The sequence below is a fragment of the Gopherus evgoodei genome, chromosome 13 (assembly GCF_007399415.2).
Source record: "Gopherus evgoodei ecotype Sinaloan lineage chromosome 13, rGopEvg1_v1.p, whole genome shotgun sequence".
In the NCBI taxonomy this organism is placed as follows: domain Eukaryota; kingdom Metazoa; phylum Chordata; order Testudines; family Testudinidae; genus Gopherus; species Gopherus evgoodei.
This window is the reverse complement of record NC_044334.1, coordinates 27081608-27217659: the sequence shown is the minus strand read 5'-3', so window position 1 is coordinate 27217659 and position 136052 is coordinate 27081608. Positions and strand designations below refer to the sequence as shown.

The window sequence follows — 136052 nt, the reverse complement described above, 5'->3', positions numbered from 1 at the left end:
AGTTTCTATCGCTTGTTTATCGCTTATCTCTAGTTCTATATATAGTGGTTAATTAGTATTGTTAAGTAGATAGTTTAGTAAATAGCTGTTAAGTAGTTTCTTGCCGGGGGCTTAGCCCTTCCCGGCACCGGGCGCCAGGCTCATGCCTGTTTCGCCAGGCTTCAAGCAGTGTGCGGCCTGCAAGAAGCCCATGCCTACCAGCGATCCCCACGAAGCGTGCCTGAAGTGCCTCGGGGAATCGCACAGATCTGACAAGTGCCGCATCTGTAAGGCTTTTAAGCCGAGGACAAAAAAGGAGAGGGATCAGAGGCTCCGAACTCTCCTAATGGAGGCGGCACTTGACCCGTCGACTTCGCAGACCGTGGTTTCGGCACCGGCACCGGATCGCTCCGGCACCGAGAAGACTCCTCGGCACCGACCTTCTCCGGCACCGGAATCAGAGCCTAGGCCGTCGAAGTCTAATACTCCGGCCAGGCAGACCCGGCTTGAACGCCCGGCCTCGACATCGGCCGCGGCGCCGCCGGCACCGTCAGCACCGTTGACTCCGGGCCCGGCGGGTCCGTTGAGTCCGGTGCCGCCGAGCTCCCCCATGAGATCTGGGGTTGAGATAATGGTCCCATCCACACCGGAGACCTTCGCCTCGGCTCGGGACCTTATTGCCCTGACGGAGCCTACTTGGCTGCCACCCCCGGTTCCTCCGGTGCGGGTCACGTCCAGAGGCAAGCCCATGATGTCGGCACCGCCCACGGACAGTCGTTCGCCATCCAGGCCCCGACGTCTTGGGCGCTCCAGATCCCGACGCCGCTCGCAGTCCCGGCACCGCTCCCCTCAGCGGTACCGGTCGCACTCGCGGCACCGGTCGGCATCGAGACGGTCGCGGTCAGGCTCCAGTCGACACCGGCACCGCGACTCCAGGAGCAGGTCCCGACGCTACTCGCCGCACCGGTCGACCTCCCGGCACCGAGCTGGTGGCAGGTCCCGGTCCCGGTCCCGATCTCGCTCGACCTCCCGGCACCGAGCTGGTGGCAGGTCCCGGTCGACCTCCCGGCACCAAGCTGGTGGCAGGTCCCGGTCCCGATCGATCTCCCGGCACCAAGCTGGTAGTAGGTCCCGGCACCGGAGCGGCGCCCGGTACCGAAGCGGCGCCCGGCACCGTGACAGATCCCGGTCCCGAAGCAGCGCCCGGCACCGTGACAGATCCCGGTCCCGATCCCGGCACCGTTATGACTCCCGGCACCGGTCCCCGGCACCGAGACGATCCTCCGTGCCGGCCCGCGCAGACCCGTACCATCCAGGGTCAGCCCCGCCGTGGCCCTCGAGGCAGCCGTCCGTGTCCTCCCAGACGGACAGCGGCTATGTGCTGGGCACCGACCGGCAGGCGGCGCTGTTTGCTGATCCGCCGCTGCAGGACCAAGGCCCCCCACAGTGGGGATTCTGGACACCCTGGGCGTACCATCAGGCCCAGGGCCCCCAGCAGCTCCCTGCTAGGCCGGCGACTGCGGAGCGTAGGGCCCCTGAAGCCTCTTTGTCTCGCCCCCCTCCCTCCCCGGAAGGGGACGAAGGGTCCAAACAGCAGGACTCCGCTGCGGCTCCAGAGACAGAGGCGAGGGCTGAGGAAGACCCTCAGTTGGACACTATTGTGCCTGGGGTCTCATCATCCTCCTCCCCGGATGAGGCGGTGGCGGGTACCTCCTCCAACAGTCCCCGCCCGCTGGATCTCAGGGCGCACCAGGACCTCCTCAGGCGATTGGCTCAAAACCTGAGTCTGCAGGCAGAGGAGGTCTCGGAGATAGAGGACCCAATTGTCACCATCCTCTCTTCCGATGCTCCCACCAGGGTCGCCCTGCCGTTTATACGGACCATTCAGGCCAATGCCAATACTATCTGGCAGTCCCCGGCCTCCATCCCTCCGACAGCGAAAGGAGTCGAGAGGAAGTACATGGCCCCTTCTAAGGGGTACGAATATTTACATGTTCACCCGACTCCCGGTTCACTGGTAGTGCAATCGGTGAACGATAGGGAGCGTCACGGCCAGGAGGCTCCGGCCCCCAAATCCAGAGAAGCCAGGCGGATGGACCTCCTTGGCCGTAAGGTGTATTCGGCTGGGGCGCTGCAGCTCAGGGTCTCTAACCAACAGGCCCTGCTGAGCAGATACGCCTTTAACTCCTGGGTGGCAGTGGACAAATTTAAGGAGCTGCTGCCACAGGATGCTCGCCAAGAGTTTGCGGCCATCCTGGACGAAGGCAAGAAGGTCGCGCGCACGGCCTTACAAGCCTCCTTGGATGCTGCGGACTCGGCTGCCCGTACCCTCGCGTCAGGAGTTACGATGCGTCGCATCTCCTGGCTGCAGGTTTCCGGCCTTCCGCCAGAGCTCCAGCACACGATACAGGACCTTCCTTTCGAAGGCCAGGGCCTGTTTTCCGATAAGACAGACCCCAGACTTAAGAGTTTAAAGGACAACCGGGTCATTGCGCGGTCCCTCGGGATGCACACCCCCGTGACACAGCGTAGACCCTTTAGGCCGCAACAACAGCAGCACCGTCGGCCGTTTTCCCAGTTCCGCCAGCGGCAGGACCCTTACAGGCGCCGCGGCAGGAACGGGAGGCGCAGGCAGTCGGGGAACCAAGGGGGGCAGAACCAAGGCTCCTCAAAACCCCCGCCTGGTCCTAAGCCTTCATTTTGAAGGTGCGCTCGAGGGCGCAGTAACAGTTTCCCCTACGGATCCTTCCCCTCCGTTTTCCAACCGCCTTTCGTTTTTCCTCCCGGCGTGGTCCCAAATAACATCGGACCGCTGGGTCTTGAGCGTGGTGCAGACGGGGTACCGCCTGCAGTTTGTTTCGTTCCCTCCTTCCCGCCCTCCTTCCTCGTCCCTCTTCAGGGACCCCTCTCACGAGCAATTCCTTCGGCAGGAGGTGCAGACGCTCCTCAGCAAAGGAGCTATAGAGGCGGTTCCCGAAAACGAGAAAGGCAAGGGGTTTTATTCCCGCTATTTTCTGATCCCCAAGGCCAAGGGGGGCCTCAGGCCTATCCTCGACCTGCGAGAGCTCAACAAATACCTCGTGAAGTTGAAGTTCCGCATGGTATCCCTGGGGACCATTATTCCATCCCTGGATCCGGGAGACTGGTACGCCGCCCTCGACATGCAGGACGCGTATTTCCACGTTGCCATTTGGCCACGCCACAGACGCTTCCTCCGCTTCGTTGTGGGGGCTCGTCATTATCAATTTGCGGTCCTCCCGTTTGGCCTGTCCACGGCCCCGAGGGTGTTTACAAAATGCATGGCAGTTGTCGTGGCGCATCTTCGGCGCAACCGTGTCCACGTGTTCCCTTATCTGGACGATTGGTTGATTCGGGGCACGTCGGAACAGCAGGTGTACAGCCATGTCCGCGTGATCACCGGCATGTTTGCGAGTCTGGGCCTCTTGATAAACACAGACAAGTCCACCCTGAGGCCCACTCAGAAGGTGGAATTTATCGGGGCCGTCCTGGACGCCACTGTGGGCAGGGCCTCGCTGCCTCGGCAGCGGTTCCAGACCATGGCGGCGATCGTTCAACGCTTGCGGTCAGCCCCGTTGACGTCAGTGAGGACATGTCTAACCCTGTTAGGCCACATGGCGGCGTGCACTTTTGTGACCGACTACGCTCGGCTCCGCATGAGGCCTCTCCAGCTGTGGCTTATCAGTCATTACAGGCCAAGGCAACCGCTAGACATGTTAATCACAGTCCCCCAGAAGGTCTTAGATTCCCTCGGCTGGTGGGTGGACCAGTCCGTATTGTGTGCGGGTCTTCCCTTTCACCCGTCTCAGCCCTCGGTATCCCTGACAACGGATGCCTCAGATCTAGGCTGGGGGGCCCACCTAGGGACCCTGCGGACGCAGGGCCTATGGTCCCAGGAGGAGGTGGGGCTACATATCAACATGAGGGAGTTGAGAGCGGTCCGCCTTGCTTGCCAAACGTTTTGTCATCAGCTTCAGGGTCGTTGTGTAGCCGTGTTCACGGACAACACGACGACCATGTATTATATCAACAAGCAGGGCGGCACCAGGTCCTCCTCCCTGTGCCTCGAGGCGATACGACTCTGGGACTTTTGCGTAGCCCACTCCATTCACCTCAGGGCTTCCTTCCTTCCCGGAGTACGGAACACGCTGGCGGATCGATTGAGCAGATCCTTCCTGTCACACGAGTGGTCCCTTCGACCGGACGTCGCTCTCTCCATTTTCCGGAGGTGGGGTTATCCCCGGGTGGACCTCTTTGCGTCCAAGGGGAACAGGAAGTGCCAAGCGTTCTGCTCCTTTCAGGGCAGGGAGCCGGGGTCGATAGCGGATGCCTTCCTCATCCAGTGGTCGACCCACCTGTACTATGCGTTTCCTCCGTTCCCTCTGGTTCACAAGGTCCTCCTGAAGGTGCGCAGAGACAGGGCTCGTGTGATCATGGTGGCCCCGGCATGGCCCAGACAGCACTGGTACACCATGCTGCTAGACTTGGCCGTAGCCGACCCAGTTCCCCTGCCCCTTCATCCGGACCTGATTACCCAGGACCACGGGTCCCTCTGTCACCCAGACCTGCAGTCGCTGCACCTAGCGGCGTGGCTCCTGCGTGGCTAACTGGTTCCGAGCTGCGCTGCTCCACGCCTGTGAGAGAGGTGCTCTTGAGCAGCAGGAAACCATCCACAAGAGCCACATATTCGGCAAAATGGAAACGCTTCTCCTGTTGGTGCGTAGAGAGAAATCTCCGCCCTATGGAAGTTTCGGTATCCGAAATCTTAGATTATGTTTGGTCCCTCAAAGAACATGGTCTGGCCTTATCGTCGTTGCGAGTCCATCTGGCAGCTATCTCCACCTTTCACCCGGGTGCGGACGGTCGCTCCGTCTTTTCTCACCCGACGGTGTCGAGATTTCTTAAAGGGCTGGAACGGTTATTCCCTAACGTCCGTCCCCCTGCTCCAACCTGGGATCTTAACCTGGTGTTGTCCCGACTCATGGGGCCCCCCTTTGAGCCGTTAGCTACTTGCTCCCTGCTTTACCTCTCTTGGAAGGCTGCCTTTTTAGTAGCCATCACCTCAGCTAGACGGGTGTCGGAACTCCGAGCCCTTGTGGTAGACCCCCCATATACGGTCTTCCACAAAGACAAGGTGCAGCTTAGACCACACCCTGCCTTTCTACCCAAGGTGGTCTCAGCCTTCCACGTCAACCAAGAGATTTTCCTCCCGGTTTTTTTCCCAAAACCTCACTCCTCAGGCAGGGAGCAGCAGCTCCACTCGCTGGATGTCCGTAGAGCTCTCGCGTTCTACATAGAGAGGACCAAACACTTCCGCAAATCCCCCCAGCTTTTCGTGGCGGTAGCGGACCGTATGAAAGGGCTTCCTATCTCCTCCCAGAGGTTATCCTCATGGGTTACGTCCTGTATCAGGACCTGTTATGACTTGGCCCATGTCCCTACGGGCCGTGTGACTGCGCATTCTACCAGGGCGCAGGCGTCGTCGCTGGCTTTCCTTGCCCGTGTGCCCATCCAGGAAATCTGTCGGGCAGCGACCTGGTCATCGGTCCACACCTTTGCTTCCCACTACGCCCTGGTACAGCAGTCGAGAGAGGATGCGGCCTTCGGAACTGCAGTGCTCCGTGCCGCGACTTCTCACTCCGACCCCACCGCCTAGGTATGGCTTGGGAGTCACCTAACTGGAATGGATGTGAGCAATCACTCGAAGAAGAAAAGACGGTTACTCACCTTTGTAACTGTTGTTCTTCGAGATGTGTTGCTCATATCCATTCCGCACCCCCCTCCTTCCCCACTGTCGGAGTAGCCGGCAAGAAGGAACTGAGGAGCAGGCGGGCCGGCAGGGATATATATTGGGCGCCATGGCGGCGCCACTCCAGGGGGCGACCTGCCGGCCCACTGGAGTTGCTAGGGTAAAAGTTTTCCGACGAATGTGCACGCGCGGCGCGTACACCTAACTGGAATGGATGTGAGCAACACATCTCGAAGAACAACAGTTACAAAGGTGAGTAACCGTCTTTTCAGACATCACTGGGTCTTGCAGTCTCTTAGGTTCCAATTTTAAGTTCTCAGCCATTTGACTTTACACATTACACCTGTGTAATGCATGTATCTGTGCTACGGCAAGTGTCCCACACCATTGTGGTAGCAGAGAACTCAGCCAATCACCATCATTACTCTACAGCTAATTTGCACGCAACAATTTCATTGGTTGTATGAGGGTGACTGCACAATTTATGGATTACGTGGCTCAGGGTATGGCTACACTTGTGTGAGTGTGGTCAGAGCGCCAGCGCTGGGAGCGTAATCGGTGCCGCGGCGTGTGGGTGAGCGTGGTCAGAGCGCCAGCGCTGGGAGCGTAATCAGTGCCGCGGCGTGTGGGTGAGTGTGGTCAGAGCGCCAGCGCTGGGAGCGTAATCAGTGCCGCGGCGTGTGGGTGAGTGTGGTCAGAGCGCCAGCGCTGGGAGCGTAATCGGTGCCGCGGCGTGTGGGTGAGTGTGGTCAGAGCGCCGGCGCTGGGAGCGTAATCGGTGCCGCAGCGTGTGGGTGAGTGTGGTCAGAGCGCCAGCGCCGGGAGCGTAATCGGTGCCGCGGCGTGTGGGTGAGTGTGGTCAGAGCGCCAGCGCTGGGAGCGTAATCGGTGCCGCAGCGTGTGGGTGAGTGTGGTCAGAGCGCCAGCGCCGGGAGCGTAATCGGTGCCGCGGCGTGTGGGTGAGTGTGGTCAGAGCGCCAGCGCTGGGAGCGTAATCGGTGCCGCAGCGTGTGGGTGAGTGTGGTCAGAGCGCCGGCGCTGGGAGCGTAATCGGTGCCGCAGCGTGTGGGTGAGTGTGGTCGGAGCGCCAGCGCTGGGAGCGTAATCGGTGCCGCAGCGTGTGGGTGAGTGTGGTCGGAGCGCCAGCGCTGGGAGCGTAATCGGTGCCGCGGCGTGTGGGTGAGTGTGGTCAGAGCGCCGGCGCTGGGAGCGTAATCGGTGCCGCAGCGTGTGGGTGAGTGTGGTCGGAGCGCCAGCGCTGGGAGCGTAATCGGTGCCGCGGCGTGTGGGTGAGTGTGGTCAGAGCGCCAGCGCTGGGAGCGTAATCGGTGCCGCAGCGTGTGGGTGAGTGTGGTCAGAGCGCCAGCGCCGGGAGCGTAATCGGTGCCGCGGCGTGTGGGTGAGTGTGGTCAGAGCGCCGGCGCTGGGAGCGTAATCGGTGCCGCAGCGTGTGGGTGAGTGTGGTCGGAGCGCCAGCGCTGGGAGCGTAATCGGTGCCGCGGCGTGTGGGTGAGTGTGGTCAGAGCGCCAGCGCCGGGAGCGTAATCGGTGCCGCAGCGTGTGGGTGAGTGTGGTCAGAGCGCCAGCGCTGGGAGCGTAATCGGTGCCGCGGCGTGTGGGTGAGTGTGGTCAGAGCGCCGGCGCTGGGAGCGTAATCGGTGCCGCGGCGTGTGGGTGAGTGTGGTCAGAGCGCCGGCGCCGGGAGCGTAATCGGTGCCGCGGCGTGTGGGTGAGTGTGGTCAGAGCGCCAGCGCTGGGAGCGTAATCGGTGCCGCAGCGTGTGGGTGAGTGTGGTCAGAGCGCCGGCCCTGGGAGCGTAATCGGTGCCGCGGCGTGTGGGTGAGTGTGGTCAGAGCGCCGGCGCTGGGAGCGTAATCGGTGCCGCGGCGTGTGGGTGAGTGTGGTCAGAGCGCCGGCCCTGGGAGCGTAATCGGTGCCGCGGCGTGTGGGTGAGTGTGGTCAGAGCGCCGGCGCTGGGAGCGTAATCGGTGCCGCAGCGTGTGGGTGAGTGTGGTCAGAGCGCCGGCGCTGGGAGCGTAATCGGTGCCGCGGCGTGTGGGTGAGTGTGGTCAGAGCGCCGGCGCTGGGAGCGTAATCGGTGCCGCAGCGTGTGGGTGAGTGTGGTCAGAGCGCCGGCGCTGGGAGCGTAATCGGTGCCGCAGCGTGTGGGTGAGTGTGGTCAGAGCGCCAGCGCTGGGAGCGTAATCGGTGCCGCAGCGTGTGGGTGAGTGTGGTCAGAGCGCCAGCGCTGGGAGCGTAATCGGTGCCGCGGCGTGTGGGTGAGTGTGGTCAGAGCGCCGGCGCTGGGAGCGTAATCGGTGCCGCGGCGTGTGGGTGAGTGTGGTCAGAGCGCCAGCGCTGGGAGCGTAATCGGTGCCGCGGCGTGTGGGTGAGTGTGGTCAGAGCGCCAGCGCTGGGACCGTAATCAGTGCGCAGCGTGTGGGTGAGTGTGGTCAGAGCGCCAGCGCTGGGAGCGTAATCAGTGCGCAGCGTGTGGGTGAGTGTGGTCAGAGCGCCAGCGCTGGGAGCGTAATCAGTGCGCAGCGTGTGGGTGAGTGTGGTCAGAGCGCCGGCGCCGGGAGCGTAATCGGTGCCGCGGCGTGTGGGTGAGTGTGGTCAGAGCGCCAGCGCCGGGAGCGTAATCGGTGCCGCGGCGTGTGGGTGAGTGTGGTCAGAGCGCCGGCGCCGGGAGCGTAATCGGTGCCGCGGCGTGTGGGTGAGTGTGGTCAGAGCGCCAGCGCTGGGAGCGTAATCGGTGCCGCGGCGTGTGGGTGAGTGTGGTCAGAGCGCCAGCGCTGGGAGCGTAATCAGTGCCATGCTCCCAGCGCTGCAAGCTACACCCGTAAGGGATGTGGTTTACATGCAGCGCTGGGAGAGCGCTGCGGCTCTGATTACACTGAGGCTTTACAGCGCTGTATCTTGCAGCGCTCAGGGGGGTGTTTTTTCACACCCCCTTTGCAGCGCTGTAAAGTGCCAGTGTAGCCAAGCCCTCAGCTGCCACCCGTGTGCCCAGCTGCGACCCACACAAATCAACACAGAGAAATCTCCCAGCACAACCCTTCTCACACACACACACAAATCAACACAACACAACCACACACAATAACCCGAAATATCACTCTGATGTCTAGAATATCGGTAAAGTCAGTGTGAAGTGATGGAAACAGCTATAAGTAAGGTCAAGGGCTCGTTTTGTTCACAATATCACCAGTGTGACAAGCTGCTCTTCCCACTCACCCCCCAGATGAACACCTGGTGACTCTTTATTTGGTACCATTGCTGCTACCATTCCAGTATTCACTCCTTGTCTCTTGTATGCTTAGACATAAGGGTTTTAATGTTTTCTCCTCAGGAATTGGAATCCCAGAGATGCATTCTAGCACGTGGTAATTATTATGTGGCATCACTTTGAGAAGCAGCAGTCAGATGCCTAAATAACTTAGTAACACATATCAGACTTAGCCTGAGAGCTAGTGAAAATAACATCTTATTTATTACAATAAGAACAAATCTAATCTAATAGGGAACTAGAAGCATTAAAGGAATAGTTCTAGACACAGAAACGGCTCACCTGTGTCTTTGTCAGTCTGTCTTGAGTCTTAATTATTTACAAATATACAAACCTTGTGCCATGACCTGTCTGTCCCGAGACCCTGTCTGTCTCCTCCAAGATTCTAGGTACATACCCTGTGCAGCTAGCCACTCCAAATGCCACAGCCATGCTGCTATTTTTAGCATACTAGCTCAATCAGAGCTAGCCTGGGTATGTCTCCATGAGTTGGGAATTACAGAGCCAGCACCAGCATAGACACCCTTAGAATCCCTTTAGGCACCTAACTCTCCCCATACAATACATTGGGAAGTGTCTGCCTAATTCATCTGTGAATCCCACTGGACAGCAGGGTGCTTAGAAGTCAGACGTTGCAATACCAATGTACTTTTGTGCATCTAGCCCTAGTAAGTGAAGGGACTGTACAGTGTCTAGTGCGATGTGACCCTGTTCTTCGTGGTTTCCCTCCTACGGTTGGTGGGTGAGGCCATGCTCAGTAATAACATTTGTGACATGCAGAGAACTATTCCTATTATCCAGCTGCAAAGCTTACTAAAGGGTAGGAAAGACAGCCCAGTGGCTAGGAAGCTGACTTGGCAGATGTAGGATCAGTTCCCTACTCTGCTGCAGATGCCCTGTGTGGCCTTGGTCATGTCATTTAGGGCCAGATTTGTAAAGGTGTTTAGGAACCTAGCGGGATTTAATCTTTTTTTTTTTAAATCCCACCGGGCACCTGTGTGTATAGGTGACCAAACATCTCACAAATCTAGCTCTAACACTCTGTACCTCAGTTCCCCCTATGGAAAACAGGGACCTTTCCTTCCCTCACAGGGGTGCGGAGTCAGCCACAAAAAGCCATCAGTTACATGAAGAGTGAAATAACCAGGATGATAAGCCTGGCTGGCTCCCAGAACAGGTCAAATAATAAGTGGACCATGTGGAAGGAAAACAGAGGTATGGTGGGTTGCCCTACCTCCACTGTAACCTACCCAGGGACTCGGATTCAGGGGAGATGCTATCAGAAGTGATCTGAAACCAAAAAGAGCAAGCTGTTCTGGGCCAACTTAGGGAATCTAGCTGCAGGATATGGATTTGGAGGATTTATATTAGCTCAGTTCTGAAGACACTGTCTTCCTGCAATGCTGGAGAAGAAAATCCCTGCTCCTTTAAAGTAACTCTGGGGGTTTACTAAATTGGGCTTTCCAAAAACTCTTTATACAATGTTTTATTAAAATGTCCTTGTTAGTTTTAGATTGCCAGGTTTAAAAGCCAGAAGGGAGCATTCTGCTCATGCAATCTGACCTCCTGTAAAACACGGGCCCGAGAATTTCACTCAGTGATTCCTGCATCACCCCCAGTCCTTCATGGTTGAGCTAGAAGAGACCTTTTTGAGCGGAAAAAAATCCAACATTCATTTAAAGAGTCAGATGGTGGAGAATTCACCACGTCCCCTGGTAATTTGTTCCAACGCTCCAAAACCCTCTGTACAGAAATGGCAATTTCCTGCAATATTCTTGAAAAACCCTTATTGAATTAGGGTCCATAGTACTAAATGCAAATTTTAGGTATTGTTGTGCATCAGGATTGCAAGTAACCTCTCTGGGGGGAAGATGGGATGTAAGGCCTGGCTGATCACAAGACTATACTGAACAACATGACAGACAAGGATGGACTTTTGGGGCAAACAATGTCAAGTGGTTTGCTTGGGGGAAATGTCCATGGGGAGGTGAATACCAATCCCCACCCCCCACAGTTCTGCAAAATCCCAGCCTTTAGAAGGTATGTCCCAAAGTGTGAGCTTCTGTTAGCTGATCACCCATTTCATGAGGCCAAAATCAAAGCCTCAAGCTGCATAAAGGAAAGAGTGACCTATTCATGTTGGTTCTGGTTCAGAATCGGAGATAGTTGTGAACTTGTAACCATGGGCAAAACTCATTGTGGGTTTTGAAGGACTGACACCTACTAGAGCCCAAGGCTGGAGTTATGGGGGAGTGTCACAGGGCAGGTACACCCAATCAAAGGGCATCAGGTTGTGGGGGAATCAAAGTGGAGATTTAGTGACTCAGTGGCCCAAGCCAATGCAGCTGCCCCTCGGGGCAGGGTGGCACAGCCCAAGTAGCTACAATCAGTAAGACAGTCCTTCTGCCGCACAGTTCACCCTTCCAGGTGTCAGCTGCCCCACTGGCAGGGCAGGGGGACCCAGGCCTACCATGCTCCCCCAGTACTTCTACAGTCAGTCTCAGTCACTTGGTACCTCAGTCCTGATCCTTCATTCACTTCCTACTCTTCCTTCCAAGGCTGGTAGTCTCCTACCCTCTACTGTCTCTCCTCTGTTGGCAGTGCTCCACCAGGGAGTCCATTGGAGCCTCAGGCTGGCTCCAGGAGCTCTGGCAGTCTCCCTATAAGAGCCTGCAACACACATCTGTTCTCAACAGTGGTCAGCCAAGACTGACCTGAGATACTTCCTTTTATACTCTGGTTCCAGCTACAGCATGCCCAGCAGGGGCGTGGCTTCCTTGGGCCACAGAATGTGGTAACCCTTTCTGAACCAGTGCAGGGTAAGTACACCCCGTCCCAGAGTGATCTCTGGTAAGCTTATTAGCAGAAGGGTATGTTCCTTTATTAATATGTTTTCTCTGTAATGTTTTCACCTCAATAAATATGCTTGCTTAAAAAAGAGCTGTGTGGTAACTTGTAATTGGTGGCAATTACACCAATTATAGCCATCTAAGAGCAAGCACAGCACAGACACTGGTCTATTTAGGCAATCTGGCTTGCTGGGAATATCACAGTGCAAGCAGGGAACCATGCAGCCTGGGAAAAACTGCAATCATGAGGGAGAGAAACATGGGTCTCAGCTGAAGAGAAGTGATGACTGAAGAGCTGGGAGCCTAGAGTAGGTGTCCTCAAGGCCCTGACAGGGGGAATACAGTGCAGTTGCCCTGAGCTGTGACACACTCATTATTAAGATGTTGCCACTTTTATTTCCATATTGGATTTTTCTGACTTCAGCCTCTAGCAGTTGAATTTTGTTATCTCTTTGCTGGACTAAGTCAGTATTGTTCTTCTTGTGTAGATAATTACAGACAGTGATCAAGTCACCTCTTAGCCTTCTCTTCAATACACTGTTAGGGAACAAGAAGGAAGGCAGTCTTGCCTAGTGGACAGAGGAGGAGTCCTAGTCAGGGAACAGCACTGAGGGACAGCACTGGCAGAGTCAACTGCCGATTACCAGAGCCAGGGATTGAGACAGAACCAAAGCTGAGGGCTGGAGCTGGGATCAGATGCCAAAGCCAAGGGTCAAACCAGAGCTGGAATTAGAGGTCAGAGCCAGGCTTGGTAACTGATGGTCAGCAGTGAGCTGTAAGGCCAGGAACTGGAGGAGAGGCAAGGATCAGGGGCACGGTGGGAACTGGGGGTGAAGCAGGTGCCAGAAGCAGAGCAGGAATCAGGAACAGGGTTGAGTGCAGAATGCAGGCAGCAGGCACGAGCAGGGTCCAGTGCAGAAGCAGGAAATCACCTAGTAGCTCAACTTCCTGTGCCTTTTTCTGGCTTAAACAGCATGGTGGAGCTGGGTGATCCTCCAACCAAGGCTCCCATGGGCGGTGCCTTGGATGAGGCTGTAGTCCTGCTAGCTCCTTGGACCGCCACATTTCAGCAGACATTGGGTGGTGGCCAGGATGCGACAGCTGGCTGGGGACATGCAGGCCTGTATTCGAGACCCAGGGCATTGCATCGATTACACTGAGTTCCTTTCATCTGTTTTCCAGGCTCTAAGTCACTCTTGTAGTTCTTCTCAGCACCCACCCCAAATATTCAGCCACCTTCTATAATTGGGCGTTGCCTACAGGCAGTGGTCTCACCAGGGCCTTACACAGGTCACAAAACGTCCCTGTTTCTCATTGACATTCCCCCATTCATACATCGAAGGCTCGCATTAGCTTTCTTAGTCACAACATCATACTGGATGGGAGCACGTATTCAACCGGGTGCACGATGCCCAACTCCTTGTCAGTCACTGTTTTCCGGGGTACAGTCGCCCAGCCCGTCAGCGTTCCTACATGCACGACCTTCCATTGGGCTGCATTACAGCTTCTACTGCTTGCCTGTGCCCAATTTACCCAACAATCCAGATTGCCCTGTAACAGGGGCCTGTTCTACTCCTCCCCCGCCCCCCGCACAACATTTGTGCCATCTGCAAACTTTGCCAGTAGTGATTTTATGTTTTCTTCCAGATGACTGACACAGACATTGAATAGCTTTGGGCTAAAAGCTGACCCCTACAGGACCCCACAGACAGACCCCCCTCTTTGATGACTCCCCATTTGTAAGAAAAGCTCGGCGGCAGGAAAATGGAAGGATAGAGGATCTGGGGGCAGCTTAGTTGTAGGCAAATAAATTACAATAGTTATCAGCTGGAAGCTTGGTCTTTATTATTCAGGTTACATTTACATTCATCCATGCAGAGCACTAGATGAATATGCAGATTCCCCCTATAAGTGTCTACAGTGAGGAAAGGAAGATTAGCCACCTATAATCAGAACATTTGTCAGTACAGATAATAACAATAGATAAGAAAATGTCTCATCTCCCTTCTCACACAGATCCTCACACATTGCCTGCTCCTCCCACAGTTCACAATCACTCATTACCCTCTCAGGAGGGGCTTCATTATAATCAGTCTAATTATTGCTAATTTAAAAATTCTGAAAGGAACAAAAGGAAAAAGGGAAAGAAAGGCATTCTGGGAGTGCCCCAATTGAATGCCCTACAGCTGATTACAGTCAGGAGGGATATAATGTAGACCCAGGCCTGATTCTCTCACATTGGTTTGCACTTAGTTCCTGCTAAATCCAGTGGCAATTGTGTGTATGTAACTGCAGGAGAATCTGCGCAGAGATCTATTCATTATGCATTGCAACATGCTCATGGCATTCACAATAAATAAGAAAGTCCATGCATATTACTGAGTGTTAAGCTTAGATTCTCTTTCCATGCCATACATAATTGCTTCTTCTGCATAGTAGGTTTTGGTGGCTGTTTTGTATAATGAGGATGCAGCGCACAATTCTTTAAACAGCAAACGGATCTGGTCAAAAAAGGAAGCAACACAATTTCGTAACAAATTTCATTTGGTTTGAAATGAAACCTTTTCCATTTTTCAGGAATTTTGTGCCTTGTTTCAAATCAAAGTTTTTTAGCTAATCTTTTATCAAAACCAATATTGCCCTTATGTTTTTGCCAAAACCTGACTTTTTGACAAATGAACGTTTTAGATTAAAAATGTCAGTTAAAAATTTCTCCCCAAATTCCAAAGAAAACGAACCATGTCAATAACAACAAAGTTTATGAAATATTTCACATGGGGGGGGAAAGCTATTTTTTTCAATGGAAAACCTTTTATTTAAAAAATGTTGACCATCTTCAATAGCAAGTAAGAACAAATGGCAACATTTTCAAGTGTTGATGCCTAACGTTTGGCCCCTAGGTGAGGTTTTTTTCAAAGGCACAGATAGGACTTTCACTTGTAAATGGGCAGGTCGCTGCTTTCTTGTTGAAAATCTTCCCCTTCAGAGGTCTAATTCTGGCCACAGTTGCTGCCCCAAGGAGTTGAGCATCCACATACACTTCCTGTGGCCTGCTGGACAGGTTTGGTGTGAGAAGAAATGAGTGTCTATGTGCGTGGGGCAAAGGTGGAAAGGGGCTGGTACGTACAGCTAATGGACACAGGGGCAAGGGCTGCTTTGCTTGTCTTTACACCCAAGAGCCCTTTGCATAAGGCCGAGCCAGAGAGCGAGGAAACCAGAAAACACATGGAGGAGGCAGACAGCTGGATTTGCTGTGGGAAGTTGGAGAACCCAAGCAGGATAATTAGTTATTGACAAACTGAGAGAGGTAGTTTGTTGGGGGAACACAGCGCAGTAATTAGCTACGAGGTAGAAATCAAGAGGAGAAGGTAGTGAATGGAAAGAGGAAGCGGGTGGGTTCTCCAGGCAGAGGATGGAGGAAGTAGCCAAGGACATATGAAAATAACCTGGCAATGAGACTGCAAACATGAAAGGCTCCTCCATGCTGACCCCTCCTACCTCCAGCCTGCGGAGGAGTGGTCTTGAGTGACCTTGAGGGGAGGAGAGAAAGAGAATTCAAGAGGAACCAGGAAATTTCTCAGCCTCAGAAAGTTTAAATGAGCCATAGAGGCTACACAGGGCTTAAAAGCCCAGCATCCCTGTTCAATCGCACTCTAATGGGACAGCTCTAAAAGGAGAAAACTTAAGTGGCTGCCTGGGGATCCTGCAGGTGGGTATGGGCTGCATTTAGTGGGACCAGCACAGATGGGAAGCAGCACTGAAGCTGAAGAAGGGGTTTCTGAACAGTGCCCAGGGCCTCCAGGCTCCCCCATCATCAAGGGGCCTCTGAACCTTCTTTGTTCCCTACAGGTTTCTGCTGATCCCAGTCCTCCAGCCAAGTCAGTTCTTGCTGCTCTCCAGCCTGCTGACATGGACCAGCCATTGTTGTTCCTGCTGCTATTGCCTCTCTTGGGAGCAGGAAGCCTTCCAGCACCACCTGCAGATGGCTGAGTCCCTCACCTCCTTTCCCACCTCCATTAAAAGAGCAGTGGCTCCAGCTGCTCCTCTCTGACTGGGATTCAGCCCTTCACTCCCTGCCCCCTTCTCTGCTCCTTCCCTCATGAAAAAACCCTACTGGTTCCTGGGCCTGTTGCTTGTCTTTCCCCCTTCTGCCGAAGAGGCAGCAGGACATGTGCTTCTCAGTTTCCACCTGCCCCCTACGCTCACACCTTCATCCCTAGACTCGCCTCTACTCCTGCTTACTTGCTATGGGGGCAGGGGGTTCCCAATCCCAGGCCTTGTCTGGATGGAGAAAGAGGTGCTTTTAAAATAGGGTGAACTAACAGCTCAAAACGTTGGAGTAGACAGGGCAAGTGGTATTTTCCCACATGTTAGCTGGCTGACATGAACTCTTGGAATGGGCTAGGACTGGCCACAACCAGCTAACACATTTTAAAGGAGTTAAAACCTATCTACATTAGTGGCTAATGCGTTTTTAAATAGCACTTAATTAAAATGTATTAGCCAACATGATTTTTTAAAAACTTACCTTTGTCCTAGTCTGGATAAGGCCACAGCAGGGAAGGAAGAGAAGAGCCAGTATGGCTGCACCGGGGTCTTAGAAAACTTCTTAAAGATCTTAAAACAAAGGGAATAAAAAAATATGGAAAATGATTCATTCCAGGGGGCAGAGAGGGGGTGGAGAGAAAGGGTGACAGCAGGGATGTGTAAGGTCAAGTCACAGAGACCGAGACCTGGGCATCACTGCAAAGAGTGCTGTGGACAATAATACTGAAAAGCTGATCATGCCATTTGTAAATCATTGGTACATCCCTGACTGAAATGCTGTGTTCTGTTCCGGTTACACCCTCTGCCGATAGTTACAGCAGAAAGAGCAGGGATTAGAAATGAGTGATACCAATGACAGGGAGGCCTTGCTGTCCAATGACTTACGCAAAACAACTGAAGAAGAAGGGAGTGTTTATGGGGCTGGATCAGGCAGAAGCAAGTTAAAGAGTGTGGAAAAATTGGAAAGAGTCCAGCGGAGGGCAACAAAAATGATTAGGGGGCTGGAGCACATGACTTATGAGGAGAGGCTGAGGGAACTAGGATTGTTTAGTCTGCAGAAGAGAAGAATGAGGGGGGATTTGATAGCTGCTTTCAACTACCTGAAGGGGGGTTCCAAAGAGGATGGATCTAGACTGTTCTCAGAGGTAGCAGATGACAAAACAAGGAGTAATGGTCTCAAGTTGCAGTGGGGGAGGTTTAGGTTGGATTTTAGGAAAAACTTTTTCACTAGGAGGGTGGTGAAGCACTAGAATGGGTTCCCTAGGGAGGTGGTGGAATCTCCTTCCTTGGAGGAGTCTTAAGGCCTGGCTTGACAAAGCCCTGGCTGGGATGATTTAGTTGGGAATTGGTCCTGCTTTGAACAGGGGGTTGGACTAGATGATCTGCTGAAGTCCCTTCCAACCCTGATATTCTATGATTCTGTGAAAGAGACCAAGATGACTAGATCTGTATTCAAAACAGGATGATGTGATAACATTCACCCTGAGATGCTAAAGGAATAAGATGAAATGGTATCACAACCACTGACAATTATACTTGAGATCTTTTGGAGATCACAAAGCTTGTTCTGGTCTCACTTACACTGATGTAAATCAGGAGTAACTCCATTGGAACAATGGAGTTGCACCAGCATCATTCCAGTGTAAGTGAGGTCAAAACTGGTCCCTGGGGAACTGGGAAAGGCTGAACCTAGCCCATGTGTTTACAAACTGAAAAAGAGAGACCCGGGTCTTTACAGAACAGGGAGTTTAACTTCCACATCTAGCAACTGACTGCAATTAACACAAGAGTCAGACTCTACATTCCAAGGATACTTGCTGGGCTAGTGCTCCAAAAATAGCTGTGTAGACAGTGCTTGGACTGGAAGTCGAGGAGCCCAAGTTTCAGTCCAAGCTGCAGCGGCAAAGCACTGTCTACAGAGCTGTTTTTAGTGTGCTAGCCCCGCAAGCTGGAGTCTGTCGACCTGGGCTGGGAGGCTCGCCCCTGGGAGCTGTGTACCTGTGCTTACAGCTGAGGGTGTGGATAAAGGTGAAGCTATGTGCAGGTAAGGATCTGAATGGGAGCCCGTGGATGTGGTTGAAGCTGTGTGGGTGCAGATGACACTGTGGGTGGAAAGTGAATGTGGTTGGGGGAATTCGGGGGGGGCAAGCGGTTGTGTGAGGGCGGCACCATAGGGTCTCTAGGGGAGAGCAGGGGGGTTGGTGCAGGTTGGAGAGTGATGCAGGGTGTTGGTGAGGGCATGCTTGGATGTGAGTGGCCTGTGTGTGAGGGGTAAGCTAGTTGGGTGCGTATTGTGGGTGAAGTCGGGAGCATGGGGTGCAGTGAAAGGTTGTGGTATTGTTTATAGGGGGAGCAGACATGTCCCAGGGAGGGGGCCAACTTTACCATGCAGCCAGGATGACTAGTTTGTCTTGTTTAGTCAGGCAGTCCCTCCCTACCAGAAGAAAGTGCCAGTAAGTTCCGTTCTATTCACCACATGTCCCTGCAGCCAGCAGGGCTCGTGGAGAGATGCAGCTGTCGGTGCTAGAGCATATGTTTGCTTCAGACTCTGAAGACCAGGGCAAGTCAGTGCTTCCTCGGGGATCTTGTGTTCTCCTTGTGTTTCCACAGAGTTTTTAAATTCTGCAGAGCCCATGCATGCAGGTTGCCACTGGTGTGTCAGAACCACCAGCTGTGTGTACAGAGGGCGTTGTTGGGAATATAATGGTTCAGTGAAAGATGCTGGATTCTTCAAAGTGTGAGGGAGGCAATGACGCAGGTGATTAGATTTGCATTTAGCAACGGAGCCTCCTGGTCATCCCGTTCTCCTCTGGGGCAAGTGCAGCCTCAGCAGAAATCAGTTTCTTCCATGTTAAGAGCCTTTTCCAGTTAACCAAGACATGTCTCCAGTTCTAAGGCAAAGACAAAGGCAGGACAACAGAATTAACCAAATCTGCTCACCTAGTGTTTCTGAGTTTGCCTTCTGCACGGGGCCATATTGCTGGCTATCATGCTGCTCCAGTTTCTTTGCAGCGAACACTCTCTCTTCCCTGAGTTGCCTGCAACCCTGCTGGAGGAGCTGGGGCACAATATTGACCTGATATAGCCAAATGCAGAGAGGGGAGCATGTCCAGGCTTTGTGTCATTAAAGTCTTGTCTATATCCCAAGTTGCACTGGTTTAAATAAAAGGTGTGATTTTAAAAAAGTGATTTAGTTAAACCAGTACAAAACCCTGTGTAGAGGCTCTTCATTCAATTTAAATTTGGTTTAGGTTGTTTTAGCTGAAATTATTAAAAACCGGGTTTAAACTGAATTTCAAATGGGCACACTGGGTTTTGCACTGGTTTAATGGAATCAGTTGTTGAACCAAGTTCAGTACAGGTGAACCAGTGCAACCAGGAATACAGACCAGGCCCATAGGTCTAGCGGTGCAGTGGGTGTACATGCACAAGTTGAGGAATGAGCACTATTGCAGGTACACGTTAACAAATCCAATCCCACGTGTCCAAACTCCTTTTCCACATAAGCAATAGATTTATCAACTGCTCAATGCAGAGGGAACAAACCACAGTCAAACCACTTCATTCCAGTCAAAGGAATCTTTTCCATGTGAGGGGCTGCTCCATTTAGGCAAATAGAGTAAATGACATTTCTGCAGGAATTAGGAACATCTCCCAAATCAGGGCTTTGGCTGTTGACGTTAACTTAAAATCTGTCACTTTAACCCTTCATTGCTAACATGCGGTAAGTTCAAGATACAAAAGGAAACATACTTGCCATGGCGAATGAACAGCCTTTAATAGGTGTATGCAGCAGGAAAACAAGGAGAGAACGTTGGGTTAGTATTAAGCGTCCTGTTCCTGATCCATGGCAGGGCCAAGGGTCCTTTCCCACCCCCACCCCCAGGAGGGGCAGGGAACAGGCTGGCTCCTGACCAGTGAGCAAAAAGCAGCCTCTGCACTCTAAGGCCAGAGCAGTGAGACTGTTCTCTATGCTCTGCAGGCAGGGAGGGTGAAATGCCAGACTCCCACTGTGGGAAGTCACTGCTGACCAAGATGTAGCACATCACAGGCCCCAGAACCTCACCCACCCACTCCTGAAATAGACCCTTAACCTCTGGCTGAGTGACTGAAGTCCTCAAATCACGGTTTAAAGACTTCAACTTCCAGAGAATTCTCCATTTACGCTAGTTTAAACCTGCCAGTTGTGTTTACCTTTCAACATGACATTTTTCTTATCTGGTGACTTGAAGGAATGTAAACATTTTTTTAAAAAGGTTTCAGCAAAAATAAGTTGGGCACCTTTGAGAACCAGGAAAGTAGGGGATGGGGGGCAGGGGGGAATACATTTGGGGCATTATAAAAATGCAACTTTTTGTTAAAGCCCTAGCTCCTTAGTGCTTTAAGCTAGAAATCGAAATTTGTCACAGGGACAGTCTGGAGTGATCTGGGGCATGTCCATTTCAACTTGACTGAGTTAAAAGATTTATATACACGGTTGGATTTTCATTCAGTAGACATTGGTCTCCCAATATTTTCTTGACATCACTTATGTAAGTTGAGTGGAACTTCGGTCTGCCTTCAGAATGCTCCCCTTCTCCTATGGGTATGTGCTATGCCACATTCCATTCTGGGTCCACATGCTGTTATATACAGGCGCCCTCCTCAGCCACTGTGGTTTGGTCAGTGCACAGGCAGGGATCCTGCCGAACTGGGCCTGCATGGCTAGTTTCCCTGTAAACGTGCACGACTCACCCCTGCGGCGCCTCCTGCTGGTCGTCTCTGGGAATTAGCTCTGAGCGCCCTCTGCAGGCCAGTGTCCAGCTGCCCCCCACCCTTGTGTCCCTCCTGGACCCTGGAGCCCCTTGTCTTTGGGGTGCTTCCCCCTGGCAATACTCCCCCCAGTCTCATGGTTCTCCCCACCCTGCCCAGTCTTGGGCGACTGCCAGTCACCATCCAGCCCCCGCTCCCTGGGGCAGACTGCAGTGTAAAAGCTACTCATCATAGGCAAGGGGAATTTGGACCAGCTGCCTTCCTCTGCCTCCTAGTACCTCTATGGGCCTTGGACCAGGCCCTGCAGCCTGGGGAGTTGCCAGACTCGAGCTCCCCTGCTCCTCTGGCCTTTCCCCAGCCCTGCCTCACTTCCAGTACCCTTCCTGCAGGCAGCCAGGCCCTGCTCTCTCCCAGCCTAGAGAGAGACTTCTGGGCCTCTGGCTCACAGCCTTTTTATACAGGCCAGCGATGACCTGATTGAGGTGCGGCTGCAGCTGTTTCCCCAAGGCTCAGGGCTGGTGCAACCCATTAGGCGACCTGGGCTGTCACATATGGCGCTGATATTGGGGGGCAGCGACCACGGTCGTCAGTGGTATTTTGGGGGCGGGACCTTCCACCACCTAGGGCACCAAAAAGGCTCCTGGCGCTCCTGGCAAGGATAGCTGCTTTCCTAGGAGCAGCTCTCTCGCAGTCTCAGCCCTCTCCCAGGGCTGATTTCAAGCTCTTCAGGGCAGGATCGGGTCACCACCCCGCTCCATTCCCCATGAGGCGATCCATGTGAAAATGTGATGGATGATGAATAGTGACTAAGGGAGGGAGCAAGGGATAGTGTGTGGTGGAAGGTTAATGAGGGTAGTGGCACTAGAGGAGTGAGTATGTTTAGGAAGTACCGCTGACATTAGCAAACAGCAGTATGGGTTGCCATTTGTCATTCATCTGAACTAAAATGGGATGAACCATTGCTTCTAGCCCAGGTGGCGTTTCTACTCTAGCACCTGCCAGCTGATGGATCACTTGCCCATATGGTTTTGATTTTACTTGGCCCGATTTATGTCACAATGTTAGTATGTTCAATTGTCTTTAGCAGCGTCTACTTACTCCACATCTCGTTTTCTGATTGCTCTCCCAGAAGCCATGACCTCAGCGACTTTGGACACAATCGGGTCATAGTTCATACTAGCCACAGCAATCACCTCCTCATTCCTACAACAAAGATCAGAGGTGTGAAGGAGACACTGCAAGTAAGGAAGTGAATGGCTTTAGATGGACACTTTTTTCCTTCATGAAAGGATAAACTCCTTGATAGAACCACCAGGGATTATGAACCTATAATCTCTTCCCAGCTTCAGGAGCCCCCGTTAGCCCATGTGCTTGTTACCTCAGACAGCAGCACCCGGTGAGGGAGAGCGGTCAGTGAGCAGCACATGGGCAGGCACTGGTGGGGAGTGGATGGAGCCCTGGCTCCATGCCTGGTCCCAGCTTTGCTCATGGGACAGCACAGCTACACACTGCCCCTACTTAGGGCAGCGCAGTCCAACCCTGTGGTGCTCTGATGTGGCTTTAAGCACTAAAACAACCCAAAACATTTTTTGAGGTGGAAAAAAAATGTCCAGCTGCCTCTGGAGAAGGAGGGCAGAACCTAGACAACATGATAGATGCCTTCTAGTGTGCATAGAAACCACAGTGCTGCGAGTGGTGAAAAATTAGGTGAATGTGATTCTAGTCTTTTATTTCCTCTGCTGGTATGTTAAAAAGTGCCCAGAAACAAAGTGAAATGGTTCATTGCAGGTTGAACAAAATGTCTGTCAACTTTTTCAAATCACCATGTTTTTTCAGAGTTTTGGGATTAGGTCTAGTTGAGCTGAAATTTTAAAAAAGCTTTTTTTGGAAATGCCAGCAGGGCTGAGAAATCATATATTCCCCCAGCTCTAATGAGGACCACACCTAATAACGTACAATGGTTTTTCACTGCTAAAAAAGAGTCGGGAATGTCATACAGACAAAGAGACATGCAGTCTGTGCAGAGCACTTAAGCCTAAATCGAAATGAACCTGTACAGCATTCAAATAACAATTATGCTTCTGACAAGAATACAATGTGTTCACAATTTCTCTGAGACCTGCAAAGAGATTCATGTGTAGAACAACAGGAAAAGCAATGCAATCCCTCACAGAGCAAAGTAAGAAATATTCCAATAAAAGGGTCCTTCTGTATCAAAGTGCTGGGATGGAGTGATGATAAAGTACTTAAACTCATTGATTCAACAGAATGGTAGTTCCAATAGGGATAGAAGAAAAATCAGCTGGATTAATATGTTCTACCTTGAGAGAATTAGATACTTTTGAAAATCCCCATCGTCAATCTATTTAGCTCATTGAAGAGAAGCATAAGAGGTGACAAGTACCTAGATTAAGGATTTGGACAGCAAACAGCTCTTTAATCTAGCATGGGCAGAACAAAGGTCCAATGGCTGGAAGCTGAAGATCGACAAATTCATACTAGAAATATGGCACACATTTTTACCAATGAGGGTAATTAACCTTTGGAAGAATTTATCAAGGGATCGGGTTAATTCTCCAGTTCTGTGCAAGCGTCCCACAGGAAATTGGACATTGAATGGGTTGATGGATAAGCTTGAGGAGGCAGTTGTTGATGCTGTTGAGCTGAACAACATTCTGTTTTGAGATCTCAAATGCACCGATGGCCTTGTCTTGTTGGCTCAGTTGGATGAATTGCTGCAGCCAGGCAAGAAGTAGTGTGTACGGGTCTGATTATTAATCTGGATAAAATTCAATCCTGGGCCTTGCTATCAAGCATTCTCCAACTCCAGATTTCAAGCAGCTCGCTATTAACAGTCCAGACTGAATATTGAGCAGGTGGCAACTGGCAAATACCTGAAGTGTCACAGACAGTGCTGGAGGTTGCTCAAGAGATGTGGGCACTTGTATAGCAGCAGCTGCTGCCATGTTTCACACCCTTCATCAGCCTCTGTTGCAATGTCATGACATTAAGCTTGCTACAAAACCGCAGCTCTATAGTGCCATGGTTCTACCCACTCTGTTGTACGCCAGTGAAATGTGTATACTGAGGAAGGCTAACGAGTATTTGATTTATGTTTTCAGTTCTTATCGTCTATGTTAGTTTCTCCTTATTAAGAGGCAGGACAAGATCAGAAATGAGGATATTTGAAGCTGACCCCAGCAATGGCTTCCATCAGCAATGGTTTGGTTTTGGTGAATTTTTTGGCACAGACATGTTATTAAGATAGAAGACCAACAAATCACAAAGTGTGTTTACCCAGGAATGCCACTACACAGCTAGTGGTCATGTGGCCACCTGAAGCTTTGGTGCTGTGATAAGATTGCCAGTGATGGGCATAAACTGAACAGCCAGCCAGCCTGCAAGATCTAGCTGGAAATAAATCCAGCTGGTGCTTGTTCCGCAAGGAGGCCATGTCCCTTTGGGATTTGCCATGGTGGTGATGATGACGGGAAATGGGGATGGGGCTCCAGGAATCCAGTTATGCCTACTGGATTCTCAAGGTGCATCTGCCCTGGCCCTGGCACAACAGTGCAAAGTTTCGGGGCTGCTGTAACTTTCACCAAGTGAAACGTTCACCAAGGTCCTTATGGGACCTTGAACCAGTTATGAATTGGCCTGGTGAAGTAATCTCCATCCTTACCCCTCACACTCCCAACACCCCTCCAGCCCCATCAGAATGTTAGTGGTCGTTGGTCTAGGAACCAGCGATGACCCTTTATGCCAGATCAGAGCTCCCCACCACTCGAGAATTTCTTAGGCAGCTAGCTGAGGCCAGATTCTGCAGGTGGCAACAAAATGGTTTGAACATGAGGAGAGAAGCTGGGCCTCTAAACCAAGATTGGATGCCATTATGAAAGATATACCCTACCTCAGCCACGAGTTACTAGGCAGGATGTAGGAACCACAGGGTGAAATTATCTGGCCTGTGTTAAGCAAGTGGGCAGACCAGTTGATCAGAATGGTCCTTTCTAGCTTTAACATCCCTGAGCCAGATTCTTAACCAGTGTAAATGGGCATAGCTCCAGTGAAGTCATACTTCAGTAACCAGATTGTCTCTCTTCCCCCACCTCAACAGGATGTTTGCAGCAATCACTTGTAAAAACTATGTTGAAAAATGATTTTTTTAACACAGTGGAAACTAGTGTGGACAGGGCTTAGAAGAGCAGCAATAGAAGCCTGGTTAACCTGCATTCGACACCAACACCACTCCCATAACTCCAGGTGTCACAGCAATGACCTTCAGATCTGGGTTGTACACAATCTGGGGTGAAAACCAATAATCCTCAAGCAACTAACCCAAACACTAGCAGGCTAGTACCCTGCCTGCTGGGAACGCCAGATAAGTTACAAACTAGACTGCAAACAATTAATTCTGTGCAACTATCTCACTACAGAGAAATGCAGTCTCTTATCTAAATATCAGATCAATGCACAAAACTAGAAATAGATACAGACAAGTATAAAACTTCTGGACTGTTACGGGCACCTAATTAGGTAGCTTAGATGAAAGGTGAGAATGAAAAATTACAATTTCCACTTCACTGTTCAAAGACAAGGAAGTAAGAGGGAGGCTCTATCAATCAGCTAGGGTAAAAGATTTGCTATTCTGAAGCAAGGGATAAACAATCTATATATTTGAGAGAAAGAAAAGAGATGGCACAAACACTTTCCAAATAGGTAGCCTATCAACTTAGGGTTACCAGATAGCAACAGTGAAAAAACAGGACAGTGGATGGTGGGGAATAGGTGCCTATATAAAAAAAGTCCCAAAACACAGGACTGTCCCTTTAAAAATGGGACATCTGGTCACCCTACCTATCGTTGACTGAGAATTGGGAATGATTGAGACAAAGACAGAACCATTATCAATGGGGAAATCCTCTTATAGACTCATACACTCGAATTATTTACTTTGAAAACATTTCTAGGTCTTGTAATGTCAACAAAACTATGGACAACTGGGTCCTTTTATGGTGTCTCAAATAGGACATCTTAAATACGTGTCACTTTTGAAAATCTTGGCCATAGGAGAAACTATACAAAAAGCCTCTTAAAGTCAACTGGGGCACCATTTCTGAAACTGGGGTGTGGAAAAATTAGGAATCAAGGCCCACAGACAGAGGGCATGAAATCTGTATGGATCTCCACCACCTTTGCAACATCATTCCTCCCTTCCCAACAGGAGCCCTTCAGTGAGGTTGGGGAATCTGTATGTGGGGATGGGGTTGGCGGGAATGGGAGGATTGAGGAAATAGAGATTACAACTGTGGAGGAGAGGTTCTGGGGAAAGGCAACAGCAAGGACCCTTCATGATGGATCCTCTGGGAGCATCTTGACCTTGGGTATCAGTAAGCTTTGCAGGAAAATGTAGGTCAATTTTGAGGTTGGGAGGCAACCCTAGTGTCCCAGAACAATAATCAAGAGATTCCACAGGGTGAACTATATGGAGGGCTGTCGTAAACAGATAGCTAAGGGTTAATGTCTCTTTCACCTATAAAGGGTTAACAAACAGTGACCTGCAAACACCTGACCAGAGGACCAATCAGGAGACAAGATACTTTCAAATCTCGTGGAGGGAAGCCTTTGTTTGTGGATTTTGGGTTTGGCTTTGTTCTCTCTGGGTCCTGGATGGGGCTAGAGGTGCAACCAGGTTTCTGCCAATCTCCCTGCTACAGTCTTTTATCTATTCAGAATTGTAAGTAAGAAAAGGCAGCCATAGTCTTTTAATTTGGTTTTTTTTTCATTTACATATGTGTACTTACTGGAAGTAGCTTAAATTGTGTTTCTGCTGGTGAAAGTTTCTTTCTATTGTTTATAGTTGAAAGACCCTGTAACTGTTTACCATCTAAAGTGCAGAGATAAACCTTTTACTTTTTTTCTTTCTTTTTTAATTAAAAGTTTTGCTTTTTAAGACCTGTTTGATTTTTTTCTCCTAGTTAAGGTTCAATGGAATTGGTGGGGAGAAGGAAAGGATAATTCTTCTCTTTGTGTTATATTCACACAGCTTGTATTGCCTCTGGGTGAGGGGGAAGGTAACACTCCTCTCGGTGTGGTGATTCAAGAAGTTGAATCAGGCGATCTCCTCATGTTCCCAGGGCGGGAAGGAGCTGGGAGGAAGAAGGGAGGGGGAAGGGAATGGTTTATTTCCCTTTGTTGTGAGACTCGAGGAATCTGGGTCTTGGGGTCCCCTGGGAAGGGTTTGGGGGGACCAGAGGGTATCAGGCCCTAAAAATTCCTGATTGGTGGCAGCACTACAGAATCTAAGCTGGTAATTAAGCTTAGAGGACTTTATGCTAGTACCCATATCCTGGACGCTAAGGTCTAGATTTAGTAATTATACTTGACAAGGGCCCTTTCTCTTATATTTCCTCTCCTGGGCTGATCTAGCACCAAGATATATGGTGATAAGACACCAACCTCCTTTGTGACAAGAGCACTTCAACCTTTGCTCTAGCAGCACCAACTGGGGGGGCTGGAACAATTTGTATAGTGGGGGTGCTACGAGCCATTGAACCAAACTATAAACCTTGTATGTAATGGGGGTGCTGGAGCACCTCTACTCCAGCACCTATGGCACCAATAGCGGCTTTGCTTGCACTGTTGCCCTGTAATTCTGGGGTATCAGGCAGGTTTGGTGTTTTGGGTTTTTTTGGTTTTCTTTTTTTACCAATTGTATTTTTTTACCAATTTCTTCTTCAATCTCTGAAAAATAATGTTAGTTTAATTGTGAAACTGAGCCATGGGAGCAGGCCCTGGAATGTAAGCCACCTGCATTTCATTGCAATGAATGAGAGAGGGGAGCTCAAAGGACAAATAGGCAGCTAGGTACAGTCTCTTCAGCTTTGACTAGTGCTGGAAGTCAGAGGAGAGTCAATTTATGGCAGTGGCCTCCCTCCCAGCATCAGCACTGCACCATACGGAGCTGACACCAAAAGTTAGAAAGAAGAGACTTTTCCAAGCACCTAGAAATAACTCCCAGAGCCTGAGAGGCAAAGACTGCCCTTGATTCCAAGTAATAGGATATAAAGAGATAAAAAGAAGGTGATACTGATGTCCCAAGCTTAGAAGAACCTCAGACTGATTAATCAGTGCAGCCCTCCACTAGCTTGATCTGTTCAAAGACACCTCAAGGACTCTATGCAGGTGGTCGTCCTATTATAGAAAAGCCAGTTCCTGTGGGCTTTCCTAAGTTGCAGAATAACATACATACTTTTAGCAGCAGACTCCCACTTTCTATCTGGTTTGTTTAAGGCTTACTTACAACCTGTAATACTTATGTTAAGGTTGGCCAGCAGGCTCTGTTCAAGCAGATCTCCTTTCCCTGACAGTTCACTGCTCGGAAACCTCTGCCACTTCCTTGATTTACTGAGTGTTGAACACAAAGTGATGAATCAATTACCATAATAACATGCTGTCATTATTCATATTAGCTATCCATAGCTTTTCAGCTTCAAAGTACTTTACAGATGTTTAATTAAAGAGATTTGACATCTCCTTCCTAATTAGGGATGGAATAAATACCAAAATATGCCAAATATTTTCCTGTGGTATTGAAGAGGAGGAATATAATGAGGCTTCAACGAAAGCACCATTTTGAGCTTCAATATGTGAAAGAATCACATCACCATCTAACTTTTATTGAGTACACCTGGAATTGTGCATTCAGTTCTGACCACTTCACTAGCCTAGAGATCTTGACAAACTGGAGACTGTTCTGAGAAGAACAACAACAACAATGATCATGGGATTGGAGGAACTGGTTAACGGACTTATTTGGAAAGGCTGAAGGAGCTATATGTGTGTCAGTCAGTTAAGCAGCAGTTAAGGGGGAACAAAAGCCTGTCCATATCCAAAATAGAGTTGGTAAGAAATGTTTTGATGGAAGAATTTTCTGTTGGAAAATGCAGTTTCATTGAAATAAAAATGGCTTTGGGGAATGTCTCAGTTTCAACAAAGTTTTTGTTGAGAAAAGTCTAAACAAATTGTTTAGATTTTCTCATTTCATTTAAGTGTAAAACTTATTCATTTTGATAATGTAAAAATGTTGCTTTCCAACTTTATCATTTCAATTCATTTTGTTTGAACCATTAAAACAAAACATTAATGTTAATATTACATGTTTATATATTATATTTAATATATATAATTGTGAAGGGCCGTGCACTCACTCTGCCGGGGGGGGGGGCGAGGGGGCAGCGAGTTCTTCTGGGCTCATTCAGCACCTGCAAGGCTTACTCTGCCTAGAGGAGGGAGCTTAAAAAGGGACGGGGTGGTGAACAGGAAGAAGACTGATACACCTCAGAGACTGCTGACAACAGAGACAGATCAGCCAAGAGGGAGACAGCTGCAGGCCTCATTGCTCCTGAAACTGCACAGACCAGTTGTAAAGCAGGATGCTCCAAAGAGAGGGGCTGGAGGAGACCCTAATTAAAGACAAAGACCAATTGATAAGCCAAACCCCAAAAGGGCTGTGTAGCGGGGCAGTCACCCCGCTTCTGTGCTGAGGAGGTTAGAGCGGCCCTGGAGAGGGCTGTGGCAGAGAAAAGCCAGGCTGATTGGGGGAAGCAGCCACAGCTGGCCCCATAAGAGGGCTGAGGGCCAGAGGCTAAGAAGAGTCTCTCTCTAGGGGTAGAGAGAGAAGGACCTGGCTGCCTGGGAGCTGAGCAGGGTACCAGTGCTGGGGAAGGGCAGAGGGAGCTGGAGAGCTCCAGCCTAGTCATACCCTAGGCTGCAGGCCTTGCTAAAAGGTACTAGGGCTGCAGAGGGGCAGCCCAGAGACAGGCAATGGCAGCAGCCCCCCTTGCCAATGATGAATGGTTTAAAGACTGCCACCTGCCCCAGTGAGCGTGGGCTAGATGGTGACTGGCAGTAGCCACTGAGGTGAGGTGGGGATAGCGGGTTGGGGGTTCCCATAGGTGGGGAGGCCCAGATTGTGGGTTACTGCTGGGGGCAGAACCCTGATGTAAAGGCACCAGGGTCCAGGAGGGACACAGGGGCGAGCGGCAGGAGAGACACTGGCCTGCAGAGGGCATTCTGGGCTGGAAGATTTAATTTCTAGGACGATCCGCAGGAGCCCGGCTAGCAGTTGGAGCCTGGCCGGGGAGCCCAGGCAGCTGTGGGGCACCAGGCCCCCCACCCAGGGCAGGTCAGGGTCAACGGCTTACCACAGCTGCCCATGCAGCTCTTACTATGGCTAGGCTGTGGACCCACAGCCACCGCCGGATCGGGTAAGAGCTGCGCAGGCCGTGGACCCTCCTGCCCTGGACCGGGGGGCTCCCAGATGGGGACATGTGCTGGGGGTTGCTCTTGGCTCCTCCACCCCAGGCAGATGGAGGGTCTGTGGCTCCCAGCCTGCTCCGGCTTCTGGCTTGGCCAGGGATGGGGCCCTGGGTGAAAGACGTTGGGTGGGGGCACTGAACGGGTGGGGGCGCCTGACCCCCCCAACTATTGGGAAGGCTCTGCCACCCCTGCAATGCAGCCCCTAACATTTATGTGCCCTACCACTTAATGCAATTCACAAGTCTGAGTTAGGCGCCCCTTACACAACGCATGGGGAGAATTAAGTGTCTAAGAATGGGATTCACACAAAAGCCAGCAGGGGGAGCAGGGTGCTGCCTAAGCTAGCCAACAGGAAAGGCTGAGGAGGGGGTATGTGACCCACACCCTCAAATGGATTTTGCTCCTTAAGTCTGAGATGGAGGTGCATGAAGGGGGGACCTATGCTAGATGCAAAGCAGGGGTGATGGTTCCCCACTTATAATCTTTAGCCCAGGATGTGGGAGACCCGGGTTCATATCCCCCTGGTGCCTGATGTGGGGGAGGAAATTAAGGTCCCCCACCTCTCAGAAGGGAGCCTTATATTTATAAATAGTCAGCTCTCCACTGGAGCAGGGGGACTGAACCCTAAGCCTCTCCCAACAGTGCCCTAATAGAGTCCTGCTGCCCCAGTGAATAGTTAAGTATTTATATATAGTGGAATATATACAGTCCACTGGAGAGACTCAGCAAGCCTTGCTCTTGGCTACCCTATAGCCTAGTGGTTAGGGAGGTAGGAGACACAAGTTCAAATCTCTGCTCCACATGAGGTAGAGGGGGGATTTGAACCCAGCTTTCCCACATCCTGGGTCTGTGCTCTAACCACTAAACGTAAGGAGGCACCTCCTTCTCCAGTGTCCTGTGTAAGGGTTTAGGCATTCTCTTGGCATGTCTACTGCATCAGGCCTTGGAGGCAAGATTGGTGAGAAATGCCTAGTTGCAAATCCCACTGGGGCTGAGGTGTGAGGTAGGTGCTGACCTGCTGGGAGATGTCAGGAGTGAGGTGGCTCAGTGAAGGCCCAGATGCTGAAATCGAGGTGCCTTGGGGATTTTAAAAGTGGGAACTTGGTGCCTACAGGTTTAGACAGCAGCTGGGTGGTGGTTTTGTGAATGCCAGTGGCATCTAAACATTGGATGGTGGTGCCTAAAGTAAGTTAGGTGCTTAAGTCACTCTTAAGAATCTCACCCATTGCACCTAATCCACCCCGCTCTGAGGTCTACGTTGTGTTGGGCATGCCTAGAGAACATTCATCATGCAGAACAAGCTGAACCTAATGCCCTCATGCAACATTGGTCTCAAAACTCCTCTGATTTCAAATGTATCATTTCATTAATGCACAGCAACCTGGATCCTGGGAGGGGGAAAAACTGATGGCTAGTGACTAAAGCAGAAACAGAGTAAAAGGAAATATTTCAATAACTGGGCAGTCAGATTAATGTCCATGTTGGAATGTCTCAAAGGGAAGAGAAACACTTACTTGGTGTAAAATGCCACGAACTTCAGTTCATCTAAATCGCCTTGAAAGACGACATCATCAAATCCTTCCCCGTGGCCTGAAAAACAGGGAAATGTCAAAGTGGTGCAGGAGGCAGGATACGGCTCTCTTTGCCCTTCCTCCCCTATGGTTCCACATTGTGCAATCTCATGTGCGCACAGATACGCACACAGGCAAGCACCTGCATATGAAGACAACACATGCCATATGGCGGTGGTCTGTTCTACAGCCACAACCTCTTTTTGGACAACAGTCTATGAACCGGACATACCCTCACCATGTGCTGGGGTTGGCGTGACAGTCATAAAATCCCAGCATTCTTTGCTCAGCCATCTCCCAAATGATTCAATCATAGTGCTATGGAAAGCCACAGTCTGCCCACTAAGAGATAGTGTCATTAAGAAATTAAATTTATAAGTGTCACTTTAGGTGCCTAAATCCCCGAATCTGGCCCCACTGGGATTCACAAAACCACTGCTCAGCTGCCACCGAACCCTGTAGGTTCCCAAAATTGCTCAGTACCCATGTTTCTGCCTCTGGGCATGGGCACTGCAGCTCCATGCCGGATGTCCAGGGAGAAGGAAGAAGACCTCCCCCATAATCTTTAGCCCAGTGGTGAGGGTACTCAGCGTGGCTATAGGATACCCTCAGTTCAAGTCACCCCCTATGCCTGGGTGGGGGCAAGGATTTGAACAGGGATCTGCCACCTCTCAGGTGAGTGACTATCACTGTGGTATGGAATAGTCGGATTTGGGGAGCTCCCTCAGTGTCTCCTGTTGAAGCCTTTGCACTGAGGACAAACAAGGAAAGAGTCATGGGACAAAGGGAGTGTGTGCTTTTTGGATAAGGTCCTTGCCAAATTCCAGACAGTGCTCCCAAGCCCTTGTTTGTTCTCAGAGTTACATTAGCCAGTCAGGAAACAGAGCCCTCACATTTGGCCAACATTTTGCTAGGTTGGGCAAAACTGGCTGTTCTGAAATCTCACCAGAACAGAATGGGAGGACAGAGTGACTTTTTGGTTGACTCGGTGTGTTTAATATTTTGAGTGAACGTGGTGATGACGATGCTTTAGTGATCCACGTGTAATGTTTGCTTAAGACATGTTTTGCTTTATTTTATTCATCATTTGGTGTATATATTACAATTTTACAATACTTCTAAATCATTTTAATGTCATTTTATGTGAATAAAGATGTTTTTCATTTCTCTCTCTGTCTGTCTCCCTGGACCAGTGATTGTGGATAATTAATGAGCCGGGGCAGCTGGTCCCTTCTGCCTCTTGCACTGCTGAGGCTACATGTCTATTTTTAGCACGCTAACGCTCCTCAAGCTAGTGCAGGTATGAAATGCCACCTTCCAGCACCAGCAGAGATGGACCCTGACTGATGCTGGAGGCACTGGAGGTTCAGAATAAGGCTGTGAGCATAAGGACCTCAGAGGGATAAGCCAACAATCTCAGGTGACTGGAGAGAGAAGGCAAAGCTGAAAGAGGACATGGGCAAAGGAACTGTGACTTCCTGTTCTAGTCTTAGTGTACTTCAGAGAGGCCTTGAGGCTCCTCCAACCTATACTGGCTGACTCTGGCTCCAACTGGCCAGAACATGAACTGAGAATGGCCAGAGCAAAGCAGCACATTGGTCCCCTGTGCTAGAAGCGGCAGGGGGTGGTAGCTATCCTAGCTCTCTCTCTGCTGGGGATTGCTTCACCGGGGGTGGGGGGGGGAATGAGTGGCTTTCTAGCCCCTTTGCTGAGGCTACATGGGATGAAGAAGAGACTCAGACCCAGAAGTGATGTCCAGATTAGCACAGTGGTTATTTTCCCTATTTGGACATGCTCAGACCTTTCACCAGTAGAATCTCCTGCCAACCAAGTGAACAGGCAAATTAACCTTCAGGTGTTGTTCAGATGTTTTAGAATGGGCTTATCCAGTACTATGTGTGCAGGTCTCTAACATACAAATGATGTGGCAACTCAGGCTGACGTTTTGAATTCATGCACAATTTGGGTTGCAGGAAAACTTCACATTATAAATAAATGTTTCCATGGTGAAGAAAAAAGAAAACAAATCTCCTGTATCATCTGACCTGGGACCACAGAGACTGAAAAGCCTCAGACATCATGATCATATGATATGATTATTTTAACTTGTTTGGAATTCTTTTAAATTAAACCTTAACTCTGAATGCTGTGGCTTTATAATGCTTCTTTTTGACAACACCGCCATCATGTATTTCACTCAAAATATGCACCCTTCGCTTTAACTCCCTGTTAGCATAGTTTTTGTCTGGGAACTCTCTCAGAACTCCTCGTGTTCACACATCAGCAATGCCAGCCAGAGGCACCGACTTGGTGTGTGTGCCGGGGCTGGAGCGCCCACGGCAAAAAGAAGTGGGTGCTCAGCACCCACCAACCACAGCTGTTCAGCAGCTCTGCCCATTAGCTGTTCAGTGGCTGGAGGGAGGCACTTGGGGGAAAGGGGCGGAGCAGGGGCGGGAAGAGACAGGGTGAGGGCAGGGCATCGGGGGAGGGGGTGAAGTGAGGGCGGGGCCTCGGGATGGAGTGAGGGTGAAGAACCCACCGGGGAAAAATAAACCTCAGAGCCTGTGATACCAGTCATCACCGTCCAGCTACCTCACCCTTCAACTTGGCCACCCTCACAGGGTCCAGGTGCCATGTCCAGTTCAGGCACTGCCCTCCCGAAAGAGTTTCAGGCATTGCCCCTCCCCCCAGTCAGATTCAGCTGTCACCCATCACCCCTAGTCAGGTTTAGGTTTTGCTCCTCTGCCTCAGTCAGGACAGGCTTCTCCTCCCCACTGAAGGTCAGACCCTGCCCTGCCCTAGTCAGGTTCAGCACTGCACCCTCAGAGCCATCTCCCATTGGTAAATCTTGGGGCGCTAGGGGCTCCTTCTGTTCCCACAGTAGCACAGGTGGCATTTTTTTCTACAGTGCAGACATCAGTCGCCGGTGAGATCCCTCCAGGTTGGAGTAGGGAGCTGGGTGTTATCCCCCCAGGATTTATGTAAGGCTCCTGTCCAGTTCAAGAGGCTGCCTGGCTCCTCAGGCTCATATTAGTATGTCTGACCTGCATATCGTATGCTCTTCCCAAACACAGCCGTCCACAGGTACGGGACAGTGCTGATCTCCGTGCCATGGGCCAGCATGTTCAGAGCTGCTATGCGGCCTGGAAAACCAAAGAACCAGAGCGTAAGAAAGGAAATCGTGTGGGAGTCTTGCCACATGCGCTGTGCCAGAGCAGGCCCAGAGTACTTGGATTGCGCCCAGGACTTTGGGATGGTTTAAAGCCTTTTGCTATCAATTGCTCTAATCACAGTTTAAGTGGAGCCTAAGAACTTTCACCTTGGATTAAAAAATGCCCATCAGACAACCAAGCAGAGGGAGGACAGTAGAAGTTTCATGAACCACAATGCTAGCAAGGTCATGGTGAAGCTCCTCAGCTACCTGCCTTCAAAGGAAGGTTGGTGGCTTTTGTTAATCTGCACCCTCCCACCCCTGAGAAGTTTGGCTACCAGGAAGGATAAGATTATGTCACAGAGGTCACGGATTCCCTGACTTTCAGAGACCTCCTGCTTCAACAGCAGGGCCAGAGTTCTCGCTGCTAGGGGGGGAGCAGAGCTCTCAGCTTCCTCAGGGGGACCTGGAGCCACCATGGATGGTGGGACCCAGAGCTCTGAGCCGCGGGGGCTGTGGGAGAGGGATCTGGAGCTGTCGGCAGCAGCAGGTGCTGGACTTCCCCCTCCCTCCTGCAACAGACCTCAGGCTCTCTTCCTCCTCCTCCCCAGCGCTTGCTTGGACATCAGTCAGCTCCCTGTCAACACTCCCGCCCCCATTATTTTTAGTAAAAGTCACAGGCTTCCATGCATTTTTGTTTATTTCCTGCAACCTGTTTGTGACTTTTACTAAAAATAACAGTGACAGAATCTTAACCTTTGCTACCAGTCTCACCCTACCCCTTTCTGTGTTCTCCCACCATGACAGGGCAGAATGGCGCCTGGCACATTTCACAGATATCGAACAAAGAACAAGGAGAGAGGAAGAGAGGAGGGACAATGGATAAAACACTTCTCAAGAGCAGAGACCTTTATGGGGCAAAGTATCAGTGCCCCCCCAGAATCTGTACTGGCGCCGTGGTGATTCAGGGCATCATAGACTGAGAATGGCGTAGCTGTAGGTAAAGGAGAGCATGTTTTCAGTGCCGATGCTTCTTTATGTCATGTAATGATATTCAAAGCCTCGAAGCATGTTTAGAACGATGCTAACCTGAGTCTTGCATTCAAAAAGAAGGGTAACCTGGGTGATAGAAGACCAAAAACTGACCACTGGGGCACCTGGCTGGCAGACTGGCAGTGCCACAAAGGGAGGCATGAGAGTGGGGGGCAGAGAAAAAGGCTGATGCAAAAAGGAGAAAGGGGCTAGAGTGCAAGTTGGGGGATGACTGAGTCCTTCAACTTGCCTGGGGGGTTTTCCTTTTTTCTGGGTAAACTGTTGGACACTGAGAGAAGCCAAATGCCTACGACCAGTAGGTTACGGACAATAAAGGTATTTTTAAATACATAAGGAAGAAGAGGAATTCTAGTAGTGTTCGAGGCCACATTTGATTATGTTCAATATGGGCAAAGAAAAGACAGTCGCAGTCAGAATGACCTAGACTTGGTGCTTGAAAATCACTCATTTCCCAACACTGGGAACAATTATGAACCAAAATGAATAAGAGGAAAAGCTGAGACAGAAAAATGTGAATGAAAATTAGGAGTTTATTAGAGGGCCAAAAAGCCAGGACTCCACACACGGGTTAGATGACAACTTGGGCTAAAGCCCCATCCTGGTTCAATGGTGAAGGGAAGGCAGCATTAGAAATAAAAAAGAAACACATAACTAATGGAAGAAAAGGGAAATAGAAGGAAATCAGTATCAGTTAGAGGCTATGAAGTGTACAAAATTGATAAGGGAAGTGTCACAGGGCTGCTGACCCCTTTAAATGAAGCAGGTCCAATGCCCTTGTGCCAGTTTGGCCATTTAAGAAGGTGAGGCAGTGCCTAGGGCTGTGAACGAGCCAGGCAGCAGGGTCTTAGTGGGGAGACAGATCTGGGTGAGTTGGAGTTACCAGCTTCATTCGGAAGAAGGCAGGTGAGAGCTACTGGTAACCAAGAGACTACAGGAGGTCCTTGTAGGAAGCAGAAGATATTTCCTGGGAGAAGGCTGAAGGCAGGAGCGATGTAAGTGGGTTGTGTTGGCTGATCTCCCTGAGCCAGGGCTGGAGAGGGCAGAAGGCAGGAAGAGGAGCGGCAGCAGCAGGGAGAGGTGCCTGCTGGCTCTAAGCCGGAAAGCTGAAGGTGAATGAGGGCTGGAGGCAGGGGGGCAGTAGAAGGGCTTGCAGCTGACATGCTGGAGAGCTGGACCCAGGGAACAGTGAGAGGGCTGGGGGAGTGAGGGATGCTCCCCTGGAGAGGATGATCTCCCGGCAAAAGGGCTGTGGGGTTCCCAGCCATTGAGAAGAGCAGAGTTACACTCCGTCGGGAAGGGCTAGGGTGGCTGTCCTGGCAGAGGGCTGGAAGAGGACTGACAAGACCCGAGATGTAGTGGAAGACACTGCAGTATGAGGATGCAGTCCCAGCAGAGAGGCTTGCGGGGTGAGGTTCCTGCGGAAAGAGAGGGTTTTAAGGACTACATGCACTGCAGTGATATGAACTGTGTTGGGGACTTTCAATTATGGACTGATTTGCACTATGTTTTGATAATAAACTGGGCCCACAGAGGGGTAGTATTGAGGCAAGAAAGCTGATATGTAGTTACTGGGGACTCTGAAGGGAGGAAACTGAGGCAGGGGTGCCAGCTGTCCAGCATGGAGATGTCAGCAGGATGAACATATGTCACAGGATGACTGGCCCCTTTAAATGAAGCAGGCCCAGCTCCCCTGTGTCTGTACAGTTGCTCCTAGTTTAGCCAGCAGAAGGTGGGGCAGCACCCAGAGTTATGACAGGATCGGGGGAAGAGAGACCTGGTGAGTCAGGGCTGCCAGACTCACTCAGTAAAAAAATAGTTGAGAGCTGCCAGAGACCAGAGGCCTGGAGGAAGCAGAAGGTGGCTCCTGGGCAAAGTCCGAAGGCAGGAGAGCAGCAAGAAGGGTTTGAAGTCTGGCTTCCCCGAGCCAGGGCCGGAGGCAGCAGAGGGACTGATCTGCCGACATCTCCACACTGGAGAGTTGGACCCTGGAACAGTGAGCGGGCCGGGGCAGTGAGGGATGCTGTCTGATTTGCACTGTTTGGCTAAGAAACTGACCCCAAGGAGGGTTATTATTGAGGCAAGAAAGGTTGTGTGAAGTTACTGGGGACTCTTAAGGAAGGAACCTGAGGCAGGTGTGCCTGTCATGCCACAGTCTGCTGCAGGAGGGCGCTCCAGGAAAGATTGTGCTATGGCAGGAAGCTAAAGACATCACAGAAAAATCCCTGGCTTGCACAGCTAAGGACTAGGGCACCTAGTCAGATTTACAAGCACTGAAGTGGGAGGGATAATATTGAACAGTCAAGTGAATGGTGAATAATAAATCCCCATTCCCCTGCTGCCTATTCCTTACTGTCTCTCTATCTAGCCGGGTCTGGCTGGCTGACTTCCTGCACATCTTCAAGACAGGTTTGTCCCTAAGTAGTTCAGGAGCCGTAATGTGAAGAGACTGAAATACACCCACCATGCACATGTGCCATCTGCCAGTGAGGGATGTTCACCTTCTTGTTGTTACGCAAGGCCAGTGGAAAGGTGACAGCATCACCAGCTGCAAAAACTCCTGGGATGTTGGTCTGCATCATCTGAAAAGAAGCAAGGGGCCGTTAGCACTGTAGTAGAAAGAGGGCTTGGAACATAAGCCCATGCATCAAGGCTTGGTAGGAGGCCTGAGGCCTGGGCTAAAGTAGTCAAAAATTTGCTGATATAAAGCAAAGTTAAGTTGTGAGCAAGAGGCAGACCAATCTAGCGGGGAATGGAAAGTCCCACCATACACTGAGCTGCATCCATTGTCATGGGCACACATGTGCTTTGAGAATTGTAGACACTGATCCGGAGAGCTAGGACCATGCTTCGTTGACAATAAACCTGACCAAGGGCCTTTGCACCTTAACGGATTTTGTGATCATTGGGCGGTTCGCTCGAGGTCTGCTATGTCAGCTGTCTGCACAGAGCTGGGGCAGCGCACAGAGGGAACACACGCAGCCAAACATCTAACCACAAGCACCACTGGTGATTACGCCACAATCAGCATTACAAGTGCAGGGTCAGCAGCAGCACTGCTTCACCATGGTTATAACACTTCGCCAAATCAGGCAAAAAGAATCCAAGCACTAGAGGAGAAGGGAAGGGATGAGAGAGAGAAAAGAAGTTGCTTCCCCATCTACACCCCAATGCATTACTCCCACTTCTCCTTTGCCAGCTGTACCCACATAGGTCCCACTGGATGAAAGGATAGCAAGCCCTGGGCATCTGGAATCCAGCCTCCCCCATAATCTCTAGTGTCAGCACTACGAGATGTCTTGCAAAACCATACCATGCCATATAAACAGTCCTAATATCAGTACCTTCCCGGAGACAATCAGCTTGTCCCGTTCCACTGTACCTGCTGATGGTGAACGTTTATACATAAAGATGTATTTTTACACTCACATGGGTCATTAACTAGATGTGACCCCCCCAACCTTCATCTTCACAGCACAGACCTTTTTCACCTCACCTACAGGACAATAGAGCGTGGTTCTTGGGAGGGGGGAAGGGGAATGTATAAACCATGCTACTGTTCTCTGTGTGGACCATGTAGGGAGTCACAATCACATGTTGTTACTAGGTTACGCAGTATTTGAGAGAGCAGTGGGACACTAGGCATCAAGATTCTAGGTGTGGCTTCCTGTTTATGCGAGCATCCTTCAGACAGACATGCTTCTGTGCGGGTTGTCTGTGATGACAGAACCCAGAACCTCCGGCTGTAGAAGCACAAGCCCCTGACACTTGAGCTAAAAAATGACATCATGTAACACACAATAAGCAGTACAGTCATAAACCTTGATCCGTGGTATAACTTCTAGAGGGTGACTGCTGCAGAGTCATACTGTTAGTGTGGGTTACACGTGCATCTGATCTGGCAAGCTGCTTCTTGAAGACTATGTGGCGAAGTGGATGAGAGTTGGCTTGGTCATAGGAGAGATAGGGACCCAGGTCCTCAAAGGCATTTCCCATTGAAGTGGATGGGAATTAGGGGTCTAAATACCTTAGAGGAACTGGGTCCTATCCTGGATCTGTGAAATGGGTACATTAGAGTCAGCCACAGTAACACAGTGAGGGTTCTGCATGGCACAGAAACATTAACAGCAGTTAGTGTAAGTTCTGTGAGTAGACCTCTTTGTTACCAAGTGTGTAGTTTAGTGCAACTGTGGATACACTCCAGGAATTTGTGGTAAGGGGTGGGAGCGCTCTCTCTATTATTTTCTCATTTTGCTTCCTCAGAATCATTTGATGTCTGAAGCTTTTCACATCCTCGTGGGACAGTCCACAGCAGGGGCCAAAATCGCATTGTCTCGCGCGATTTTATTGTGAGTCAATATTCATAAGAATCTATTAATCTTAAACCACTCACTTCGGGGTTACCTATATCTCAAGAATCCTTTGGCTAAATGACCCCATATTTATCCCACATAGTCTAACCACGTCCTTAGTGAGCCCCAGCAATTTTCTAGATACTCTAAAATACACCTGCGTAGGCAGATGACTTTGCAAATTTGGCTCTAAACAGCAACTGCACTACAACCTTAATTGTGGACTTGCTCCCACTCCTCCGCTATATGGCTGACTCCACACCTACCATCACAGCCTGCGTAGGGCCTTGCAACTGTCCATGCGTTGACAGTGTTTACCTTGTTAACGACAATGAAGCCTTTGGAATCAATGTTAATGCCGCTTTGCTTCAGAAATCCTGTTGCTGGACTTGCACCTACCAGAAAGGCAAAGGACACTGTGTGAGTGGGTCTGACTCCCAGACACTGTCTCTCTCATGGAAACAGATATCAGAGCGAGAAAGGACCTGCTAACTCCAGCAGTCGCTCTCCTGCCAGTGTTCAGTTCCATGATATCAGGTGCTGCTCAGTTAACAGCTTCCGTTGGGTCTCACGAATGCAGCTGTGCTGGGAACCACAGTGGGCAGTGAATGAATGATTGACAGGGGGCTTCAGAGCCTTGTTGGCCAAGTTCAGTGGATGGGGAGGATTTGGCAGAAGCTAAAGTAAAGTGGAAATGCACCGACCTAGGGATAAACTGATTAGAATACACACAACATGTGCAGCTGCATTTGGAAACCAGGTAACTCTGTTCTTATCAGATGGCACATGGAGAGTGCTCCTCCTCTCCCTGTTGCCGTCCTCTGTAGTACTGCCCTTCCTTTCCAGACTCCTGTGCTCCAGTTAACTCACCCCACTCCCACTCTATATACACATTTTAAAAAATAGCAGAACGATCTCCTTTGTAGAGTGGAGCTAACATGCTGATCGCCACCCACCCGTGTAGACTGCATCCCTGCTCCTATAACATTTGCCTGGCTTGTACGTTCAAGTCCCCTCCTGCAATGAATTCCACACGGGCAGAGGGGTCACCTGCATTGAGTGCGCTGCAGGACTGAGGCTTTGTCCAGGAAGAGAGCACAAGGAGGTGACATAGCGCCCTGAACCCGAAGCATGGCCATAAATAGAGCGCCCGAAGCAATGGCCATGACTTTTAATCTGAAAATGTTTTTGGTTGTAGCTTTTTAAAATATCAATACAAAATGCAAATAAAAGATGGGAAATAAAAGCGAGGCTGTGTAGACTGCCTAATCTGTACAAAACGATGCACAAGTACTTTATGTCAATAGTTACTGCCTGCTTAAACAAGAGAGAGGTTTTGTGGGAGTCCTTGAACAGTGGTCAGGGGATCTTCTTATGGAAAAGTTTGAGAACCACAGATGTATAGGATTCCACATACTACACAAGGAATATTACCATGTTTTAATGCACTTCAAGTTTAAAATACACAAGGGTGTGATCAATGGGCATTGAATTGGGTGAGGCTTATCAATGCTTGAGAATAGTTTTAGTCTGTTTCTCTATCACAAATATTTCAAAAAGTGATGGTATCTAAGCACCAATCTCTCATTAAAATTAGCACAGCCATGTTCAAAGTGGCTCTCCTCTGTTTCTCTGCATTACAGATAGTTTTCCCCCTTCTTTTCTTCCTTCCTTTTTTTTTCTATTTTCCTTTTTTTCATTCTCACTTTTCAAAACTTTGCCAATTTTGGAGAAGTCAACAGGCAGCAAAAGGAAAAATGGACTCTGTCACCTCATGACTCTTCCAATGCTGGAGATGTTTTGGAAAGTTATAGAGAAGAAAAAGGAAAAAAAAAACACTCGAAATGTCATCCATTCTACCACATCAGGTAATAAAGAAAAAAACAAATCAAAACAAAAAGATCAATTTGAAATTAAATGATTTTTTTCCTGGAAAACAAAAATCAAATGAAAAATGTTGAGGGAGACAGTAAGTTTTATGACCACATCTATTACCTAACCACAGTTCTGACAAGGGACTTCGGCTCAGATACTATATCTCACTGTTATATTCACATCTCTTTGGCATGGATTAATTAACCAACAGCTGGAAAGGTTCCCCTTGTTCGGGTGTTGATGGTGGATTTGATGGGTTGCAGAGGGCTGGACTCAATGACCAAAGAGCTAACAAGCTCTCCCCTCTGTTTGCGGAAGCAGAAGCCATACTGTTGCCAAACATTGAAGCTTTGCACATCAGGGTTCATTTACCTATGCCGATGACACAGACATCCGCACGGAGGACTTTCCCATTCTTCAGGACAACTTCCTTAAGCTTTAAGGGACACAGATGAAAATCACGGTTACTTTAAGGACAAAAAAAACCCTAGCAGTACCTAGCTGAGTTGGAATCTCACTCTAGTTCATGAAATAAGAGAAAATGAATCAATTGTAATTCTGCTTCAATGAAGAGATCATCCTGCAGGATTCTCACTCTTGGGTCTTGGCTCCCTAATGCAAACCCTGTAGTTGTGCAGGTTTTTTGGTCTCTTATGAAAGTGGTAATGCGTGATATATGACGACCAACCTCCTCTTTGGCTGGTGTTCATCAACCATCCTAGATCCTAATTGCTGTCCAGGCCCCTATCATGGAAATCTCTCCACAATAGAATCCAGTGGGCTGAGATGTGTATTGCCCTCAGAGACGTGTTGGTGGGCACGATGAGACATGCACACAAAGGGGGCCAAATTAGGATTGCACGGGTGACTTGAATTCTGGCATTGCTAATTTCTCTGTGCTTGACTTTTCTCATGCAGCATTTCATTAATGGATGGACTAGGCACCGTGACTGCAAAACGGGCATTTGGGCCCTCTGAGTGATGTCACAGGATAAGCCCTGTCCCAGCAGTGTACAGTGTGGAATCACCAAAAACAGGAGAATCCCTCAGCCCATAATTACTAGACGCTGGTAATGACCCCTATATTTAATTTGAACCCAGTTTACTCTGCAGACTGTGCTAGGAGGAGGTGGAGATGGGGGGCATGGCCTGGCCTCCTCCTCAGCTCTCTCTACCCACTTTGGAGTGATAGGTGTCCCTAGGGCTGAAGGTTGGGAATGGTTCCTGCACTCCTTTGAGCTCCTCACACTCTCCCTGCCCTTCCACACACTCATGCATAGGTCAGGCACAGTCTGGACCACCATCCCCTTCCCTCAGCCCCGCAACGCTCAGCTCCTGAGGAGCACCAGCCACTGTACCTTGCCCTCCTGCTCCCGCAGCTCAGACACTTCAGTTTGCATGTAGAACTTCACCTTGTTGTTTTCAAACATCTGTGCAACGAGAGAGAGACAAAAGTCCTTATGCTCTGGAGCTGCCATCCACTTCTGGCTTCTCTGACTTTTCCTCCACAATCCCATTCCCTCCCTCTTGAGTTATAGCTCTCAACTCGGCTTGAGGGTGCACTGGAAACGGGCTCTCTGAGCATCTCTGCATCTCGCCTGCTCAGTGGGGTGTCATAATTTTGCAGTGTAGGAACACACAATACTTGAGCATATTGCAATTAGGCCAATGGGAGGACATGGCCAATGTTTTCTTTTAGGTGTCAACCACCGTGCAGCACTTTATAGCTTCAGAACAATGCATGCACATTTAACACATCAAATAAACCGAACACAATGATGCCATTAACTGATAGTGCCAGCAGGGAGGTAAGATGCACGCAACCGTCCTCTGCACAGCAGGAATCAGGGTCACTGACCCCCTTGTCTGATCCAAAATAATCCTCTGAAAGACTGGTAAGTCATAATCACCTTCATAAGAGCTTGGCCAACCTTTTCCCCAAAGAACTTCTTGAAAGGCACTTCTTCCAGCTCAACCACAGACACGGAATGGGCCTTCTCTGTCAGGTAGGCTGCCACCTCCATCCCTGGGGAACAGAAGCAGGTCAGAGACAGCGCACGCCACCCCCTGCACTGCAGTGAGGTCTCTGGAGCTGAATTCAAGAGCTGTCAGGTGGCAGCTAGAGATGTGAGAACTTTCAATTCGCCCTTTCAGGGCTGGGAACAGCTGCCATGGCATGAGCAGCTGCCTTTGGGCTCAGCATGAGGATACACTGCAGATGGTATGAAGAACGTTTTCCTAGCAAGCCTCTCTCTCAGTCTATTGTAAGCGCTAGGGGGCAGGGACCATCTTTTTGTTATACGTGCGTAACACCACTCTTTCCCTCCTAGCACTGTCAGGGTCTGATCCATACTGGGATCTCTGGTATGACTGCAATTTGAGGACTACTGCTGGTATGCATAATGATAATTGTGGCTCAGCATGACCCAGGTTGCTCAAGCAGCCTGATTCCCTGCGATGGGAACTGGAATTGCTATTTTGGGATACTAAGAGTATTCATAGGGTGGGCAGAAACCTTCTACTCTCCAAAGGGCTTCATAGTGATCATTTCTGTGTTTAACCACAAGACCAATTATTTGTGAAATTTTTACAAGGAGGAAGCCACAAAAAGGCTTTGAAGACTGAAGTAAGTGATGCACTGTAATATACTTAGCAAATGGTCACTGAGAACCATCGCTGTTTGCAGTGGTGTTGTAGCCGTGTTGGTCCCAGGATATGAGAGACACAAGGTGGGTCAGGTAACATCTTTTATTGGATCAACTTATGTGCTGAAATAGACAAGCTGTCGAACTCCACAAGCTTGAAGAGCTCTGTGGAGCTCGAAACTCATCTTTCTCACCTATAGAAGTTGGTCTGATAAAAATATTACCACATTTAAAACCAAAACATTATGAATAGAAGAACTAGGAGGAACATACATTCTGTGGCTGGGATCATAGTCAAGCTTACTGAATTATACATTGCAAGTATGATTCATTGTGAATTTAGCTTTTTTTAAAATCATGAACCAATCCCGATGTCTGGGAATGTGTTTGTTATTTGGAAGCATTGTCAAATAGCCTGGCCAAGAGATTTTCAACCTATCGGTTGTTTCTGAATTGTTCACTTTGACTATTTGCAGTATGTGATTGGTTGCCAAGGTTGCGTGTTATAGTTTCTGCTTCCTGATTGGATGGATTACATCTTGAAACCAGGAAACTGACCGAAACAATTGTAGTAAGAGGAGGCCCTAAGATATAAACCTTGGTATCAGAGGCCCGGTATGAGGCCTGAGGCCTGAACTAAAGTAATGGTCAAGACTTTGCTAACATAAAGCAAAGTGAAGCTGTGAGCCAGAGGCAGGCCCTGCTCACAGAAGCTGGCAAGGAAAGGGCTGGTGCTGCAAGAAGATACGTACCTAAAAGGTACTGAACACTAGAGATCAGAACATTCACATACTTGCACATTCCACACAGATAACAAGGAACAGACTGACCCATCCCAATGACAGGGGCAAAAGGGTAATATGATGGATAGAGTTGTTTTGTTCAAACCAACATGTACAAGGTAAGAGGCGGCACCTTACTACGTAGAGGGGTTGTACCTTGCTACGTAGAGGGTTTGCACCTCAATACATCAGGAGTGATGTGTAACTTGTTTGTACCTGTGTATAAGAATGCATCCCTGGGGTGGTGTGTTTGTCCAGCCAAGGGGGCAGTGGAAAGTCCCGCCACTGACTGAGCTGAGTCCATTGCCAGGGGGCACTTTCTCGTAGTATGCCCTGAATTAGGCTAAGAAACCTACAGGGAACTGCCATTGTGTCCAAGATCGCAATAAACCTAGCTGACGTGACTTCAAACCTTACTAGACTCTGTAGTCATTGGGGGTTCTCGTCAAGTCTGCTGTGTCAGCTATCTGCAGAGCTGGGGGAGCGCACAAGAGGGAACACACACACGCAGCCGAGTGATACTAACAAGGAAAGAGTAGAACACCACACTGGTAGCATCTGACAAAACATCTGACAACACTTCAGACAACAACAATAAGTGTCCAATATGTGCATGCAGTCCATAGACTGGTCAGCTTCGTTAATTTCCCATTTGAATTTGTCTACTTTCATATTCCAGTCTTGGATCTTGGTATGCCTTTATCGGCTAGATTACAAAATTCTTCTCTCCATGCAGGTACTTCTAGACTGTGATGAACTCACCTCTTAACCTGCTCTTGGACAAGGATGGGATGGGATTTTCAGCAATACCACCATTAGTTAGGTTAGGAGCAGAAGTCACTGCAAATCTCAGCTTAAGCTGCTTTAGCCTCTTGCAGTAAGGCATGTTTTCCAGCCAGTGAATCTCTCTCATAGTACTTCTCTGCACTCTTTCCAGTTATTAACATTCCTTTTAAATGGACATGGTATTTCAGGGCTGGTCTTACTGGCGCTTTGTGCAGAGGCAATATCTCATCCCCTACTCCGACTCGATAGTCCCCTGCTTATAAGACCATTATGTCTGAAGTCATGACGACAATCTTTGTTATTTATGAAATCCATCTTAATTCGTAATGAGTAACTCCCTCTGTCTGTGGGTATCCAAGAAGTATTCTAAGAACCTGAAGAGAATGGAATGTTACCAATACAAGTAGACAATTGTGGCAATAGCCACAAGTGAGTCATAAGAAGGGAATTTTTCATTTAAAGGACGTCATGTGGCTGCATACAAAAATAAAACATCCCAGAAAATTCACTAGCTCCATGAACCAGCTACATCTTTTAAAGATGTACAATAGATTATACTGGCCAAAAAGATCACAAGGAAATTCAAGGGCTAGGCACAGGTCAAAAATATGATTAACAGATGTTAAGGTCTGACCTCATGAATGAAACAGGACATCAAACTTCACCCAGTGGTTCCTGCAGCCAGTTTAATAACTTCTGACTGAGCTAGAGCAGATCTTTTAGAGAGACATCTTGATTTAAAGATTTCAAGGGACGGAGACTCCACAATTTCCCTAGGTAAACTGTTCCAATGGTTAACCACCCATGTGGAAAATGAGGAATTATAAAGAAAACTATAATATAACATCTCAAAGGGAAAATTCTGCCCAAAGTTCCCCTGAATGGGAATCTTGAGTTGATCTGCCCAAGACCAAATCTCACCAAGGAAAGAGGCTCCCACTATAACTGCATTCTTGCTGCTGGCCAATTTCACTACCCGGTTGGCATCTTCAGGGGTTCGGATGTTGAAAACATTCTCAACTTCTTTGCCTTTACAGCTAAGGGCTTTGGGCCTGAAAAACACACATGTAGGAAAAGAATGTGTCAGGTTTCAGTTGTGGTTTTCTGAGCTGCATCCTTTCTGTTACTAAACATGTCTCTGCAAGCGCTGCACAGAGCGACTCAAGAAGCCATCACACTATCTAATAGAACTGCAAGTCATCTTCCAGCCTGCTGCTCTGACACTGGCCACTACCAGCTGTTGCAATCTCTAAAATAAAATGTAAAATCTCCATAACAGAGGTGGTGACAGAGGAAGTTGTCCGATCCCCAGCAGTTACTGATTAGCTGGTGAGCTCAAGCAGGAGGGGTTTTCTCTCTCTCATAAATGTTTGTCCCATTTAATGTAACATATTCATTTGTATTCATGATTGAGCTTGACCTGCCCTTGCTATCGGAGCGAGATGGGAGCAGGTTACTTCTGAAGATGGGTGTTTTCATTATGCTTTCCAGACTGCCTGGGGCTCGGTAACCCAGACCCGAACCAGTTCCCTCCCTCCGTGCCAGTGACAAGGGGCATGGTGCTGGGGTGCGAGGCAGAGATTGGAGCCACACTGCAGCAAAACAACAAATTGTACAGCAGAAATGCTGAATCTGGTGGCATCTTGAAAAAAATGTCCACTACTGCAGCTACCCCAGGGACCCTGGCTGAGATGAATGAAACAGTTCATTCACGGGACCCTGCCTCAGTGACAGCGGGTCCAGTTTTCAAAATGATTTCCACTACCAAAAGAGCTGGAATCATAATTACCAACTAGAGAAATGCGAGATTCTGGGGCCCAATGTTGCAGTAATGCCTGTGTCATTACTTATACACAGCAGAACAGAAATTGAGAAAGAGACATCCCAAAACAGCCCCCATACTGGTGATCTGGGCACTGCCCTGGGAAGTAGGTTGCCCACATTCAAATCCCTGTTCCACATCAAGTGTCTGAGAACAGCTCTCCTGCCATATACTCATGTGAGTGCTCTAACCACTGGGCCGTTGACTCTATCTCTGGTTTTTCCATGAGAAAGGGCTGTTCTTGCTCAGGCCACGTCCAGACTAGGGTATTAAAATCGATTTTAGATACGCAACTTCAGCTACGGGAATAACATAGCTGAAGTCAAATTTCTAAAATCGAGGCACTCACCCGTCTGCACGGCGCGGCATCGATATCCGTGGCTCTCCGTGTCGATTCCGGAACTCCGTTCGGGTTGATGGAGTTCCGGAATCGATGTAAGCGCGCTCGGGGATCGATACATCGCGTCCAGACTAGACGCGATATATCGATCCCCGAGCAATCGATTTTAACCCGCCGATGCCGCGGGTTAGTCTGGACGTGGGCTCAGGCACCTAGCACCAGGAAAAGGGTCACAGCTGCAAGTCCCCACAGGAGACAGACACTTTCCTCCAGCCCAAAGTTAGGCGAAGGTATGTGTTTAGGCCCCGCCCTCTCCTCTGCATTTCTAATTGGCTAGCTCAGGGGGCTCCCCATTCCACTTGCTGGGGTCTGCCAACCCCATTCTTAGGCCTCTAACTCTCCCCCTGCATTGCACAGGGAGTCTGGGCACTGGGATGCAGCAGGGCCAGAGGGCAACAGAGGTGTGATAGAGGGGAGGTATGTAAGCCCCAGGGTGATCAGAGCCTCATTCCCTTTGGAGTAAGGAGAGGTCACTACAGGCTAATCAGAGCACCTGCAGCCACAGTAGCGTTGGCCATTTGCCATAGCACCTAACTCAGATCTGAGGAGTTCACTGGATGGCAGGCAACTAAAAATTAGGCATTGCAGTGCTCAGCTTTGCGACACTTACGTCTCTGTGTGGATCTAGCCCTAAGCGATCTTAGGCAGATACGGGCTTCGATTACATCTGAAAATGGGATTCAGGCTCTTATGTAACTTTGGTGCTTTTGACAATTTTACCCAGGTGCTTACATATAAGGATTTTTAAAGTATTTTCAAACAATATAGTAACATGTAAACATTTAGGATTAGATTCCCAAAGAAACTTGGGCATGGCAATGCTGAGTATCACCCATCTAATTTTTAGGTGCCTGGAAAAAAATCACTGGGATTCACAAAGCCTCAGTTAGGTGTTATGACCCAACTGCCCCAGTTTGGCAACAGACTAGGGATACATAATTCCTAGTCTGCATGCCAAAACATGCCCAGATGGGCATGCTTCCCCTACAGTCACCATCTTCATGATGTTTCACCAAAGGCAGGGCATCTGGGGTCTCCGCCAAAAGCTAAGCACTTTCTAGTGGTCATGGTTATTGAGGGATGTATGTATGGAAAATATTTTAAGAGTTATGTGGGGCCCAGGGAGCTGGGGCATGGTGTCACAAAGCTGGGAAAAGGAAAATCTACGTATGTCTGTGAATTTCAGGGGGTACAATCTTGACCACATATCTTGGTGTGGATTGTCCCATTGTGCTACTATACATACCTAATGCTATCATAAGCAGGAAACTACATTAATGCAATGTTAATGTTGTACATTTAAATACTCACAAACCAGGAAATGGGAATGTTAAGGACATACATGTGAAAGGTAAGACTACTAGTATGCCTTCTAGTACAGGGTTTGGTTCTGTATCGTGACTTTCAGGCCCATAACATCTACTGGTAAGCCTCCATAGTCACGTCACATATATAGTCCTGCTCTCTATGCACATTCAGATCTAAAGCTGTTCAGAAAATGGTATTTCTGTCCCAGAAATTTCTGGTATTTCAACATTTGATTCCATCCTGAAACAGGGTCCTTCTATTTCCAGGGTCAGAATTAGGGTCTAATTCTGCAAAACGCACCCATAGGAGCCATAAGGGCTGATTCTGTGGGTGCTTCAGGGCTTTGGAGCTTCAGGGCTACCGGTAGCCAAGCTCCCCTCCCTGCCCCAGCTCACCTCCATCTCCTCCCCTGAGCCTGCCATGTCCCTGCTTTTCCTCCCAGCACTGGCTGCCGCAAAACAGTTGTTTCACGAGGTAACAAGCTCCGGGAGGAGCGGGAACACAGCACATTCAGGGGAAGCGGTGGGGCTGGGGAGGGGATTTGGGGAAGGAGTTCAATAGAGGCAGGGAGGGGTGGAAGTGGGGCAGGGACTTTGGGGATGGGGTTGCAATGGGGGAGGATCAGGGGAAGGAGGGAGTGGGGCAGGAATGGAGTTGGTGTGGGGGCAGGTGAGGGGTTGAGCACCCACCAGCGCCAAGAGACGATAGGAGCAATCTTTTACTCATGGAAGCAACACAATAGTTAAGACTGGAATGCTAAACTGTATTATACTGTTTAGCCACAAGGTGGCTACCCTGTGTTACATACCTTAAGCTCACAACAGCCATTCTTCTTCGAGTGATTGCTCACATCCATTCCAGTTAGGTGTGCGCGCCGCGCGTGCACGTTCGTCGGAAACTTTTTTACCCTAGCAACTCCAGTGGGCCGGCAGGTCGCCCCCTAGAGTGGCGCCACCATGGCGCTCTATATATACCCCCGCCGGCCCGCCCGCTCCTCAGTTCCTTCTTACCGCCGTGTCGGTCGTTGGAACTGTGGAGCGCGGCATAGCTGTCCTCCACGTCCCTAGCTCTCCTAGTTTCTATCGCTTGTCTATCGCTTATCTCTAGTTCCATATAGTTGTTAATTAGTATTGTTAAGTAGATAGTTTAGTAAATAGTTGTTAAGTAGTTCTTTGCCGGGGGCTTAGCCCTTCCCGGCACCCGGCGCCAGGCTCATGCCTGTTTCGCCAGGCTTCAAGCAGTGTGCGGCCTGCAAGAAGCCCATGCCTACCAGCGATCCCCACGAAGCGTGCCTGAAGTGCCTCGGGGAATCGCACAGATCTGACAAGTGCCGCATCTGTAAGGCTTTTAAGCCGAGGACAAAAAAGGAGAGGGATCAGAGGCTCCGAACTCTCCTAATGGAGGCGGCACTTGACCCGTCGACTTCGCAGACCGTGGTTTCGGCACCGGCACCGGATCGCTCCGGCACCGAGAAGACTCCCCGGCACCGACCTTCTCCGGCACCGGAATCAGAGCCTAGGCCGTCGAAGTCTGATACTCCGGCCAGGCAGACCCGGCTTGAGCGCCCGGCCTCGACATCGGCCGCGGCGCCGCCGGCACCGTCAGCACCGTTGACTCCGGGCCCGGCGGGTCCGTTGAGTCCGGTGCCGCCGAGCTCCCCCATGAGATCTGGGGTTGAGATAGTGGTCCCATCCACTCCGGAGACCTTCGCCTCGGCTCGGGACCTTATTGCCCTGACTGAGCCCACTCGGCTGCCACCCCCGGTACCTCCGGTGCGGGTTGTGTCCAGAGGCAAGCCCATGCTGTCGGCGCCGCCCAGAGACAGTCGTTCGCCATCCAGGTCCCGCCGTCTTGGGCGCTCCAGATCCCGACGCCGCTCGCAGTCCCGGCACCGCTCCCCTCAGCGATACCGGTCGCACTCGCGGCAACGGTCGGCATCGAGACGGTCGCGGTCAGGCTCCAGTCGGCGTCACCGGCACCGCGACTCCAGGAGCAGGTCCCGACGCTACTCGCCGCACCGGTCGACCTCCCGGCACCGAGCTGGTGGCAGGTCCCGGTCTCGGTCGACCTCCCGGCGCCGAGCTGGTGGTAGGTCCCGGTCGACCTCCCGGCACCGAGCTGGGGGCAGGTCCCGGTCGACCTCCCGGCACCGAGCTGGTGGCAGGTCCCGCTACCGAAGCGGCACCCGGTACCGATCAGGATCCCGGCACCGTGATAGATCCCGGTCCCGATCCCGGTCCCGGCACCGATATGACTCCCGGCACCGGTCCCCGGCACCGAGACGATCCTCCGTGCCGGCCCGCGCGGACCCATACCATCTGGGGTCGGCCCCGCCGTGGCCCTCGAGACAGCCGTCCGTATCTTCTCAGACGGACAGTGGGTATGCGCTCGGCACCGACCGGCAGGCGGCGCTGTTCGGGGATCCGCCGCTGCAAGACCAAGGCCCACAACAGTGGGGATTCTGGACACCCTGGGCATACCATCAGGCCCAGGGCCCCCAGCAGCTCCCTGCCAGACCGGCGACTGCGGAGCGTAGGGCCCCTGAAGCCTCCTTGTCTCGCCCCCCTCCCTCCCCGGAAGGGGAGGAAGGGTCCAAACTGCAGGACTCCGCTGTGGCTCCGGAGGCAGAGGCGAGGGCTGAGGATGACCCTCAGTTGGACACTATCGTGCCTGGGGTCTCCTCATCCTCCTCCCCGGATGAGGCGGTGGCGGGTACCTCCTCCAACAGTCCCCCCCCCCGCTGGATCTCAGGGCGCACCAGGACCTCCTCAGGCGTTTGGCTCAAAACCTGAGTCTGCAGGCAGAGGAGGTCTCGGAGATAGAGGACCCAATTGTCACCATCCTCTCTTCCGATGCTCCCACCAGGGTCGCCCTGCCGTTCATACGGACCATCCAGGCCAATGCCAATACTATCTGGCAGTCCCCGGCCTCCATCCCTCCGACAGCGAAAGGAGTCGAGAGGAAGTACATGGCCCCTTCTAAGGGGTACGAATATTTACATGTTCACCCGACTCCCGGTTCACTGGTAGTGCAATCGGTGAACGATAGGGAGCGTCACGGCCAGGAGGCTCCGGCCCCCAAATCCAGAGAGGCCAGGCGGATGGACCTCCTTGGCCGTAAGGTGTATTCGGCTGGGGCACTGCAGCTCAGGGTCTCTAACCAGCAGGCCCTGCTGAGCAGATACGCCTTTAACTCCTGGGTGGCAGTGGACAAATTTAAGGAGCTGCTGCCACAGGATGCTCGCCAAGAGTTTACGGCCATCCTGGACGAAGGCAAGAAGGTCGCGCGCACGGCCTTACAAGCCTCCTTGGACGCTGCGGACTCGGCTGCCCGTACCCTCGCGTCAGGAGTTACGATGCGTCGCATCTCCTGGCTGCAGGTTTCCGGTCTTCCGCCGGAGCTCCAGCACACGATACAGGACCTTCCTTTCGAAGGCCAGGGCCTGTTTTCCGATAAGACAGACCCCAGACTTAAGAGTCTAAAGGACAACCGGGTCATTGCGCGGTCCCTCGGGATGCACACCCCCGTGACACAGCGTAGACCCTTTAGGCCGCAACAACAGCAGCACCGTAGGCCGTTTTCCCAGTTCCGCCAGCGGCAGGACCTTTACAGGCGCCGCGGCAGGAACGGCAGGCGCAGGCAGTCTGGGAACCAAGGGGGGCAGAACCAAGGCTCCTCGAAACCCCCGCCTGGTCCTAAACCTTCATTTTGAAGGTGCGCCCGAGGGCGCGGTAACAGTTTCCCTTATGGATCCTTTCCCCCCGTTTTCAAGCCGCCTTTCGTTTTTCCTCCCGGCGTGGTCCCAAATAACATCGGACCGCTGGGTCTTAAGCCTGGTGCAGACGGGATACCGCCTGCAGTTTGTTTCGTTTCCTCCTTCCCGCCCTCCTTCCTCGTCCCTCTTCAGGGACCCCTCTCACGAGCAATTCCTTCGACAGGAGGTGCAGACGCTCCTCAGCAAAGGAGCTATAGAGGCGGTTCCGGAAAGCGAGAAAGGCAAGGGGTTTTATTCCCGCTACTTTCTGATCCCCAAGGCCAAGGGGGGCCTCAGGCCTATCCTCGACCTGCGAGAACTCAACAAATACCTCGTGAAGTTGAAGTTCCGCATGGTATCCCTGGGGACCATTATTCCATCCCTGGATCCGGGAGACTGGTACGCCGCCCTCGACATGCAGGACGCGTATTTCCACATTGCCATTTGGCCGCGCCACAGACGCTTTCTCCGCTTCGTTGTGGGGGCTTTTCATTATCAGTTTGCAGTCCTCCCATTCGGCCTGTCCACGGCCCCGAGGGTGTTTACAAAATGCATGGCAGTTGTCGTGGCGCATCTTCGGCGCAACCGTATCCACGTGTTCCCTTATCTGGACGACTGGTTGATTCGGGGCACGTCGGAACAGCAGGTCAGCAGCCATGTCCGCCTGATCACCGCCATATTTGCAAGTCTGGGCCTCTTGATAAACACAGACAAGTCCACTCTGAGGCCCACGCAGAAGGTGGAATTTATCGGGGCGGTCTTGGATGCCACTGTGGGCAGGGCCTCGCTACCTCTGCAACGGTTCCAGACCATGGCGGCGATCGTTCAACGTTTGCGGTCAGCCCCGTTGACGTCAGTGAGGACATGTCTAACCCTGTTAGGCCACATGGCGGCGTGCACTTTTGTGACCGGCTACGCTCGGCTCCACATGAGGCCTCTCCAGCTGTGGCTTATCAGCCGTTACAGGCCGCAAAGGCAACCTTTAGACATGTTAGTCACAATTCCCCAGAAGGTCTTAGATTCTCTCGGCTGGTGGTTGGACCAGTCCGTATTATGTGCGGGTCTTCCCTTTCACCCCTCTCAGCCATCGGTATCCCTGACAACGGATGCCTCAGATCTGGGCTGGGGGGCCCACCTAGGGACCCTGCGGACACAGGGCCTGTGGTCCCAGGAGGAGGTGGGGCTCCACATCAACATACGGGAGTTGAGAGCGGTCCGCCTTGCTTGTCAAGCGTTTTGTCATCAGATTCAGGGTCGTTGTGTCGCCGTGTTTACGGACAACACGACGACGATGTACTATATCAACAAGCAGGGCGGCACCAGGTCCTCCTCCCTGTGCCACGAGGCGATACGTCTCTGGGACTTTTGCGTAGCCCACTCCATTCACCTCAGGGCTTCCTTCCTCCCTGGAGTACGGAACACTCTGGCAGATCGATTGAGCAGATCCTTCCTGTCACACGAGTGGTCCCTTCGCCCGGATGTCGCTCTCTCCATTTTCCGGAGGTGGGGTTATCCCCGGGTGGACCTCTTCGCGTCCAAGGGGAACAGGAAGTGCCCAGCGTTCTGCTCCTTTCAGGGCAGGGAGCCGGGGTCGATAGCGGATGCCTTCCTCATCCAGTGGTCGACCCACCTGTACTATGCATTTCCCCCGTTCCCTCTGGTCCACAAGGTCCTCCTGAAGGTGCGCAGGGACAGGGCGCTCGTGATCATTGTGGCCCCGGCGTGGCCCAGGCAGCACTGGTACACCATGCTGCTGGACTTGGCCATAGCCGACCCAGTTCCCCTGCCCCTTCATCCGGACCTGATTACCCAGGACCACGGGACCCTCTGTCACCCAGACCTGCAGTCGCTGCACCTAGCGGCCTGGCTCCTGCGTGGCTGACTGGCTCAGAGCTGCGCTGCTCTACGCCCGTGAGAGAGGTGCTCTTGAGCAGCAGGAAACCGTCCACAAGAGCCACATATTCAGCGAAATGGAAGCGCTTCTCCTGTTGGTGCGTAGAGAGAAATCTCCGCCCTATGGAAGTTTCGGTTTCCGAAATATTAGACTACGTTTTGTCCCTCAAAGGGCAAGGTCTGGCTTTATCGTCATTGCGAGTCCACCTAGCAGCTATCTCCACCTTTCACCCGGGTGTGGACGGTCGCTCCGTTTTTTCTCACCCGACGGTGTCGAGATTCCTTAAAGGGCTGGAACGTTTATTCCCTAACGTCCGTCCCCCTGCCCCAACCTGGGATCTTAACCTGGTGTTGTCCCGGCTCATGGGACCCCCCTTTGAGCCGTTAGCTACTTGCTCCCTGCTCTACCTCTCTTGGAAAACTGCCTTTCTAGTGGCTATCACCTCAGCTAGACGGGTGTCGGAGCTCCGAGCTCTGGTGGTAGACCCTCCATATACGGTCTTCCACAAGGATAAGGTGCAGCTGAGGCCACACCCTGCTTTTCTGCCCAAGGTGGTCTCAGCCTTTCATATCAACCAAGAGATTTTCCTTCCGGTTTTTTTCCCAAAACCTCACTCCTCAGGCAGGGAGCAGCAGCTCCACTCGCTGGATGTCCGTAGGGCTCTCGCGTTCTACATAGAGAGGACTAAGCCCTTCCGAAAATCCCCCCAACTTTTCGTGGCGGTAGCAGATCGTATGAAAGGTCTTCCTATCTCCTCCCAGAGGATATCCTCTTGGGTTACGTCCTGTATCAGGACTTGTTATGACTTGGCCCATGTCCCTGCGGGCCGTATGACTGCGCATTCTACCAGGGCGCAGGCGTCGTCGCTGGCTTTCCTAGCCCGTGTGCCCATCCAGGAAATCTGTCGGGCAGCGACCTGGTCATCGGTCCACACCTTTGCTTCCCACTACGCCCTGGTCCAGCAGTCGAGGGAGGATGCGGCCTTCGGAACTGCAGTGCTCCGGGCCGCGACTTCTCACTCCGACCCCACCGCCTAGGTATGGCTTGGGAGTCACCTAACTGGAATGGATGTGAGCAATCACTCGAAGAAGAAAAGACGGTTACTCACCTTTGTAACTGTTGTTCTTCGAGATGTGTTGCTCACATCCATTCCACACCCGCCCTCCTTCCCCACTGTCGGAGTAACCGGCAAGAAGGAACTGAGGAGCGGGCGGGCCGGCGGGGGTATATATAGAGCGCCATGGTGGCGCCACTCTAGGGGGCGACCTGCCGGCCCACTGGAGTTGCTAGGGTAAAAAAGTTTCCGACGAACGTGCACGCGCGGCGCGCACACCTAACTGGAATGGATGTGAGCAACACATCTCGAAGAACAACAGTTACAAAGGTGAGTAACCGTCTTTTCCTTCCTGGCAGTGCATTAAAGGATTTTATAGTGAACACTTGCTAGTAGCAATCAGGCTTGTACTAAGTACCAGATGTACATGACATAGTGTCAGAAGTAAGCAAGTGCCAGAGGAGAGCAGGAATAGAGGGCACAAAACAAAGATCTCATCACCATACCACTCTTCAGTGCTCCAGAGAACATTAGCTTAGACGGAGCTTCATCATGAACAGACTGGAAGCAACATTTTGCAAGATTTCACCTTGCTACAAAATTCTACTGGGACCCTGGATGTATCTAGGTATCGACTTTAATTTATGCTATGGGGAAACCATTAGAGCATATCTTTAAATCCTTTGACTTTACTGAAGAGTCACAAAGATGACTATGAAAAAGAGTTTTGGCCATGTTTGATGCATACTTTATACCTCAGAGAAATATGTTTTATGAAAGAGCATGTTTTCACAAGAGAATTCAGGAACAGAGAAAATTTGAATCTTTTATAAAAGCCCCCAGTGCACTGGCTGATAAGTGATTCTGGGAACACAAACCATGAAAGTATCAGAGACAGGCTGGTTATTGGGTTAACTGACAAGAACCTCTCAGCAACCACAATAAAAGACAGACTTAAAACTACCCATAGCTATGTAGATAGTAAAGCACTCTGATAGTCAAACAGCAGAACAAAAGGCAGGAGCAATCTGAAAACCCTGAAACTTGGAGGCTGTAAACATGGGCAACATGAATGCTAAAAGTCATTACCATAAAAGCCTTGAAGTTATAAGGGGAGTACCAGATTAACTACAAGGCATTTCAGACTTAATGCACAAGATGTGGAAAATTTCACAGCTCAATATGTGTAGCCAGCTAAAGATGCAATAGAGAATAAATGCAAAAAATATGAACATTTTGCAGCTCTTTGCTATACAAAAGCAGTCAAGGAATTGATTCATATTACAGACAATCATGAGCCATTGTTTCTGGGATCTATCATGTGTGATGACAGAGTTTGAAAAGTTAAACTGAATATTCATGCAATGACTATTTACTTTAAAACTGACTCAGGAGTAGACACAACTCTCATCTCAGAAGGGACCTGCAGTCACTTTCAACCTTTCACAGAGCTGAAGTCACCTGACATGGCCTTGAGTAGCCCCAGAGATGTTCTGAACTGCATGGGCCAGCTCACCACAGAAACAGCTTACAAAGACAAAAGCTATGCATTCAGAGTGCATGTGATCAAATGATCAAAGACCAAAAGAGTTCTCAACTGCAGTGTGGCAACCTTAGTAAGAAAGGCCAAAGAACTTGACAGAATTTCATGATACTGGACTTTTGAAATGAGATCCAGCACAAATAAACTTGAGAAAATGCTGAACCATGTAGTGTATACACACCTTGCAAGATTCCTATCCTGTTGCTTCATAAAGGGGAAAATGAATTAGAGAGACTGGAACAAATTGGCATTATCAAGAAAATCTGAGCCACCTGCATGCTGTGCCCCAGTGATATCGATTATAAATAATGGAAAAATATGAATCTGTGTGGCCCAAAAAGACTTAATGAAGCAGCTGTGAAAGAAAACTTTTTTCTCCCAACACTGGATGACTTCCTTCCCAAAGCAAAAGGAGCTAGTCTTCTCCAAGCTGAATTCCTCAAGCAGATTCTGGCAAACTTCCTTTAGCCAAAGAGTTGTAAATTGACTCAATTTATCACACCCTTTGGGAGATTTTGCTTTCGAAGATTACCCTTTGGGGTTTCCAGTGCATCTGAAATTTTCCAAAGACAAATGGCAGAACTGTTAATGAACAAATGGAGTTGTAGTTTTCATGGATTATATTTTGATATATGGGACTTTGAAGGAAGACCACAACAAAATCTTCAGTGATGTTCAAGCATAATCAATCTGTCCAGAGTGAAGCTAAACAAAGAAAAGTGTGTTTTCCGCCTACCCCAAATCATGTTTTTTGGGACAAACATTAAGCAGCAATAGAATCAGTCCGAGCCCTTACAAAGTAAAAGCAATTTGAGAATTGAACACACCAACAAATGTAGCAGAACTGAGTCATGTACTAGCAGAGGTGAAAGTAGAAATAGGGACTTACCAGTACGGGGCTGGGTTGGGGCCTGCTCTGGCCCCTGGAAGGAGCGGGACCTTGGGCAGAAGGGGCAGAGATGGGAGGGTAAGAGCCAGCCCCGGCCCCGCCTCCCCCACTGGGGTAGCAACGGCAGCTGAGGGCTCCGGCAGCAGTTTAAAGGGCTCAGGGCTCGGCCGCCGCTATTGCCCCGAGCCCTTTAAACCACTGCCAGAGCCCCCGGCTGCTGCTGCTACCCCAGGGCTCCGGCAGCGGGGCTCCGGCAGCTATTTAAAGGGCTGGGACTGTAGAGGCAGTGGGAGCCCTGGGCCCTTTAAATAGCCCCTGAAGCCCCGCTGCTACTCCAGGGTTCTGGGGGCTATTGAAAGGGCCCCGGACTCCCCTGCTTCTACCACCCCAGCCCTTTAAATAGCCCCCAGAGCCCTAGGGTAGCAGCAGTGGGTCTCCAGCAGCTATTCAAAGGGCCCAGGGCAGTAGAGGCAGTGGGAGCCCCGGCCCTTTAAATAAGCCCTGGGGAGGAGCAGGGGGAGGACTTCCCTCTCATAACTTTTAGCCCCATAACTTAGAGCAGGGAGCCACCTAAGCTAGCCAGTGGGAGATGTGTTTGAACCCCTGCCCCTCTGCTCATGATTTACCCACTGATACTTTGGTTATATACATTTATTCATAATTCATAAATAGTTTCCGTGAACAATATTTTAACCTGTGCATTGGTCATCAGTTAGGACTTGGGCAGTCACTATGTACAGTTAGCAACTCCAGCTGCCTAACTGGTAACATGATATTGGTTTTGCTTCCTGGTTGGATCGCTCCAAAACACAGTTTTCAGATTTGGTGACACCAACCTTTCCAGCCTGAATGGCTAGCCATGTAAACATATATTCAGACCAGGATTCATAGATCCACACAATCCCACCTTCTTTTTTCACAAATATTCTTGCAAACAAAATTTTCCCATGCAAATGGTTACGTCAGTTCCCATGTTAGGTTGCTTGACCTAGATTCACAAAGGTATTTTGAGGTGCCTAGAAAATCAAAAGTCTGAATTAGGCTCCCAGGCTCTCTTTGAATGGGGAGCGACAGGTGCCTTAGACTGCGGTTCACAAAAGCCAACATGCTAGGCAGGGAGTTGCCTAAGTTAGCCAATGGGAGATGCCAAGCAGAGGGGTGTCCTAAGCCCCGCCCCTCTCCTGGAGAGAGGTGTCTGAGTCGGGGTGGCTGGGAGGCTAGTGATTTCAGCTGTAAACTCTCTTTGGAGTTAGCTGCCTCAGGAAAGTTTTGGGAAGAGGAAGACGCTTCCTCATTGGGTCAGAGAGACAGACAGACAGACTCACTCTCCTGATAGCTAGTACATCACCCAGGATGTGGGAAAGCCAGGGTTCAGTCTCCCTGCACCAATGTTTCTTTAATGGTTTCTCCACAGCGGCACAACCTCAGCTAGAGAGAGTCTGGGAGCCCCACAAGAGAATACCCATATGCCAGTGCTTGGAGCACACACCTGAGAGATGGCAGGTCCCTGTTCAAATTCCTTCTCATCAGGCTGGGGGGAGACTTGAGCTGGGAGTGAGGGTTCACATTCCAGGTGAATGCCCTAATCACTGGGCTAAGAATTGGGGAGCTCCTCCTTCCCTGTCCCTCTCACTGGCTGTTGTGCCAACTCCCCTGAGGGGCACAATCTGGGAGGCATGCTCTGAGCACACCTACCTGACCGGGCCTGCACACATATAAGGGGGCCAAATGCTTATCTGCTCCCAGTTCATGAATTACTCTGGGGCTCAAGTGGGAGATAGGCCTCAAAACACCTAGAGGGAGGCAGCTTGTGCCTGCTCAGAGGCAGAAATGTGCATCAAGATAATTTTTTAACTGGAAAAAATGTAGGTGCCTAGTGAGTTAAGGCACCTACAAGGTTCAGTGGGAGTTTTGTGGGTCACAATGGAGATGGAAAGTGAGATTTAGACCCTAAATTTAGGGGTTTGATGCCCAAGTACCTTTGTGAGTCTAGGTCTTTCTCCCTAGGCACAAGCTCCTTACGTTCTCATAGGAGTAGAATTTGTCTTGGGGTGGATTATGTTTGTTCGTAGCTTACGTGTTTCCAGTTGCTATCAGCAGTTTGTTATAGTCCATCTTAAATCCATCCTTGAACACAGCTATCTTGTTCTTGATGTCCACAGCCGCAACCTGCAATCAGTTCTGAATAACATTACCGGGCAAAATCTGAGATGCTTATTGAGATACCAAAGGGTTTTGCTCCAAGTGGAATAGCCTGGAAGGTACTAGGGCAAAGGGCTGGTCTCATCTCAGTGCATGTAGCAGCCTTGCCTGGTGCTCTGGGCTGAACTTTCCAAGGATCACATCACATTAGCTCATGCAACCAATTAATTCATTTGGTTGTCAGCATGAATTCGTTTGTTGCTCAAAAAAAATCAGGGCGAGATTAGTTCTGGTGAAAGCAAAGGAGGCTGAGACTGGAGGAGTTCTGGACAGGAGTCTCCAGGCAGGTCAGACAGACTTGCCTGCAGCATTACTTGTTATTTCAGCCTTGGGCCCATTTTGAATAGGGCAGCTACAAAATGGGCACTTGTTTCAGCGCTGTGTGTCGTTCAATTTTAATAGACATCGGCGGCCATGTCTGTTACAACCTCTCATTCCCTATCCAACAGTTTGAGGAAATTACCATCCTTATTTAAGTGTTGTGGCTGAAGTAGGGTGACCAGATGTCCTGATTTGATAGGGACAGTCGTGATATTGGGCCTTTTTCTTATATAGGGTCCTATTACCCCCACACACATACGGTTCCGATTTTTCACACATGTTGTCTGGTCACCCTAGGCGAAAGGCATGGGCCTAGAGCTGTCTGTAATATTGATTAGTGCTCTGAGAAGGCACTCACAATAGGCTGTTCACCATTTTAGGGCCCTGCCAAATTCATGGTCCATTTTGGTCAATTTCATGGTCACAGGATTTTTAAATTAGTCAATCTCACGTTTTCAGATGTTTACATCTGAAATTTCATGATGTTGTAATCATGGGGGGTCCTGATCCAAAAAGGAGCCATGGCGGGAGGGTGGGGTATCACAAAGCTCTTTTAGGGGAGGTTGCAGGATTGCCACCCTCACTTCTGCCAGGGACACTACCCAGAAGTGGGTCTGATCTCCTCCCTGAGAGGAGCCATTCAGGGGAAGAGGAAGATCCTGTCCCTGCCCAGCCCAGCTGAGACTGGTAGCTTGGTCTGGAAAAACCAGCCCCTTTGGTTTTGGTTTGGATTGGTTCTCATGAGCAGTGGTCTTCCCCTTAGGCCTTTCCCACAGCAGCCAAGCCATTTAATCCTGAGCTGTCCTGCAGGAATCATCATGATCATCTGTGTGAACATGAAAGTTACTAAGAGGAAAGAACCTTGACAATTCCAGGGTGATCACAGACAGGAACCTGGTGCAGCAGGGCAACTTCTGCTGTAACACTAGTTCTGCCTTAATCCTATCTCAGGTCTCTCTCTCTCTCTCTCTCTCACACACACACACACACACCAATGCAGCAGGAAATCTGCGTCTGAGGCAGCAGATGGAAGTGGCACAGCAACACCATTTCTTTGAACGCCCCTTCTAGATTCATAGACACCAGAGCCGTGAAGGGACCATGGTGATCATTAGTCTGACCCCTGCAGAACAGAGGCCAGAGAACTGCCCCCAAATAATTCCTAGTGTGGATCTTTTAGCAAAACAGCCAGTCTTAATTTAAAAATGGTCAGTGATGGAGAATCCACGCTGACCCTTGGTCAGTTGTTTCTTAGCGTGAGCCGCATTGTCTATGATCGAGTGGCAGCTAAGCCAGCACCCGTCCCGCAGGCTCATGCAACCAGGTTTTTGTGATAAAAGTAGAGTCAGGGCTGCATCCTTAACTACACTGTGGATGGTGGTAACTTTATAAGCTACTGACCTCACATTAAACAGCAGGAAGTGAAGAACAGGAGCCCAACATGCTGAGAATTAATACAAGGAAAAAGCAGTGGGTCTGGTGTTAGAGGCGAGCCATCTAGGGTAGTGATGATCTGTCTTTTATACCTGTGTATATAACACCTAGACCAATGCAACCCCGATCCTGGGCTGGGGCCTCGGAGCGCCGCTGTCATACACATAAAGAGAATAATACAGTTCCTGGCCCAGGTTTATACCCAACATACATTTTGATTTCCCTGTTTTGTCTCTTCTACCCAGTGCCACGGAGAATGAGCTGTCCAAGCACCTTGTGGGCCTATCAGCACCCTGGCACTCAGCAGCGCTGCATCACTCACTGACCGTACTAAGGTGGCCAGCAAAGGGGCCAAGAAAGGAAACGTGAACAGGTAGGAAGCAGAAGTCTGTAAAAATAACTTGACAAAAAGCAAGGCAGGCAATGGTTAGAAAATCTAGATGTACGAGAGAGCCAGGATAAGTTGCCTCCAAGTGTATTAAGACAATAGTTAATGGCTTTATTGTATCCCTGACACTGACTCTGGAAAAACCACAAGCAATTTAGGGGAACTTGAGAAACTGGCTGATAAAAGAAGGAAGTTGGGTCCTTGTATGTCTAACTAGTATCCCTGGTAAAATAATACAACCAGTCTTGAGTGGAAGAGCCTAAGTCAGGGTCCAATTCCTCGAGGTGCTGGGTAATTCTTATTGCAATGCATGGAGCGGCAGTGCTCAGCGCCTAACTCCTGCAGGGTGACAGCCATGAGCAACAGCAATCTAGCTTGGAGAGAACATGTCCTGCCAGCATATTGGATTGCTTTTTGGAGACAGTTCTAGACAAATCTTGCCCCAGTGGACTCCGCTGCAGCATATTGCTCTGCGGCTCAGCACGAGTCTGGCTGTGGAGTAGTATCTGCATCCTGAGCAGAGAACAAGGACTCTGCTGAAGGGGCCCTGTGCAATGGCTTCAGAGCTGTGTAATCCCCCCATCTATCTAGCAGCCTCCCACCCCTGGGCCCATGAGGAGCATGTTGCACAAAGCCTCCCCAAGCCTGGGAAGTCCAGGGCAGGTCTTGGCAACTGTGTGGGAATCCTTGAAGGACCACAGACAGCTCCAGAGTAGAACTGCCAGCCGGGAGGAAGTTCTCCTTCTCCCGGTAACGGTGAGCTGGGGGAGGTAAAGACCACATCAGTGCCCCTCCATCCACAGGGATCACGCTCTGGACTCCCCTCCTTTTATGGCAGCTCCATGGGCCAAGGCTGCACTAACCTCCATGGAGGAGAAGGGGGGCATATATGTGAGGGCTAATAGCAGCATAGGTGTTGATTCTGTAGGTGCTCCAAGAATGGATCACCCACAGGAAAAAAACCATGGGTGCTCAGCACCCACCAGCCACCCACCCATCAGCTGTCTGGTGAGATGGGGGACTGTATCCTGGGAGGCAGTGACTCTGAAAGAGACTTGGGGGTCACGGTGGATAATCAGCTGAGCATGAGCTCCCAGTGCGAAGTTGTGGCCAAAAGAGCGAATCCGATCTGAGATGCATGAACAGGGGACTCACAAGGAGGAGAAGAGAGATTTGGCACTGGTGAGACCACTGCTGGAACACTCTGCCCAGTTCTGCCCAGCCCACAATTCAAGGAGGAGGTTGATAAATTGGAGAGGGGTCAGAGAAGAGCCACAAGAATGATTAAAGGATTCAAAATCCTGCCTTATAGTGACATATTCAAAGAGTTCATTCTACTCAGCTTAGCAAAGAGGGAGTTAAGGGGTGGTTTGATTACAGTCTATCAGTATCTACATGAGGAACAAATATTTAACAATGAGGCCTTCACTCTAGCAGAGAAAAGTATAACATGATCCAATGGCAGGAAGCTGAAACTAGGCAAATTCAGACTGGAAATAAGGGGTAAATTTCTAATGATGAGAGTAATTAACCACTGGAACCATTTACCAAGGGTCCTGGTGGCTTTTCCCTCACTGATAATTTTTAAATCAAGGTTAGATATTTTTCCCTAAGTGATCTGCTTTAGGAATTATTTTGGGGCAGTTCTCTGGCCTGTGTTATGTAGGAGGTCAGACTAGCTTGGTCCCTTCTGGCCTTGGGATTGATGAACCTGTTGTAGCTCAGGGGTCAGTTTGGTATTTTTGCCATGGTTTTAGCTGGGACCATTTACGTATAAACATTTTATTTCTAGGCTCCTGTCTCCACTAGTGAGAAACAAGAGCTGGCTCAGCTGCTGGACTGGTGTAATAAAATAGCAAGTACATGTTTTTCAAAGGCTCTTGAGATCTGTTCTCCTGACTTCTACCTGAGATTTCAAACTTGGCTGCTGCAGAAACTTGCAGTTCTACAGCTAGGTATCTCCCATGTTCCCTATCAATTTTATTGCTAAGTTTTCTATATCAACACACTCCCCATTTGTTTGTTTAATCAAGATGTGTATCACTTGTCATCTCGTTAAAGCCAGTTAATTCAATTAATCAGGTGTGTCTTACTTAAAGGAAGTGGCAACTCTTTGCTGAGCCTAGAAAGACTTATCCACTAATCCCCTACCCTCTCCTTTTGGACAGTAGCTGCATTCACTTTCTCCACATAGTGCTTTTACTTCTTTAGTTTTAAGGGATTTCCGCCCCCCCCCCCAGTATTGGGTCTTCCGAGTCTTGCTGTCAGTTGTCTTAATTTCTCTCCATCTGTGCAGACCTTGCATCATTTTAGTTGCCCTTCCTTAAATCCCAAAGGTCACCTGAGGTAGTGAAGAGAACCCGGTGCTGTCAGGAGAGAGAGATGCTTTTGAACAATCGCTGCTAAATTAAAGGGAGTTAGGCCAGCTGTCAGAGTCCAGGACATTCCCACGCGAACTGGGAGACCCCTGGGGCTAGATCCATATGGGGGTAACTGCATTGCAATGCCTAACATTTAGGCACCCTGCGCCATAGCGGAATCCACAGTGAGAGGCTCAGGCTCGCTACACAATGCACAGGGACAGTTCAGTGCTAAGACCAGGAGCTACAAAAGTCAGCATGCTGAGCAGACGGCCACATAAACCAGCCAATAGGAAATGCCAAGAAGAGGGTGGGGCCTAAGCCTAAACCCCACCTCTCAACAGGAGTTAGGCATTTAAATGTGGGCCAGAGGAACTGGGGTTCCACTGAGCATGTTCAGTGCGAGAACAGCCACAGTGAGCGTCCATCTTGTAGCTATTTGCTAGTCAAGCTCACAGCAGCTTCCAATAGCGACATCCAGTTGGGATCCTGTTATGAAGTGAGAGCTTTGGTGCAGCTTTTGGTAATATTTCTGTAGAGGCAATTTGCCAGTGCCAGCTAGTGAAGCAAGGGTTGGCTTTTTCTAGCCACATCCAGTCTCTGTGTTCGACACAGAACTCCCGAGATGTACACTGTATGCTATTTTGTATGACTGCACCATGCAAATCTTGTGCTCCTTACCTGTGTTTCAGTCAGGACCTCAATGTCATTTGTACGGAAGAATTCCTTAGGGCGCAAGGTGATCTGATCTAAGTGGGAATCCATTGACTGCAACAAAGAAGCAATTTTGCTGTCAGTTACACAGTTCACAGTGTGAGAGAGATGTGTGAATTCCCAGTTACATCCTTTACACATGTGTAAGAGCCTTTTTCCCAGTGCTTTTCGGTGATAGCCTGAAATCTGTCCTTGCAGTAACCTGGTACACAGGAAATCTCTGCAGGTGACCAGGGCTAAGGGAAGGATCTCCATTGACTTGAATGGATTTGGTATAGGGCCTTAATTCCTTTTATATTAACTCACACTGCAGTAAAAGAATTGACCTACTGAGAAAGACAGGAAGGGAAGGCTTTTGAATAGCTGTAAAGTGGACGTTCAAAAGCCATAGCATGGAAGACACAGAGACAGACAAAGGGGCCAAGAAAATGGTTACTTTGGGAAAGAGGATCAGTTATCCACTGATAACTGCAGAATTTTCAAAAGCACCCAATTTATTTAGGAGCAAGTGTCCTGGCAAAAGTCAAAACACAAGCTGTTATCTAGTTCTTTTTTGAACCTAGTGATACTTTTGACCTTCACAACATCCCCTGGCAACGAGTTCCACAGATAAATTGTGCATTGCGAGAAAGAGTACTTCCTCCCCTTTGTATTAAACCTGAGGCCTAGTAATTTCACTGCATTGTAGTCAATTTGTAGCCAGTGATACAAACATATATGCACATAGGTAAGGAATAAGTATGAATTAAGGCAGTAACACAAAAGTGTACATGTCCCAAGCCCGTAAGGCAATAACTAACACACTAACTGAGGCCAAAGGCTTGAAATCTGGACACAAGTAACTAACTTATACATGACCTTGTATTACAAGATGTCATAAGATAAAGTGATGTTATAAGTAAATGTGGCTGAATTGCTGAGAGTTGACAGCAAAATGCTAGTTTATACCAGCTTTAGATATTTTAGGTTAGGAACATCAGCAGATGTTCAACCACAGGAATGCCATAGAAACTTATTGACATGTGGCCCATTGGCAACTGCCAGGAGCAAAAATCCCCAGTTGCTGGAGATGGAACACTAGATGGGGTGGGTTCTGAGTTCTTTCCCAGGTGTATGACTGGTGGATCTTACCCACATGCTCAGGATTTAGCTGATCACCATATTTGGGGTCTGGAAGGAATTTTCTCTCAGGCCAGATTGGCAGAGACCCTGGAGGGTTTTCGCCTTCTTCTGCAGCATGGGGCCTGGGTCACTTGCAGGCTTGAACTAGTGTCAATAATGAATTCTCCGTAACTTGAAGTCTTTAAACCATAATGTGAGGACTTCAGTCACTCAGAGGTGAGAGTCTATTACAGGAGTGGGTGGGTGAGGTTCTGTGGCCTGTGACGTGCAGGAGGTCAGACTAGATGATCATGATGGCTCTTCTAACCTTAAAGTCTATGAGTCTATTTGATTTGTTCCTGACAACATTTTGATTAAAAGACTAGAACAATATAAAATTAACAGGGCACATATTAAATGAATTAAAAACTGGCTAACATAGGTCTCAAAATGTAATTGTAAATGGGGAATCATCACATGGAGCTGTTTCTATTGCAGTTCTGTAGGGATCAGTTCTTGGGCCTATGCTATTTAACATCTTTATTAATAACCTGGAAGAAAACATACAATCATCACTGATAAAGTTTGCAGTTGATACAAAAACTGGAAAGTGGGTGAATAATGAAGAGGACAAGTCACTGATACAGAGCAATCTGGACTGCTTGGTAAACTGGACATAAGCAACCAACATGTATTGAAATACAGCTAATGTATAGATCTGGGAACAAAGCATGCCGGCCGTACTTACAGGATGGAGGACTCTGTCCTGGGAAGCAGTGATTCTGAAACAGATTTGGGGGTTGTGGTGGAGAATCAACTGAACATGAACTCCCAGTGTGATGCCGTGGCCAAAGGAGCTAATGTAATCCTGGTATTCGTAAAGAGAAGAATCTCGAGTAGGAGCAGAGAGGTTATTTTATTTCTGTATTTGGTACTGATGCGATTGCTGCTGAAGTACTGTATCCAGTTCTGGTGTGCACAAGCAAGGGCGCTGAAACAGGGGGGTTGAGGGGGAGGCAAGGGATCATGGCCCTCCTCCTCCCCTGCTCCATCCAGGCCAGAAGCTGGAGCCTGGCCTGGGTAAGAATGGCACCAGGAGCCTGGGCAGTTGTGGGGAGCTGTGGACCCTCCCTCTGCCCAGAGGTAGGGGGCTTGAGAGCAGTCCCTGGCCTGCGTGCCCACTCCCTGGACCCCCCCATCCAAAGCAGATGGAGGCTCAATGGCTTCCCAATGGCTCTTACCACAGCCCAGCTGCAGCTCTTCGGCCCCAATCTCCCTGGCCAGGCCAGAAGCTGGAGCCGGGTCAGGATAAGAGCCATGCAGGCAGTTGAGGGGAGCCGTGGACCCTCTGCCCTGGGTGGAGGGTCTGGGGGGGCTAGGAACACGGACTGGGGGCTGCTCTCAGGCCCCCTCCGAGCAGGTGGAAGGGCCCAGGCTTCCCGGCTCTGCCCACAAGTCCAGAAGGATGCTGATAAATTTCAGAGAGTTCAGAGAAGAGCTGCAAGAATGATCAAGGGATTAGAAAACCTGCCTTATACTCAGGGGAGGCTCCAGACCCCAGCATGCCAAGCACGTGCCTGGGGCGGCAAGCCGGGGGAGGCGCTCTGCCGGTCGTTGCGAGGCCGGCAGACAGGCTGCCTTCGGTGGCTGGCCTGTGGAGGGTCCGCTGGTCCTGCGGCTTCGGCGGACATCCCACAGGAGTGCCTTTCCGAAGCTGCGGGACCAGCGGACCCTTCGCAGGCAAGCTGCTGAAGGCAGCCTACCTGCCGTGCTTGGGGCGGCAAAATGCCTAGAGCTGCCCCTGCTTATACTGACAGGCTCCAGCAGCTCAATCTCTTTTGGACTCAGCACAGCACAACATAACACCCTCCCCTCCCACTCCTGCCTCTGACAGGGTGATGTCAGCCGAGCACACACACAAACCCTGCAGTGTCCTCTGCTTGGATCCTGCTGGATTGGGTTCCAGAAAGCTGGGCGGGCGCAAGCTGCCCATGGCTAAAGAACCCTCCCCCAGCCTATGGGGAGGATCCACACAGCCCAGAAAACTCACATAATTACGGGGGACAACAGAAAAAATAACAAGGACTGGTGTGAAGGTCAAAGAGTCAAAAAAAGGAAACCTGACGGGGACACTGAGCAGAGAATCCCGCACAGGGCCCACTATCCTCAAAGACGTCAAGGGAGCCAGGGGACTCTGAGCAGAGAAGCCCTGCCCAGATGCATGAACAGAGGGAGGATCAGAAATAGGCCCCACAGTCGCAGAGAACCCCTCAGCCAACATCCTCTCCCTGGGGTTACAGACAGCCACCTTGGCCATCGCTAGGAGGAAGTTAACTGGGAGGTCCCGCAACTTTGTGGGGCCACAGACAGGGCGTGATAGATAAGGAGGTGGGGGGAGAAGTGCAGCCAAAAACATAAAAGTAGGTCCAGGAGGAGCCAGAAAAAGGGTTGCAACCTGGTGCCCTTACGGTAAATGTGCATCAGGGTCTCCCTCATGCCGCAGAAAGGACAGGCTTTGGGGACAGGAGTGAACTGCACCCATTACATGCCCATGCTCACAGGAGTCACCAGCCAATACCCCTGGTGGGCCGCAGGACTAGGATGGAATATAGGCTGGCCCACTGGGGTTCCTCACCCTTGACAGATGACATTAGGTCCCGCCACTTGGTATTGGGGCAGGACACGAGGGTGAGGAAATGGAGTCTGGAGCACAAGCATGTACAGATGTGCCCTTGGCATGGTTCAAAAGTGAATTGGCTGCAGGTCACGCAGCTGGTTTGAGATATCAGGGTGGGGCAGCCGGGGAGGCTTACGGGACAGGGGACCGATGAAAAGATCCAGACGGCCCATTGTGTGGGGTGGGCAGGGAGCACCCTCCCTCAGGACCTGCTCGAGGTAAGCTCGAGAGGCGGGTGACAAGGCTGCCCTCACCTCCTGAAATACGCAGCAGGGAGTACGGAGGGTGAAGAGCTCCATACACTGAGTGAGCTGAGCTGAGCCTCTGCTTGATGGGTGGCAGTTTTTTAGTGATAGATCAGTATTTGTCCCAGTGCCTAATGCCAGCTCCAGAGGAGCAGAGTTAAGGTTGTGTCGGGGTGGGAGACATTTTTAACTCTGTTTTCTCTAGTTTCCAGAGGTTTACATTTTTCTTCACTTATCTCTTTATTTTCTGCTTTCCAGAGATTAAACGTTACCCATCCTCCCTGTTCTGGAAGGGTGTATCACTAACTAATCCACTTTAACTTTGTGTGAAAGAAATATGGTACCGTGAATGTCATTTTTTTAAAAATAATTTATGCTTACAACCTTCACTTCATTGTAAAGATTTCTGCCTAGGAATATATTAAAGAATTAAAGGTAACAATATAGAGATTAAAACCAATTCTCCCTGTATATGGATTTGCTTTGGGAATATTTACAATTTCCTCATTTTTATGCAGACGGGGCAGTACTATGATTGAAAGTTGAACATAGGGTTTGTATTTAATATCCTCAGTTGTTTGCAGAAAAGAAACTTCAAGCAAAAGAAGAAACAAGAGGCCAAAATGAAACAAAAGGTGCTCGTATATTTAGTAAAAGATGCATCACTGCAATAAATTCTGCTACTCCTGAAAAAGCCATTTGGCTCAATCAACATCAGGTGAATTTGTAGTTATTGCTCTACACCAGCCACGTGAAAGAAGAAGAAGATTTAATAATGTTTGGGCAAGGTCCCCAGCCAAGGTTTTCTAACACAGGATATGTAACCTGAGACCTAGATCACCTGACTGTGGAAAAGTGCGCAGTAGCCAGTTGCTCCCTCTGGTTTTATTGGGAGCTGAGAGCTACTCAGTACTTATGAACATGAGGCCACATATTTAGATACCTAACTATGGACTTATGCACTTGACATAAAGCATGTGCATTGGGAAATCTCGGCCCCAGCTTTCATCAGGCTCCTTCCATTATTGGTCTTAGACGGTGTTATACGAGGCAAGAGGAGGGTTCACGGGCTTGCCTCCGAAAACACACACTAAAAGGGTGACAAATTCCAGAAGTCCTGGAATTAAGTTGATCAACAGTGCCTCAGTGCAATAAAAGGACAAAGCTGGCAAAGTTTCTAGTGACCTGGGACACCCACTGGCCAGTGAGAGAAACAGTCTGAGAGGGGAGCCCAGTAGCTGTTCAGTAAGAATATGAAACATTCTGGATGATACAAACCTTACTTAGCTTGGGTCGGTCATAGGGTAAGTGTCTGTCCATTGTGCACATGACGATCCTGTCGGAGAAACCTTCCTGTCTTAAGGTCTCTGCACAAACTAATCCACCAGCACCTAAGAGACAGAAGGCCAGTAATTGCTACATACACCTCTACCCCAATATAACGCTACCCGATAGAACACGAATTCGGATAGAATGCGGTAAAGCAGCGCTCTGGGGGGGGCCAGGGAGGGGCACTCCGGCAGATCAAAGCAAGTTCAGTATAACGTGATTTCACCCATAACATGGTAAGATTTTTTGGCTCTTGAGGACAGTATTATATCGGGGTAGAGGTGTATGTATTTTATTTGACAAATGAAAGTTTAGCATCCACCCAGTAGAAGGCTCCATAATCTCTCACACCTTTTTTTTTTGTGAATCTAGTCCTTTGTTTCTTTTGCTTTTATGAATAAATAAATAAAACCATTGCCTAGCTAGTCCAGTAATTGATCGCTTGGCACAGGGAGTGGATCCTGAATTGCTCCATTGGGTAGCAGGCCTACTCTGTCCTCAGAGCTTCTGCCTCACTTGTTAGGGTGTGAACTCCCTCCCTTCTGGTTGGAACTGGAGCATTAGGAGGGCTGTAAAAGGAGCTGGCTGAAGCCTAGAAAAGCCATTCATCAAACACGTTCTTTGATTAAATCATCATCATCTGATGAGTAACTTGGGTCCAGATTCTGATGTCCGTTCCCATGGGTAGCTGTGTCTTGCTCCAGGAACAGTCCCCTTGAAACCAAGGGGCAGGAGCATCAGAATTTGGCTTGTATCCAGCAAAGTGCACTGGCACAAAGGGTGTGGGAAATGCTACAGGAGAAGATCAGGCATAGCTGGCTTCTAAACCGCTCTTCCCACAGCACCTGGGGCAGGAAGCAAGAGGACAAGGAGTGGTGGAGCATGATGTGCTTTGGCCTTCCCCCATGGCATATGGCACCTTAGGGACTACAGACATCTGGCATACGCAAGAACAGCCCCAGGCTGTAATCTGCACCAGGGCCCGAGGCCAAGCAGAAAATCAACAGCTGGCTCCCTGATAGCCCTGTTGTACTTTGCTAAGCATGATCTGAGTAAACCGTGAAATCTGGCCTAGGATTTGACTAGCTCCAGAGATAATCAAATACCACTATTACATAGTCAGGCCATGGCAACATATGCCGAACAATGTCTTGGCCAAACAGTACTGAACCAGCTCTAGGTGTATACTTGCAGCTTTGAAAAATGAGTAGAAATTTCTCAGACTTGGGGCTCTTCTGCAATGGAGCCTGCAATAATGGTGTCTTTGCAAGCAATGACTAGTCCATGCTAACCGTCATTGGAAAGGCAGCATCCACCATGTCTCCCTGTCCTCTGTAGAAAAGCAACAGCAGGGAAGTTTGTTGCTGCCTACAGACTGGTGGGGTCTTCTGTTCTGTAAAGTTTTGTTCCATCCATGAAAAACATTTAAAGAAAAGCACAAAGTACCAACACGAATGCAACTGGCCCCTCCTACTCCCACCCCTCCTCCAATTCGTCTCTGGTAAGTTTGGAATTAAAGCATGTCAACACTAGGGAAATTCTGTAAAATGATCTCATTGTTGCTATCATCATTTCAGCTTGGCTGGTGCTAATTATGGTGAGAGCACTAGTGTTAAGGGGCTGTCTTAAGCACTGAACTGATCAAACATACTCTGAGCTGTGTATAAGACCTGATGCTTAAAGTAAGTACTGCAGAGAGTAACCCATCTGTGCTAGAGCCATAGATTCCAAGGACAGACAGTAGCACTGTGGTCATCTAGTCTGACCTCCTGGATAACACAGGCCGTAGGACTTCCCTGAATTAATTCCTGTGTGAACTAGAGCGGATCTTTTGGAAAAACTAGGTTGTGAAAACCAATGCAGTTGAACTGGTGACAGAGCAATGGTGGAAGTTTTGCAAAATTTTCTTACTGTAGACAAAGCTTTAATTCCAAATTTAATACACACCAGATGGAAGAGAGATTGGGGAGGACAGGCCAGCAGGGCCAGAAGCTTTGCTAGTATATACCTGCATTTTATACAGGCTAGGAGAGTGGGGGTTATCAGCAGCTCAGGAGAATGGGGTGGGGGAGTGTCTAAGGCCTTATCTACACTTACCAAGGCATGGTGATTGATGCATTGGTGGTCAATTTAGCAGGTCTAAATCGACTGCTGATCGCTCTCCCATCAACTCCTGTACTCCACATGAATGAGAAGTGCAAGGGGAGTCGACAGGAGAGCGTCTCCCACTGATGTTGCATAGTATGGACCCTGCGGTAAATAGATCTAAGTACGTCAACTTCAGCTACATTATTCACGTAGCTGAAGTTGCGTAACTTAGATTGATCTCCTCCCGTAGTGTAGACAAGGCCTAAAGAATGGGTAGTTGGGGTGGTGATTAGACAGAGAGCTGCCTGGGTGTCTGGTGACAGTTTAGGAGGAAACAACTGTATTCACAGAGTGGGAGAATTAAAACATATCAGGTGCAGAAGTTAGGGGTTACCTGTACACAGGACCTCCCCATGTCCCTTTATTGCTCTGAATCTAGGGTGTGTATGGTCTCAATACAGACCAGGAACATAACTTACTGGGCTAACTGTGCAGTGGAGAAATACTCTGAGAAACTTGCAGTAGGAGCAGTAGTTATTTACCCAGTGTGGAAGGTTGGGGAAGAGTTTCCACAAAGTTTGGGAGTAAATGTCTATAAATTAGATGCATGGGGACATTGTACATAGAGTTGTAGATTTTCATCTAGTCTGACTTGCTGCATTGCCCAGGCCAATGGTTAGCGTAGTGGCATACACGGATCTTGAGCTTAGTTAATAGTTCTGTATTGCTGGATCTGGTGTGTGGGTCTATACACATTAGGAGAATGGACAGTTATGAACCCAGACTGGGAGTGGGATGGGTGTATCTACAGACTGGCCGGGAAGATGAAGGGTGTACATCAGTTAACATATACTATTTACTGTTCTCTTTATATCCTGCACTGTAAAGACAGAGGTCTGCTGCTGTCAGCAGGCACATCTTGATACCTGCTCCGATGATCAGCACGTTGGTGCTACTGATATTGTAGTTGCTGAGGGAGATACATTTTGCCATAACCTTTGTCCTTCTTTGCGTCAGAAGAGCCTGCGTAGCAATTAAGGAGATGATTGTCATTAATGGTTCAAAGCTTTAACTTTGCCAGGTACAAATGGGAACAGCTAGGAGTTATTTTGTAAAGCAGCTTGGATGAAAGCTTCACTCTTATTGCCTGAAGACGATTCCAAACCCACACCCAACAAAAGCACTATGGGACTATAAAACCTTTCCACCAGATATGTCACTATGCCACTTCCAGAAGGCAGCTGAAGAATAAATCCACCACCAGCCACAAATTCATCCAGGTCGGAAAGTTTGGGTACCAAACAAAGCTGTGGCAGTGCTGGTTAAATGTTTTTTAGCCTTACAACTAAACATCAGCAAGTCCAAGCAAAGCAAAGTACAGTGTAACTTCTATCACCCCATGTATGGTCCCCCACATTGCCAAATGGAGAGCTCAGCACAGGATGGCAGGGATGGGAAGGTGTGATTCCTTTTCATCAAACTCCAACATCCACATGTGTAACCTGGGTAAATGGGACACGGCATCACAAATCATCTGTCCACATGCTGGCAGCCACAACTGATATTAGTGATCACTTTGGGCCAAATCTCTGAGTCACTGGAGCTCCTTAGATGTGTATGGGTGGATATCAGAATGTGGCTCCTAATAGATAGAATGTGCATAGAATCATAAGACTGGAAGAGACCTCAAGAGGTCTTGTAGTCCAGTCCCCACACTCAAGGCAGGACTAAGCATTATCTAGACCATCCCTGACAGATGTTCATCTAAACTGCTCTTAAACATCTCCAATGATGGAGATTCCACAACCTCCCTAGGCAACTTATTCCAGCATTTAACTACCCTGACAGTTAGGAAGTTTTTGCTAATGTCCAACCTAAACCCCCTTGCTGCAGTTTAAGCCCATTGCTTCTTGTCCTATCTTCAGAAGTTGAAGAGAACAATTTTTCTCCTTCCTCCTTGTAACAACCTTTCATGTATTTGAAAACTGTTATTGTGTCCCCTCTCAGTCTTCTCTTCCCCAGACTAAACAAACCCAATTTTTATACTCTTCCCTCATAGCTCATGTTTTCTAGACCTTTAATCACTTTTCTTGCATATCTGAGCAGTGTCTAAAAGCAAACATAGAGCATTCTTTGTGGTACTCCATAGGGGGCAGCAGATAACCTCAGTAATGTGGACCCCTGAGTGTGGAAGGGCTATTTATTTTTTATCTAACCAGAGGGCCAAAGGATCAAATCACCCTTGCCTCCCAGCAAGCTGCCGTCCCCAGTCCCTGTGTTTGGAATCTCTCCCCCTCACCTGTTTGCTCGCTCGGATGTACACTTTCTCCTTCTCGATTTTCACCTGGGGCGAGAAGACAGCAGCAGTTTGCAGAGCAGTTAGTGTCTCTGGGTTTAAAGGGAGGGTTCTGTGCTAACTGCTGAACTAAACATAGGACAATGCAAAGCAGGTTCTGTCCATTCAGCCACACTGCACGCTCGCCGGACTCCCTGCATGGCCCGTGTAGGAGCTGGGTGGCTCTCCTACATCCAGGGGGCTGGGACTTTCCCTGTTAACTAGTATCAGGTGTACAAGGATCGTTAGCAGAGTGTCCATCTCTGTTTGTCTGGGTTTTTATCTCACATGCCTAAGTGACTTCTCAGCACCAGTGTGTCCTGGGGGGCACCTGGATGCCCTTCTCCCCTCCTTCTCCCGCCCCACCACTCTTTATCAGCAGCAGCCTTTGTGTAACAAGCCCTTCCCATGTATGTGCCCCCTTCCTTTCTCTCTCCTTTCTCCTTACCCTGGAGACTCGGTTTCACAGGAGCTAGCTGGCACTTGCAGATGAGTGCAGGGCAAAGAGGTCAGCTGGAATCACGGGGGTCAGGTGCAGGGAGCAGTGACTTGGGTCACATGAAGTCACCACCACCCCTGCACTTGGGAGACCCCAGCTCTGGACTCTGAAAGGAAAATACTTTCCCCGCCCCCTCCTCCCTTGTTGGTCATTTCTTTCTCTACAGATTGAAAGATCTCACCTGGAATTTGGGTAAGCTGTCCAAGCCAGGAAAGTCCTCTATATCACCAGTGCCAATGCTGAAACAAGCCCCGTGCCAGGGACAGCGCACTCTTCCTTTGGATAAAACCCCTGCAAAAGGCATGGCAGGAGCGAGTCACACTTCACCATAGATCCTTCCCTACCATTTCCTAGCAATCCCGGTGAGATCTTAGTGCAGCAACATCCTGGCAATGTTCCTGATGGCCAGTGACCAGGTGCTGGCCCCCTTCATGCTGGCTCATTGACAGTGCGGAAGCATGTCAACATATAGTCACAGATCTGGAGGCCACTGTATTAGCCTGTCATTGATCCTGGAGGGGATGGAACTGCAGGGGCTGAAGATAGGTCAGTCCTGCTGAGGTGATCAGGGTTGATCGCAGAGGGATGCAGTCCAAGGCCTGGCTTGAGAATGGGAGAACTGTGTGATTCCATCCAGAGAGGTGATGGCTCGAGGCCTGGGAAAGGAGTGCCCTTGAAGAGACCAGGAGGGATCAGAGGTGCAACTCGCCTAGGAACTGTGACAGGGCTCACTGGATTTTAAATTGTGCAGTCCAGTGCTCAGGCAAGGGACCCGAGTTGGGGGGTGAAAAGGCTGTTATATAGACCCTTGTGCTCCCCTATTGCAGGGGTGGCAGTGGTTGGTTCAGCCCCTGATGCTAGTTAACAGCTGGGAGCTGGAGCAGAGCTGGAAGTCTGGTGTCTAGGGACCAAAGCCAGCTCTCCTACAAGCCCTGCAGGTAAACATACAGCAGTAAGCTATAACCGTATCAGCTCCTTTGTAACAAGAAAATCGTATCCACACTATGGGCTGCACCAATTTCACCTGGAATAGTTACATTTGCTGAAAAAATGGCATGTAGAGCAGCTCTTATGGTTTTTGAGGTAAGAATGTTTATGTGGTGTGGCTGGGTATGTGCAGAACTAGACTGTTAGTGTGGTGGGGGGGGAGGGTTTGAAGAGCTCTGGCTCCAGATAAGAAGCAGGACCACAGCAGAGCCATCCACATAGAGGATGGAATTTCTAACTGCTTTGTTGTAGAGAAGAATAGTTCCCCTCCACTGCAGAAATCACTGGGTGAAAGTCTCAGGCCCCTGTGTTAAGCTGTGAGACCTGAAGACATCCCAGTGGATCGATGATCGGCCAGCAGGGCGGCCAGTGGAGAGGCACGGCGATCGGCCAGCTGGGCGGTGAGTGGAGCCTGATGGAGAGGCACGGCGATTGACCAGCAGGGCGGTGAGTGGAGCCTGGTGGAGAGGCATGGCGATTGGCCAGCAGGGCGGCCGGTGGAGAGAAGCAGAGTGCCAATCAGCTGGGCAGTGGAGTGAGTAAGGTGCCTTCTTACTCCCCCACCAGGGACCTCTCAATCCTGGGTCTGCCCTGACCAAGGATAACAACTGTGAGAGGGCTGCAGAGAAGGGATGGGCATATTAAGGGGACTTTTGGTTGCTGGACTTAAGAACCTGAGGGGAAAAGGACACTGTCCAACTTACTTAGGGGTGGGTCTTTTGCTCATGGTTTATGTTTATGAACCCTGTTTGTGGTGTTTTCCCAATTTAATGCCAGGTTACATCCCTCCTTTTATTAAAAGTTTCTTTGCTACGCTCAGACTGCATGCTTGCAAGAGGGGAAATATTGCCTCTTAGAGGCACCCAGGGGTGGGGGGCTCAAGCCAGTTTCATGATGTATTGTTGAAAAGGAACCCCCAGATACCGAACCTGGCCCTTGTTGCTGTCAACTCAGACTGGCAGAAAGATTTCCTTCCTATTCTTCAAACATCATTTTAAGAGATTTCACTCAGAGATATACTGCACAGGCTAGCACGAGATCTATTAGCAAACCAAACATGGACAGAGTGCTCTGCAGAGGATTTTGATCCCTTTTCTGGATTATAAATGTATGTTTACCTCACAGGCAGGATGTCTCTACAGACCTGAATATTCTACAATGTAGTGAATGATATCAAATGGCTCAGATTCTTCATGCAGATCCATAATCTGTTGTGAATGTCTGATTCATGTTCATACTCTTACACCAAGAGCATACAGACTAACCTTTCACCAGTGGGGCTCCGTAGTGAGGGCATTTGTGTCCCATTGCATAGTAGTCTCCATTTTCCTTTATCAGCAGAGCCTTCCCACAACCCAGGTCTACTTCGCGCATCCTGGAGGTAAAAAGCATGACAAATATAGTATACATAATAGATATTTATTATTGGTTCTATGATTTATTATCACTGCCTTTTGATCTGCTTGGGCTGTCACATGTCAGACAGCCAGTCCCAAGCTTTCACATTAGCTAGTGGTTTCTTTTCCGCTATAAGCACAGTTACTTACAGTAAGTGGAGATTCTTCAAGATGTGTGGTCTCTAGCTGTACTCCGTCCATGGGTACGCACAGGGCTGTCCTAAGGATTTATGGGGCCCCATGGAGTATTATTAAACTGGTGCCCCTATGCCCGACGGCAGCCCGGGCTCGCATGTGTATTGTAGATAAGGGGGGGTCCTTTGAAGGATTTATTTAAAAACAATATTATGTCTGAAGATCCAAGAATTTAAAGCTAAAGATGAATACTCAGATTGTGCATCTAAAAATCTGTGCAAGGATTTTTTAGAGATATGATTTTATCATCTTCAGCAACACACTAATGAAATATTTTTAAAGCAAATTTTAAACTAAGGTCCTGTAGACTGACATGTTCTGAGTGACTATTACAGTAACACACAACTGTTTTTGTCAGTACATTCAGAAACTGACAGATACCTGGGGGTTGGCAAATGCCTGTTAAATGGCTTCATTACCACTTGACTGACTCTTTAACAGTTTCAGCGTTGTGCTAATAGATCTGGCAGGCGGGATTCACTTTTAAGTACTAGATTCCCTTAGGAGGCAGACTCACCAGGCTGAAGCAGCCCGCTGTGGTGGCAGCCTGCAGGAAGGGATAGGAAGAGGTGAGGGGTGGACAATAAGACCCAGAGGTGCCCCAAATTTTCAGGTGCCCTACACAGCCGTGTATGCTGCGTATGCCTAAGGATAGCCCTGGGTGCGCATGCGCACCGTGGGCCTGAGTGCAGAGATTTTAACAAGCAATGTCCCTTGGCGTGCACATGTGCAGTAGATCGCCTCGTGCTCTTGAGTGAGGATATAAGAAGCAGTGCAGGCTGACGCCCACTCAGTTCCTCTCCTTACAGCACATCTAATCAGATTTGCAGCAGAGGGGATGGAGGGCAGGTAGCGGAATGCAGATAGGGACCACACATCTCAGAGAATCACCAGTGACAGTAAGTAACCTCCACTTCTTCTTTGAGGGCTGGTTCCCGTGTGTATTCCACACATGGGAGATTGACAAACAGTTTTCAGATTGGAGGTGGGTGCCAGGAAGCTGGCAAAAAAGATGTGTGCAGTATTGCAGATCCCACTGCTGCATCTGCAGCAGTGGCTTGGACTAGTGTATAATGTCTAGCAAACACGTATATGGAGCTCCAGGTGGCTGCTCTGCATATATCCTGCATTGGGACCTCCTCCAAGGGTGCTACTGTAGTGGCCTGCAAACCCATGGAGTGGACCATTATATTGCTCTGAGGTGGGATGCGAGCTAGTCTTCAGCATTTCCCTGCTATCACAATAAAGTCTTGGGACTTTGATGGACTTGGTTCTTTGCAGGTCAAAGCCAGTGCACACCTGATGTTGAGGGAATGAAGTCTCTTCTCTTCATGTGAAGCATGGGGTTTCAGAAGAAGGACAGGTAAGGAAATACACTGGTGAAGGTAGAATTTGGAGAGGACCTTGGGTAGAAATTTAGAGTGAAGCAGGGATACTTTGGTATGTCAAGCCTCCTTTACAGTATTTCATAAGAACAGAGTACGGTCCAAACCAGTGTGGGCTGTGTCACCCCTGCCCTGTGACCTGCCTTGCTGCTGTAGCCTCCAACCTGGACTGCTCACAAACAGCCACCAGCATGCAGGTCGCTCCCAGATGCGTTTGTGTAACCTCTGACTGCCAGTCACACCCTGGCTCTCACCAGCCTTGGGCATACTGCAGAGTGACCCCAACACACTCCCAGTTCTGGACTGTCCCCTAGAAATGTATGTCCTGTACTGTCCTGCCCTCTCCTGGACAGTACAAATATATTAATTCTGTTATTCCCTCAAGGGAATCATATACCAACTCACCACTGTAAATAGGAGTTACCCTGTCACTTCCGCTTAAACAATAAAACAAGTTTATTAGCTATAAAGAGATACATTTCAAGTGAGTGCAAGTCATGAGAGTCAGAAATGGTTACAAGAAAAATAAAGATAAAATACTTTCTAGTGCCTAAGCAAAACGTCTCACCGAATGCTTCCATCAAGATTACGGACCAAACATTTTAGGTCAGAATCCCTTCCATAGAGTTCTTGGTGGAAAAGAGCAACAAATGCTGCACTTCCCAAGACGTGCATCTCCCCTAGACAGTAGAGGCAGCGTTGGTGTTGTTGCTGACATAGAAGGATTTAGGGCAGGAAACACTGTTTTTGAAGTCCAGAGTCTAGGCGTGGTCCCCGACTCCACGGAGAGAATCCCCAGTCCAGGAAAACAAACTACACTAATTACACTAAGACTAACTGAACTAAACTAAAAGAATAACTATTTACAATCTTATCTACAGGTTTTCTGAAAGGCTGAAGCACTGGATTCCAACTCAGGCCATATGGTGACATTATCTAACTCTTTCTGTAGCTCTTACAAACATCATTGCAGATCCAGTCACTGCTGTGCTGGTCACTAGGACAGCTTTGCCAATCATGCATCAACACTGCGTGAACCCCCCAGCACCTCAAACATTGACTCAAGTGCATAACAATGTATTCAGCATCTGTGTTAGATCTTAGGTCAATATTTTTCACATGGTTGGCTTGATTTGAATTGCCGGGGGATGCTGGTGACACAGATCACCAGTACGACCATCAGCGCAGCTTAGACGGACTCCTGATCAAACCAGGGCTCTAGAAAGCTCCTGGGCTAAATTCCTCCCATCTTCCCTTTCTCATTTGAATCGACTTATGGTAGCAGTAACATCTGGAATGGATCTGTTTCATTTTTCGTACTGGTTACCTCAATTTAATGTGCACTTTTGATTTTAAAAAATGGGCCAGTTCTCAGAGGGCATAAAGTGATGCAGCTTCATTAAATTCAATGGCCAATTTACACCATTTGGCATTTTGAGCCCATTGACTTCAATGGGATTGTTCAGATTACATTGAAACCAGTAAAACTAAATCCCCTTTCAGTGAGGTTCATCAATTCCAAGGCCAGAAGACCTCCTGTAGTACACAGGTCAGAGAACTTCCTTAAATAATTCCTTTGAACTAGAGCATAAGTTTCAGAAAAACATCCAATCTTGATTGAAAAGTTGCCGGTGAAGGAGAATCCAATATGAGGCTGGGTCAATGTTGAGCTGACTGACACCAGCAGGGGGTCTGGTTCCACTGCTACAATGAGATCCAATTGCTTTACACTGGCAGAGGATCTGGCCTTCCTTCCTTCCATGGGGCGGCACGCATTCTGCTGGCTAAGGAACTGGCGGAAGTTGTTCAGCAGCATGGCAGCAGGTATTCCATTCCCAACTAGTGCATTTACACACGGAATGCTGCTCTCCAGGGAGTTCTGGTGCAAGGATCTCTCGTCTCAATTTCCTGGGTATGGTGAGTTGTTGCCGTTTCTGTGGAGCCCGGCTGTGTCCTGTCAGCTTCCCCTCAGGATCACTGGGAGTATATTTAGTGATGCTGCCAAAGCAAACGCTCTCACTTGCAGGAGAGAGTTTCCAAACTGCATGTTTTAGGATGCAGCAGAGATGTTTATTCAGGTTTTTGCAATTAAAATAAAAAATGAAGAATCTTTATTTATAACCAAACAGCTCCCTCCATTGTGGTGGGCAGCTCTGCAACATATTAGCAAAATATACATTCATCAGTATCATCATGTCAGATGAACTGTCCATAGCTTGTACAATCATTAACATGAAGCCACTTAACACTATGTCTCACCATCGGCTTCATCCCCAAATACCTGGGAGAAGAGCTGGGTTTTGCGGCATGCCAGGAAGAATAACTGGGCTTTGGCAGACTAAGAGGGAACCAGGTTGAAATCCCTGCCCTTTACAATGAACACTTGCTAGCAAATCCCTCCATGTAAACCCAGGGGACTGCAGAAGGTGCTCTTCCACCGCTCTCAATGGCAGCGTACATGGGGAGAGAGAGAGAGATCTTCAGATCAAGATTAGATCTCTATCTACAAGTTCTGCTCCAGTCAACCACAGGTTACTGAGATCCATGCAGAAATCACAGGGTGAGCCCCCTGGCCAGTGTTATGCAGTTCAAACCAGATTAACACAATGGTCCCTTTTGGCCTTAAACCCTAACGATCTATGAAATCATTACTGCCTCTGCTGCCAATAGGGCTAGACTGACAATAACTTACCCTACGGGACAGCATATGAACCAAATCTCCCCATCTCTTAAGAGACCTACTCTTCTTCTGGATTGTCCCTCCTATTCCCACACCACAGACAGCCATGGTGACACTTGACAAAAGTTCACAGGGGAATATTCACAACCTTCAGACTCTCCAATCCTTAAGATGCCCAGCATGGCCCCTGTCCCTCTGTTAAGGCCTTTTATTGAAGCCTTTAATGAGCTAAATACACTTCTGCAATTGGTTCTAAATCTGCGTCCCCTCCTGACAACTGCCATCCAGGGTGGGTGGGTCTGTGTCTCATCTCTCAGTCCAGTTTGAACCAGGCAGCTGGCAGATCTCTCTGGGCCCAGTGCCCTTGATTGCTAAGCTCCCTCCCAGAGGAATGGCAGAATCCCCCATGGCCTCCTCATTTTATGCTGCAAGTCTCAGTTATCCTAGCTGACCTATTTTTGGAAGTTAGGTGCCTGAATAACTTCGTGAATCCCACCTCTCCGGTGGTTTGTAGGTTTTTGCTGGGGTCCTAGCTAGAATGCTGGTGCTCCCATGGGGATATCATCAGAGTACCCCTGCTGTGCAACAAAGTGGAGCACCTGGCAGACCTCAGTTCTGCACCTGCCTACCTTTACTCCCAAATTGTCCCAATGGAATAGTCCTTTTTGGCATGTGCTTAAATACCTTGCTGATGGGGCCCTAAGCAGCAGTATGGGCTCCTGCTAAGGGCATACCACAGTTTTATCTGAGCAGAATGCTGCAAGGGCTCTGCTCCCTCCCCTGTACCTGTTTAGTCCTTGCAGTAAACTCAACCCAAATAAAGAGCTCAATCCATTCTCATGCTTTACCACACGCAAAAGGAACAAGTCTTGCTGCATTCTTCGGGTGGATTTTATTTCAGAGCAAACCCGCAGTTCTTGTTAAATGACAACTTCAGAGTTATGAAAAGATAAGAGCAATGGTTTACAGCCACCCGAAGGAATCACTTGACCTGAGACTGATAATCATCAGCACCTGATGTCTTGAAGTAAATACAGAAACCTTGTGCAAAAGATTTCAAATGACACACTCATTCCGCAAGTGAGCGAGATGGCTATTTATAACCGAGGGCTGTTAGAATGAAGCACTCTGCTCATTTCGAGTCATTGCTATTAAGATAGATTTTATTCCATATTTAAAAAAAAAAAGTGTGTGGGGGGGGGAGTGTTAAGGTTTGTCATGTCTGCCCAGTTTGCACTCACAAGCCAGGAAATACCAGTTAAAATGTAGCTCTGTCCTGAAAAAAAAGCGTTTAGAAAACTAGCCTCTGTCTGTGTTCCCTGTTCATTTGGTCTCACTGACTCCACATCAGTTTCTAAGCACAAAGATGTTGTTTTAAAACTTCCTCAGCTCTGAGAATCAGGCTGTCTCCTCTCCATCTCACTCCTTCTCATTACTTGCTTGGGGGTTTGCATGCAGGGCCAGCTTTAGGCAGATTCCCCCGATTTCCCAGAATCGGGCCCCACACTGAAGAGGGCCCCACACCTAAGGGGGCCCCACTCCAGGGGTCTTCGGCAGCATTTTGGCAGTTGGGGGTCTGCTCCAGGGGTCTTCGGCAGCATTTTGGTGGCGGGGGGTCTGCTCCGGGGTCTTTGGCAGCATTTTGTTGGTGGAGGGTCTGCTCCAGGGGTCTTCGGCGGCATTTCAGCAGTGGGGGAGTCCTTCGGTGCCATGGAAGACCTGTCGCCGAAGTGCTGCTGAAGCCCCAGACCGCTGCCGAGTATTCCAATTGGGCCCAGCGGGTCATAAAGCCGGCCTTGTTTGTATGGGTGTAGTGAAGGGAGAATTTGGGCTCCAGATAAGCCCAGTTTGGTTCTAATCTCAGACTTCTGGAGGAGCAGAAAGGACTGACAGAAAGAATAGCTCTGTACTCACAAACTGAGCAAATGAGCAAGGTGAAAGAGTCAATACACAGAATGCAATCATGCCATACTCAGCTCTGGTTCTGTCCCCACATGTGTGTACATTTCCGGCCCACTCCTTCACGGAAAGATCCCAGGCTATTTCTCAAAGAAGTAATAGATTAATGTCTTCTGATGTCCTGCATAACACACACTATAGGACTTCCCTGAAACAGTTCCTGTTTGAATTAGAGCAGACTTCTTAGAAAACCATCCAATCTTCATTTAAAAATGTTCAGCGATGGAGAATCCACAAGCTGTTCCAACGGTTACATCACCTCTGTTAAAAATGTGCACCTTATTTTGAGTCAGAATTTGTCTAGCTTCAGTTTCCAGCCCCTGGATCATGTTAGACCTTTCTCTGCTAGACTGAAGAACTCCTTATTACTACATTTCTGGTCCCTGTGCAGGCACTTTTAAACTGTGATGAAGTCACCCCTTAACCTTCTTTTTGTTAAACTATATAGACTGAGCTTTTTATGTCATCAAGAAAGTTTATTGCTATCACTGCATCTCATCATACAATCAGCATTTGATATAATAAAGCTAAATATGGCCAGAAACAATTAGGAATTAGTGAGCAAACACTATTCCTCCATACGGTTAGACACAGCAATCCACGTCAGTCATGTCCTCATACGAATCCATACTGTGAATCTTCAGGTCATTCATAACTCCATTGCATGGCAGTCAAGTTCCCACCTGTTCCCAAGCACTGGACATCCCCAAATCAATCAGCTCCATTCTCCCTCCTCTGCACAAGCACATCCATAAAGATACTATTCCCCCTTTTCCACTGGGCCATGCAAGTCCCGAATACGGGAGCACAAAACATCCCTGACTTCAGCTGTCTGGGTGCAGCCAACTCCAGCTGTGCTGCTGCCCTTTCAGGCTGAGTGTACTGATGCAGTGGTCCCTTGCTGTCCTGTTCAATGTCTAGACGAAACCACTGGGACTGAAACAACAAAGGCTGAAGTACCATCAGCGTGCAGTGAAAACCCAGCTCTACAGTTCCTTCACATGAACTGCAAATGGCACCCATCTTCCGCCTTCTCAGTGACGAGCAGACATGGGCAACTGCCTGGAGGGCAGCAGACTGAAACTGAACCTAGACCAGTCTGAAGCAATGCTGGTGAGACAGGGTTAGCACCTGGAATAACTCACTCCTCCCTCCCACCAAAGGCATCTGCACTGCAGTCCATAGGTATGAGACCCTGCACTCCCATTTTCCTTTGCGATTGGTCAGAATATTGCACCTGATCCCATCACACTCAGAGTGGCCCATGGCAATCCATGCATCTACACTCGGATACTGCAGTTCTCTGTCTCTAGGAATGAAGGGCTATGCCCAGGGGATGCTCCAGTTAGTTCAGAATGTGGCAGCCTCAGGCTCAGCATCTGAGGGTCACCAGGAAGAACATATCACTCCAACGTGCCACTCTGCACTGGTCCCTATTGAACAGAATCCTGTGCAAACGCTTGACCTGATTTTCAGAGTTCTGCCTGGAATGTCTCTCTTTATCCCATGACGGTTTTGTTCTGCTGCAGCAATGAAGCTGTGGATGAAGAAGGGGAGATTTATGATTGAGGGAGGCGGTGCTTTCATGGGAGATGACCCAAAACTATAGTCTTGCTACCAGATGAAAAAAAAGTGGCTTATACTTACAAACCAGGCTGTAGGTCCCATGAAAATAAGGGAACATGATGCCAAGGGACATTGTCATGGGGCACGCTCAACTGCTTGCAGCACCTACTGCTGGCCATCCTGGGGATTAGCTCTGCCAGTTTATGCTCTACCTCCAATGTTGTCTTCTCCTGTTTTGTCACACTCCAGGGTCTGCAGCTTCCTCCCTCCAGCCAGCTCACTGAAGTCCTCCCCTTCTGGGGAATTTGCAGTCTTTCCAGACCTGCTGTTTCTCTGGCATCTCCAACACCTTTTGCCATTCCCCAGAGGCTGGTAGGGGAACCCAGGTCCACCCGCTACACTGGGCTCCAGTCCAGTGACCCTATAACAAGCAGCCACAGTCTCTGGGCAGTCCAACTCCTTGCTGCTGTTTTCCTGGGTTTCTTCCTACATATCTGGCTTCCCCCCCCTCTAGGTTGCTACATAATCAGTTATTTTTTATTCTGGTATAAACATGTGTTTTCATCAATATGTGCCAATGATTTATTATCTGATATCCTAACAGATTCCATTGTTACACTAAAAATCAGGACTGTGAAACTGCACGCAAAGTGAGTTTCCATTAGCACAAAAACATCAGAAAATTCCATTCTTTGTGAGAGAACAAATTGACAAGGAACCAGATCAACTAGAAAAACAAGACAAGGTAGAAGTGGTATGGGGCCTACGCCATGAACTCTACACATGCTTTGCAAATAAACTTACAAATAATTAAAGAACCAACTAAAGAGTACTAGAAAGGGTCTACTGGAAATTAATGTCCCATCTCCCTAACAGGAGTTCCACAGGCACAGAACATGAAAGAATTTCATGTATCCAAAAACATTAAAGACAAGTTGTCACTTGTACAAGATTCTATTGTATTAAAACTGGAGGAAGATAACCACACCTATATTATAAAGATCAATTATACTGGTCACAGATGGTCCAATCATCCTGGATTAGTCAAGGCTAAAGAGCTAGTGAGAAAAAAGTGACAATTTCCATGACATGGGCCCTGATTCAGCAAAGCAGTTAAATACATGAGTACCTGTAAGCATATGCTTAAATGCCATGCTGACTGGAGATGAATTTAAGCACAAAGTTACAGTTGAGTACATGCTCAAGTGTTTAGATGAATTGGGGTCATAACATGCCACATTTCACAGGCTTGTGCAGGATTGCTGTTCAGCTTCGGCACCACATGGCAGCATTTCAGTTTTGGCATAGTATATGGTAGCACGTATAAAGCCCTCTGGGATCCTTCAGGCTGTTAAAAATGTTAAACACTTACTGTCCATTCTCAAGGTCCTTCACATGACACACAGAGGCTTCCACTACATCCTTGACATTCTGGTAGGGGTTGATGGTGATGGGATGTTCTTCAAGGTGGTAATGCCGGGCAGTCCCATTGACTTTGTAAACAAGTGGACTGGCTTTCCCATTGGGTGACATCTCTTCCTTGGCCCTCTCTTTCTCTGGTAGCACCACCTCAATTTTCACTTCAACTGCAGGAGCGAACAAAAATCTTCATTCAAACTAAGCAGCAGTTTTTTAAGTCAAACTGTATAATTTCTCCAGAAATCTGCAGATAATGCTATTATGGCCTTGAGACATTACCTCCAGCTCTCCTAGGAACTCTAGCATTCAGGAAAATCTAGGTGACCTGACACATGCCATTCAGAATTGCCACCTTTGCTGCCTTGGCTGGGAAGGTGGCAAATTAAATCTCAGTCTTGACTCAGGTTTAATATCCATGACCCCTATATTCCCTTTTTAATCACAACCCACCGGTTTTCCTCAATATGCACCAACCAATATGCACCAACCAGGTATTCTTGCAAACAGAAATATTAAAGCTTGTGAAACACCACCCAATCAATGTTAGGCTTGTTCCCTGTTAATGAAATACAGCTGCTGGCAACGGGGCGTAATTTATGCTTAGGCTTAGACGCTTCAGTTTCTAGTCGTAAATGGGCCTCTCTTCATCTGAAAACAGTTAAAGAAAAATTTTCCATCGTTAATAACCAATATGAAATGAGAGGTAAAGCTAAACCTATACAGCATGGTATATTAAATCAGTACACAGCTGAGCAGGCTTTTGCTACCGGTTCAGATGGCAATTAATAAGAAATTGATGTTATGAATTTCAACTGTTATTTGAGTTCTGACCCTTATGGATCCTGAGCATTCAATGGGGAAGGTGCACAAATTTGGCAATAGAAGATGAAAAACATCCTGGGGATAAACAGTAGTATTAGAACTGGGCGAGATGTTCCTAGAAAACATTTTCCAGCAATGTTTTCAAATTCTAATTTTTGACGAAGCTGCTAGAGGAGAGAGAGCCTTCCTAAAAGCCATGTAGCCCCAAGACCTGTGTCAGGACCTGTGTCTAACACTGTGTGTTGGTAACATTCAAGTTCTAGTCCCAGCTGTGCTGCTAACTGGCCTTAATATTTTGTACTTGCAAGTCTAAATGATATTGCAACTGCATGCAGTATCTTTGAGGACAATACTGTATTAAGTGTAGGAAAAGTTTATTTATTGTTATGGGCCAGGGAGTGTTGCAACTCCAAGGGGGAGGGTTACTACCGCTCCCCCGGGAGCTAAAAGCAATGGTGGGGTGGTTAAGGCAAGTCTCTGAAACGGTCAACATGCCCAAAAAGGGGACACCTGCTGGGGAGATGTAATGAGGCGGTGTGGCTCCCTGCTGCCCCGGAGAGGGTCGAGCCCCGGCTAACCCTTGTACAGGAGGTATGCACATACTGGTCCAAACATAGTTTTTCCAGAGATCAACAGATGAAGAAAGGTTCTTTCTGAACCAGCAGCCAGGACAGTCTCTCCAAGGGGTCCCCCCACAACCCTTGTTGAGGTGTTTGAAGGGCTTTGGCCTACTAAGGCTCCAAAAGACCTATGAGGTGACCTCTGCTAAGCTTTTAGCATGTGTATTGGAACTTCTATTGATTTTATGTTTTTCTGTGATATAACAATAAACATGCTTGCTTAGAAACACCAGTGCAGTAACTTGTAACTGCTGGCAATACGCTGTGCATAGCCCTCAGAGAGAGAGCCATGCACAAGCGCTGGCCATTAGGCAGACTGGGGATATCCTTGTGTAAGGCAGGGAGCTGTGCAGTCAGAAGGGAATGTGGCAACATTCCCTGCCCAGAGAGAGGTGACACCTGAGACCTGACTGGGCACTCCTTGAATGGGCCACAGAAGGGGGAATACAGGGGCAGTTACCCTCACACTGTGGCAGCAAACATTGTTTATGTGTCATAACATAAGGAAATAATCATTGTCTGCATTAGCAGCTGGAAAATGGGGAGATTGATATTCTTGTGACTTGTAGAGGAATTCCCATAGCTGCCAGGTTTTGTGCGTGGTTCCTCACTGGTGAGATTCAGGTGAGGACAATCATGACCTTTTCTTACTAGTGAGGAACATCACATGGAGCTGCACAAACTCTCCTTCCCCACAAACTGGTCAGTTGCTGCTCACCCATCTCCCCCAGCCATTGCTTATCGCTAGATTCACAAAGGAACTTAGGGGTGGTCATGTGCAGGGGATTAGACAATCACTGGGACTCTCAACATTTGAGGTCAGTGCCTGTGCTCCCTGTACACTGGAAAAGGAGAGAGAGGCACCTGAGAATAGGATCCATAGAAGCCAGCATGGGAGGTGGCTTCCTGCCTCAGGTAGTCAATGGGAGTTGCCAAGGTGAGTGCATCCCCTCTGGGAGTTTGGCACCTCCCTCTCCCTGGAATTCTCATCTCCAAAATCCTTACTTGGCATTAGATGCCTTCAGCTGAGGGAGGTAAACAGGAGTCTTCCCCATCCCAGGAGAGTACCCTCCCCATGGGGCTAAAAGCTATGAGGGACATCCTCCTTCCCCAGCTATTTGTGTATGTTCATGTATGGGGGGTCTGCTCTGGTAGGCGAGCTCTGAGCACACCACTTCACAGGTGAGTTAGATTGAGAAGCACCTATTTCTTTCAGTTTGTGTTTCACTCTGGGGCTTGGGCATCTGGAAACATGGAGGGAGGCAGCTGCATGCATGTTCATGGGCAGAAAAATAGCCCCCGAGCAAACTTTTACTGCAAACGTGTAGGTGTTGAGAGAGTTTATGTACCTACAGAGTTCGGTGGCAGCTGAGCAAGGGCTTTGTGAATCCCAGTGAGCCTCATTCTGGGATTCAGGCACCTAAAGTGGCAGTTTGGTTCGTAAGTCCTTTTGTGAATCCAGCCCTTTGTGCCCCCTACCTCTCAATGCACCTGGAACTGACCCAGACCAGCTGGTCTGCTGTGGAGGAGGAAGCCTTCAGCCAGGACTAAACAACACAAGAGAACCAGCTTCACCTTGGCAGGAGGAGCAGCAGCAGCAGCCAGGGAGGAGGGAGAGGAAAGTGCTGCAGCTCAGCATTCAGGGGACCCCTGACTCTTAGCTGTCAAATGGGCAGTGCACAGCCACAGAAAAGGAGGCATAGCTAATGCCTCTTCTGCAGCAGTTGGGAGAGTTGGCAGGGAGGGAGGGGCTCAGGTTTACAGCAGAGTGCAGCTTGCTCCTTACCTTGTGCCAGCCATGCTGGCAACACACTGCCCCCTCCATTTCACTGCTGAGACTGCTCTCAGCCCTAAGCTTGTTCCTGCAATCTGCCCAGGTGCTGCCAGCAGGTAGGGCTCCTCGCTCCCCTGCAGGAGGATCAGTGAAAATCTGGGCCAGTTAATAAAAAGATAAATGAAAATGACTCTACTTGGGGAACAGAACTGCAAATGCAAGTCAACCTGGGAAGACAGTGGCTGGAAAGTAGTAACAGAAAAAGAGTTTGGTTTAATAGGAGTTGAAATGTTACAGGTATTTAAAGTGCTACTATCTTCATAAAGACCAGTACAGTCTAGCAATGGGTAGCTTGTAGGATGCCATGAGAGAACCTGGAGGTGAGTTTCCTTCACGTAATTAGGTTGGTTAGATACTAGCTGGTTGATGGGCGTGTGGGAGATCTCTGGGGAGATGTCTCAGAGATCGCTGTTGGTACCAGCTTAATTTAACACCTTTACTGGTGATCTAGATGCAGCGAGTAAACATTAAGTTAATTAAAACTTGCCAGGTTACTTCAGTGTAGGTAGCACCCTGGGATGCTGTCATAATGAAAGAGTTAAGGGTGAGAGTAGACAGCAAATTAGGCAGTAGTTGTTTACAAGACAAGGCAGCATAAAAAGGCAATTATCTGATACTGAATGCAATGCAGTGGTGCCCAAACTTTTTCTGTTGCATCCTCCCACCCCCCCTTACCAGTATGGAATCTCTCCACACACCCCTCCATTATTGGGCTGTTGGCTAAGCAGAGGTGCTGGAGCTGAAGGTGGAGCTGGAGGCAGAACTTGGGATGGGGGAGGAGCTGGAGCTAGAGGCAGATCTGGCCTGGGGTCAGAGGGGGAATGAGAGCAGGGGGGTGCAGCAGGGGCCAGAGTGGAGCTAGGGCTGGGGGTGGTGCACAGGGTGGAGTGCAGCTGGGCTGGGGACAGAGTGGGTCTGGATGGCTTCCAGTGGGGACTGGCCTAGGCCCCACTGTGTGCCCCCTGAATGTTCCTCCATGCCCTGTAGTTTAGGGATCATTGACCTAGTGGGGTTTTCTGAAGCACCTGTGCACCAAATTCCCATTTATTTTAGTGCTTTTTTTTTTTTTTTTTAGCATTTACTATTATATATCCAGAAGTCTCATTACCCATATAAATGTCCAAGCCTTCTTTGACTTCTTGGCCTCAATGCCAGCCAATGGCAATGAGTTCTACAAGCTGTTCCATGTGGGAAAAAAAAATCTTATCACTTTAGAATTTGCCATTTTCCATTTCTTTCTATGTCCCCTCGTTTTTTGTTATGACTGTCATAAACAGATAGCTAAAGGTTAATGTCTCTTTCACCTGAAACACCTGACCAGAGAACCAATCAGGAAACCGGATTTTTTCAACTTTGAGTGGAGGGAATTGTGTGTCTGGGTTCTTTGTTTTCTGGCTGCCTGCTTCCTCTGAGCTTTGGAGAAGTAGTTCTGTTTTCTAATCTTTTGTTTCTAAGTGTAAGGACAAAGAGATCAGATAGTAAGTTATATGGTTTCCTTTCTTTGGTATTTGCATGAATATAAGTGCTGGAGTGCTTTGATTTGTATTCTTTTTGAATAAGGCTGTTTATTCAATATTCTTTTAAGCAATTGCCCTGTATTGTATCACCTTAATACAGAGAGAACATTTGTATTTTTTCCTTCTTTTTTATATAAAGCTTTCTTTTAAGACCTGTTGGAGTTTTTCTTTACTTCAGGGAAATTGAGTCTGTACTCACCAGGGAATTGGTGGGAGGAAGAAATCAGGGGAGATCGGTGTGTGTTGAATTGGCTAGCCTGATTTTGCATTCCCTCTGGGGGAATAGGAAAGTCCTTTTTGTTCCCAGGACTGGGAACGGAGAGGGGGAATCACTCTGTTTGGATTCACAGAGCTTGTGTCTGTGTATCTCTCCAGGAGTACCTGGAGGGAGGAAGGGAAAAAGGATTATTTCCCTTTGTTGTGAGACTCAAGGAATTTGGGTCTTGGGGTCCCAGGGAAGGTTTTTCAGGGGGACCAGAGTGCCCCAAAACACTCTAATTTTTTGGGTGGTGGCAGCAAGTACCAGGTCCAAGCTGGTAACTAAGCTTGGAGGTTTTCATGCTAACCCCCATATTTTGGACGCTAAGGTCCAAATCTGGGAATAAGGTTATAACAATGACACAGGGAAACCAGATGCTCCTTCTCTAGGCCAATCATAGATAATCTCCACCCAAGCATATTAAAGGAACTGGCACATAAAATTGCAGGCCCAATAGCAAGGATTTGTAATGAATCTGTACACTTCAGGGTTATACTCTATGACTGGAGAATTTCTAATATAGTTCCTATCTTTTAAAAAAGGAGAAAAGTTATCTGAGAAACTATAGGCCTGTTAGTTTGACTTCAGTTGTATGCAAGGTCTTGTAACACATTTTGAAAGAGAAAGTTAAGTTAAAATAGAGATTAGTGGTAATGGGATAAAATACAACATGGTTTTACAAAAAGTAGGTCATGCCAGACCAACCTTGTTTTTAAGACAAAGGAAATGCAGTCGATCTAATCTACTGGGATTTCAGGAAGGCATTTGATACAATTCCACATGGGAAATTATTAGTTAAATTGGAGAAGATGAGGATTAATATGAGCACTGAAAGGTGGATAAGTAATTGGTTAAAGAGAAGACTACAACAGGCCATACTAAAGGATGAACTGTGAGGCTGGAAGGAGGTTACTAGTGGAGTTCCTCAGGGATCCGGCTTGGGACCAATCATATTTAACATTTTTATTACTGACAATGGTACTAAAAGTGGGAGTGTGCTAATAAAATTTGTGGATGACACAAAGTTGGGAGGTATTGCCAATATGGAAGAGGACCAGAATATCATACAAGAAGACCTGGATGACCTTGTAAACTGGAGTAATAGAAATGAGATGAAATTTAATAGTGCAAAGTGCAAGGTCATGCACGTAGAGACTAACAACAAGAATTTTTGCTATAAGCTGGGGATGTATCAGTCGGAAGTGACAGAAGAGGAGAAAGATCTGAGTGTATTGACTTACCACAGGATGACTATGAGCTGCAAATGTGATGCTGCCATGAAAATAGGCTAATGCAGTCCTAGGATGCATCAGGCGAGGTATTTCCAGTGTTAGTACCATTATAAAAGGCGCTGGTGAGACCTCATCTGGAATACTGTGTGCAGTTCCGGTCTCCCATGTTTAAGAAAAATGAATTCAAACTGGAACAGGTGCAGAGAAGGACTACTAGGATGATCCAAGGAATGGAAAATCTACTTTATGAGAGGAGACTCCAAGAGCTTGGCTTGTTTAGCCTAACCAAAAGAAGGCTGAGGGGAGATATGATTGCTCTTTATAAATATATCAGAGGGATAAATAGCTCCTCTCCTTCCCTCATATTTAAGCTCAGTACCAATGTGGACACAAGAACAAATGGATATAAACTGGCCGTCAACAAGTTTAGGCTTGAAACTAGATTAAGATTTCTAACCATCGGAGGAGTAAAGTTGCGGAACAGTCTCCCAAGGGGAACAATGGGAGCAAAACACCCCACTGACTTCAAGACTGAGCTTGGTAAGTTTATGGAGGGGCTGGTATGAGACTGCCTACAATGGCATGTCACCAATCTGCAACAGCCAGCAGCAAATATCTCCAACTGCGGGTGATGGGACACAGATGGGAAGGGCTCTGAGTTACTGCAAAGAATTCCTTCCCAGATGTCTGGTTGATGGGTCTCACCAAGCTGTTCAGGGTCTGACTGGTCACTATATTTGGGGTCAGGGAGGAATTTCCAGATTGGCAGAGGTGCTGTGGGAGGGGATTGCCTTTCTCTGCAGCATGGGGAATGGGTCACTTGCTGGTTTGAACTAGAGCAAATGGTGGCTTCTAAGGAATTTGAAGTCTTCAGGCCATGATTTGAGAATGATTTGAGAACTTCAGTAACTCAGCCAGAGGTTAGGGGTCTATTACAGTTGTGGGTGGGTGAGGTTCTGTGGCCTGCATTGTGCAGGAGGTCAGACTAGATGATCATAATGGTGCCTTCTGACCTTAAAGTCTGTGTCTATTATTTTATAAACATTGATCATATCCACTCTTGTTTGTCTCCTCTCTAAGGCAACAACCCCAGTCTTGTCACTCTCTCTCCATGAGACACTTTTTCCAGCCCACTGATCCTTTTCATTGCTCTTCTATTAGACGCCGCTAGTTCTGCAATATCCTGGGTGAGACAGGGAGACCAGTCCTACCCCTAGTATTCTAATAAGGCTGGTCCATTGATTTGTACAAAGACATTGAATATTTTCTGCATTATTCTCCATCCTATTCCTTATGCATCTGCTGACGGGTTCTTTTTCCTCCTACCCAGAACACACAGGTCTACAGACAGATTCTTGAGCTGAAGAAATATGTCGTTTATTTGCTGCTTCAGTGAATGATCAGTTCACCGAAATAGGGCACAGCATAGGGTTAAATGAAAGTGAACAGCCTCATTCAGGTACTCAAAAAGATATTATTACAAAGTTACTCATTATATATTGTATAAACACATTTGTGCCTAACACTAGGATTAGTTTGCTAACTCATTTGTTTACCTGATTGAACTGCTGACCCAGGTGTTCACCTGATTAGGTTGCTGGCTCAGCTTTTCCCTTGGCTGTTCTCCCTCCCTGCCAGACAAGCAGGCATCTTTTCACCTATCCCAATACCAAACATTTACATTCTACATTTCACATATCCTACTGCATCTCAACATCTGGCTGGCCTCTTTGGCTGCAGCTAGCTACCCACTAAGCCAAGGTATCCGTTGAGCAGTCCTCAGCGATGCCCAGATGACTGCTGATTTGATAGAGTGCAGTCACGTACTGTTTGTGGGGTTCTCCTTGTTTGAAAGTAAGAGTCCAATTGCTGTAGGTTAATTTATTAATTTATACATCTGGTGCCCTCAACTCCCATGCTTTCCTTTTATCTCTGGTTCCTCCCTTTATTATTACCAACATTAGTGTCCAGTATCTGTTGCGCACTTTCCAAACACTCAGGAAGTGCGGTCTCTCCTCCGAGAAGCTCACAATATAAGGGCAGACAGACAGGTAGATAGTGGTTAGGAGAAGGGGAAGAACATTAGGGCAACTTGCATATGAGTCACCTCAATTCACAGTAGTGGGAGCATGGCAGACAGTGGGCAGGGTAGGGGCCTTTCAGTTGAGCTCAGGGAGGTACTACCATCAAGTCACAGAGGACTGGGCAGGAATCTGAGAAACAAAGTGCCAATATTGCGGGCACTGGCAGAGCAGGGGTGAGAGGATCTGAGAGGAGGCAAAGCTTGGCAGGAGAATATCAGCAAGGAGTGTCTGAGTTCTGTGTAGTTTTAGAAGGTGCCAGGTCTAGAGGTAAAGGGGAGGAGAAAGATGGAGCAGTCACTAGAGAGGCGGCAAGGATCAAAGACTATTTTGAGGGTAGGAGAGAGCGAAGCATATTTATATTTTAACAGGTAGAGACAAAGAACAATGAGAGGCTGATAAGCAAAGGAAGGGGTGAGCATGAAGGAAATGGACCTAAGGAGGTGGGTAGGGATAGGATCACTGGGACATGGGGGGGCATTAGAGGTAGACGACCTCCAAGTCAGGGATGGTGAGAAACTGCTTGAGGGAGAGAAATCAGCAGTTTTGGTCAATTTTTCTCTTTGGACAAATCAGCAAGATCCTGTGCAGAGACAGAGGAAGAGGCAGGGCCAGAGACAGTAGATAAATGACAGGACTGTGGGCATGGGAGGCAGTGAGAGGCCAAAGTACTGGTTTTGGACAAAGAGGTGCCAGAGCTGAAGCAGGCAAGAACACCTGTCATGGAGGAAGTCTGTGAGATCATGGGCCTCACATCAATGGTGTTCAGCAGCAGGAGCACAGAGTGAGCTGGGACAGTGGGTGCATGTGGCATTGGAATCAAAGATACGTGAGAGCAGAGTGCAGGCAGAGAACAACTGGGTGCTGGAGACAGCTGAGAGCACGGAGAGGACTGAGTCAAGGGCAGCAATAGACTGGAGTTTGCAGAAGGCCCAGATGGAGGGGCGGGGTGTCACATCTTGGAGTGCAACCCAAACCAGTGAGAGGTTGTGTTACACCTGTCCTGTAACCCTGTGTTCCTTAAAAGGCTCTGCTGCAGTAGCTCCCTGTCTGGATTCTCCCAGCCATCAGACAAGCATGCACTGAATGTCTGTGTGATAAGCAACCCTGCTTCAGCAACTCTGACTCCAGCAGCCTAGTCACTACTATCAAAGTGACCCCAGCACACCCCTAGTCCTGAATTTCCCCCAAACTGTCTGCCCTGAAGTGCCCAGCCCTGTTCTGGACCACTCAGAAATAATGTTTGTTTGCTCCTTTAAAGAGGCAAAAGCACATTACCCCAGTTAAGTTAATAAGCTGTTAATACACCCTTCCCTTCAAGCACAGCACTGTAAAAATAAAACAAATGCATTAACAAAAGGACGTAGGTAAGTGATACCAAGTAGAAGGAATAAAGTTAGAAAGAATTACTAACACACAAAGGTAAACATACACTTTCTAGTGGTTAAGACTTAATTCAGCAAGCTACAGCCGTGGTTCAAGGTAGCTTTCTTACTAACTTTTTCTTCCCAGCCATTGCTGACTTTCTCTTAACTGGACCTTGCACAGAAGCCCAAGGTGCTGGTTTCTCTTGTCTTCCTAGGTGAAAGATCTTTGCCTAAGCAGGTTTCTCTCCCAGAGATGTCAAACTTCTTGGCAGAAGGATCCATCCTTCTCATCTTGCTAGAGGCTCTGGCTCTAGTGACGGATGCCAGGATGGCGTCTTCTCTCTCTTGTATCTTCCCTAACTCGCTGCTTTGTCCCCAGACTCAGGATGACCTCATGCTGTTCTTCCTTTCCTGTGGGCTTCCTGTCCCCCGATCAATTCTTATGTAAATGAGGCTTCCATTGTATTGATTCCATACTGCTACCCTCCCTCAAGAAAACCTGTTTCTCCCAGTGTTTGGTCACAGACTTTAAAGCATAATATCTGCAAGTATCCATATTTCCTCATATGGTGTTAATCCATAGATTTCACCATGGTATCAATCACCACTGTGTCATTAGCTTTCAGCAGAGACCATACTTGATGCACTTTTATAATACAGTCATTGTATACAATCAGTTGATTTAATTACTTAGCCTCTAAACTGAACCTCAAATGATATCTCCCCCACTCAATAGATCGATGGCTTTTATGAGTGTGCTTTCATTGTCTCTGCCTAACAACCAAGCAGGTCCCAAACAAATACGCATCCCTTTGTCTAGGGCAGACTGGCATGGCTTGCCAAACACATTTTAAGAACAGAATTCTAGCACATATCCATAACTTTTTGTACACCCCCCCCCACACCTCCTGCAAGAATATTAATGATCAGTGAGTAGTTTTCCAATGATATCTTACACGCCACCTTTTGGGTATATCACATGAGAACAGTGTGTTAAGTGTGGAATATCAGGCTTGATGAGTTGCTGACAGAGCAGTGAACCACCAGTGGTCCTCTGTGTCACACAGGGTCAAAGAGTTTTTGGTGAGAAGCAGATCAAATGACCATTTAGGAGAGTGGAACCAGGACTGAAGATCACAGGAGGAAATGAGGGTGAGAAGGGAACTGCTAATGCACCAGATGGGGCACTGATGTGGAAAGGGAAGTCTCTATGGCTGCAGGGGGCGGGAAAGTGAAAAGAAAGGACACAGGTAAGCCAGGCATTGAAATCCAAGGAGAAACTGTTTGTGGAGGAGATGGGGAGGGGGATAGAGAAAAGCCATAGGAAGCAGGAGGGAAGAGTATAGCCTGATGGAATACAGCTCAACCATAGCAGGGGTATGGAGGAAGGGCCAAGAAATGTCAGGAAGGGGAGGAGTCAGACATGCCCCTAATGGTCCTTATGGAGACTCTGGTGTGTGTGTGAGAACAGAGCTAGTGCTGGGGTGACAAGTGCTATGGGTGCAAGCAGATGACCACTGCCCTATTCTGCCACTTACAAAAGTGTTGTTTCTTCTCACCACTCTTGGACCGTGATTCCTTTTGAATTCAATTATTATTCATGCCCTAGAAGTTACATATTCATTTATTCACCCTAGAGTTTGATGGAGGCACCTCACTGTATGCAGTTCCGGAGGAAAACAGGCTGACACCTGCCATTAGACCCCAGAGCACAAAAAACCCATTGTTCTGTCCTAATGGGGAATCACTGATTCCCTTGGAATGGAGAAAGGCCCCTCTGCCTTGGCTGGGGACCAGGAGAGCTCCAGGTGAGGACTGTAAATACGTTGATTCTGTTGCATTCTGTGTGACCTCCCCTTTCCTATTAGATTTCCTGAAACCCCTCCAGGGCCTGCAGTTTATCTGGGCATTTTGGGGCTGCACCACTGGTGTTGATGGGGGGATTGAGGCTCCTGTGCAGAACTGGCATTTCTCCTAAGGCAGAGGTGGCGGTGAGAGCAGGGGGATTAAGGACTATATACCTTAGTTTTTGAGCATGTAGGGCAGATTTTCTCTTTAAGGAACATTTGGCTTCCCTCTCTTCTCCCACCCCCTCATTAAACCGAGGGCAGCTACTTGTGCTGATCAAGCTGTGAGTTTCTATCTTTTGTGTTGTACCAGGAACAAAGGGTCACTCAATGACTTAACAACAGCCAACAAAACTGCAAGAAATAAAGGAAATACTTCATTACACAGTATGTGGTCCAGCTGTGGAATTCACTGCCACAAGAGGTCATCAAGTCCAAACCTGCTGCTTGATTTTAAAACAAGGCTGTGTAATTCTGACCAATAATATTTGTAGTCATGCATGATTAGACAGGATTAATCCAACCTCACGCTTCAGGATATGGAACTCATCATTCAGGGTCCAGGAAGGAAACTTTGCTCCCATCTCCAGCACGGCAGAGGCATGAAAGTGGAGTTCACCTTCTCCTGAAGTATTAGGTACTGGCCTTCAGCAGAGGAAGGACACTAATTACCGGTCTTGATGGTCTGCTCAGTATAGCAGTTTCCATGGCCTGAATGCACAATAAGAGTTAGGTACCTACATCCCTGTTTTTGGTACCACTTCGGTCAGGAGCAGTGGGAGCTCCCTAAAATTGAGGGGCCACCGGTGCCTAAAACATGGTCCCACCCTCCCATGCTACCCTTTCCTCCCAAGCCCCTGCCCTCACCCTACTCCTTCCCCTGAGTCCCTGCCATTATGGTGCCCATTCCCCCGAGACTCCACCTCATGTCGGCCCTTCTCCCTGAGCCCCCGCCCCTGCACCACCTCCTTCCCCCAAGGCCCTGCTCCTGTGCACCTCTTCTCCACCCCCCCAAAGATCCTGCCCCTACTCACTCCTCTCGACCCCCTCCCCCCCAGCACTCGCCCTTACTGCCAGTAAAAAGTGCACTTTTAAAAGTAATGGGACCATGGCCCTCTGGCGCCCCTGATTTCAAGACACAACCCACCCCACCATCTGCTGCCAAATCCAGGTAATTTTTTAGTCAGAGTTCCTGAGGTATCTCTGGGTATGCGCCCTACTGCCTTCCTGTGGGCATCCGGGCACCTGTCTCCCACCTAAGCCCCACAGTGATTCACAAAATGGGGGAGTGGGGGAGGGAGGACATGCATTCAGCTGATCTAGTCAGGTGTGGGGACTGATTTGGTAGGCGTGTTCAGAGGCTACTTATTGGGTCAGGCCCCAGGTGTGTTCACACAAAATGATGGCGGAGGAGGACTCTTAACCCAGTGGTTACAGCACTCAGCTAGAATGTGGGAGATGCTTGGTTCAAATCCCCTCTCTGCCTGAGGGGGAGAAAGGATTGGAACAGGGATCTGTCACTGCTCAGGTGAGTATTCTAACCATAGGCACTGACTTTCTGGGTGCACCGGGGCTGGAGCACCCATGGGGAAAAAATGGTGGGTGCTGAGTGACCACCAGCCAGCCCCCCTATTAGCATCCCCCTCAGTGCCTCCTGCCCGCCTGCGGATCAGCGCCCTCCCCACCCTCCCCATGCATTCCTGTTTCGCGGCATGCAGGAGGCTCTGGAGGGGAGGAATGAAGATATGGTGCGCTTAGGGGGAGCAGGCTGAACTGGACAGGAAGAGGAGGGATGAGGGTGGAATACGGGAGGAAAGAGGTGGGGCGTGAGTGGGGCTTTGGGGGAATGGGTGGAGTGGGGCCAGGGCCTGGGACAGAGATGGGGATTGAGCACTCCCCTGCCACTTTGAAAAGGTGGTGCCTGTGATCCTAACCATTGGAACAGGGGATGTTCTGAGATTGGGAATCCCTCAGCCTCTCCTTCTGAAGCTGTTCCACTGTGGAACCATAATTAAAATCAGTCAGTGGAGCAGGGGGAGTACCTGGATCTCCCACATCCTGGGTGAGTGCTCCAACCACCAGTTTACAGAATCACGCTCATGCTTGTTCTCTCTCTCTCAGGCCAGTGCTTCCATGTCGACTCACTGGAAGAGACAGATTGTGAACTTCTTTCACGTGATTATAACTGACTGCTGCAGTAGCTACCTTCAATCAAATGTGCCAGACTTTACCAATTTAAAAATCTCAGGCTGTGAACAAGTTTCTTTGCAGGGTTCCAAGTGAACTTCATTGACTCATTCAGTTCATGTCAGTTGCACAGTCAGATGACTTTTTCCTAAGCTAAAACATTGCGAAGGGCAAACAGGGATTTTCCGATATACACTTATGGAATATAATTATTGGCAATCAAAGTGGTTTCCTAGAAAATAATTCTTGTTAAATAAGTTTGAAAATTGTCCTCTGGCAAGATTATAAGTTAACTGATAAAGGAAACAGATTTGATATAATATTGCATTTTTGTAAAGCATTTGACCGTAAAACAATCAATAGCATATATAAAATGGACTGAAAACAGGCTAAATGGGGTGTGTCACAGGCCAAAAGTAAAGAAGACACATCATTGAAATGTGTGAAAATGAAGGGCCCCTGCCTGGTGCCTTTATTTCAACTGGCTCAGAACAAGATTTCCTACAGGCTGAAAGACTGTCTGGGAAGCTGTGAAAGGTGACCCTCGCTGGCTGTGCAGCCTAGTGGTCAGGCAGGGTATGACCAGAGGTCCACCTTTCATCTACAGCTCCGTCCTGTGGGGCTGGTCCCTTCTTTTGAAGCTCAGCCCTCCAGCTGGGTCACACATTCTAGTCCATCCCTTTTGGGATATACAGAGAGAAAAATCCCAAAGCAGAGATCTTTTTGTGTCCACAAGGGCTTCAGGATTTTCTCCTTAGTTCTGGGACTAGGGGTCTGGACCCTTGTGTATTGAGAGTCTTTCCCAGCAGGATTTCCCACTCAAGAGTAGACTCCTGTTGTCATCCCACCTTCAGGGGTTGGTAGGGGAGCCCAGGTCCATACTCTCCTCCAGGCCGTAATCCAGGGCCCAGCAGTGGATAGTTAAGTTCAGACCTTGGCAGGCTAAACAGGATCACTTCTTTCCTGAGTTCCCCATTTCCCCCCCACAGGCAGGGGTGAAAGTAACTTAAAGAACTTGCGGGTACTCTGGAATCCTGATGAGGGGCGTGGCCTCTACCAGAAGAGGTGGGACCTTAAAATCCCCAGACCCTTTAAAACAGGATTTAAAGGGCCCGGGGCTAGGGCTGTGGTAGTAGCAGCTGGGAGCCCCAAACCCTTTAAATCACCCCCTGAGCTCCCAGCTGCAGAGGGTCTGGGAGCCCTGAGGTTTGGGGGCAATTTAAAGGGGGCAATTTAAAGGGCCCGGGGCTCTAGCTGCTGCTACTGCAGCAGAGTCCCAGGCCCTTTAAATTGCCGATAGAGCCCCAGGGATCCAGCAGCAGGGCCCGGGGCTCCGGCTGCTGCTACCCTCCAGGGCCCTTTAAATCATCTCCAGAGCCCCATTGCTGGAGCCCTGGGGGAGCGGCGGCAGGTCTCCGGTGGCTGTTTAAAAGGCCCGGGTTGGTAGAGGCAGCGGGAGCCCCAAACCCTTTCAATAGCCACCAGAGCCCTGCTGCCGCTACCCCAGGGCTCCGGCAGGCTCTGGGGCCTATTTAAAGGGCCCAGGCCCTTTAAATTGTCCCCGGAGCCCTGGGGTAGCAGCAGTGGGGCTCCAGCGGAGATTTAAAGGGCTCGTGGCAGTAGAGCAGCAGGAGCCCTGGGCCCTTTAAATCACCACTCGAGCCCTGCCACTGCTACCCCAGGGCTCTTGCAGCAATTTTAAAGGGCCCTGGGCTCCAGCCCTTTAAATTGCTGCTTCAGGAAGCCAGTCCACCCCGGTATGGCACACCAACTTTTGCCGGCACTGTTGGCAGGTTTGTAGAAATTTTGGTGGTACCCAGAACCTGCCCCTGCACAAACTCCACCCCCAATCTGCGCAAGGCTCTGGGAGGGAGTTTGGGTAGAGGAGGAGGTTTGGAGTGCAGGCCCTCGGCTGGTGCAGGAGGGGTGCAGGCTCTGGGAGGGAGTTTAGGGATGGGAGGGAGTGTAGAGGGAGGGGGGTGCAGGTTCTGGGAGGGAGTTTGGGAATCGGAGGGAGTGTAGAGGGAGGGGGTGCAGGCTCTGGGAGAGAGTTTGGGGATAAGACTGGGTGTGGAGGGAGGGGGTGCAGACTCTGAGAGGGAGTTTGGGGATGGGAGGAAGTGTGGAGGGAGGGGGTTCAGGTTCTGGGAGGGAGTTTGGGGATGGGAGGGAGTGTGGAGGGAGGGGGTGCAGGCTCTGTGAGGGAGTTTGGGGATAAGAGGGGGTGTGGAGGGAGGGGGTGCAGACTCTGGGAGGGAGTTGGGGGATGGGAGGGAGTGTGGAGGGAGGGGGTGCAGGCTCTGGGAGGGAGTTTGGGGATGGGAGGGAGTGTGGAGGGAGGGGGTGCAGGCTCTGGGAGGGAGTTTGGGGATAAGAGGGGGTGTGGAGGGAGGGGATGCAGACTCTGGGAGAGAGTTTGGGGATGGGGGAAGTGTGGAGGGAGGGGGTGCAGGCTCTCGGAGGGAGCTTGGGGATAAGAGGGGGTGTGGAGGGAGGGGGTGCAGGGGTGAGGACTTGGGGTGAGGCTGGGGGTGGATTTGGGATGTGGCTGGGGATGAGGGTTTTGGGGTGCTGGAGAGGCTCAGGGCTAGGACAGAGGTTTGGGGTGTGGGGGAATGAGGGCTCTGGCTGGGGGTGTGGGCTCTGGGGTGGGACAGGGCTGGGGATGAGTTTGGGGTGCAAGCAGGCTGCCCTGGGACTGAAGCCAGAGAGGAGGACTCCCTCCAGCCCTCTCCCTGCCGGCAGCAGCAAGCTCTGGGGTAGGGATCCCCTTCTCCCCGCCTGGAAGTACACTCACCCCCCCTACTGTCACTGCACGTGCTCCTAGGGCCCCGCTCAGGTCCAGGAATCCCCCTCACCTCCCCTGTGGTGGGTGCCATGCGTGGGGGGCTGCCAGCACATGTGCCCCTCCTCCTCTGCTGCTGCCCCTCACTGTAACCTTACTAGGGGTGGGGAATGGGGCTGCCCCTTGCCCAGAGTGGGGCAAGAACAGTGACTGTGGGTGGGGGAGGGTGTAGTGGTGGAGGGTCCCACCGGAAAATGAAAGGGTCTGAGGGGGAAGGGCAGCCGGGGGGGCACTAGGATCCTGTGGCGGCAGTTAATGCAAGCAGGCAGCATGGAGCTTCAGGGGAGAGACAGGGCTTGGCCGGACCCAGGGAGGTGCATGGGGGCAGCAAAGGGGGGCCAGGGCACACTCAGGGGAGGGGGGAGCAGCAGGTGGAATCAAAGGGGAGACTCGGCCCCTAACATTCATGAAGCCAGGCCCCTGAACTCTCATTATTGCTGGAGCCAGGAGGAGGAGGGGAAAGTGCTCCATTTTCTTGCCGGCAGCTACTGCACCTTTTCTTATCGGTCCGCCGTACCGGCCCGTACTGGCTTTCTTTCACCTCTGCCCACAGGGCAAACTAAAGAACTGAACTGACAATAGTGTCTGGTCTTCCTAAACGGTGACCAGGCTCTTTTGAAGGCTTGGTGTGTCAGGTCTCAGGATACAGGAGGTGTTGGACTATTATTTCCCCAGAGCACCAATCTGTTCCCTTCCCCTGCTTGTCCCCTTCTGAACATCTCTTCTTCCCCCTTTAAGCTCTGCCTTCAGCTTGTGCAGGCTCTGAAAGTGCTGCTGAGCAGGGCCACCTGGGCCCAGAGCTGCTCCTTAATCCCTCACTCTTGAGCGTGGGGTTTGTACACTCCATCATAAACCATTATGATGCAAAGGATTACAAAATGAAAGCTAAAGATAAAGGCCTGAGTCTCTGGCCTGCTAAGACCACAGTACAAAGTGGCCTTCAAGTGGCAGGAGGTGGCCAGTGAATTCCCAGTGTAGGAGAACTCTGCGCTGGTGGAGATCTGACAAAGGCAGCTCTGAGGCCTTTTATGACAGCTAAACCCCCATCCCAGGGTAAAAAGGAGGAGGGGGCTGTGTGTGGACAGTTCTGGGGTGGCACACAAGCAGGCAGGGAGGACATGGTGGAGTGGAGCTGCCCTTGATGTAGGGCTAGTTATTATTAGTGTATTGCTGGTATATTATTCTCTACTATTTCATATTCTTCCCTAGCAACTTCACACAGATGTGGAGCAAGTTGCAGAAGAGAATGGATTCCTTTGGGACTTTATGGGCAGGTCTTTGTGATCGATCTATCGGGGGTCAATTTATCACATCCAGTGTAGATGTGATAAAATTGATCCCCAATTGCGCTCCCCATTGACTCCGGAACTCCAGCTCGCGAGAGGCAGAAGCGGAGTCGACGGGGGAGAGGCAGTGGTCTACTCGCTGGTGTCCTCACGGCCAGGTAAGTCAACCTAAGATACACTGACTTCAGCTACACTATTCACATAGATGAAGTTGCATATCTTAGGTCGACCCCCCCGCTAGTATAGCACTGGGCTGTGACTGTGGACTGTGGAGCTGGAGGAGCAGGACAGCATGATAACAGTCTTAGAGAGGTAACAAAAGCTATCACAGCACAATCCCCCAACCTCGACTGTGTCTCTGAGCTGCATCATGGCTGACATGTCAACTGACGTGGAGAGGCGCAGTGATGGATTTCTGGCCCTTGTCACTGGTCAAGAGAAGATCATCCCTCACTGCTGCTGTTCTAGGCAGACAAAAGTGGGGGTGAATGCAGAAATTGGTGGTCCCTGATGGACTTATTGGTTGATATGACATGCAGAGCATCTGCTCAGAAGTGAATAGGCATGACGTGTCCTATAGTGGAGAATTTTGATTTCTAGATTTCCAGAACGAGGTGCTGGTGCGCTAGTTAACTCTCATATGAAATAGAAAGACATAACTTATTGAGCAAACATTTAGACTTGGATTCTTAAAGTCTCCTAAGAGGTGTAAATTCCCCATTCTTTTTTGTTGTAAAAGAAACTGGGCATTACCACAGTTACCGGGCTAGCTGCAGCTCTGTGCCTTTCTGGTCTCACTGAGCACAACCCTCAGGAGATAGGCCTCTGTCAGGGTGGAATCTCACAATTCTCCCACTCTTAAACCAGGACCTGGCACACTCCTCCACATACACCAACCACCTATGTTCTCTGCAAGCTGAGTTGGAGAGAGAGACTTCCCTGTTAAGTTTCAAGAACAAAACGGACCCAACTCACATACTCTTAGAAAGCCCAGATTCTTCTGTCGGTCTCATTCTAGTTCTGTCTGATTCCTCTTCAGATTCTGTCCTTATATAAGCCACACAACCTCCCTCTGTCCCACTGGATTCTGTAGCCTCACCCACCCTCTTCAAACCAGTTTAGGGGCTGCCTAGGAGGTCAGGCTAGAACCATTAAGGCTGGCGGGCTTGGCAGTGTCTCTTAACAGCCCTTAAATAGAAGCTGTTAGGTGACTGTTAGACAGCCATGTCCTCCTCCCATCCCTGCCCTGTGGCTATGCCCTAGCTGCAAACAAAGGCGTGTTCTTTCATTGACAGAGCTAACTCCAGATGACTATCTTGATATAAAACCCCAGTGGAGATGAAATGCAGCTCTTTTTACCTTGGTATAGTTAGTCAAGATCCACAGTATAGCACCACCTGGAATATACCTTGACTAGCTACCTGGAATTAAAAACTACTGTGCTTTGTCTCCACACTGATTTTACAGCAAGATGGTTATCTTGAGATCGCTATCTTCATGTAAAAACACACTTTTTGTAATAAAGTCATTGTCTAGATGTGTAGGCTCTGCTACCCAGCTAGACCCCTGGGGGAAATATCCATCCGTATCTATGGTACAGAAACACCATGCAAGGATTGGACCCAGATCCAGTATTGTTACTGCTTTTGACTCAAGTGATTAGCCAGTAATTAGGGTCCAGCAGATTATTTTTGTGAGCATAAGAAATTGATGCAGTCAGGTATTTCTTGGATGCAATCCTGTTTACTTACGAAGAATGCTTACAGTCCTGTTTCCCAGAACACAGTAGGAATCAAATAGATGAAGACAGATTGTTTGCTCTCAATGGCAAGCCTTTTTCCAGCTCCATCCCTTTATCCACAAGCTTTAATCTTTTCTGAAGGTCACGCTACAAGACCTTCTCTGGACGTGCCTAGGGCTTCCTTACTGCCTTCTCTGTGTGCTTCGTTGATGTTTCTGCTGCTTCTCTCTCTCTCTCTCTCACACACACACACACACACACACACACACACACACACACACACACACACACACGCACACAGAGCTGCAATCCAGTCAAACCCCTGCCCCAGCATTTGTTATCAGATCCCCTGGAAAACCCCTTGGACCATATGGCACAGCCACTGCCCAGGCTTGTATGCGGCCCAGTCCCTGTTTCAGCTTTCACTAGCCAAAGCGGCATGTCATTGTTCCCTCACTTGATCTGAATAGAAGTTGGCTATCCTGCCCAACAACTTCCAGGAGGAGATATTATTGCCCAACATGACAACATTCCTGTCTCAGCTTCGCCCATCATCTCTATGGAGTCCCAAAGAGTGATGCCCTATATGACCCATCTAACTATTTACATATTTACATATTGTTTTTCTGTCAGGATATTCCCACATCACAAACCCAAATTGTTTTTTACTCCTATGCAAACCTCCTCAGAGTTCTTCTCTTCCTGCCCAATTTCATTTCACTCACCTGAGAGGGGCCTCTTTCAATGACCTCTTGATGAACAAAGACCTGTGCACACCCAATCGCACTCTTCTACTACAGTGCAAAGGCCATAATATTTGCACACCTTACCTCTGAGCAGAGCTCAAAGTCTGTAAACAACCCTCTCTTCAATCCTTCTGTAGTGTGGTGTACATACCGCGTACTCAGTACAGTACTGAAGAGGTAAAACCAAGAAATGGGCCTGTCTCATCATGCAAAGCCTACATTAGCTGCCAGCTCTACAAAGAAAGACCTTCATCTTTTTTATGAAGGCTTTATCAACACTAGGGAACTTTAGTAAAAAAATTTCTCACTAATGTTACCACTGGTTCAGCTGCACCAATAATTGCACTAATGGGAGGCCTAGTATAGAAAGTTTTCTAGCTCAGCAGCAGTGTACAGGATCTTGACATTTAGACTTGCTCTCCTCAGCAATGTTAACTGACACTGGGTTCCCACCAGTGCTATTATGGGTGTTACCAGAGGTAGCACCTGTGGCAATTTTTGTACAAAAATTCCTTATAGTAGACATGGCCTAAGAGGCCGCCTAGAGCTTTGATGGAGCAAAGCTCTGCTACTCTCCAAAATGAGTATTGTGCATAATGCGCGGCACAGTCATGGTAAAAAATAAATAATTTCACACTATGGTCATGCAGCCTTGTGGAACCTGCTGCTCAGCTGGAAGTGTCTCCACTCAAATTTCACTCTCGCTGACATAACTGCCCCACTACGCCGACTTAATGACTCCATCTTCATAGGTGGCGTAGAGTCAAGGTCAATGTAGTTAGGTTAGGTCAACACTGCATTGCTTACATTGACTGTTACTAGCTTTCAGGAACTGCCCCACACTGACAGTACAACCGATACAAGTGCTCCTGGCGAGCACGTGCACTGCTGACACAGGGAGCGAAGTGTAGACTTGCACAAGAAATATAATTACTGCAGTGGTTATACGCCAATGGGCATTAGGTCAACTTAATTTTATAGTATAGACATGACCTAAAGAACCCATGCAAATATGAGTCTCCATGGACAAAGGAGGAGTTTTGTGAGCAGATATGTGGGAATATGTACTTAATTCAGCGGATAAGGAACAGGCAGAGCAACAAATCTATGGCACTATACAATAGTGGTTCTCAACCTTTTTTCATTTAATGACCCCTAAGAAATTTTGAACGGAGGTGTGGGCTCCTTTGGAAATCTATTGTCTGTATATATAGTAGAATTCTGTTCAGTTCGTTTTCAATCTGTCTTTTGCAGACCCTTTAGACATAGTTTGGGTCCATGGACCACAGGCTGAGAACCACTGCTACTCAAAACCAGGAGGGCAGCATATGACACTAGACAGCTCCATAAGGTTCTAACTAGTGCAGCACTTCACACAAATGTGGCAGCTCACACAATAATCAGTATCACTAAAGTAATTTCAAAACAAATGTCCCTAGTAAAAAGGCACCATGGATGCTTCACTTGTTCCCTCCACTACACAGCACCTCTCAGCCCCCCCGCATTCCTCTCCCTCAGGACACCTCCCAGACCCTTCCCCTGCCACTGTACCTCCCAGCTCCTGCCCCCTTGCACCTCTCAGCTCCCCCCCTCAAAAACCTTCTCTCTTAGGACGCCTCCAAGCTCCTTACGCCCCACCACCACTGCACCTCTCAGCTCCCCCCCATCCCTCTCCCTCAGGACACCTCTCAGCTCCACCTCATCCCTCTCCCTCAGGACACCTCCCAGATCCTCCTCCCCTGCACTGGACCTCTCAGCTCCACCTGCTCCCTGTGCCTCATGGCTCCACTCCCCCACATGGTGCCTTTGGGCTTCACCCCACACCCTTACAGTGTGGCTCCATTTCACCTCCCCACACAACCTTCCATCTTCACCCCACCTGCTCCTCTCTATGGCACCCTCTCGTCCACCTCACCCATTCCCCACCCTGGCAACTCACTGCTTCACCCCACCCTGCCCCACACTGGGTGCCTCTGGGAGACCCCTTTGCTCTAGGTAGGGACCTGTGTTCCCTTTTGCTGTGCCTTTCTGGAGTCTGGGGTTCTGTGGTAACTGGGTTTGTCCAGAATGGAAACAGGTCTATTTTGATCAAGGAAAATGAGATTTCTAAGAAATAAGAGGTTTATAAACACCAAGTTTCTTAACTTTTTTAATCCGATTGGCTTGATGTACTTGGACTGCATTCCAGCATATTTTAAGCCCTTTTTAAACCTACCAGAAGAGAGTCTTAAGCTTAATGTGAATGCGATCTAATGTTTTGCAATTTTTTAAGCAGTCACATATGACTGTTCTTCTGTTTACTCAATAACAGTGAGGGCTGACATCTCTTGGACTAACAAAAGGGGGAACTTTTGTACTGAAGACCAGGACTCTTGCCATCTAAGTCCTGAGATAATCAGGAATGAGAAATCAGTTCTTTCTCATTGCAAAGCAGCTACTATTCTGCAGGTACATATAACGGAAGGACACATGAACTAATCTGACTGGAGTATTTTTTAAAGGTACAAAATAAAGTAGATGAAGTGGTTTATTTATATTATTTGCAAATACTAATATTGTACAAAAGAGCATCACCTCGGTATATGCCATGCTCAGAAGTGCCAGCTTCAAGAATTCAAAAATGAGGAATCAGGCCCCCAAAATATAAGATCAGCTTAAAATAATGAATTTTTTAAAGATGTGCTAACTAAAAGAATAAAGACTCTGTGCTAACTACTTATGTTAAACTATCTGTTTGATCTTGTAATTAGCTGTGACACCGTAAGTAGGGTTCCCAGGCCTGAGGAAGAGCTCTGTGTAGCTTGAAAGCTTGTCTCTCTCTCTAAGAGACGTTGGTTCAATAAAAGATATCACCTCGCCCACCGTGTGTCTCTAATATCCTGGGACCCACATGGCTACAACAATACTGCATGCAACTATGGAAGATCTTCCGAAAAGGGAAGATTTGAGGCTGGTCAATAATTGATGAGATTACTAGAGCTGAGATTGTTTCTTGAGCAAGGTCACAATATTGCCTGTTTAAGGATAGTTGTCACACTGCTTCTTTGAAGCAATTTACAGTCCTTTTCCATAATGGAACTATTACCTCCCCAAGAGTTTTCACTCACCATGAGGATCCGGGGGGCAGATGGAAAGTGTACAGCGGTGCCTTCGGGGCTGAGCCTGGGAGCAGTGCAGTTCTGAAAGTGGGGTGAGGGAGAATACAGTAGTGTTGTGAATCAGGCAGAGGATCAGGGATAGGGAAGTATACAGCAGTAACCTCAAGGTGGGGCAAGCATGTGGGAAGACCACACCATCATTGTGTGGATGTGGGCCACAAGGGGACTGAACAACTGCTCTGTGTGGTTATATACAGGGCAGCAGGATGGGAGTGTGCAGTTTATGTGTGAGGGCAAATCACACAGGAAATGTACTTACAGATTTTGAATCTCTGTCTTTTAGATCAAGGTTGGATTCTTACCTTTGTCCCAGGCTGCAGCTGACATCCCAGTGAGCTTTTATATCTCTAGTTTACTGAGATTTGAGTTTTTCACCCTACCTCTCAGCACTTTGAAAGGTTTTTACACAATTCACTGCATGTGAGTGCAAATGAAATGGAATGTTCTGTGGATTAACTGCCCTGTAATCCTTTGTGTAAGAGCAGAGAATTAACATTCTCTGAAGCGGCCTCCCCGTGGAGCACCTCTGCGGGCCTGACCTACTTTCATCTGCAGCTACTCAGGCAAACATGTGACGATTAGAGGAACACTGAACAGCAGTCACCTGGTTTTGGTTTGGAGAAGCATCCTCCCATGGCGCGCCAAGTAGAAGGAGGGAATCACAGCAGGAATAGGAGGCAAGTCAGCTAGTGGATGCTTCAGCCCAGTCTCCAGAAGGGATAGACCATTAGGGCTTAAAGTGAGCAATCAGCTCACCAGGAAGACTGGCATGTCCTTTCATGGTACACTGGCCAGTCATGCCAGCGGGAGTATAAGGCTGTCTTCATAACCTACATTAAATGGAAAAGCTCAATTAAAAATTAATAACTGGAATACATTCACACACATACTTTATTTTTCTTATTTTTAAGTCACCCCAGATGTTGTTTCCTTCATATTACTACTCACCCACAGGCTAGGCAACACAAATCAAAGGCACTTCCCTTACATGAAATAAAGGCTCACAAATAACATTCAAGTAAGGCCCATGAGTCTCTTTGCAAACTGATTAACACATTGGGGATTGGGGCCTCCAAATCAGAAACAAACTCATTTCCAGACATCTAGGGCTAGATTCACAAAGGGACTTTCAGTCACTTAAGAATCCCTGGGATTCACAATGCCAAAGTTAGGCCACTCAGGCTTCCTCTCCAACGAATGGAGGGAGATAGGACTGGTCACTGTCAGAAGTCAGGATAATGGGCTAGATTAACCTTTGGTCTGACCCAGTATGACTGTTCTTATGTTCTGTGAATCCCAGTGGCACTTAAACCTAGGACTGAGGTGTCCAACTCCCACTTTAGGTGCCTCAGTCCCTCTGTGAATCTAGCCCCAGGGCATTACATTTTCATGCACAGTTTAGATTTGCACCAATCCCAAAATTCACTGATAGCCTGAGGTTGAACTACACACATAGGATTACAGCCAGTGTCCACTGAAGACTCCCAGGTAGGATTTAGGAGCCTAATTCCCACTAATTTGGTTGAAAATCCAGCCATCCATGTCTTCAGTAGACAGTGGCTTAGACCTGCTGCTGATCACGGGGGCAATACTGTCTCAGTGACACCAGCACACACAAACTGTGACTGAGTTTAATTTGGAAAATATTTGTTTTGCTTCAGTGTTTCTATAACAAGCTCCCCGAGTCGCCCTATTAACTATCATTATGTGTCTTACAGTAGATGCCCCACTGTGCGAAGCACTGTACAAACATATGTATCAGCTAGTCCCCACCCCAAAAGATGACAGTCAGAGACGACAATCTAAATAGACAAGACAGAAAAGGGCTGGGGCGGGAGAGGAAAGGGATGCAACATACAAGAAGTGCAATTTGAATTATGGTTGGCAGATGGCATGTTAATTTCACAATGTTTAAAATTACAGATAAATAAAGTTACAGTTTTAAATTTATAAAGTTACAAAAAACAGTTTCCAGACTCTCGTAATTTTCTACAATCTTATCTTTTTGGGCTAAATCTTTAAATGCTTGATCTCAACCCAAATATGATTGATTGAAAATTGGAGAAAAATTCATTCAGCTGGTTTTCAAATTAAAAGAATATGAAAAAAAAAAGACGGTAGAAATCCTGAAAATTATCATGTGTGCACCTAAAATTCCTGTGGATAGTGTTATTGACTGCAAAGGGACTTCTCGCTGGAGAAAGGGTTTGCAAGATCAGACCCTTTCAAACAGATAACCAGTTTTTCAAACCAGTAACGCTAAGCATTTCAAAGTTCAAACCTGGCATGAAAACGGTCCTCATTAGGATATATTACTTTGGCTAACTTTGAAAGATGTTGCTCTTAAATTTGGTAAATTCTGAAAATTAAACTAGGCTGTTTGGACTGTGCTCCTCATGTGAAAATGGCAAAGAATCTCATAGAGTTTAATAGCAGAAGGAACCATCTAGTCTGGCCTCAATAAACACAGGCCAGTGAATTTCAGTTGGTTCCTCTACGTTGAGCCCAATAAATGTGTTTGATTAAAGCGCGTTTTCCAGAAAAGCATCCACTCTGGATCTGAAGAGCCCAAGAAATGGAGACTCCCCCACTTCCCTTGGTAGTTTCTTTCAATGGTTAATCACCCTCACAGTTAAAAAATTATTTCTAATTTTATTTTGTCTAGCTTCATCTTCCAGCCATTGGTTCTTGTTATGCCTTTCTCTGCTAGATTCAAGAGCCTGTTGGGACCCATTATTTTCTCCCTGTGAAGTTACTCATCCACTATAATCAAGTCACCAAACAATCTTCTTTTTGATACTCTAAACAGACTGAGCTCTGTAAGTGCACATCTCAACTGCCGCAGTTCAGACCCTAAGCCCTGGGGGGGGGTTCGACCTAAGATATGCAACTTCAGCTACTCCCCCATCGACTCTGCTTCCACCTCTCGGGAGCTGGAGTTTCGGAGTTGACAGGGAGCGTGTTCGGGGATCAACTTATCCACGTCTGCATAAGATGCAATAAATCGATCCCCGATAGATCGATCACTACCTGCCGATCTGGTGGGTAGTGAAACCTGCCCTAACGGGGTGTGACTAGCAGTGTGCATCGAAGTGCTGCACTGTCATTCCCCTGTGTGGACCCTGTGAGTGTGAACTTAAAGGTTTCAATTACCTTAGCGCCAATCTGGACTTGTAAATTTATGCCCACAATGTGTACATGGGGGAGTTACAGCCAGGGCCGGCTCCAAGCACCGGTGAAGGAAGAGGCGGCCAATAGAAAGGGGCAGCAGTCTGTCCATTGTTGAGGCAGCAATTCGGCGGCGAGTCCTTCAGTGCCTCGCTTCCTCTTCGGCGGCACTTTAGCGGCAGCTCAATAGCTCTGCTCAATCGGGCTTTTCTTTTCTTTTTTTTCTTCGCGACTTGGAGTGGCAAAAAAGCTGGAGCCGGCCCTGATTACAGCAGAGCACTCTGGTGTGCTCTGCTATTCACATCTCTTTGGTCAGCACCATAAGGCAGTGTAGATATGTCCCAAGTCTCTCACTGTAAGGTATTTTTGGCTTTTTTCTGCATCTTCTCCAATTTTTCAAAATCCTTTTAAAAATCTGGACAAAGGAACAGTCTGCACTATTCCATCTGGCTGTGATGGAATCTGTGGCTGCAATTATAAATTCTAGTCTTTGTATTCTTTCAATCTGGATTTTTCTCTGTTGATTTTGAAACTGAGAGCAAGGAAGAGATGAAGAATGTGATTAATGGAATCTTCGATCAGCTCCGTGGGGATCGCCGTGGAATTACGCAGTTTGCAAGTCAAGAGTTGCAAACCAGTCTTGCCAATCTAGAGGTGGAATCATTGATGCTAGGGTCACTATTCTGAACGTTATGTGATGAATGAAGATGCTGATCCTGCTCAAATGCAAAATGGGATGTCACCCTTCTTTGGTATCAGGAAGGCATTGGAGTAGAAACATCTTCCTCAGAATTGAGATGGAACGTCTTTTATTGTTGTGAGTGACAGAAATGAATGCACCTCCTGATGCCACTGTCTCTCGTGAGATAAGTCTCTGAAGAGGAATGTGGAAGGGGGTAGGGGATTGGCACAGTATTGTAGGTTGAGATGTAAGAGTGGCTAAGGCAGAAATTCTCTTTTTCTGGTATTTCTGACTCTTCCTTGGGGGTCTCTGATGATCTCTGGTGATAGAAAGTACCTGGCCTATGTCTCTGTCTTGAAAAAGCATGTGGATTTCCCTGTTTTCTTTCAGGGGTGGATATATACCCCACGAGATCACAATGTTGCTTGTGAGTCATTCAAAGTACAAAGGGTATCATCAGTATATTTAACTAAACAGATCCCTCAAAAGGCAAATAAAGCATGAGATGGGGTATTAGCTGGTGTCAGCTAGAGACCACCAAATCACACTAGGGAACACGATGACAGGCTTCTTATGCGCCTATCTATAATATGTAGGAAAAACAACTTTGTGATCATGGGAGACTTCAATCTGAGTAACGTATGCTGGAGGTCTCATGCTGCCAATACTAAAACATCCCTGATATTTTTAAATATGATTGATGACAATTTCTTAACTCAAAAGGTGTTGCATCCGATGCAGGGGAATTCTATATTAGACCTCATCTTGACAGATAATGAGCTACTGGTCACAGAACTTAAAGTTAATCATAGCTTAGGTACAAGTGATCATGACTTGATCATGTTTATAATGTGCAAACAGAATAATGTCCAGACCAGGAATATCTAAACTGAGTAATTTAAAGGGGCCAGTTTCTCAATGCTGAAAACAATTGTGAGTCAAATTAGCTGGCAGGAAGAATTTAATCAGAAAAATGACTGATAATTGGGAATTGTTTAAGAACACTTAACTAGATGCCCCAAAAATCACAATCCCAGAACTGAGGGAGAAGGCTGTCTTGATTAAAAAAACCTACCTGGTTTAAAAGGAAAGTGAAGGCAGCTATTTAACAAACCCTAATGCAGGGATAGGCAACCTATGGCACGGGTGCCGAAGGCGGCACGTGAGCTGATTTTCAGTGGCACTCACCCTGCCCGGGTCCTGGCCACAAGTCTGAGGGGTTCTGTATTTTAATTTAATTTTAAATGAAGCTTTTTAAACATTTTAAAAACCTTATTTACTTTAATATATAACTAAACTATTGTTATATGTATAGACTTAGAGAAAGAGACCTTCTAAAAACGTTAAAATGTATTACTGGCACACGAAACCTTAAATTAGAGTGAATAAATGAAGACTCGGCACAGCACTTCTGAAAGGTTGCCGACCCCTGCCCTAATGTATTACAAATGGGAGTCTCACGGAGTTTGGTGGAGACAAGGACCTGCACCCCCGCCTTTCTGCGATTCACATGACTTTTAGCCAGCCAGTAAAAGAGAAGGTTTATTTAGACGACAGGAACACAGTTTAAGACAGGCCTTGCAGGTACAGATAACCGGACCCCTTAGTCAGGTTCATTTTGGAAAGCCAGGGGAGGCCAGGAGGCCTGTCTGGCCTCCCCTCCATTTTCCCAGCCAGCTTCAAACTGAAAAACTTTTTAGTCCCTCCTCTTCTTTTGTCTTTTTTCCAGGCCAGGAGGTTACCTGATCTTTTTGTTTTTTAACACCTTCAGCTGGTATCTTTGTAGAGGAGGGGCCCAGGCCATTAGTTGCCAGGAGACAGAGTGTTGGCCATTTTTTGTGCAGACAGTATTACAGGGGCCCTTTTGGGCTCTTCAACAATTACACACCCTGATCCCCCCACCTAGATACCTAAGAAATGCATAGGGGAAACTAAGGCACCCACACAGTATTCAGAGAAAACATTAAAAACATTCCCACTTCGTCACAGGAAGAAAGGAGAAGTTGACAGTAATGAATATAGATCAGAAGATAGGAATTGTAGAAAATTGATAAGAAAAGCAAAGGGCCAGAAAGCAAAATCTATAGACAGCAGAGTTAAAATCTATTAGGAACAAAAAAAAAATCCTGACAATAGCACTAGATGGAAATGGTAGAATTATCAATAATAATGCAGAAAAATCAGAAGTGTTCAATAAATATTTGTATAATATTATTAGCTGGCAATTTGTATTTCTGCCAGATATTTTCAATGAAAACAAGAATAAAAAATTGTTTTCAGTGAAATTTTCAGCAGAAAATTTCAGCTTTTCATCAAAACCCAGAACCCACTGTTTTCCCTCTAAAGATTTTAAGTTCCTGGCAAAAACTGAAAAACTCTAGAAGAAAGTAGACACTTTCCACAAAGGTTTTGTGCAATGGAATACCCAACTGTCCTTTCAAAAAATGGTTTCAGTGGAAAAATTTTGACTAACCCTATTTTATGTATTCAAAGCACAGGTTTCATTGAGCTCAGGTTAACTGTGAGCACTTCGCACTTCTGCAAATGTAGCCTCAGTGGTGAAAGCTGGACTCCACTGCCATCTGTGAAAGTTTTTCCATTTACTCCAAAAAAGCCAGGATTCCCTCCCAGGTGTCTGAAGTTGGGCACCCATAAAATGAGTAATACCTTATTTGAAAGCCTGTGAAAAGTTTGGTTTAAGTGACCTGCCAGTATCACACAGGAATTTTGTTATATTACTAGGAATAAAATCCCACTCTCTAGACCAGTGGTCCCCAACTTTTTCGTCTGGCGGGAGAAATTCAGGAGTGATGCCTCTCGATGACGTCACTTGTCGATGGCAAGCGGCGTCATCGAGAGGCGTACCTGCTGAAATGATGCTGAAATTCAGCGGCATTTTGGCGGGTGCTCTCCCAGGGGCCAGGATGTGGGCGCATTAAGATGCCCCCGCAGGCGCCATGGCGCCCGCAGGCACCACGTTGCGGACCCCTGTTCTAGACTGACATTCACTACCTTAACCACAAGACCACGTGTTCTCTTCCTGCAAGCCTATGCCTCATTCACTTCACACCTTCCAACTTCTACAACAAATGAGACAGAGGTCCTTCTACAAACAGCCTCATTCACTGCAGAACGCTGGTTCATCCCCAGAGCACTGTTTGTCCTGTACAGTCATAGAGTCATTGAATTTAAGGCCTGAAGGGACCATCAGATCATTCAGTCTGACCTCCTGTGTATCGCAGGCCACCAACATCACCCAGCATCTGCACACTAAATCCAACAACCAAAATTACACCAAAGTAACCCTTAAGAAACTAAACTATTGTGCACAACAGGAAGAGAACAGAAGGGACCAAGGTATACAGGTGCCTGAAGCCCCTGGATTGGCAGCGAATTGATTTAATGAGATATACCCAGATGATCCTAGCAAATGACCTACACCCACACTGCAGAGGAAGGTGAAACACCCCCAAAGTGCCTTCCAGTCTGATCTGCCAGAAAATTCTGCCCAACCCCACATATGGTGATCAGTTAGACTCTGAGCACATGACTAAGAACCAGTTAGCCAAGCACCTGAGAGAGAGAATATTCCATACTACCTCACAGCACTGGCCACCCTGTTCAGTGTCCCATCTCCAGCTGCGACCTTTTCTGATGCTTCAGAGGAAGGAGAGAAAAACAAAAAAATATGAATATATCAGGTGGGGGATGATTCCTTCCTGACCCTACAGGTGATTGGCTGAAGTCCTGAAGCATGAGATTTTGGGAACATAAGACATCATGAACTGGAAAGACTCACCAAGCCCTGCCTCCCAACCACAACAGAAGCCCCACTCATAAATGTATCAAGCTCTATCTTAAGACTAATTAAGTTGTTTGCCCACAGAACTCCTGTTAGGAAGCTGTTCCAGAACCTCACTTCTGTCATTGTTAGAAACCTTCTTCTAATTTCCAGCCTAAATTTGTTCATGGCTCATTTATTCCCATTTGGTTTTGTGCCAACATTATCCATTAGCTTAAATCGCAAATCTCCCTCCCTGAGGTGTAAACCCTGACCACGCCCTGTATGTAAGTATAGCGCACAAACAGATCTCCTCCTTGGTGAATGAGGCAGGGACCTTGTGGAAATAAATCATGTGTGATCACATACTTAAAGATTGTATGACGTGTACAAGGGGGCCAAATTAAGGCTGCATTAGGAACCTTAATTCTAGCATTTCCTAACATTCAAGTGCTTGACTTTCCATCCATAACATTATTTTAATGTAGTTTTTTTTAATGTAATTTCTTATATTTTTAAAAAGCAAATTGATTAAAATGGAAATTTTATTATGTGGAACCATAGTGATCCCTACATGGGACAACAGCAGGGCTGGGTCCTTTAGACTCACAGCACAGACCTCTACCTCTAGAGATAAGATAACTGATAGCAGTAGCAAGCTGTTCTCCTCAATATGGACCAGTCAGTACAATGGGATGAGATATACAGTGGTTTTTACAGCTATTGGCTAACAGCAGACTCAGGGTACTTGGCTTCATTCCTATGTTTTTCCAGAGAGGAACATATAGACTCTTCTACGCCTGTGCCCTAACCTGTCCCTGACATCCCTCTCTGCTCCTATTCCCCCTCACCCCTGATTCCTTTCACTATTCTCTGTGCTCCCATCCCACCACCCCTTCTTCAGCTCCTGTCCTACACCTAGGCATTCCAATCGGGGTGCAGGCAGCTTCTGGCTGGAAGCTGAAACCAAACACATTCAAATTAGAAATAAGGCACCAATTTTAACAGTGAGGGTCATTAACCATTGGAACAGACTATCAAGGTGGATTCTCCATCTCTTGATATGTCCAATCAAGACCGGATGCCTTTTTGGAAGGCATTTTAGCCAAATGCAAGTTATTGAGCCCAGTGCAGGGTCAAGTGGTGAAATTTTCTGGCCTAACTGGCTTTGAATCTGCACACTGTAATTTACATAATTTGGCTACATCTGGTTGGATTGTCACAGGAGCAGCAAAAGGCACATCCCTGATATCATAGTGACCCTGCTGCAAAATGTAAAGTCCCTGCTCCAAAGACTCGGGGTGCTGGAGGTTCTTAACAAAAAGGCTGTAAATATTTGTAAACATGGACAAAACAACATATTTCGCCCTATAATCTCAATCTGGAAAGTGGTTGAATAACTATCTGAAATTTAAAAAAAAAAATTTGATCGAGGCAGACACCAAGCATGAGACATTTCAGCCCAAAGGATTACAGTTTGGCAAAGTTCTAAGCCAGGCCTGCCCAACATGCGGTCTGGGGGCCACATGCAGCCCACGTGGGCTCACTGTGCGGCCCGCGGGGGGTGAGTAGGCAAGCAGCGGGTGAGGGAGGGGAGCTGAGGAGGCATGTAGGCGGGCAGTGGTGGGGGGTGAGTAGGCGAGCCAGGGGACTGAGGAGGTGAGCAGGCGGGCAGTGGCAGGGGGCAGGTGAGCCGGTGGCAGGGGAGGAGGCAGCTGAGGAGGCGAGCGGGCAAGCAGTGGCAGGGGGTGAGCAGGTGAGCGGGGGGGGCTGAGGAGGCGAGTGGGTGGGCAGTGGTGGGGGGTGAGTAGGTGAGCAGGGGGGCTGAGGAGGCAAGCGGGCAGGCAGTGGCAGGGGGTGAGCAGGTGAGCGGGGGGGGATGAGGAGGCGAGTGGGTGGGCAGTGGGGGGGGCAGGTGAGCCAGCAGCGGGGGAGGAGGCGGCTGAGAAGGGGAGTGAAGAGTCAGTGGCTGACCTGTTCTACTTATCTGATCTGGCTCCCATCCCCTCTCCAAGGGTTGCAGCTGTCTGGAGGTGCTGCCTTCCACACCTTCCTCAGTCACACCTCATTCATTCAACAAGGCAATTGATTACAAAGTTGGGGGAAGATCTTATTCTACTTCTAGCAAAAAGACAGTTTTCTTTTACCTTAATTATACTACCTTAAGGGTCCACTATAATATATTACCAAGGTTCAATACCACTGTTTCGGCGGGGAGATGCTGGGGAAGGAGGGTTTGTTTCCATGGGACGGGTGGTGCTGGGGAGGAGTTGTTTCAGGGGGGCGGGGCGGCGCTGGGGGGAGGGGTTCAGCAGAGCTAGGGGGAGGGTTCAGCCATCAGCTGTTTTCTTTGAAGGAATATGGTCCTTACCGCTTTACAAGTTGTGCAGGCCTGTTCTAAGCAAGGGGATGTCACAGGATGACCTTTGTCCTTTAAGAGGAAAAAGGTCAGTGCACCTGTGACTGGTCAGCTGATCCCAAATGGGCTTTAAAAAGGGCAGCTAGTCCTCAGGGAGTCAGTCAGGAGAGGGGCAGGGGAGAGCTGGTAGTCAATAGGTGAGTGCTGTCTGAGACCAGGAAACTCAAGGAGGTCCTTGAGGGAAGCTGAAGGCAGAAGAGCAGCAAAGGGTGTTGTCTATTGACTCTAAGCCGGAGAACCAAAGGCATTGGCTGGAGAGGGCAGAAGGCAGGGGAGCAGCAGAGGGGCTTACCCACTGATATCTCCATACGGGGAGCTGGATGCAGGGGACCAGTGAGAGGGCCATGGGAAGATCAAGCATACTCCCCTGGTGAGGATGATCTCCCAGCCAAGAAGCTGCTGTGAAGAGTGAGGTGTTGGGGTGGCTGTCCTGATAAAAGGACAGGAGAGAGCTGAGGAGGCGTCTGGATGAGGTGGAAGATGCTTGAGTGTGGTATGTGATATGTCAATGGACCTGACTAGAGGGGGTGGTATTTAAGGACTATATGCCCTGGGGTGTATGTTTGGGGACTTTTGTTTATGAAACTAGTTTAATTTACATTTTGTAAGAAACTGGCCCCTGTGAGGTGAACAATTGAGGCAAGAGAGCAGTGGGGGAGTTACTGGGGGTCTCTAAAGAGGGAAACCAAGGCCAGTAAACATGTCATACGATGACCTCCTCCAAGAGGGCATCCCAGGTGGGGCTACCCTGTTAGGCAACCTTCATTAGAGGCGTCATTACTCATGCTGCCTACAATATGGAGTAAACGTGGATGCCATTCATGAGTGGCTAATCCTTGCATGAGTGAAGTGTATCTTTTGGACACAAATGCCCTTTGTTATCTCCAAGCTAAGTGCTTAGTACATTGTTATCTTTACAAGATGGGTGAGGTGATTAAAAAAAAATTACTGTGCTGAAGCTATCTAGTCTGTGAAGTTAGGATTTGCACTGTCGTTGGGTTTAACTAACCAGGGTTACTTATAAACAATGTTCGGGTGATCTCCCAGCCTCCAACACCCACTCCCAGCCTCGACTCATAGCCAGAGTCAGAAGCAAAGAGCATATGCAAAGAAATGGTCGCTAACCTGGAGGCCAAGGCAAAAAAGCCCTGCACAGTATGAACTAGGGCTGTGTCTTCAGGACAGAACAGAGCCAAAGGGTCAACAGCCAGAGCCCCAATCTCCAAGGAGCAATTGGCCTCTGACCTTGCTGACTCAGGACAAGTATTTAATTAACAAGTGGCAGAAATCCCACCTCCTTCCTGTAGCAAATGTGTTCACAACACTCACTTCCTAGTAAGAGTGTCCCACGCCAGTGCTGGACTAGCCTTCCCCACAGATAGCAGGAGCTGTGAACAGACACCCCAGGGAATTACAGGTTGTATGGGGGAGACCAAGAATGAGGTCACTCCTTCCTTTGCCACCCACCACCACCAGCTTACTCCTCAGGGGAAGAGAAAACCCTGCCCCATGGCAACACCACCCACAAAACACACACTACCCTGCCTGTCAGCTACATTCAATCCATCCCTCAGCTACACACCACACACAACCCCATCCCTTAGCTACGCACAATCTCCAAAACACACACAACCCCATTCCACAGCTGCACACTACCTACAAACACACACAGACACCAAAATACACACAGCTAAACACCTCCTCAGCTAAACACCACCACAAACACACCGGTCTGGGACCCTTCACCCACACACCACCTCCAAAACATACATACACACCCCTTCCTCTCTGTTACACACTGCCCCAAACTCACATGCATTCCCCTCCCTGCCTCAGGTATAAACCACCCCCTAAAACACACAACTTCCACCCTCATCTAAGCACCCAAAACCACATGAACAACCCTCCCCCTTCAGCTACACACAACCCTCCAGAACACACACAAGTACCTCTCCTGTAGTCTATACACTATCTCCAAAATATACACACAACTCACCCCGTCACCTACACTTTCCAGAAGAAACATAAACCTGTTCCCTTAGCTACAAATAATCCACCAGAACACACACTCAGAAGCAACCCTCTCCCTTCAGCTACTGAGCACCCCCAAACACACAACCCTCCCCCCTCAGCCATATAAATTTAGCTTATGAAAGACAAGGTTAAGAGATGACTTGATCATATAAGTACCTACATGGATGACTGAAATTTGAAAATAGACGGCTCTTCACTCCAGCAGACAACACTGCAACAAGATCCAATGGCTGGAAGTTGAAGCTAGACAAATTCAGACTAGCAATAAAGCACAAATTTTTAAGGGAGGGCAATTAGCTATTGGAACAACTTAGTGTTTGTAGTGGATTCTCCAACACTGAAAATTTTTAAATCAAGATTCTATGTTCCTCTAATAGATAGGATCTAGTTCAGGCACAGCCACTGGAGTTAAAGTAGAAATGAATACAGGAAAGTTCTTTGGGACCATTGTGATCATCTTGTCTGACCTCCTGACTAACACAAGCCATAGAACTTCCCCAAAATAATTCCTAGAGCAGTGCTTCTAGAAGAACATCCAGTCTTGATTTAAAAACTCTCAGTGGTGAAGAATCCACCATGACCCTCAGTAAATCATTCCAGTGGTTCATTATTCTCACCTTATTTCCAGTCTGAATTTGTCTAGCTTCCACTTCCAGCCATTGGATCTCTGCTAGATTGAAGAGCCCATTATTAAATATTTATTCCCCCTGTAGGTACTTACAGATTGTAATGAAGACACCCCTTAGCCTTCTTTTTAGTAGGCTAAATAGCTTGAGCTCTTTAAGTCTATTGTTAAAGGCAGGTTTTCTAAACCTTTAATCGGTCTCATGGCTCTTCTCTGAACTGTCTCCAATTTATCAACATCGTTTTGAATTGTGGGCACCTGCAATGGACACAGGATTCCAGCAGCAGTTGCACCGTTGTCAAATATAGAGGTAAAATAACTTCTCTGCTCCTACTGGAGATTTCCCCGTTCATGCATCCCAGGGTCGTATTAGCTGCTTTGGCCACAGCTTCACACTGGGAGCTCATATTCAGCTGATTATCATGGCCCCCTAATCATTCAAAGAGTCACTGCTTCCTAGGATAGAGTCCCCATCCTGTAAGTATGACCTACATATTCTTTGTTCCTAGCGGTATAGCCTTACATTTAGCCATCTTAAAATGTGTATTGTTTACTTGCACCCAGTTTATCAAGCAATCCAGATGGTGAGGAAAGGCTGGATTTAGAGATGTTGTGCAGGAACAACCAGGAAGATTTAGACACAGCCTGCATGTGAGGACCTAGAGAGCCTTGAGTAGAAGAGGACACCCAGGTTAGGGGCCCGATTGACAGAGAGGATATTGTAGTTGTCGTGTACGTTGTGACTGAGAAAGGAGAGAGAAAGGACGGCATGGAAGGAAAGATTAAGAGCTCTGTTCTGGCCATGTTGAGCTTAAGTTGAAGCCTGGATGTCCTTGAGAAGATGTCAGAGAGACAGGGCAAGATTTTAGTTTGGCCAGAAAGAGACAAATACAGAGTATAGAGGGTAAATCTATGAATCAACTGCATATTGGTGACAGCTGGATTTCGGTTTGAAAGTGAGATGTTGCTTTTGGTGTTCATGGGCAATGGAAGTGAAAGCCTTGCCAAGTGTTGAAGTGTTTTCCACATGGCTGTAAGTGATGTGCTGTGGCATTAAATCCAAGAGACTTCTCCTTTATCTTCTGCTATGAAGGTTTCAGTGGATAGTGTCGTGGTGCAACCTTCACTGTCACTAAATGTTATCATGCTGCCATTTAATGTGTTCAGATGTTTTTTGAGATGTATCCCATGAACATTGTTTAAAGCAACAATTAGTATTGTTTTACTGGCTGCTGCTTCAGCAGTTTATATTCTCCGGGCTAAAGGGTCATTAACAGAGCTTTCAGTACCACTGCTTTAGTATGTTCTTTGCAAGATGGACTGGAAATGTTCTGACATTAATAATTAAACAAGAGACGCAATTAAGATCTCAAAGATGCATCAATAAACACAGAAACATTGAAAAGTTTCACAGGTGTCAGACTGCACTATGTGGAACTGAAGGATTTCACAACACACAAAATGGTAAGAATGAAACTTTCATTTTGAAGCTGTGAATTATTTTCAAATCTTTTTCGTAGTTTTTAATTTTAGACTTTTGCACAAAAAAAAGGATATGTCTGCGATAGGGTGTGCAAAACCAATAAGGACAGTTTACTAAGGGACATCAACAACCAGAGACTAAGCTGCACTCACAAAATTTGTGCATAAATCCATTACACCCAGAAGTCTCACATTTACCTGTAGAAACAGGAAATTGCATGGGTAACTACTCAGTCGCTTGTGCAAGTGCAGATTTCTGCATGCAAATCCAGGATAGTGTGCCCTTTGCAGATACAGCATTGGTGCTGGAACTAGGGGTGCCAGAGGTGCTGCCACACGTCCTGGCTTGAAGTGGTTTCCATCATATGCAGAGTTCACAGTTTGGTTCAGTGATTCTCAGCACCACCACTATTCAAATTGTCTCAGGACCCCGGTGCTGGCCAATGAAAATGTGACCCTGTTTGCGCCAAAGGGTTTATAGTCCCCACAACTGAGACAAGCAAACTTAGTAGACATTTGAAAACTTTGCCCCCATGTAAATAGGGCTTCTGAAATAGTAGATTTTAATAACAAATGTGTCTGTCATCTTGAAACAACCATATTCCATTTGCCTGGTGCTTTGGTATTTCAGACACTAGCTGTATTTCAAATCAGGTCATAAAAGTAACAATAGTATTTCTTGATCTTCTATAGCACGCTCTAGCTGATGTTCTCAAAGTGCCAGCTTCTGATCCCTTTACTGAGACTGAATGACAGTGGAGTCAGTTGAACTACTCATGGAATGTTTAGACTTCTTTTTCCCCATTCCTGCTGCTTCCAGCTTCTCTGGCCTCTCCCTTCCCACGGTCTCACCTTCTGAACAGCACTACATCTGACGTGCCTCTACCTTCTCCCTCCACGTTGCTGTCATCTGCTGTCCATCCAACTCCTTCCCATCAGCCTTTCTCTCCTGTCCCAGCTCCTGGCTTCCTCTCCTCGCAATCTCTATCACTCATCCTCTGTCTCTTCAGCTTCCATGCTGATGGACCACCTGACCTCTTTGTTGCATGTTTCCTCACTCTGATCTCTTCTCTTGACCTGAAGCCCTACTTCAGTTCTCCCACTCACCCAAATGGCCATTCAACTACTTGATCTTCAGCAAGCACTGCTCTCTCTCTCTCTCTGATTGTTCTATTGAAAAGTTCCCCCTTTCCAACCATCACCTGGTCTGCTTCAGTGTCACCCAGGAGCCCCTATCCCCCATGCCCTGAGACATTACCCAAGGTACAATCTGGACTGATGAACAGCTGTGTCCCTTCAACCCTCCAGACTGGGGTGCTTTTCTCACTGTTTTGCTATGAGAGGTACCACTTCTGGTCTGCTTCCACACAGCCTCCAGTACATAAATTACTTTCCATTACATTGCATGAATGCTACTGCCAACCACTCATGAATTACACTGCAGAACAACACCAGCAAACTCTCCAGTTCCAGACTTTCCCCCAGAAATGTGCATCTTGTACTGCCCAGCCCTCTCCTGGACAATACAATTCATATTAAGTCTGTCATTTATTAATAGAAAATGATAGGCACAAGCCTTATTATCCCAAATGGAGTTTCCCAAACACTTCAGTCCAAACACACTGGTTTAGATAAAAAAATTAAACAAATTTCTTAATTAGAAAATGATATATTTTAAGTGATTACAAGTAATGAGGCATAAACATCAGAATTGGTTACTAAGAAAAGTAAGACTCAACTAATACCTAATTTAATAAGCTACATGAATTCAAAGCAAAAGTCCCTCTCATCACATGTCCCAACAGTCTTACTAGCTGATCCCCTTTCAGACAAGATCTCTCCCTCAGTCCACTGCTGCTTTCCTTGTTCTTCAGGTGTTGTTGATGCACCGGGTAGAAAGATAAGGAGGGAGATATTTTGGGAAGTCTGCCCGCTCCCTTTATTGTCCTTTCTCTTGCACAAGAATCATCTCCCGCTGAGGTTCAGGAGACAGAAAATCTGAGTGGAAGAGAACCTCAAACTGTTACTTTGTTCAAGGTGTAGATTTTCTGCACACACCCTTTTTCCCACCCAAGAGTGGCCACTTCACTAGGTGATTGTCCATTTGTAGACACCTGGCCTTTGGTCTTTGGGGAACTGGTTTGAGGCTGCTTCTCCAGGTTTGGAACATGTCTTAACAGTATACAGAGGAATCGTTTATCTTTTCATGCAATGTTGCTTCACATATTTCACTAGGACAGTAACGATCAGCAAATCATGAGCTTTCAAATGATACCTCCCAATACATACTTTGTCCTATAAAAAGGAGTGCATGTCAGGGTACCGACTGTCACTCTGCCTTTCTGGGTCTTCCAGTTCATCAGCGCCGATGCCTCCATCTGCTCTCAGCCTTCTCGTCCATTTATTTAATGGCTATTGTTGTTGTTTCTCCCCATACTTCACTTTCCTCCACCCTTGACTCTTTTGCCCCTCTCGCTCATCACAAAGTCCATTCCGCCAGCCCATAGCCCTAACTCATTCCCTCCACTCCTGCCCTCACATTGCAAAGCATTGCTGGTGGAAATCCTGTGACCAGGCTGACTTCCTCCACTGCACAGTCATTCTCCTCTCCTTCAGTTCCGCCATCTTCCTAGCTAAATCACTGTGTCAACTTAACTGAATCCCACTGCTGCCTTAATTCAATCCCAGCTACCTTTGACTCACTTCTCAAACTCTTCCCTTCTCCTGTCTCCACTTCTGTCTCTACACAGGTTCTTGCCAATTTATTCCAAGAGAAAGTTGACAAAATACCGTGTAACATTTCCTCTCCCCTTAGCTTGCTTTCCCTTTCTCCCCTGTCACAGAAGTTTATCTGCTCTTCTCTAAACCCTCCACCTTCCCCAGTGACCCTATCCCATCTCCTGATCTCCCTCAAATCCCTCTCATCCACTCCCTTTCTCTTCTCTTCACTCTCCTCCAGCTCCTTCCCCTCATAATGCAAACACACTTTATTCTTTCCTACCTTAAAAAAATCCACCCATGACCCCATTTGCCTCTCCAGCTACGGCCCAGCTCCCTTTCACATATAAGCTTACTGAATGTGCTGTCTACAATTGTTGTCTGAGGTCTCCTCCAGTTCCAGCCTAGAATTTCTCCAATCCAGCTTCTGCTCCTTGCACTTCACTGAAACCGCTGCTACCAAAGCCTGGATAATCTCTTCCTACTGACAGCTCAGAACCAGTACTCCATCCTCATCTTCTTAGATTCATCAATCACCAACAAGGCCATCAACCATGCTCTTTCTTTCTTGAAATCTTGTCCTCCCTTAGCTTCTGTGATTCTGTCCTCTCCTGGTTTTCCTCCTGCCTCACAAGTTGCTCCTTCAGATGTCGTCTGGAGGATGCTCCTCATCCCCCTACTGCAACTTTCTGTGGGGGTTCCACACAGGTCTGTCCTTAGTCCCTTTCTCTTCACCCTCTACACTGGATTTCCATGTAATCTTATCTACCAACACAAATCAAGTACCATCTGTAATAACTCTCAGATCTCTATTGCTACTCCAGACAAGTCTCCTTTTGTCCAAACTAATATCTTGGCCTGCCTCTCTGACATCTATAGCTATCACCTCAAGATCAGCATGGCTCAGACAGAATTCTTAATCACCCCCAGTCCCTTCCCGCTACATCCTTTCTTGATCACTGAGGACAATATCACCATCCTACCTGTCACTAAGGTCCAAAACCTGGGCATCACATTAGACTCCAGCTTTGTCTAGATCCTCACATCCAGGCTAAGTCTAAATCCTGCTGATTGTTTCTGCATAATATCTCTTAGATGCGGCCTTCCTATCCATGCACATACCTAAAATTCTCATGCAGTCTCTCATCATCTCATGTCTTGATTACCACAACATCTTTCTCTCTTGCCTTGATAAATACACTTTTGCATTGCTCATCTCCATTCTGAACGCTGCTGAAAAGATCATTTTCCTAGCCCATCATTCTGACCACTTCATCCCTCTTTTGCATCCCTCCAGTGGCTTTCCCTTTTCTGTTACAACAAACATTAGCTCCTTGTCTTCATTTTCTAGTCTTTTCATGACCTATGCCTACCTCACCTATCATTTCTCCTTCTGCCTCCCATTAGCTCATGATGGGCTTCCATCACCCACTTGTTAAATTTTCAAGCACTCTCCTGCATTCTCCCATGCTGCCCCTTATACTAGTGAGAATTTCCCCTTATCAATGATAGGCCACTGGTGTGCTGAGATCACTGCCTGGCACCCTGACCAATCATGTCTCGTTGTTTCCTTGTACTCCTCCGTCCGTCTGGTGTCTTAGATTATAAGTTTTTTGGGATAGGGACTTTTTGTTCTGTTTGTACAGTGCCTGACATAATGGTGTCCTGGAAGACTATTTCAGAGCTAAAAAGGCAGCCCAGCAGAAAGGTGCCCAAGCCATGAAATGTGGCTCTATAATTCAATCTAAATATCTCAGAGTTGGAGGGGAAGAGTTGTATCTGCAACTTTGCTTTACTCAAGGTCAAGATTTTCACAGCTGGCTGCCTATAGTTAGGGTCCTAAGGCTGTGATTTTCAAGGGGGCCAAATGGCACGAGGAGCCCAAATCTCACAGAAAGTCAGTGGGAGCTGGGCACCCAACTTTCCTGGGCACTTTTTAAAATCTCAGCCTAAGATCATTTTTAAACAGCTGGTTAACTGGACTTAATTTCACCAGTTACATTTGGTGCTGCAGAGTGCTCAGCACTTTGAAAATTCCACCCTTAAATAAATGGCTTGATTTTTAAATGGAACCTAAGAGAGTTAGGTGCCCCCCCAAATCCCAATTTAGATGCCTAAATATGGATTTAGGAGCCTAATTTTAGGGAGCCAAGTTTGAAATCTTGATCCAGCGGTTCCAATTCACTGTCCTGTGCTTTAACTACTAGCCCGTGCATCTTGTGCTTAATGAGTCAAACTTACACTGGAGGCTACTAAGAATAATTAATAAACGTGAGTGCTGTTTATACTGGCAGAACTGATTCAACATTTATCATTAATGAAGCCTAGGAATGGCCCAAACTGAATGTAAAAAGAAATCTGAGGCAGCCGAACCTAAATAAAATGTTGCATTTTGTGCTGATAATGCTAGCAGAGCAGATCAGCTGAACTGTGCTGGCAGTAATAACACACATTGCAGCATATAGGAGCTGCAATCTGTCAATGTTAAATTAGAAGCACCGGCCTGTACCTTTTCTTAGGTTTTAATTTTAAATTAGAGCAAATACTGCGTAGGATGATATAGTCAATCTGTTCAGAAAGCCATAATTGTATCCCGGTAGCAACGTCAACAGAATAGCGTTTAGCATGAACATGATCACAATCTGAGAGAAACAGCTTCTCTGCACTTCAGTTTTCAACCAAAGAGGAATCTATCCATTTGCTGCTCATAAAGCAAAATAATGCACAACCTAAAATAACTGCTTACCTGAGCGGAAAGCCTGGTGCCACAGTGAAACTAAAACATAAGGTTACAAGAAAGCTGTTCAGAGTCCCTTCAGGCAACAGAAAGGGAGACTGGAAATCCTTTGCATTGTATTCCAGTTTAGAAGAGGCTAGAGCTGAGCTACAGCATGTGTAATGCAGCTTGTCCTAGGCTTGCAGCAGGGAGTACAGCCAGTTCTCTTGGGCTGCATGCAGTTTTAATAAAGTAGCTCAGAATGCCAGGGCGGCAGGAATTCTCCCGTAGCCCACCCACTTTCATCTAGCTGCTGCTAGGGCTGTCTCTACCTTTAGAGTCACTCTGGCTTGCTAAAGAACTTCACGCACCTTTCCAAGGGCTTCACTGCCTAAACCGTCTGGGGGCTGACAGGAGGCCTTTGGCTGTGATGTCAGAGTGAAGAAGGCCAGTGAACTTCTCTTGCTTAACCTCTTCACTGCTGTTGGACACTTGTATCTTCTCATGCTGCAAGAATTGTATGATATCAGTATCTGACCCAGTGCTGGCGGCAGACTTAGGGTTACTATTGCGCTGGGAGCTGTCGGGGATGTCCCACTTTAGATACAGGATTTTGTTACTTCCCTGATGTATGGCATTCTCCAGTTGCCCTTAATATATGAGATTATTTTAATCATACGGATGGTCTTGTTTTGTTTTTGGGAGGAGGTTGTACTATCTCCTACTTTATGGAGTTTTTATACTCCCCCTGAAATGTTTGTTTTTTTTAATTCCTCTTGATCTATGGATTGATTTTACTCCTTCTGAACATAGTTTTTTCTTTCATTCTTGCCTGATATGTGACTTTTATTACTCCTCAGTGACATACAGGTTTATTTATTCCCCTTTCATATAGGGTTTCATTGTATCCTCCGATATATGGGATATTTTATTGAGATGCTAAATTTTTTTTACCACATCTGCAAGTGGCTAGTCGGTCCAGCAACCATTTGCACATAAAGCAGGAAGCTTTTCACTAGACCAGCCAAGTCACTGCACAGGCTGCCTCTGCTGCCACATGGGAAAAACCATAACTCCACTTGTGGAGCTTAAATGTAAAGGGAAAAACATTTTTACCAATTCTGCAAGAGGTGGGGAGAAGGGAATTTGAACCTGCGGTTACATACAACTTTGCAAACAGCAAATGTTCCCACTACTCAATGGTATCCCTAGCTCAGGGATAGTGCACACACACCATGCACGTCAGGGAATCCCCCCCTCACACAACACCCACAGTAAGGGATTCCCCCATTTACACATCCCAATAGAGCAAACGCCCTCTCCACTCCCACAGCAAATTAAATCTTTGACCTCTTGCATACAGGACAAGAACCATACTGCTCCGCCACCAGCCACTCAAGCCGTGATTGGGTATGTGGAAGTGTGGTGTTAGTTTTGAGAGTCACTAGCAGGCACAGCACAAGGAGATGTATCTATGTAAACAGGAAATAAAAACATTCATTCAGACCATGGTGTCCTGGCCTCATGGGTCTCTGTAATCACTATCTGGTGGTAGTAGTGGGGTCAAATAAAGACCCAATAGATCACAGAACACCTCTGTGAAACGAGAAACAGAAAAACAACCCCTTCATCCCAGCCAGAACAGCCCAAAAGCTATACAGAGCACACAACACCAAAGAGTCCTGTGGCACCTTATCGACTAACAGACTTAGACTTGCAGCTGTTGGTCTCTAAGGTGCCCCAGGACTCTTTGTCCCTTTTTACAGATCCAGACTAACACAGCTCCCCCTCTGATACTTGACAGAGCACACAGTAAAACACAGAAGAACCTAAAAACAGAGGCCCCAGAAAGAACCATTAAGGGGAGTCCAGGCTGTAACAGGGTGTCAGGATAGGAAAGTAAGGGACACTAAAGATAAGGCTAGGTAGACATGATAAATCGATCCCCAATAGATCATCACTACCTGCCGATTCGGGTAGTGTAGACCTATCCTAGGACTCCAGCAACCTCAGTTTGCCTCTTTAGAGGGCCACACCACCTTGCCACACACAAAAAGGCAGTGGTAGGAATCTAGAGTCTTAAAATATTAGATGTGGTTACTCCTGACCCAGACTTTTCCTGAATATAACAGGAAGAACTAAATAAATCATGGAGTCTCTCTCTCTTTCTCTCTCTCTCTCTCTCTCTCTCTCTCTCTCTCTCTCTCTCCCCACATAAGAAGTTACTGAATGTGTCTGTAAGAGCCTAGCTAGGATGGGAATCTGGAAGCATTTGTAAACAAAGCAGGAAGCTTTGCCATGAGACCAGCCAAGCCACTGTGCAATAAAATTCATCATGGGGCTGTGTAAAATTTGAAAGGAAAGAAGCTAGGAAGAGGGCATCAGTTTGGATTTTTTTTAATCACTTCTGAGAGACTGGATCTGAGACTGGCCCCTTGCACATGAATCTGTGGCCTTTCCAGTGGTCCATCAAACAATTGCCCCCTGTCACTCGGTATTCTCACATGGAAAGAACCGTGCAACACACACACAGGTAGTTTTGAGACATGACACAAAACCTTACAGACCCTGCTACTACCGGTAGGGGTTAGACACATGCAAGAGGTGCACAGACCCTGCCATCCTGTGGTGAGTTAGAGATATGACATCAGTGTCTCTGTGGAAGCGATGCTGCAGGTGGGATGGGCTGTGGGCTGTCAATTTCTCTCGGAATAAGGCAGGCAGGGTTTGTTTTTTTTTCCATAGACTTATTTATTAGAAGGCCAGAAGGGATCATTGATCACCTAGTCTGAACTTCTACATAACAAAGGCCACAGCATTTCCCTGAATTAATTCCTGTTTAAAATTAGCGATGATGGAGACTGGGATATTCTGAAGCAGGGATCCCTCAGTCTCTCCTGTTGAAGCAGGCCTCTTGGCTAATTAAGTAAAGTCATTAGGAGGGAAAGGAGGCGAGGGAGTGAGAAGGCACAGACACAAGAATGATTTTATAGCTGGGGGGCTAGCGCACAGCTATGGGACACCCAGCATCCAGTACCCCTGCTCCATTGACTTTTTAAAAAATTAGTTATTGTCACTTTCTGGGGTTTAACGCAGACCAGTGAGGAGTTGTCACTGCCTGGCCTGTAACCTTAAGCACCTCAGAAGGCTCAGTTACTGTAGCAGCCTTTGCCCAGATGCTCCAGCCAGCACACACACCTGCACTGAGTGTCTGTGAGCTAAGCAGCTCTGATTCAACAATTCTCATTCCAGCACATGCCTGCTTGTTACACACTGACCACACCCTGGTTACACCTGGCAAGATGATGCCAACACACTCTGAGTCCCAGATTTTCCCCAAACCATGTACTTTGCAATGTCCAACCCTCTCCTGGACCAGAGAGAGAGAGATCAAGTTTGTTTGTTCCTTTAAAGATACAATACCCAGCAACTTGCCACATTAACTGGAGTGAACATTCACTTTAAATCAAATACAGCACTGGGGTGGTTTAGATTAAAAGTAAAACAAGTTTAGTAACAAAAAGGATAGGATTTTACATGAGTTCAAATATAAAAAATAGAGTTAGAAATGGGTACAAGCAAATAAAATGCTTTCTAGAGGCTAAGAGTTAACAAAACTACAGTCTTGTGTTTCTCTGCCCCTTTCTTTATAGTCCAGTGAGCCTTTAAAATGGATCCTTCTGAAGGTCACCCCCGCTACACACACACAAAGCAAAGTTCATTCAAGCTGTGAGGAAGGCAACATGAGGTCTCATGGTGAAGGAAGTTCCATGCTGGTTTCTTCTCCTGCTGAAGTTTGCTAAAATGCAAACTGATTTGCTTCCTACAATCTCCCTGCTGTCTTGATGGTCCTGTTTACCTTGTATGTAATTTGCATTCCCAGTGTCTCTTAATGTAACTTGGAAATATGTTCCAGGTGACCGAACCACATTCTTCTATCTAAGGTGTGGTAACTTCAGCCCTGCCTGGCAGACACACTTTGATAATATAATTCCCAATACATCTGTAATTTAGATTTTGCTCTCCATGCAATGATCAGTATGATATTGGCTTTCTCTTGCTATCTAACAAAAAGGAGCATCAACTCTGGCAAGTCACATGTACAAGTATAATTAAGGAGGCCAAAAAAGAATTTGAAGAGCAACTAAACAAAACAGCAAAAAAAACCCAACAAAAGTTAAGTATATGAGAAGCAGGAAGCCTGCAAACAATCAGGGGGCGGGGGGCACTGAATGATAGAGGTGCTAAAACAGCACTGAAGGAAGACACAGCTGTTGTGCAGAAGCTAACTGAATTCTTTGCATTGGTCTTCACTGCAGACCCCTTTACGGTCACCAGTGGCACCAGACAAGGCTGTGTGCTGGCTCCCGCACTCTTTTCCATCCTTTTTTCAGCTAGGCTTATGGATGAATTTCATGATACTGACAGAGGAGTACTTATCCAGTTCTGCACCAATGGAAATTTGTTCAATCTGCCATGCTTCCATACTTGCATGCAAGTGGCAAATTTACTCATTAAGGAGCTTTTATTTGCTAATAACTGTACATCAGTTGCTCACACGAGTGACGACATTCAGTTTCTAATTGATTACTTCACTCATGCATCGGGGGGGTAGCTGTGTTAGTCTGTATCCACAAAAACAATGAGGAATCTGGTGGCACCTTAAAGACTAACAGATTTATTTAGGCATAAGCTTTTGTGGGTAAACAGCCCACTTCTTCAGA

General features: G+C 48.3%; 1 protein-coding gene across 10 annotated transcripts; it reads right to left on the bottom strand.

Annotated features, from left to right (window-relative positions):
- Positions 1-17287: 17287 nt before the first annotated feature.
- AIFM3 (apoptosis inducing factor mitochondria associated 3) lies at positions 17288-131706 on the bottom strand. 10 transcript variants are annotated; one of them, XM_030583277.1, is made up of 23 exons: positions 131359-131705; positions 119153-119210; positions 112308-112533; positions 111653-111724; positions 88115-88328; positions 78826-78935; positions 76755-76864; positions 76039-76083; positions 74666-74762; positions 71601-71713; positions 66267-66353; positions 60958-61049; positions 47138-47268; positions 43914-44029; positions 43362-43433; positions 42376-42439; positions 40447-40523; positions 38241-38358; positions 34620-34718; positions 31519-31594; positions 21782-21886; positions 19685-19705; positions 17288-18822 (listed from the first exon to the last, which is right to left on the bottom strand). In XM_030583277.1, the coding sequence occupies exons 3-23, from the start codon at positions 112336-112338 to the stop codon at positions 18783-18785; spliced, it is 1890 nt and encodes a 629-aa protein (XP_030439137.1). In that variant the 5' UTR covers positions 112339-112533; positions 119153-119210; positions 131359-131705; the 3' UTR covers positions 17288-18782. The 10 variants fall into 10 exon arrangements, with proteins under 10 accessions (XP_030439137.1, XP_030439136.1, XP_030439139.1 ...); XM_030583276.1 differs by lacking the exon at positions 119153-119210; XM_030583279.1 differs by lacking the exons at positions 119153-119210; positions 131359-131705 and adding an exon at positions 128222-130019.
- Between the last annotated feature and the right edge of the window lie 4346 nt (positions 131707-136052).

Coding starts and splice junctions, on each gene's coding strand:
- AIFM3 (XM_030583277.1), bottom strand. CDS start 112,338: ATGGGAGGATGCTTCTCCAAACCAAAACCAG. Junction 61,050..66,266: donor AGGTCCTGACTGAAACACAG/GTAAGGAGCACA, acceptor AACTGATTGCAG/GTTGCGGCTGTGGACATCAA. Junction 47,269..60,957: donor CTGATAGCAACTGGAAACAC/GTAAGCTACGAA, acceptor TGTGTTTTTCAG/GCCCAAAGCCCTTAGCTGTA.